This window comes from Mustelus asterias, unplaced genomic scaffold (genome assembly GCF_964213995.1).
Source record: "Mustelus asterias unplaced genomic scaffold, sMusAst1.hap1.1 HAP1_SCAFFOLD_253, whole genome shotgun sequence".
In the NCBI taxonomy this organism is placed as follows: Eukaryota; Metazoa; Chordata; class Chondrichthyes; order Carcharhiniformes; family Triakidae; genus Mustelus; species Mustelus asterias.
This window is the reverse complement of record NW_027590220.1, coordinates 150,971-258,464: the sequence shown is the minus strand read 5'-3', so window position 1 is coordinate 258,464 and position 107,494 is coordinate 150,971. Positions and strand designations below refer to the sequence as shown.

Sequence of the window (107,494 nt, the reverse complement as noted above, 5' to 3'; positions counted from 1 at the left end):
TGTCCTCCCCCGGGGCGGGGGGGGGGGGTGGTTGGGGGGGCAGCAGTCTCGATGCTGTGTCCTCCCACGGGGCGGAGGGAGTTGGGCCTCAGATTCCCCAATATGTAAGGACAATCGCAGTCTCTGGGACAGGGAGCCACAGGGTGTGGCACTAACGGATAACTCTTTCAAAGAGGCTAGCACAGCCACAGTGGGCCAAATGGCTCCTTGTGTACTGTGTTGCTGTGTGGTTCTCTGTGGGAAATGTCTGCACGTTGCTCTCCTTGTTGTTGCTGTTATTCTCATCACCTTATTTCTGTTGAACAGGGAGTGAAGAACCTTTCCCGGAGATAGTTCTTCACTCTGGAGACGTCCAGGCTATGGGGCAGAAACCCGTCACCTTCCTCCGTCAGGTAACAGCCGGCAGGGTTATAACCCCTGGCCTCACAGCGCCAGGGACCTGGGTTCGATTCCTGGGTCAGGTCACTGTCTGTGTGGAGTGTGCACATTCTCCCCGTGTCTGCGTGGGTTTCCTCCGGGTGCTCCGGTTTCCTCCCACAGTCCGAAAGACGTGCTGGTTAGGTGATTGGCCATGCTAAATTCTCCCTCAGTGTCCCCGAACAGGCGCCGGAGTGTGGCGACTGGGGGATTTTCACAGTAACTTCATTGCAGTGTTAATGTAAGCCTACTTGTGACACTAATAAATAAACTTTAAACTTCATTTTATATTGATGACTTGGATGATGGGGCTGAAGGGAGGGTTGTTAAATTTGGTGATGACACAAAGATAGGTCGGAAAGTAAGTTGTTGAAAGTACATGAGGAGTTTGCAAAGGGACACGGGGGGGGTGGGGTAAGATCTGGTTTTACAATCATAACTCTGTACCTGGAGTTATTGAGTTCAGGAGTGTCCCTCAGTGAGTTTCCCATACTGCCCGCCAGAGGGAGCTAGACACAAGGACAGGGAATCGACCCCACTGAATCTAAGGGCCCGATTTTACATTTCCATTCCAAGTGCCGAATCTGGGCGTAATGCAGATCCGACTTAGAGATCTGCTTTCAGGCGCCCCCATACGCTCTCAGCCATCTCCAGTCCCATTCACGCTGTGGGCGGGGCTCTGAACTGCGCATGTGCAGTTGGAAAAAAATTGGAAAAAGCACACCCGTGTCAGATGCTCCCGAGCCACAGAAAGCGGAGAAAGCAGCCTGGGAGCAAGCGGTGGGAGCGAGGGTGTATCTCGGGGGGGGGGGGGGGGATGGGGGTTGGGGAGGAGGGAGGCGGGTAAGATGTATCTCAGGGGGGGGGGGCAGATGGATCACGGGGGGTGCAGATGGATCCCTGGTGGGGGGGAGGCAGGGGGGGTCCACTGCCACTCTGCGGGTGATTGGTAGGGGGGGAGGGGGCAGGGGTGGCGATCGGTCTGGGTAGTGGGGGGTGGATAAGGGGGGCAGTGATGCGTGTGGGTAGTGGGGGAGGGGTGGATAAGGGACACACACACACATCACTGCCCCCTTATCCACCCCCCCACTACCCAGACCAATTGCCACCTCTGCCCCCCACCTCCCCACCAATCGCCCGCAGAGTGGCAGCGGACCCCCTGCCCCCCACCAGAGATCCATCTGCCCCCCAATCAGAGATCCATCTGCCACCCCCCCAGATACAACTTACCCGCCTTCCTCCTCCCCCCCCCCCCCCCCCCGCAAGACAACGAACTGGCCTCACTTCCCTCCCCCCACAACAACGATCTGGCCTCACACCCCTCCCCCCCCCAACAACGAACTTGCCTCACTCCCCCCCACCAGAGAATGGTCTGGCCTCACTCCCCTCCAGAAGAACATCTGACCCGCCTCCTCCTCCCTCCCCACCACCAGACAACGACCGGCCCTCCCACCTCCCCCCTCCCCAGCCAGAGATACATCTGACCTGCCGCCTCCTCCTCCCCCCCAACCAGAGAATGATCTGACCCGCCTCCCTCCTCCCCCCACCACTGATCTGAGTCAGTGAACGCTCCAGAGGCTGGAGCACCCGGCTCAGACTTTTATTCAGCAGGTCCCTAAAAGCGTGGTTCCGGGTCGGTAAATGTGGTGGTAAAGGGGGAAATGCTGATTGAGTTGGGCGGGCAGTTCATTAATTCAATTTAAATGCATGCAAATGCATTTAAATCGTCGTTGCGCCTGATTTGGGCGCAGAACGGATCCCCGCCATTCGCGGGTCTTGGTAAAGTGGCGATCTGCGCGGACACGGGTGCAGATCGCGATAAAGGCCTCACACCCGACTTTACCACGACTCACACTGTCCCACTCACACTGTCCCACTCACACTGTCCGACTGACACTGTCCGACTGACACTGTCCCACTCACACTGTCCCACTCACACTGTCCCACTCACACTGTCCGACTGACACTGTCCCACTCACACTGTCCCACTCACACTGTCCCACTCACACTGTCCCACTCACACTGTCCCACTCACACTGTCCCACTCACACCGCCCGAGGCCCATGGGGCCACCTAGTGATGATTCCCTGTGGCCATTCAAACATCGCTCCCCCCTCAAGTCCTGTGGGTGTTGAGGCAGTGCCATCGTTACCCAATGGCAGCACGGGGAGCAGTGCAGCTCATACCATATCTGTCCAATCATTTGGAATGTGCATCGACCATAATCAGGAACATTGAGCCCATAAAAAGCCCAGCAAAGTCCACATGGACTTGCACCCAGGGTCTCCCAGGCCACTCCCATGGGTGGAGGGAGGCCGAGGGAGGCAGTTTTTGATTCTCTTGGTCTGACTCACACTGTCTGACTGAGTCGGTAATGTCTGCGTCAAGGCTGGGCCCCGAAACAGAGCTCCCGGCTCACATTTCCAACTCAAAATCCTATGGTAAAATTCCATAAGTATCGGACTTTGTCCTGGGTGAGGGGAAGTGTGCGGGAACCCCAGGGAAATGATGCCATCCTCAACATGGGCGGCACGGTAGCACAGTGGTTAGCACTGCTGCTTCACAGCTCCAGGGTCCTGGGTTCGATTCCCGGCTCGGGTCACTGTCTGTGTGGAGTTTGCACATTCTCCTCGTGTCTGCGTGGGTTTCCTCCGGGTGCTCCGGTTTCCTCCCACAGCCCAAAGATGTGCGGGTCAGGTTGATTGGCCAGGTTAAAAATTGCCCCTTCGAGTCCTGGGATGCGTAGGTTAGAGGGATTAGCGGGTAAAATATGTGGGGGTAGGGCCTGGGTGGGATTGTGGTCGGTGCAGACTCGATGGGCCGAATGGCCTCCTTCTGCACTGTAGGGTTTCTATGATTCATTTCTATGATCCACCTCGACTTTCTTTGCCCAGGAATGATTCATTCACCTGTTCTCTGAATCCCCCGGAGAGGATGATGTTTTTGAATTTAGACAGGACTGGGTCATTTTGTGTCCAGGCCATGGTTTGCTGCACAGACACTGGCCAGGTGTCCAAAAAACTGAGGGTCATCACAACCTCTCCCGCCAACGCCAGACGGCTCAGTGCATCGCCGCGAGCGGTCCGGGTCCCGGGCAGTGCTCTGGGAGGCATTTATAAACCACCAGTAACAAGGCCCAGTGCTGTATCCAGGTGGAGACGATTGGGGCATTGCCTTGTCTTCTTCATTGCATTTATTATTGTCTCATGTATTAACATACAGTGAAAAGTATTGTTTCTTGCGCGCGGTATACAGACAAAGCATGCTGTTCATAGAGAAGGAAAGGAGAGAGTGCAGAATGTAGTGTTACAGTCATAGCTAGGGTGTAGAGAAAAATCAACTTAATGCAAGGTAGGTCCATTCAAAAGTCTGACAGCAGCAGGGAAGAAGCTGTTCTTGAGTCGGTCGGTGCGTGACCTCAGACTTTTGTATCTTTTTCCCAAAGGAAGAAGGTGGAAGAGAGAATGCCCGGGGCGCGCGGGGTCCTTAGTTATGCTGGCTGCTTTGCCAAGGCAGCGGGAAGTGTAGACAGAGTCAATGGACGGGAGGCTGGTTTGCGTGATGGATTGGGCTGCATTCACGACCCTTTGTAGTTTCTTGCGGTCTTGGGCAGAGCAGGAGCCTTACCAAGCTGTGATACAACCAGAAAGAATGCTTTCTATGGGGCATCTGTAAAAGTTGGTGAGAGTCGTAGCTGACATGCCAAATTTCCTTAGTCTTCTGAGAAAGTTGGTGGGGCTTTCTTAACTATCGTGTCGGCATGGGGGGACCAGAACAGGTTGGTGGTGATCTGGGCACCCAAAAACCTGAAGCTCTCGACCATTTCTACTTCGTCCCCTTGATGTAGACAGGGGCATGTTCTCCTTTACGCTTCCTGCAGTCGATGACAATCTCCTTCGTTTTGTTGACGTTGAGGGAGAGATTATTGTTGCCGCACCAGTTCACCAGATTCTCTATCTCATTCCTGTACTCTGTCTCGTCATTGTTTGAGATCCGACCCACTACGGTGGTGTCGTCAGCAAACTTGAAAATTGAATTGGAGGGGAATTTGGCCACACAGTCATAGGTGTATAAGGAGTATAGTAGGGGGCTGAGAACACAGTCTAGTGGGGCACCGGTGTTGAGGATGATCGTGGAGGAGGTGTTGTTGCCTATCCTTACTGATTGTGGTCTGTGAGTTAGGAAGACTTTGCAGACTATAAGCTTATGATCAATAGGGCTTCTAAACTTGACCAATAACACATGCCCTGGATTGAAAGGGTCGAGGGCTTCAGGTTTCTAGGTGTCCAGATCACCGACAACCTGTCCTGCTCCCCCCATGCCGACGCTGTAGTTACGAAACCCAACAACGCCTCTACTTTCTCAAGAGGCTCAGGAAATTGGGCATGTCAGCTACGACTCTCACCAACGTTTCCAGACACTGCCAGACCTGCTGCGTTTTTCCAGCATTTCCTGTTATTTGTCCAAACTCAGCATTCCATTGCTTTTCCTTATTTCAGGTACTTGCCATCTGTGCCTACAGCAAACTCTTCAATCATCACACACTGCCACAAGATGCCAAAGAGAGAGCGAGAGAAATCCTAGACAACTGTGAAGGGAAAAGCATCGGTAAGTACCTCCAGAGGCCACACACGTGGGAGGGAGTTACATAGGGAGCGGGGGAGGGAGTTACGGGACGGGGCAGGGAGGGAGTTACGGGACGGAGCAGGGAAGGGAGTTACGTAGGGAGCAGGGGAGGGAGTTACGTAGGGAGCAGGGGAGGGAGTTACGTAGAGAGCAGGGGAGGGAGTTACACGATGGAGCAGGAGAGGGAATTACGTAGGGAGCAGGGGAGGGAGTTACATAGGGAGCAGGGGAGGGAGTTACGTAGGGAGCAGGAGAGGAAGTTACGTAGAGAGCAGGGGAGGGAGTTACAGGACGGAGCAGGGGAGGGAATTACGTAGGGAGCAGGGGAGGGAGTTACATAGGAAGCAGGAGAGAGAGTTACGGGACGGAGAGGGGAGGGAGTTACATAGGGAGCGGGGGAGCGGAGTTACGGGACGGAGAAGGGGAAGGAGTTACGTAGGGAGCAGAGGAGGGAGTTACATAGGGAGTGGGGGAGGGAGTTACGGGACAGAGAAGGGGAGGGAGTTACGGGATGGAGAAGGGGAGGAGTTACGGGATGGAGAAGGGGAGGGAGTTACGGGGTGGAGAAGGGGAAGGAGTTACGGGACAGAAAGGGGAGGGAGTTACATAGGGAGCGGGGGAGGGAGTTACGGGACGGAGAAGGGGAGGGAGTTACGGGACGGAGAAGGGGAGGGAGTTCCGGGTGGAGAAGGGGAAGGAGTTACGGGACGGAGAGGGGAGGGATATACATAGGGAGCGGGGGAGGGAGTTACGGGACGGAGAGGGGAGGGAGTTACATAGGGAGTGGAGGAGGGAGTTACGGGATGGAGAGGGGAGGGAATTACGGGACGGAGAGGGGAGGGAGTTACATAGGGAGCGGGGGAGGGAGTTATGGGACGGAGTGGGGAGGGAGTTACACAGGAAGCGGGGGAGGGAGTTACGGGACGGAGAGGGGAGAGAGTTACATAGGGAGTGGGGGAGGGAGTTACGGGATGGAAAAGGGGAGGGAGTTACATAGGGAGTGGGGGAGGGAACAAAGAACAAAGAACAATACAGCACAGGAACAGGCCCTTCGGCCCTCCAAGCCCGCGCCGCTCCCCGGTCCAGGATTGAATCCTGAATCCAGGATCCCCGCCCAATTTTCCAGCCTATCTACATACCAATATCCTATCCACCGAGCTGTCCCTCACAGCTACGATGCTTTGTTCATTACAACCTATTAACTTACCCCCACCCCCCCATTCCAGACCATGTGATCTCCAGGGAGAGGCGAAAACCCAGAGTGAAAAACCCCAGGGCCAATATGGGGAAAAAAAATCTGGGAAATTCCTCTCCGACCCCCTGAGGCGATCGAAACGAGTCCAGGAGATCACAATGGCCCCGATCGGAAAATGCTTCCCAACCCTAGTCATTTCCACTTCCACGAACACCATATGAATTCCCTGCCCCCGAGACAGGTTCCCAACTATCCGCAGTCTCGCTCTGTACTGGCACCAGCAAGATGATCATAGAATGAAGCCTTGAAACGAGAAACAAGGAACAATTAGCTCGCGCCGCTCCCTGGTCCAGACTAGACCACTCTTTTGTATCCCTCCATTCCCACTCCGTTCATATAGCTGTCTAGATAAGTCTTAAACGTTCCCAGTGTGTCCGCCTCCACCACCTTGCCCGGCAACACATTCCAGGCCCCCACGACCCTCTGTGTGAAATATGTCCTTCTGATATCTGTGTTAAACCTCCCCCCCTTCACCTTGAACCTATGACCCCTCGTGAACGTCACCACCGACCGAGGGAGTTATGGGATGGAGAGGGGAGGGAGTTACTGGATGGGCCAAGGAAAGCTTCAGGTGTGTGTGAATATTTCCTGAGGCTGTGAAGTCTTCTCCAGTTGGACAGTTGTACAAGATGAAGGAACTCATTTGTCCTTAAGCCGGTACAGAGAGCATTGTGGTTATTATTGGACCAGAAATCCAGAGGGCAGGACTGATGGTTCCAGAGACAAGCATTCAAATCTCACCATGGCAACTAGTAGATCTTCAATTCAATTCACTAATAAATCTGGAATTTTAAACTAGTCTCCAGAATGATGACCATGAAACCATTGCCGATTGTCAGAAAAACCCATCTGATTCACTAATGTCCTTTCGGGAAGGAAATCTGCCATTCTTACCCGGCCTGGCCTACATGTGACTCCAGAGCCACAGCAATGTGGGTGAGTTTGACACAGCTGAGTGAGACATTCAGTCACATTCAGGAAGGCGACCCAGATTCCCCAGGGGAATTGTCCCCGACACCCTGTGAATTCTGATGAACAGACCATGGGATGTGACTGTTCCAGAAACACAGTTAGCCATCTTTCTGTGTCCCAGCAGAGTCAAGCTGACAAAACATAATCTCAGGGGAAAATACTCTGGAAAATTCTGCTCCAATCTTCCCAGGTGATAGAACACAGTCCACAAGAACACACGGACGTCGTGTTCTCTGTAAATCGATACGTCATCCCTGCCCAGGTCAGGAACTGGTCTAACTCCTCAATGGGGACAGAGTCAGCACCCACCATACCCACTGACAGCACCTGCCCGAGCCTCACTGCTCTCTGTGTACAGACCCAGCAACATCCTGTCCATTGCAACTCTTACACTCAATCCTCACTGTCCACAACCATGGGAGTTAGGAACTGAATTGGACTCGCAGTGTAAATACTGTGACCACCAGAGCAGGTTAGAGGCTGGGAATCCTGCAGCGAGTAACTCACCTCCTGACTCCCCAAATCCTGTCCACCATCTACAAGGCACAAGTCAGCAGTGTGATGGAATACTCCCCACTTCCCTGGATGGGTGCAGCTCCAACATTCCAGAAGCTCGACACCATCCAGGACAAAGCAGCCCCGCTTGATCAGCACCCCATCCACAAACACCCTCTCCCTCCACCACCGACGCACAGTGACAGCCGTGTGTACCGTCTACAAGATGCACCGCAGCAACTCACCAAGGCTCCTTAGGCAGCACCTCCCAAACCCACGGCCACTTCCATCTAGAAGGACAAGAGCAGCAGATACCTGGGAACACCCCCACCTGGAGATTCCCCTCCGAGTCACCTGATGAAGGAGCAGCGCTCCGAAAGCTCGTGCTGCCAAGTAAACCTGTTGGACTTTAACCCGGTGTTGTGAGACTTCTTACTGTGCCCCACCCCAGTCCAACACCGGCAGCCCCACATCACACCCTGACTTGGAAATATATCGGCCGTTCCTTCACTGTCGCTGAGTCAAAATCCTGGAACTCCCTCCCTAACAGCACTGTGGCTGTACCTACACCTCAGGGACTGCAACAGCTCAAGAAGGCAGCTCACCAGCACCTTCTGAAGGGGCAATTAGGGATGGGGCAGTGAAGGCAGCTCCAGAGATAGCCAGGTCCCATTAATGGATAAAATGAGGAAGTAAGCTGGTGTTTCCTGCTCCAATCTGCAGCAACCTCTGGATGGAGATTCTAGTCAGTCCTCTCCTAACTTTGTAAACTCTCTGTTAGGTCATCTCGTGTTGCTGTACAGTAAACAGGCTGGAGGCACTGGCTCTGACTAGCTCAGACCCTCAATCATTCTTTTAACTGTCCCTCTGGGACATTTGCAAAGGTCTCCCAGCTGCTGAGATCAGAGCTTCCCAGGTTCAGAAACAGAAAACGCTGCAAACACTCAGCAGGACGGGTAGCATCTGCGGAGAGAGAATAGAGACAACGTTTCGAGTCTGGATGATTCCTCTTTGAAATGTTGGCTCTATTCTCTCTCCGCAGACGCTGCCAGACCTGCTGAGCTTCCTCAGCGCTGCCTGTTGTTATTTCTGCAGTACCTGCAGTATTTTATTTTATTCTGGAGACGTCTGACCGACATGATTCAGCGCAATGCTCTGTTTCAACTTACACTGAACACATCGATCCAACCCAACCCCTGTTCACCTTTACTACAATGGCCGTACAGAGCTCGGTGCAATGCAATACTCAGATCTTTCCCTTATTCCTGGTAAAAATGAAATATATTCTGTGTTGCTGCCACTTACGTTGATTGGTTATGTGCTGTTTGCTATTGTTTTCATTCATTCCACTATCTCATCTAAACCTTTTTGCAAAATATTGCTCATCTTAACCTCGGCACTAACTCTTCACGAATCTGACCAGATTCCCATCAGTGCAATCCAGTGAAGATTAGAGGCTTCCTTTCGCTGTCACAGCGCCAGGGACCCGCATTCAATTCCAGCCTCGGGTCAGTGTCTGTGTGTGGAGTCTGCACATTCTCCCCGTGTCTGCGTGGGTTTCCTCCCAGTGCTCCGGTTTCCTCCCACAATCCAAAGATGTGCGGGTTAGATGGATTGGTCATGGTAAATGTGTGGGGTAAAGGGATAGGGCCCGGGTAAGATACTCTCTCAGAATTGGTGCAAGCTCGATGGGCTGAATGGCCTCTCTCTGCACTGTAGGGATTCTATGATCTATGAGAGTTCATTACTGATGTGTCTCCTGGCTGGATAACTGCAATGTTTTTATCTGTGAACTGTGAGATTAACTTTAAATTCCCACTGAGAGAATCCGAGGAAAGTGGCAGGAAATCACTCCTGGATTTGAGAATGTTTGTGTGTTTCAGGCTCCTACACGAAACCAGCAGGAATAAATTGTGTTCGGAATCATGTAGCCAGATACATAGAGAAACGGGATGGGGGGATCACTGCAGATCCGAAGAACATCTACCTCATCAGTGGAACAAACATGAGCTTGACAGTAAGTATTGTTAAAGGGTTTAATCCCAGCTATCCTGGACAGTAACTCACCCCCCCATCGTCAGCTGCTTCATCAGTGACCTTCCCTCCATCATACGGTCAGAGATGGGGATGTTCGCCGATGATTGCACAATGTTCAGCACCATTCACAACTCCTCAGATACTGAAGCAGTCCATGTGGAAATGCAGCAAGATCTGGACAATATCCAGGCTCGGGCTGACAAGTGGCAAATAACATTCACGCCACACAAATGCCAGGCAATGACCATCACCAATAAGAGACACTCTAACCACCGCTCCTTGACATTCAATGGTGTCACCGTCACTGAATCCCCCACTGTCAACATCCCTGGGGTTACCATTGACCAGAAACTCAACTGGACTCACCACATAAACACAGTGGCTACCAGAGCAGGTTAGAGGCTGGGAATCCTGCGGCGAGTAACTCACCACCTGACTCCCCAAATCCTGTCCACCATCTACAAGGCACAAGTCAGGAGTGTGATGGAATACTCCCCACTTGCCTGGATGGGTGCAGCTCCAATAACACTCAAGAAGCTCGACACCATCCAGGACAAAGCAGCCCCGCTTGATTGGCACCACATCTACAAACACCCACTCCCTCCACCACCAACGCACAGTGACAGCCGTGTGTACCATCTACAAGATGCACTGCAGCAACTCACCCATACAGCCTCGTTCGATGCTTTGTTTAGTAAACCATCCTTCCTCGGAGCTGTAGTTGATTCTTTAGCAATAATGTTACACCCCCACCTTATCCTGCCTGAAAACCCTCTACCCAGGGGTGTGAAGCTGCCATTCTGCTGCTCCTTCTCCAGATTTGTGTTATATTGATGATATCAATCTGCTGTGTGTCTATCTGTGCCCCTCAGATCATCAGCGTTATTTACTCTGCCCCATCTATGTACATGAAGACCTTGATGATCAGCCATGATCGGAATGAATGCTGGAGCAGACTCAAAGGGCTGAATGGCCTCCTCCTGCTTCTAGTTTCTCTGTTTCTTTGTTTCCACAGCTGATCTTCAGGTTGCTGATTGACTGCAGAAACCCGGCAAAGACGGGGATCATGGTCCCGGTTCCAAATTCCCCCCTGATTTCGGAGTCTGTTTCCCTGATGCATGGGGCAGTGATCCACTATTTCCTGGATGAGGAGCAAGTGTGGAGTTTAGATGTTGTGGAACTCCAGAGATCCCTGACTGAGGGCCGCAGACACTGTGTCCCCAAAGCTCTCTGTATTGTAAATCCCGGGAGCCCAACAGGTATGTGTGCAAGTATGTGTATACGTGTGTACATGTATGTACTCACCTACTTCAGGAAAAACCACAATGATACAGCCCAGGACAAGACCATTCAGCCCATCATACTGACCTAAAGCTTTCCCTCCTAGCTCTGTCATTTCCCATTCACAGAATCACAGATAATTACAGTGCAGAAGAGGCCCTTTGGCCCATCGAGTCTGCACCGATGCATGAAAGGCCCTGACCTCCCACCTAACCCCACTTGCCAGCACTTGGCCCATAGCCCTGAATGTTATGACGTGCCAAGTGCTCATCCAGGTACTTTTTAAAGGATGTGGGGCACCCCGCCCCCACCACCCTCCCAGGCAGCGCATTCCAGACCCTCGCCACCCTCTGGGTAAAAAAGGTTTTCCTCAAATCCCCCCTCAACCTCCCACCCCTCACTTTCAACTTGTGTTCCCCTCGTAACTGACCCTTCAACTCAGGGGAACAGCTGCTCCCTCTCCACCCTGTCCATGCCCCTCATCATCTTGAACACCTCAATCAGGTATTTATCTAATTCCATTTGGAAAAATATTGCAATAATTCAGTCAAACACCAGCTTCCTGTCACCAACACCCATCATTGTGCATCAAAGGTAAAGGCTGCTCCTGTGGGGGCAGTGAGGCAGTCTTCACCGTGGGAGCTGCAACAGCAGCCTGGGACTCACAGGACTAAAACAACTCACTGCCTGCTTACCATTGGGCGAGTCTCTGCTTGTTCATATTCCACATAGCCCACAGGGAGATGTGTTGATGATCCTCTGTGTCCTTCGTGTTAGCTGATCGAGAACTCAGTGACAGATTTTCCAGAGGTTCCCCTGGCCATGTTGAAGTGTTATCACTTCACTATTAACAACAAAGAACAAAGAACAAAGAACAATACAGCACAGGAACAGGCCCTTCGGCCCTCCAAGCCCGCGCCGCTCCCCGGTCCAGGATTGAATCCTGAATCCAGGATCCCCGCCCAATTTTCCAGCCTATCTACATACCAATATCCTATCCACCGAGCTGTCCCTCACAGCTACGATGCTTTGTTCATTACAACCTATTAACGTACCCCCACCTCCCCATTCCAGACCATGTGATCTCCAGGGAGAGGCGAAAACCCAGAGTGAAAAACCCCAGGGCCAATATGGGGAAAAAAAAAAATCTGGGAAATTCCTCTCCGACCCCCTGAGGCGATCGAAACGAGTCCAGGAGATCACAATGGCCCTGATCACAAAATGCTTCCCAACCCTAGTCATTTCCACTTCCACGAACACCATATGAATTCCCTGCCCCCGAGACAGGTTCCCAACTATCCGCAGTCTCACTCTGTACTGGCACCAGCAAGATGATCATAGAATTACAGAGGGCTTCAGGTTGGAGCAGTTTTTCACCAAGTCTACTAGCTTATTAAAAGTCTTTGAGTCAGGGTCATCTGGTTAGAACATAGAACATAGAACATAACAGTGCAGTACAGGCCCTTCGGCCCTCGATGTTGCGCCAACCAGTGAAACCAATCTAAAGCCTCTCTAACCTACACGATTCCAATATCATCCACATGTTTATCCAATAACCATTTGAATGCTCTTAATGTTGACGGATCCACTACTGGTGCAGGCAGGGCATTCCACGCCCTTACTACTCTCTGAGCAAAGAACCTACCTCTAACATCTGTCCTATATCTCTCACCCCTCAATTTAAAGCTATGTCCCCTAGTGTTAGCTATCACCATCCGAGGAAAAAGGCTTTCTCTGTCCACCCTATCTAATCCTCTGATCATCTTGTATGCCTCTATTAAGTCACCTCTTAACCTTCTTCTCTCTAACGAAAACAACCTCAAGCCCCTCAGCCTTTCCTCATACGATTTTCTCACCATACCAGGCAACATCCTGGTAAATCTCCTCTGAACTTCATTCTATGATCATCTTGCTGGTGCCAGTACAGAGTGAGACTGCGGATAGTTGGGAACCTGTCTCGGGGGCAGGGAATTCATATGGTGTTCGTGGAAGTGGAAATGACTAGGGTTGGGAAGCATTTTCCGATCGGGGCCATTGTGATCTCCTGGACTCGTTTCGATCGCCTCAGGGGGTCGGAGAGGAATTTCCCAGATTTTTTTTTTTCCCCATATTGGCCCTGGGGTTTTTCACTCTGGGTTTTCGCCTCTCCCTGGAGATCACATGGTCTGGAATGGGGAGGTGGGGGTACGTTAATAGGTTGTAATGAACAAAGCATCGTAGCTGTGAGGGACAGCTCGGTGGATAGGATATTGGTATGTAGATAGGCTGGAAAATTGGGCGGGGATCCTGGATTCAGGATTCAATCCTGGACCGGGGAGCGGCGCGGGCTTGGAGGGCCGAAGGGCCTGTTCCTGTGCTGTATTGTTCTTTGTTCTTTGTTCTTTGAACCCTTTCCGACACTTCCACATCCTTCCTATAATGCGGCGACCAGAATTGTATGCAATACTCCAAGTGCGGCCGCACCAGAGTTTTGTACAGTTGCAACATGACCTCCTGGCTCCGAAACTCAATCCCTCTACCAATAAAAGCTAACACACCATACGCCTTCTTAACAACCCTATCAACCTGGGTGCCAACTTTCAGGGATCTATGCACATTGGCACCCAGATCCCTCTGTTCATCCACACTACCAAGTATCTTACCATTAGCCCAGTACTCTGTATTCCTGTTACTCCTTCCAAAGTGAATCACCTCACACTTTTCCGCATTGAACTCCATTTGCCACCTCTCAGCCCAGCTCTGCAGCTTATCTATGTCCCTCTGTAACCTGCCACTTCCCTCCGCACTGTCTACAACTCCACCGACTTTAGTGCCATCTGCAAATTTACTAACCCATCCTTCTACTCCCTCATCCAGGTCATTAATACAAATGACAAACAGCAGTGACCCCAAAACAGATCCTTGCAGTACACCACTAGTAACTGAACTCCAGGATGAATATTTCCCATCAACCACCACCCTCTGTTTTCTTCCAGCGAGCCAGGTCAGGCTTTTTAGCCGCACTGGAAGTCGGATCCCTGCATTGCTGACAGTAATGTCACACTTTGTTTCTCGCCTCCTTCAATGTTATTTGCACGGTGTAGTAACACATAACTCATTGGGCCCACTCTTCCGCATTGGTGTCACAGGGCGCAAGTTTCTCAAAAGGAGGCATAATGGCTTTTTCTGACTGAAAAGGAATTTTGGTTCCTGGAGGTTGCCCAGAGGGAGAGATAGAGAAAAAAAATCCTCATCGCCAAATTCAGCCAAACGCCAGTTTCCCTCCCCAACACCCTTTATAATGCAGCAAAGGAAAAGGCCACGCCCGCAGCTTACAGTCTGCAGAATTCACTGCGGGACCTGCAACAAACATCTGGGTAGAATAACAGATTTAAAACTCCCAATGCCTGCTTCCCATTGAACGAGCCTCCACTTACACAATAAGGAAGCTCGGACTCCACAAAGTGCACGGGGAGATCTATCAATGACCCCCTGTGGCCTTCGTGACCTCACAACAATGCTTATTGAATCTGCTTCCACCGCCCGTGAGGGCAGCGCCTTCCGGATCACAACAACTCGCTGTGTGAAAACATCCTCCTCGTCTCCCCCAAACAGTGAGGGGCGATCGGACTGATCAAAGTCTTCAAGATACTAACAGGAAAAGACTGGGTAGATAAATATAAACTATTTCCACTGGTTGGAGGGTCTAGAACTCGGCGGCATTGACCAATAATTCGGGCCAGAGCGTTCAGGCGATATTTCGGGAAAAACTTCTCCACACATCGGGTGGGAGAGGTTTGGAACTTTCTCCAACAAACAACAGTTGATGCTGGATCAGTTGCTATCTTAAAATCTGAGGTGAATAAATTGTGTTGAGCAAAAGGTATCAAAGGATATAGGGTTAGGCCACATATCAGCGGCGACCTCGCTGAGTGGCAGAACAGCCTCGATGGGCTGAATGGCCCACTCCTGTTCCCTGAATCCTCTGGTTGTGTTTGACAATTGCCCTAAGTTTCTTTCCTCTGGTTCTGATAGGCCACGTGCTGAGCAGGAGCTGCATTGAAAGTGTCATCCGATTCGCTGCTGAAGAAAGGCTTTTCTTATTGGTTGATGAGGTAAGCAGGTTAATGATTGGCTGATTGCTGTGTTTGCTCATTACTCAGGAGTGGATCTCATTATAACTCAGTCACAGCACTCCCCCCCCGGGGCAGAGTGGTAATGCACTGGACTTGTAATCGAGAGACCCTGGACATCACTCTGGGGGACATGGGTTCAAATCCCACGGCAGCTGGTGGAATTTAAATTCAATTAATAAATCTGGAATATAAAGTTGGGTGGGAGGGTGAGCTGTGAGGAGGATGTAGAGATGCTTCAGCGTGATTTGGACAGGCTGAGTGTGTGGGTATCTGCATGGCAGATGCAGCATAATGTGGATAAATGTGAGGTTATCCACTTTGGTAGAAATAATAGGAAGACAGATTATTACTTGAATGGGTGTAAATTGAGAGAGGCGGATACTCAGCGAGACCTTGGAGTCCTCGTGCATCAGTCGCTGAAAGTAAGCGCGCAGGTACAGCAGGCAGTAAAGAAGGCAAATGGTATGTTGGCCTTCATAGCGAGGGCATTGGTGAGGCCACACCTGGAGTATTGTGTGAAGTTTTGGTATCCTTATCTGAGTAAAGGATGTCCTTGCTATAGAGGGAATACAGCGAAGGTTTACCAGGCTGATTCCTGGGATGGCAGGTCTGTCATATGAGGAGAGATTAAGTTGGTTAGGATTATATTCACTGGAGTTCAGAAGAGTGAGAAGGGATCTCATAGAAACTTATAAAATTCCAACAGGGTTAGACAGAGTCGATTCAGAAAGAATGTTCCCAATGGTGGGGGAGTCCAGAACTAGGGGTCATAGTTTGAGGATAAGGGGTAAACCTTTCAGAACTGAGATGAGGAGAAATTTCTTCACCCAGAGGGTGGTGAATGTGTGGAATTCACTCCCACAGAAAGTAGTTGAGGCCAAAACGTTGTCTGATTTCAAGAAGAAATTAGATTTCGCTCTTGGTGCTCAAGGGATCAGAGGATATGGGGGGAAGGGGGGACCAGGATATTGAATTTGATGATCAGCCATGATCAAGATGAATGGTGGAGCAGGCTCGAAGGGCCGAATGGCCTCCTCCTGCTTCTAGTTTCTATGTTTACAAAGCTAATTTCAATTACAGTGACTGTGAAACTATAATTGATTGGCGTAAAAATCCATCTGGTTCACTAATGTCACTTCAGGGAAGGAAATCTGCTGTCCTTACCCGGTCTGGCCTACATGTGACTCCAGAGTCCCAGCAATGTGGGTGACTCTCAACTGTCCTCTGATCTTATAGAGGTCTATAAAATAATGAGGGGCATAGACAAGGTAGATAGTCAATATCTTTTCCCAAAGGTAGGGGAGTCTAAAACGAGAGGGCATAGGTTTAAGGTGAGAGGGGAGAGATACAAAAGTGTCCAGAGGGGCAATGTTTTCACACAGAGGGTGGTGAGTGTCTGGAACAAGCTGCCAGAGTATTTAGACAGTTACATGGGTATAGAACATAGAACATAGAACATAGAACAGTACAGCACAGAACAGGCCCTTCGGCCCACGATGTTGTGCCGACCTTCATCTGAAACCAAGATCAAGCTATCCCACTCCCTATCATCCTGGTGTGCTCCATGTGCCTATCCAATAACCGCTTAAATGATCCTAAAGTGTCTGACTCCACTATCACTGCAGGCAGTCCATTCCACACCCCAACCACTCTCTGCGTGAAGAACCTACCGGTGATATCCGTCCTGTATCTCCCACCATGAACCCTATACTTATGCCCCCTTGTAATAGCTCCATCCACCCGAGGAAATAGTCTTTGAACGTTCACTCGATCTATCCCCTTCATCATTTTATAAACCTCTATTAAGTCTCCCCTCAATCTCCTCCGCTCCAGAGAGAACAGCCCCAGCTCCCTCAACCTTTCCTCATAAGACCGACACTCCAAACCAGGCAGCATCCTGGTAAATCTCCTCTGCACTCTTTCCAGCGCTTCCACATCCTTCTTATAGTGAGGTGACCAGAACTGCACGCAATGTTCCAAATGCGGTCTCACCAAGGTCCTGTACAGTTGCAGCATAACCCCACGGCTCTTAAACTCCAACCCCCTGTTAATAAAAGCTAACACACTATATGCCTTCTTCACAGCTCTATCCACTTGAGTGGCAACCTTTAGAGATCTGTGGATATGGACCCCAAGATCTCTCTGTTCCTCCACAGTCTTCAGAACCCTACCTTTGACCCTGTAATCCACATTTAAATTTGTCCTACCAAAATGAATCACCTCACATTTATCAGGGTTAAACTCCATTTGCCATTTTTCAGCCCAGCTTTGCATCCTATCTATGTCTCTTTGCAGCCTACAACACCCCTCCACCTCATCCACTACTCCACCAATCTTGGTGTCATCAGCAAATTTACTGATCCACCCTTCAGCCCCCTCCTCTAAGTCATTAATAAAAATCACAAAGAGCAGAGGACCAAGCACCGATCCCTGCGGCACTCCGCTAGCAACCTGCCTCCAGTCCGAAAATTTTCCATCCACCACCACCCTCTGTCTTCGATCAGATAGCCAGTTACCTATCCAATCGGCCAACTTTCCCTCTATCCCACACCTCCTCACTTTCATCATAAGCCGACCATGGGGGACCTTATCAAACGCCTTACTAAAATCCATGTATATGACATCAATCGCCCTACCTTCATCAACACACTTAGTTACCTCCTCAAAAAATTCTATCAAATTTGTGAGGCACGATTTGCCCTTCACAAATCCGTGCTGACTATCCCGGATTAATCCGCATCTTTCTAAATGGTCGTAAATCCCATCCCTAAGGACCTTTTCCATCAATTTACCAACCACCGAAGTCAGACTAACCGGTCTATAATTACCAGGGTCATTTCTATTCCCTTTCTTAAACAGAGGAACAACATTTGCCACTCTCCAGTCCTCTGGCACCATCCCCGTGGACAGTGAGGACCCAAAGATCAAAGCCAAAGGCTCTGCAATCTCATCCCACGCCTCCCAAAGAATCCTAGGATACATTTCATCAGGCCCAGGGGACTTATCGACCTTCAGTTTATTCAAAACTGCCAGTACATCCTCCCTCCGAACATCTATTTCCTCCAGCCTATTAGCCTGTAACACCTTCTCTTCCTCAAAAACATGGCCCCTCTCCTTGGTGAACACTGAAGAAAAGTATTCATTCATCACCTCGCCTATCTCTACTGATTCCATACACAAGTTCCCACCACTGTCCTTGACCGGCCCTAACCTCACCCTGGTCATTCTTTTATTCCTCACATAAGAGTAAAAAGCCTTGGGGTTTTCCTTGATCTGACCCGCCAAGGACTTCTCATGTCCCCTCCTAGCTCTCCTCAGCCCCTTTTTCAGCTCATTCCTTGCTAACTTGTAACCCTCAATCGAGCCATCTGAACCTTGTTTCCTCATCCCTACATAAGCTTCCCTCTTCCTTTTCACAAGACATTCCACCTCTTTTGTGAACCACGGTTCCCTCACTCGGCCATTTCCTCCCTGCCTGACAGGGACATACCTATCAAGGACACCCAGTATTTGTTCCTTGAAAAAGTTCCACTTTTCATCAGTGCCTTTCCCTGACAGTTTCTGTTCCCATCTTATGCCCCCTAATTCTTGCCTAATCGCATCATAATTACCTCTCCCCCAATTGTAAGCCTTGCCCTGCCGTCCGGCCCTATCCCTCTCCATTGCAATAACAAAAGACACCGAATTGTGGGTATGATGGGTATAGAGGGATATGGGCCAAATGCGGGCAATTGGGATTAGCTTAGGGGTTAAAAAAAAGGGCGGCATGGACAAGTTGGGCCGAAGGGCCTGTTTCCATGCTGTAAACCTCTATGACTTTATGGCTATGACTCTAAATGGCCGTGAGAGATACTCAGTTGTACCAAACCGCAACCGTAAAGTTACAAAGGAATAAAGTCGGAGGGTTTGGGCGAGAGAGTGGCTGGGTGGGCGGGTGGTATCCCCATTAAAAAGTACAAGCAGGCTCGTCCCATTCTATTTGTGGTCACTGATGCACGGTTGCCAGTGTCCTTAACTTTGTCTTTATTCTGCATTCTGATCCTGTTTGATTCTTGGTTCTGTCTGCCTTCCGACTCTGCTTACTGCTGCCTCATATCAGCTCCCTCCACTCTGAACTCCGTCTGAGTTTCCCATCCCCCTGTCAATCCAGTCTAAACCCCCCCCCCCCCCCCCCCCCCACCTCGCCCCCGCACCCAGCCAGAGATTCAGGAAATTAAGTATGCCCAAAAGAAATGGGCAGTAAAACCTCCTGTTGGGCATTGAGTTTCTTTTTGGGAGAATCCCGGCCAACATTAGTGAACCAGATGGGTTTTGTGACAATTGATGACGGTATGATGGTCATCATTACTGAAGGCAGCTTTCAATCCCAGATTTAGAACATAGAAACATAGAAAAACTACAGCACAAACAGGCCCTTCGTCCCCACAAGTTGTGCCGAACACATCGCTACCTTCTAGACCTACCTATAACCCTCCATCCTATTAAGCTCCATGTACTCATCCAGGAGTCTCTTAAAAGACTCTATTGAGTTTGTCTCCACCACCTCTGACGGCAGCCGATTCCACTCGCCCACCACCCTCTGTGTGAAAAACTTACCCCTAACATCTGTGTGCATTTGGAGAGTAATGAATTGATAGGTGATAGTCAGCATGGTTTTGTGGCAGGTAGGTCGTGCCTTACTAACCTTATTGAGTTTTTTGAGAAAGTGACCAAGGAGGTGGATGGGGGCAAGGCAGTGGACGTGGTATATATGGATTTTAGTAAGGCGTTTGATAAGGTTCACCATGGTAGGCTTCTGCAGAAAATGCAGATGTATGGGATTGGGGGTGATCTAGGAAATTGGATCAGGAATTGGCTAGCGGATAGGAAACAGAGGGTGGTGGTTGATAGTAAATATTCATCATGGAGTGCGGTTACAAGTGGTGTACCTCAGGGATCTGTTTTGGGGCCACTGCTGTTTGTAATATTTATTAATGATCTGGATGAGGGTATAGTTGGGTGGATTAGCAAATTTGCTGATGACACCAAAGTCGGTGGTGTGGTAGACAGTGAGGAAGGGTGTCGTAGTTTGCAGGAAGACTTAGACAGGTTGCAAAGTTGGGCCGAGAGGTGGCGGATGGAGTTTAATGCGGAGAAGTGTGAGGTAATTCACTTTGGTAGGAATAACAGATGTGTTGAGTATAGGGCTAACGGGAGGACTTTGAATAGTGTGGAGGAGCAGAGGGATCTAGGTGTATGTGTGCATAGATCCCTGAAAGTTGGGAATCAAGTAGATAAGGTTGTTAAGAAGGCATATGGTGTCTTGGCGTTTATTGGTAGGGGGATTGAATTTAGGAGTCGTAGCGTTATGTTGCAACTGTACACAACTCTGGTGCGGCCGCACTTGGAGTACTGTGTGCAGTTCTGGTCCCCACATTACAGGAAGGATGTGGAGGCTTTGGAGAGGGTGCAGAGGAGGTTTACCAGGATGTTGCCTGGTATGGAGGGGAGATCCTATGAGGAGAGGCTGAGGGATCTGGGATTGTTTTCGCTGGAAAGGCGGCGGCTAAGAGGGGATCTTATTGAAACATATAAGATGATTAGAGGTTTAGATAGGGTGGATAGTGATAGCCTTTTTCCTCTGATGGAGAAATCCAGCACGAGGGGGCATGGCTTTAAATTGAGGGGGGGTAGTTATAGAACCGATGTCAGGGGTAGGTTCTTTACCCAGAGGGTGGTGAGGGATTGGAATGCCCTGCCAGCATCAGTAGTAAATGCGCCTAGTTTGGGGGCGTTTAAGAGATCCGTAGATAGGTTCATGGACGAAAAGAAATTGGTTTAGGTTGGAGGGTCACAGTTTTTTTTTAACTGGTCGGTGCAACATCGTGGGCCGAAGGGCCTGTTCTGCGCTGTAATGTTCTATGTTCTATGTTCTATGTTCTATCTCCCCTGTACCTACCCCCCTGCACCTTAAACCTGTGTCCTCTCGTAGCAGCCATTTCCACCCTGGGAAAAAGCCTCTGAGAGTCCACCCGATCTAGGCCTCTCAACATCTTATATACCTCTATTAGGTCTCCTCTCATCCTTCGTCTCTCCAAGGAGAAAAGACCGAGCTCCCTCAACCTATCCTCATAAGGCATGCCACTCAGTCCAGGCAACATCCTTGTAAATCTCCTCTGCACGCTTTCAATCTTTTCCACATCCTTCCTATAGTGAGGCGACCAGAACTGAACACAGTACTCCAAGTGGGGTCTGACGAGGGTCTTATATAGCTGCATCATTATCCCCGGACTCCTAAACTCAATCCCTCGATTGATAAAGGCCAGCACACCATACGCCTTCTTAACCACCTCCTCCACCTGCGGGGCCGATTTTAGAGTCCTATGGACCCGGACCCCAAGGTCCTTCTGATCCTCTACAGTACTAAGAGTCTTTCCCTTTATATTGTACTCCTTCATCCCATTTGACCTACGAAAATGGGCCACTACGCATTTATCTGGGTTGAAGTCCATCTGCCACTTGTCCGCCCAGTCTTGCATCCTATCTATGTCCCATTAACTGAATTTAAATTTCACCAGCTGCCGAGGTGGGATTTGAACCCATGTCCTCCAGACCATTATCCTGGGCCCTCGGGATTACTAGTCCAGTGGCAATACCACTGGATCCCAAGCCAGATGTTGAAGTACAAAACTAGATGCAAATCCATTTCTTGACAGTTGGATTATTTACAGAATACAGCATCACCAGTCCAAAGCTGCGCGGCTTAGGTTGATTGGCCATGGTAAATTGACCCTTAGTTCCAGGGGGATTAGTGGGGTAAATATGTGGGGTTACAGGGGATAGGGCCTGGGTGGGATTATGGTCGGTGCAGACTCGATGGGCCGAATGGCCTTCTGCACTGTCGGGATTCTATGATTCAATGCTTGTCTCCAAACCAACAACCCAGTTCCCAACACTCTCTCTTTCCAAATGCTCTCAGTACTCTAAATAATGTCTTTCACCAATCTCCCAACAGAACGGACATACATCGTCAAGGTTATCATTAACATCGTAACCACTAAGAACAAAGAATAAAGAAAGTTACAGCACGGCCCCTCCAAGCCTGCACCGTCTATGCTGCCCGACTGAACTAAAACCCCTTCCCCTTCCAGGGACCATATCCCTCTATTCCCATCCTATTCATGTAAGGGCCTTGGTGAGGCCACACCGAGAGTATTGTGTGCAGTTTTGGTCTCCTTTTCTGAGGAAGGATGTTCTTGCTCTCGAGGGAGTGCAGCAAAGGTTTACCAGGCTGATTCGGGGATGGCGGGATTGATGTATGGGGAGAGATTGACTGGGTTAGGATTGTTTTCGCTGGAGTTCAGACAAATAACAAGAACAAAGAACAATACAGCACAGGAACAGGCCCTTCGGCCCTACAAGCCCGCGCCGCTCCCTGGTCCAAACTAGACCATTCTTTTGTATCCCTCCATTCCCACTCCGTTCATGTGGCTATCTAGATAAGTCTTAAACGTTCCCAGTGGGTCCGCCTCCACCACCTTGCCCGGCAGCGCATTCCAGGCCCCCACCACCCTCTGTGTAAAATACGTCCTTCTGATATCCATGTTAAACCTCCCCCGCCTCACCTTGAACCTATGACCCCTCGTGAACGTCACCACCGACCTGGGAAAAAGCTTCCCACCGTTCACCCTATCTATGCCTTTCATAAATTTTATACACCTCTATTAGGTCACCCCTCATCCTCCGTCTTTCCAGTGAGATGAGGGGGGGATCTCATAGTGACTTATAAAATTCTAACAGGACTAGACAGGGTAGATGCAGGGAGGATATTCCCGATGGTGGGGAGTCCAGAACCAGGGGTCACAGTCTGAGGATTCAGGGTAGACCATTTAGGACGGAGGTGAGGAGACATTTCTTCACCCAGAGAGTGGTGAGCCTGTAGAATTCATTACCACAGGAAGTAGTTGATGCCAAAACATTGAATGTATTCAAGAGGCGGCTGGATATAGCACTTGGGGCGAATGGGATCAAAGGTTATGGGGAGAAAGCAGGATTAGGCTATTGAGTTGGATGATCAGCCATGATCGTAATGAATGGTGGAACAGGCTCGAAGGGCCGAATGGCCTCCTCCTGCTCCTATCTTCTATGTTTCTATGTCCAGACGACCCTTAAAAGTCACGCCCGTATCCTCTTCCACCGCCTCCCCCGGCAGCGGGTTCCAGGCACCCACCACTCTCTGTGTAAAAAACTTGCCCCTCGCACCTTAAACCTGTGCCCCCTAGTAATTGATTCTTCCAACCTGGGAAAAAGCTTCTGACTATCCACTGAATCGTATTATTCCTTGTAACTGGTGTTTAATTTGTATTTCTGTTTACTCAGGCCTATCAGATGAATGTATACGACGAGAGTTCCCAGTTCCACTCATTCAAGAAGGTCCTGTTTGAAATGGGTCCCAAATATTCCAGCACTGTGGAACTGGTTACCTTATTCTCCATTTCCAAAGGACTCGTTGCGGAGTAAGTCTGACTAATTGGTTTTTCCCAAGATAACAATGAATAAGGATGTTGATAATGATGGTACTTACTGAGAGAGACACGGTGGGGGGGAGGGGGGGGGGGGGGGCGGGGTGTGGGGGGGAGATGGGCAGGATTTTCCAGTCTCACTTGCCCCAAGACCGGAAAATTCCGCCCAAGGTTAACGGACATTTGCAAGGTCTATGCCCCGCCTGCTATCGTTCCTTTGGCAGGCGGAACGGGAAAATTGGTGCAGCAACAATAATCTCTCCCTCAATGTTAACATAATGAAGGAGATTGTCATCGACTTCATGCCCCGGACATGCCCCTGTCCACATAATGGGGACAAAGTCGAAATGGTCAAAAGCTTCAAGTTTTTAGGTGTCCAGATCACCAACAACCTGTCCTGGTCCCCCCATGCCGACACTATAGTTAAGAAAGCCCACCAACGCCTCTACTTTCTCAGAAGGCTAAGGAAATTTGGCATGTCAGCTACAACTCTCACCAACATTTACAGATGCACCATGGAAAGCATTCTTTCTGGTTGTATCACAGCTTGGTATGGCTCCTGCTCTGCCCAAGACTGCAAGGAACTACAAAAGGTCATGAATGTAGTCCAATCCATCACGCAAACTAGCCTCCCATCCATTGACTCTGTCTACACTTCCCGCTGCCTCGGCAAAGCAGTCAGCATAATTAAGGACCCCACGCACCCCGGACATTCTCTCTTCCACCTTCTTCCTTCGGGAAAAAGATACAAAAGTCTGAGGTCACGTGCCAACCGACTCAAGAACAGCTTCTTCCCTGCTGCCGTCAGACTTTTGAATGGACCTACCTTGCATTAAGTCGTAGCGTTATGTTGCAACTGTACACAACTCTGGTGCGGCCGCACTTGGAGTACTGTGTGCAGTTCTGGTCCCCACATTACAGGAAGGATGTGGAGGCTTTGGAGAGGGTGCAGAGGAGGTTTACCAGGATGTTGCCTGGTATGGAGGGGAGATCCTATGAGGAGAGGCTGAGGGATTTGGGATTGTTTTCGCTGGAAAGGCGGCGGCTAAGAGGGGATCTTATTGAAACATATAAGATGATTAGAGGTTTAGATAGGGTGGATAGTGATAGCCTTTTTCCTCTGATGGAGAAATCCAGCACGAGGGGGCATGGCTTTAAATTGAGGGGGGGTAGTTATAGAACCGATGTCAGGGGTAGGTTCTTTACCCAGAGGGTGGTGAGGGATTGGAATGCCCTGCCAGCATCAGTAGTAAATGCGCCTAGTTTGGGGGCGTTTAAGAGATCCGTAGATAGGTTCATGGACGAAAAGAAATTGGTTTAGGTTGGAGGGTCACAGTTTTTTTTTTAACTGGTCGGTGCAACATCGTGGGCCGAAGGGCCTGTTCTGCGCTGTAATGTTCTATGTTCTATGTTCTATGTTCTCTACACCCTAGCTATGACTGTAACACCACATTCTGCACTCTCTCCTTTCCTTCCCCCCGTGTACTCTATGAACGGTATGCTTTGTCTGTATAGCGCGCAAGAAACAACACTTTTCACAGTATACTAATACATGTGACAATAATAAATCAAATCAAAACATTCCACCCCGTAAGTCAGCATATACCCTGGAGCAGTTTGATATTGGCTGGGATTCCACACATACATCAGCATCATCGATCCAGTGATGGTGCGGCACGGCACTGCCGCAGGGCACTGCCGCACGACACTGCCGCAGGGCACTGAAACTGGCTTCAGGAGCGGCACTTCCTTCATGGGCAGCGGATATGATCAGTGACATTAACCACAATGTGTTTACGTATCCCACTGGATCTCCTCCGCAATGAATCCACCACGACTAATCCCAAAATAACATTTTACCCAATGAGCGCCCAGTTTGCGAGTGGCCATCTGCACAAGATAAATCATTGAGACTCAGAGGAGAGACGTAGCGTTTCTCCGTGGCTGAATCACCTCTCTCAGCTTTCCATTCCCTCAGGAGAACAGCCTCACCAATCAATCCGGCTGATGGGAATCTCTCATTCCCGGATCCATTCCCCCACCACACTGTCCAAAGCTAGGATATTCTGCCGAAAACATGCTGCACAGATTGGGACAGAGAGCTCTATCTGTGAATAACACGTGTTTATAACAGGCTAAAAGGAAAATACTGCAAATCCTGGAATCTGAAACAAAAACAGAAAATGCTGGAAAATCTCAGCAGGTCTGACAGCCTCTGTGGAGAGAGAATAGAGCCAACGTTTCGAGGTCTGGATGACCCTTCATCAGAGCTTTAATTTGCTCCAAAACTGAAGCCAATCAGTGACGTTCCGTAAACACCTGTACCTCAGCGCTCTCCGTTCCTGCATCTCCTTCAGAATTGTAACGCTTCCCCCAGAGTCCAAAGATGTGCGGGCTAGGTTGATTGGCCAGGTTAAAAATTGCCCCTTAGAGTCCTGAGATGCCTAGGTTAGTGGGATTAGCGGGTAAATATGTGGGGGGAGGGCCTGGGTGGGATTGTGGTCGGTGCAGACTCGATGGGCCGAATGGCCTCCTTCTGCACTGTAGGGTTTCTATGATTTCTATGAGATTACCCACTTTGTCCCTCCACTCCACACGCTCTGTTTGGAGTAAGATTGATCAGGTCCCCTGCTGTTGCTATCATCCTCATTGAGTCTTCCTTCACCTGGAACTTTGCTGTTCCTCGAGCACCCTGAAACCTCCTGCGCCCCCCAAACCCTCCAGCACCCCCCAAACCCCCCCACACCCCCCAAACCCTCCCGCACCCCCCAAACCGCCCGCAACCCCCAAATCCTCCCGCAACCCCCAAACCCCCGCATCCCCAAATCCTCCACACCCCACACCACCAAACCCCCTGCACCCCCAAACCCCCCGCAACCTCAACCCCCCACATCTCCCAAACCCCGAAGCCCCCAAAGCCCTGCACCCCGAAACACCCCACACCCCCAAACCCACCGCACCCCTCAAACCCCCTGCACCCCTCAAGCCCCCCGGAGCCCCCAAACCCCCTGCAACCCCCAAACCTCCCACACCCCCAAACCCACCGCACCCCTCAAACCCCCCCGCAACCCTCAAACCCCCAGCGACCCCCAAACCCCCCAGACCTCCCGCACCCCCAAACCTCCTGCACCCCCAAACCTCCCGCACCCCCAAACCCACCGCACCCACTGCACCCCTCAAACCCCCCGCACCCCTCAAACCCCCCGCACCCCTCAAACCCCCCGCACCCCTCAAACCCCCCGCACCCCCCAACCCCCACACCCCCAATCCCCCGCATCCCCAAACCCCCCACACCCCCTAAACCCTCCTGCACCCCTCAAACCCCCCACACCCCCAGACGTTTCGCACCCCCAAAACCCCCGCACCCCCAAACCCCCTGCACCCCCAAACCCCCCGCACCCCCCAACCCCCACACCCCCGCATCCCCAAACCCCCCACACCCCCTAAACCCTCCTGCACCCCTCAAACCCCCCACACCCCCAGACGTTCGGCACCCCCAAAACCCCCGCACCCCCAAACCCCCTGCACCCCCAAACCCCCCGCAACCCCAAACCCTCCCGCACCCTGCAACCCCCCCGCAACCCTCAAACACCCCACACCACCAAACCCCCTGCACCCCCAAACCCCCCGCAACCTCAAACCACCCGCACCCCCAAACCCCTGCACTCCCAAATGCACCGCAACCCCAAACCCCCTGCACCGCCAAACCCCCTGCACCCCCAAACGCCCCGCACCCCCAAACGCCCCGCACCCCCAAACCCCCTGCACCCCCCGCACCCCAAACCTCCCGCACCCCCAAACCCTCTTGCACCCCCAAACCTCCCGCACCCCCAAACCCCCTGCATCCTCCAAATCCCTGCACCCCCAAACCCTCCCGCACCCCCAAACACTCCTGCACCCCCAGACCCCCCGCACCCCAAACCTCCCGCACCCCCAAAATCCCCGCACCCCTCAAACCACCTGCACCCCCAAACCCCCCCCACCACCAAACCCTCCACATCCTCAAACCCCCCACACTCCCAAACACCCCGCACCCCCCAAACACCCGCACTCCAAAATTCCCCACACCACCAAAACCCCTGCAAGCTCAAACCCTCCACATCCCCAAACCCCCCCACCCACTCACCCCCCGCACCCACCCGCAACCCCCAAACCCTCCACACCCCCAAACCCCCCGCAACCCCCAAACCCCCCGCAACCCCCAAACCCCCCGCATCCCCCAAACCCCCAAACCCCCCGCACATCACAAACTCCTCGCACCCCCAAACCCCCCACACCCTCCAAACTCCCCGCACCCCCAAACTCCCTGCACCCACAAACCACCCGCACCCCCAAACCCCACACACCCTCTAAAACCCCCGCATCCCCCAAACCCTCTGCATCCCCCAAACGCCCCGCACCCCCGAAGCCCCGCACCTCCAAATCCTCCTGCACTCCGAAACCCCCCCACACCCCCAAACCGTCCCACACCCCAAACCCTCCAGCACCCCCAAACCGTCCCACACCCCAAAACCCCCCACACCCCCAAACCGTCCCACACCCCAAACCCCCCCACACCCCCAAACCGTCCCACACCCCAAACCCTCCAGCACCCCCAAACCGTCCCACACCCCAAACCTACCTGCACCCCAAAACCCTCTCACACCCCCAAAGCCCCTGCACCCCCAAAGCCCCCGCACACCCCAAACCTCCGACGCCCTCCAAACCCCCACGCCCCCCAAACCCTCCAAGCCCCCAAACCTCCAGCACCCCTCAAACCCCCTGCACCCCCCAAACACCTTGAATGCCTCAAACCCGTCACCCCCCCAACAACCGCACCTCTCCAAACCCCCTGGACCCTTCAAACGCCCCACACCCTCCAAACTCCCGCACCCACCCAAACCCCCTGCATTCCCCAACCACCGCACCTCTCCAAACACCCTGCACCCCGCAAACCCTCCAGCACCCCCAACCCCCCCACACCCCTCAAATCCCACCGCTTCCCCCAAACCCCCCGCACCTCTCAAACCCACCCACAGGGCCAAACCTCCCGCATCCTCCAAACCCCCCGGATCCACCCAATCTCCCAGCACCCCCAAATCCCCCGCACCTTGAGAACATCCACAAACCCCCCACATCCCCCAACTCACCCACACTCGGTGTTATAACTCACTCTCTCGGTGTTATATCTCACTCTCTCGGTGTTATAACTCACTCTCTCGGTGTTATATCTCACTCGCTCAGTGTTATATCTCACTCTCTCGGTGTTATATCCCGGTCTCTCGGTGTTATATCTCACTCTCTCGGTGTTATATCTCGCTCTCTCGGTGTTATATCTCACTCTCTCGGTGTGATATCTCGCTCTCTCGGTGTTATATCTCACTCTCTCGGTGTTATATCTCCCTCTCTCGGTGTTATATCCACCTCTCTCGGTGTTATATCCCGGTCTCTCGGTGTTATATCTCGCTCTCTCGGTGTGATATCTCGCTCTCTCGGTGTTATATCTCACTCTCTCGGTGTTATATCTCGCTCTCTCGGTGTTATATCCACCTCTCTCGGTGTTATATCCCGGTCTCTCGGTGTTATATCTCGCTCTCTCGGTGTTATATCTCACTCTCTCGGTGTTATATCTCGATCTCTCGGTGTTATATCTCGCTCTCTCGGTGTTATATCCCGGTCTCTCGGTGTTATATCTCGCTCTCTCGGTGTTATATCTCGCGCTCTCGGTGTTATATCTCCCTCTCTCGGTGTTACATCTCCCTCTCTCGGTGTTATATCTCGCTCTCTCGGTGTTATATCCCGGTCTCTCAGTGTTATATCCCGCTCTCTCGGTGTTATATCTCGCTCTCTCGGTGTTATATCTCACTGTCTCGGTGTTATATCTCACTCTCTCGGTGTTATATCTCCCTCTCTCGGTGTTATATCCCGGTCTCTCGGTGTTATATCTCACTCTCTCGGTGTTATATCTCACTCTCTCGGTGTTATATCTCACTCTCTCGGTGTTATATCTCACTCTCTCGGTGTTATATCTCACTCTCTCGGTGTTATATCTCCCTCTCTCGGTGTTATATCTCACTGTCTCGGTGTTATATCTCACTCTCTCGGTGTTATATCTCACTCTCTCGGTGTTATATCTCACTCTCTCGGTGTTATATCTCACTCTCTCGGTGTTATATCTCACTCTCTCGGTGTTATATCTCACTCTCTCGGTGTTATATCTCCCTCTCTCGGTGTTATATCTCACTCTCTCGGTATTATATCTCCCTCTCTCGGTGTTATATCTCCCTCTCTCGGTGTTATATCTCGATCTCTCGGTGTTATATCTCCCTCTCTCTGTGATATATCTCCCTCTCTCGGTGTTATATCTCCCTCTCTCGGTGTTATATCTCCCTCTCTCGGTGTTACATCTCCCTCTCTCGGTGTTATATCTCGCTCTCTCGGTGTTATATCCCGGTCTCTCAGTGTTATATCTCACTCTCTCGGTGTTATATCCCGGTCTCTCAGTGTTATATCTCGCTCTCTCGGTGTTATATCCCGGTCTCTCAGTGTTATATCTCCCTCTCTCGGTGTTACATCTCCCTCTCTCGGTGTTATATCTCCCTCTCTCGGTGTTATATCTCCCTCTCTCGGTGTTATATCTCCCTCTCTCGGTGTTATATCTCCCTCTCTCGGTGTTATATCTCCCTCTCTCGGTGTTATATCTCCCTCTCTCGGTGTTATATCTCCCTCTCTCGGTGTTATATCTCCCTCTCTCGGTGTTATATCTCCCTCTCTCGGTGTTATATCTCCCTCTCTCGGTGTTATATCTCCCTCTCTCGGTGTTACATCTCCCTCTCTCGGTGTTATATCTCGCTCTCTCGGTGTTATATCTCCCTCTCTCGGTGTTACATCTCCCTCTCTCGGTGTTATATCTCACTCTCTCGGTGTTATATCTCCCTCTCTCGGTGTTATATCTCGCTCTCTCGGTGTTATATCCCGGTCTCTCAGTGTTATATCTCACTCTCTCGGTGTTATATCCCGGTCTCTCAGTGTTATATCTCGCTCTCTCGGTGTTATATCCCGGTCTCTCGGTGTTATATCTCCCTCTCTCGGTGTTATATCTCCCTCTCTCGGTGTTACATCTCCCTCTCTCGGTGTTATATCTCGCTCTCTCGGTGTTATATCCACCTCTCTCGGTGTTATATCTCACTCTCTCGGTGTTATATCTCCCTCTCTCGGTGTTATATCCCGGTCTCTCGGTGTTATATCTCACTCTCTCGGTGTTATATCTCCCTCTCTCGGTGTTATATCTCACTCTCTCGGTGTTATATCTCACTCTCTCGGTGTTATATCTCACTCTCTCGGTGTTATATCTCACTCTCTCGGTGTTATATCTCCCTCTCTCGGTGTTATATCTCACTCTCTCGGTATTATATCTCCCTCTCTCGGTGTTATATCTCGATCTCTCGGTGTTATATCTCCCTCTCTCTGTGATATATCTCACTGTCTCGGTGTTATATCTCGCTCTCTCGGTGTTATATCTCGCTCTCTCGATGTTATATCCCGCTCTCTCGGTGTTATATCTCGCTCTCTCGATGTTATATCCCGCTCTCTCGGTGTTATATCTCGCTCTCTCGGTGTTATATCCCGGTCTCTCGGTGTTATATCTCGCTCTCTCGGTGTTATATCTCCCTCTCTCGGTGTTATATCTCCCTCTCTCGGTGTTATATCTCCCTCTCTCGGTGTTACATCTCCCTCTCTCGGTGTTATATCTCGCTCTCTCGGTGTTATATCCACCTCTCTCGGTGTTATATCCCGGTCTCTCGGTGTTATATCTCGATCTCTCGGTGTTATATCTCCCTCTCTCTGTGATATATCTCCCGCTCTCGATGTTATATCCCGCTCTCTCGGTGTTATATCTCGCTCTCTCGGTGTTATATCTCGCTCTCTCGGTGTTATATCTCCCTCTCTCGGTGTTATATCTCCCTCTCTCTGTGTTATATCTCACTCTCTCGGTGTTATATCTCACTCTCTCGGTGTTATATCTCACTCTCTCGGTGTTATATCTCACTCTCTCGGTGTTATATCTCACTCTCTCGGTGTTATATCTCACTCTCTCGGTGTTATATCTCACTCTCTCGGTGTTATATCTCCCTCTCTCTGTGTTATATCTCCCTCTCTCCGTGTTATATCTCGCTCTCTCGGTGTTATATCTCGCTCTCTCGGTGTTATATCTCACTCTCTTGGTGTTATATCTCGCTCTCTCGGTGTTATATCTCGCTCTCTCGGTGTTATATCTCACTCTCTCGGTGTTATATCTCGCTCTCTCGGTGTTATATCTCGCTCTCTCGGTGTTATATCTCACTCTCTCGGTGTTATATCTCACTCTCTCGGTGTTATATCTCGCTCTCTCGGTGTTATATCTCGCTCTCTCGGTGTTATATCTCGCTCTCTCGGTGTTATATCTCGCTCTCTCGGTGTTATATCTCGCTCTCTCGGTGTTATATCTCGCTCTCTCGGTGTTATATCTCACTCTCTCGGTGTTATATCTCACTCTCTCGGTGTTATATCCCGCTCTCTCGGTGTTATATCTCGCTCTCTTGGTGTTATATCTCGCTCTCTCGGTGTTATATCTCGCTCTCTCGGTGTTATATCTCGCTCTCTCGGTGTTATATCTCGCTCTCTCGGTGTTATATCTCACTCTCTCGGTGTTATATCTCGCTCTCTCGGTGTTATATCTCCCTCTCTCGGTGTTATATCTCGCTCTCTCGGTGTTATATCTCGCTCTCTCGGTGTTATATCTCGCTCTCTCGGTGTTATATCTCACTCTCTCGGTGTTATATCTCACTCTCTCGGTGTTATATCCCGCTCTCTCGGTGTTATATCTCGCTCTCTCGGTGTTATATCTCGCTCTCTCGGTGTTATATCTCCCTCTCTCGGTGTTATATCTCGCTCTCTCGGTGTTATATCTCACGCTCTCGGTGTTATATCTCACTGTCTCGGTGTTATATCTCCCTCTCTCGGTGTTATATCTCACTCTCTCGGTGTTATATCTCACTCTCTCGGTGTTATATCTCACTCTCTCGGTGTTATATCTCACTCTCTCGGTGTTATATCTCCCTCTCTCGGTGTTATATCTCACTCTCTCGGTGTTATATCTCCCTCTCTCGGTGTTATATCTCACTCTCTCGGTGTTATATCTCACTCTCTCGGTGTTATATCTCGCTCTCTCGGTGTTATATCTCCCTCTCTCGGTGTTATATCTCACTCTCTCGGTGTTATATCTCCCTCTCTCGGTGTTATATCCCGGTCTCTCAGTGTTATATCCCGCTCTCTCGGTGTTATATCTCACTCTCTCGGTGTTATATCTCGCTCTCTCGGTGTTATATCTCACTCTCTCGGTGTTATATCTCACTGTCTCGGTGTTATATCTCACTCTCTCGGTGTTATATCTCACTCTCTCGGTGTTATATCTCGCTCTCTCGGTGTTATATCTCACTCTCTCGGTGTTATATCTCACTCTCTCGGTGTTATATCTCACTCTCTCGGTGTTATATCTCACTCTCTCGGTGTTATATCTCGCTCTCTCGGTGTTATATCTCACTCTCTCGGTGTTATATCACGCTCTCTCGGTGTTATATCTCCCTCTCTCGGTGTTATATCTCCCTCTCTCGGTGTTATATCTCCCTCTCTCGGTGTTATATCTCACTCTCTCGGTGTTATATCTCCCTCTCTCGGTGTTATATCTCACTCTCTCGGTGTTATATCTCACTCTCTCGGTGTTATATCCCGCTCTCTCGGTGTTATATCTCGCTCTCTCGGTGTTATATCTCACTCTCTCGGTGTTACATCTCCCTCTCTCGGTGTTATATCTCGCTCTCTCGGTGTTATATCTCACTCTCTCGGTGTTATATCTCGCTCTCTCGGTGTTATATCTCACTCTCTCGGTGTTATATCTCACTGTCTCGGTGTTATATCTCACTCTCTCGGTGTTATATCTCCCTCTCTCTGTGTTATATCTCCCTCTCTCGATGTTATATCTCACTCTCTCGGTGTTATATCTCACTCTCTCGGTGTTATATCTCCCTCTCTCTGTGTTATATCTCCCTCTCTCTGTGTTATATCTCACTCTCTCGGTGTTATATCTCACTCTCTCGGTGTTATATCTCCCTCTCTCGATGTTATATCTCGCTCTCTCGGTGTTATATCTCACTGTCTCGGTGTTATATCTCACTCTCTCGATGTTATATCTCACTCTCTCGGTGTTATATCTCACTCTCTCGGTGTTATATCTCACTCTCTCGGTGTTATATCTCACTCTCTCGGTGTTATATCTCCCTCTCTCGATGTTATATCTCGCTCTCTCGGTGTTATATCTCACTGTCTCGGTGTTATATCTCACTCTCTCGATGTTATATCTCACTCTCTCGGTGTTATATCTCACTCTCTCGGTGTTATATCTCACTCTCTCGATGTTATATCTCCCTCTCTCGATGTTATATCTCGCTCTCTCGGTGTTATATCTCACTGTCTCGGTGTTATATCTCACTCTCTCGGTGTTATATCTCACTGTCTCGGTGTTATATCTCCCTCTCTCGGTGTTATATCTCGCTCTCTCGGTGTTATATCTCACTCTCTCGGTGTTATATCTCCCTCTCTCGGTGTTATATCTCACTCTCTCGGTGTTATATCTCGCTCTCTCGGTGTTATATCTCCCTCTCTCGGTGTTATATCTCGCTCTCTCGGTGTTATATCTCCCTCTCTCGGTGTTATATCTCGCTCTCTCGGTGTTATATCTCCCTCTCTCGGTGTTATATCTCGCTCTCTCGGTGTTATATCTCACTCTCTCGGTGTTATATCTCCCTCTCTCGGTGTTATATCTCCCTCTCTCGGTGTTATATCTCACTCTCTCGGTGTTATATCTTGCTCTCTCGGTGTTATATCTCGCTCTCTCGGTGTTATATCTCACGCTCTCGGTGTTATATCTCACTCTCTCGGTGTTATATCTCGCTCCCTCGGTGTTATATCTCACTCTCTCGGTGTTATATCTCACTCTCTCGATGTTATATCTCCCTCTCTCGGTGTTATATCTCGCTCTCTCGGTGTTATATCTCACTCTCTCGGTGTTATATCTCACTCTCTCGATGTTATATCTCCCTCTCTCGGTGTTATATCTCACTCTCTCGGTGTTATATCTCACTCTCTCGGTGTTATATCTCACTCTCTCGGTGTTATATCTCACTCTGTCGGTGTTATATCTTGCTCTCTCGGTGTTATATCTCCCTCTCTCGGTGTTATATCTCACTCTCTCGGTGTTATATCTCACTCTCTCGGTGTTATATCTCCCTCTCTCGGTGTTATATCTCACTCTCTCGGTGTTATATCTTGCTCTCTCGGTGTTATATCTCACTCTGTCGGTGTTATATCTTGCTCTCTCGGTGTTATATCTCCCTCTCTCGGTGTTATATCTCGCTCTCTCGGTGTTATATCTTGCTCTCTCGGTGTTATATCTCACTCTGTCGGTGTTATATCTTGCTCTCTCGGTGTTATATCTCACTCTCTCGGTGTTATATCCCGCTCTCTCGGTGTTATATCTCGCTCTCTCGGTGTTATATCTCCCTCTCTCGGTGTTATATCTCGCTCTCTCGGTGTTATATCTCCCTCTCTCGGTGTTCTATCTCGCTCTCTCGGTGTTATATCTCACTCTCTCGGTGTTATATCTCCCTCTCTCGGTGTTATATCTCCCTCTCTCGGTGTTATATCTCGCTCTCTCGGTGTTATATCTCACGCTCTCGGTGTTATATCTCACTGTCTCGGTGTTATATCTCGCTCTCTCGGTGTTATATCTCACTCTCTCGGTGTTATATCTCACTCTCTCGATGTTATATCTCCCTCTCTCGGTGTTATATCTCACTCTCTCGGTGTTATATCTCGCTCTCTCGGTGTTATATCTCGCTCTCTCGGTGTTATATCTCACTCTCTCGGTGTTATATCCCGGTCTCTCGGTGTTATATCTCACTCTCTCGGTGTTATATCTCACTCTCTCGGTGTTATATCTCCCTCTCTCGATGTTATATCTCACTCTCTCGGTGTTATATCTCACTCTCTCGGTGTTATATCTCACTCTCTCGGTGTTATATCTCGATCTCTCGGTGTTATATCTCACTCTCTCGGTGTTATATCTCCCTCTCTCGGTGTTATATCTCACTCTCTCGGTGTTATATCTCACTCTCTCGGTGTTATATCTCACTCTCTCGGTGTTATATCTCGATCTCTCGGTGTTATATCTCACTCTCTCGGTGTTATATCTCCCTCTCTCAGTGTTATATCTCACTCTCTCGGTGTTATATCTCACTCTCTCGGTGTTATATCTCGCTCTCTCGGTGTTATATCTCACTCTCTCGGTGTTATATCCCGGTCTCTCGGTGTTATATCTCACTCTCTCGGTGTTATATCTCACTCTCTCGGTGTTATATCTCACTCTCTCGGTGTTATATCTCACTCTCTCGGTGTTATATCTCCCTCTCTCGGTGTTATATCTCACTCACTCAGTGTTATATCTCGCTCTCTCGGTGTTATATCTCACTCTCTCGGTGTTATATCTCACTCTCTCGGTGTTATATCCCGGTCTCTCGGTGTTATATCTCACTCTCTCGGTGTTATATCTCACTCACTCAGTGTTATATCTCACTCTCTCGGTGTTATATCTCACTCTCTCGGTGTTATATCTCACTCTCTCGGTGTTATATCTCGATCTCTCGGTGTTATATCTCATTCTCTCGGTGTTATATCTCGCTCTCTCGGTGTTATATCTCCCTCTCTCGGTGTTATATCTCCCTCTCTCGGTGTTATATCTCGCTCTCTCGGTGTTATATCTCCCTCTCTCGGTGTTATATCTCCCTCTCTCGGTGTTATATCTCGCTCTCTCGGTGTTATATCTCGCTCTCTCGGTGTTATATCTCGCTCTCTCGGTGTTATATCTCCCTCTCTCGGTGTTATATCTCCCTCTCTCGGTGTTATATCTCGCTCTCTCGGTGTTATATCTCGCTCTCTCGGTGTTATATCTCACTCTCTCGGTGTTATATCTCGCTCTCTCGGTGTTATATCTCGCTCTCTCGGTGTTATATCTCACTCTCTCGGTGTTATATCTCACTCTCTCGCTGAATTTCCTGTTCTACAATCTTGTTGATAGGTCGGTATCTTTCATTGATTTTCTGAATACTTTTCTTCCATGTCGGTTTTCATTGGTAAATGTTGACAGAAATCTAAATGTGTTTCCTCCCCTGGACGTGGTTGGTGTTTGAGTTGTGGGTCGATACGAAGTGATTGTTAACTTTCACAATCTGTTTTCAGAGCGGGTGCTCGAGGTTCTGTTATGGAGCTCATCAACCTTGTCCCTGAGGTCCAGGAGCTTGTGGAACTGCTCAGCGAGATCTACGCCTCCTGCCCATTAACATCTCAGATTGTGATTGACGTGGCAACAAAACCTCCCCAGCCTGGGGAGGTCTCTTATCCTGTCTACATCAGTGTGAGTGACCTGCCACAGACTCTTCCTGATCTAAAGCCCAGCTCCTGTCAAGTCACACCGAGTTGACAAAATCTCCCGGAAACCTTCAGCCAGAACAAATATTTGAACCTTGTGTAGATTATTGAAGTTTCATGTTATACTCGATTTAAATCTTTATAACACACGGATGAAATCCAGGCTAGAGTACTAAGAACAAAGAATATTACAGCACAGGAACAGGCCCTTCGGCCCTCCAAGCCTGCACCAACCATGCTGCCCGACTGAACTAAAACCCCCCACCCTTCCGGGGACCATATCCCTCTATTCCCATCCTATTCATGTCCTTGTCGAGACGCCCCTTAAAAGTCACGACCGTATCCGCTTCCACTACCTCCCCCGGCAACGAGTTCCAGGCACCCACCACCCTCTGTGTAAAAAATCTGCATCGTACATCTCCTTTAAACCTTGCCCCTCGCACCTTAAACCTGTGCCCCCTAGTAATCGACTCTTCCACCCTGGGAAAAAGCTTCTGACTATCCACTCTGTCCATGCCTCTCATAATCTTGTAGACTTCTGTCAGGTCTCACCTCAACCTCCGTCGTTCCAGTGAGAACAAACCAAGTTTCTCCAACCTCTCCTCATAGCTAATGCCCTCCACACCAGGCAACATTCTGGTAAATCTTTTCTGTACCCTCTCCAAAGCCTCCACATCCTTCTGATAGTGTGGCGACCAGAATTGAACACTATATTCCAAGTGCGGCCTAACTAAGGTTCGGTAAAGCGTCAACATGACTTGCCAATTTTTAAACTCAATGCCCCGGCCAATGAAACCAAGCATGCCTTATGCCTTCTTGACTACCTTCTCCACCTGCATTGCCAATTCCAGTGACCTGTGTACCTGTACACCCAGATCCCTCTGCCTATCAATACTCTTAAGGGTTCTGCCATTTACTGTATATTTCCTATCTGTGTTAGACCTTCCAAAATGCATTACCTCACATTTGTCCGAATTAAACTCCATCAGCCAACTCTCCGCCCAAGTCTCCAACTGATCTATATCCTGCTGTATCCTCTGATGGTCCTCATCGCTATCCGCAAATCCACCAACCTTTGTGTCGTCCGCAAACTTACGAATCAAACCAGTTACATTTTCCCCCCCTCAGGTCCCAGCACTGATCCCTGAGGAACACCACTTGTCACAGCCCTCCATTCAGAAATGCGCCCTTCCACTGCTACCCTCTGTCTTCTTTGACCGAGCCAGTTTTGTATCCATCTTGCCAGCTCACCTCTGATCTCATGCGACTTCACCTTCTGCACCAGTCTGCCATGAGAGACCTTGTCAAAGGCCTTACTGAAGTCCATGAAGACAACATCCACTGCCCTACCCTCATCAATCATCTTCGTCACTTCCTCAAAAAACTCGATCAAGTTCGTGAGACACGACCTCCCCTTCACAAAACCATGTTGCCTCTCACTAATACGTCCACTTATTTCTAAGTGGGAATAAATCCTGTCTTGAAGAATCCTCTCCAATAATTTCCCTCCCACTGATGTAAGGCTCACCGGCCTGTAATTACCTGGATTATTCTTGCTACCCTTCTTAAACAAAGGAACAACATTGGCTATTCTCCAATCCTCTGGGACCTCCCCTGCAGCCAGTGAGGATACAAAGATTTCTCTCAAGGCCCCAGCAATTTCCTCCCTTGCCTCTCTCAGTATTCTGGGGTATATCCCATCAGGCCCTGGGGACTTGTCTATCTAAATGTTTCTCAAGAACCCCAATACCTCCTCCTTTTTGATCTCAACATGACTCAATCTATCCACACAGCCTTTCCCAGACTCATCATCCACCAAGTCCTTCTCTTTGGTGAATACTGACGCAAAATACTCATTTAATACCTCGCCCATTTCCTCGGGCTCCACGCATAGATTCCCCTCCCCTGTCCTTGAGTGGGCCAACCCTCTCCCTGGCTACCCTCTTGCTCTTTACATATGTGTAAAAAGCCTTGGGATTTTCCTTAATCCTCCTGGCCAGTGCTTTTTCATGACCTCTTTTAGCCCTCCTTACGCCTTGCTTAAGTTTCTTTCTACTTTCCTTGTATTCCACACTTGCTTCGTGTGTTCCCAGCCTCCTAGCTTTGACAAATGCTTCCTTTTTCTCTTTGACTAGGCTCACAATATCTCTCCTTATCCAAGGTTCCCAAAACTTACCGTACTTATCCTTCATCCTTCCAGGAATGTGCCGGTCCTGAATCCCTATCAACTTACACTTGAAAGCCTCCCACATGCCAGATGTTGATTTGCCCTCAAACATCTGCCCCCAATCTACATTCTTCAGTTCCTGCCTAATATTGTTGTAATTAGCCTTCCCCCAATTTAGCACCTTAACTTGAGGACTACACTTATCTTTATCCGCCAGTACCTTAAAGCTTATTGAATTGTGGTCACTGTTCCCGAACTGCTCCCCTACTGAAACATTGACCATCTGACTTGGCGCATTCCCCAATACCAGATCCAGTATAGCCCCTTCCCTAGTTGGACTATCTACATACTGTTTCAAGAAATTGTGTTCATTTTTGGGCCTCACACTTTAGGAAGGATGTCCAGGAGTTGCTCAGGCTGTGGAAGAGATTGGCTGGAACATTTTCATGGAATCCCTATAGTACAGAAGGAAGCACTGAGGGTGGCAAGGACGCAGCATGTATTCTGGGTGGGGGATTTCAATGTCTCTCACTGAGAGGCTCGGTAGAATCACCACAGACTGACTATAAAATAATGAGGGGCACAGATCAGCTCGATAGTCAATATCTTTTCCCAAAGGTAGGGGAGTCTAAAACTAGAGGGCATAGGTTTAAGGTGAGAGGGGAGAGATACAGAAGTGTCCAGAGGGGCAATTTTTTCACACAGAGGGTGGTGAGTGTCTGGAACAAGCTGCCAGATGTAGGAGTAGATGCGGGTACAATTTTGTCTTTTAAAAAGGATTTAGACTGTTACATGGGTAAGATGGGTATAGAGGGATATGGGCCAAATGCGGGCATTTGGGATTAGCTTAGGGGTTTTAAAAAAAAAGGGCGGCATGGACAGGTTGGGCCGAAGGGCCTGTTTCCATGCTGTAAACCTCTATGACTCCATGAGACTGAACTGGCTGGGTCCTAAAGGACATCACTGCTAGACTGGGTCTGGGGCAGGTGGTGAGGGAACCACCAAGAGGAAACATAGAACATAGAACAGTACAGCACAGAACAGGCCCTTCGGCCCACGATGTTGTGCCGAGCTTTATCTGAAACCAAGATCAAGCTATCCCACTCCCTATCATCCTGGTGTGCTCCATGTGCCTATCCAATAACCGCTTCAATGTTCCTAAAGTGTCTGACTCCACTATCACTGCAGGCAGTCCATTCCACACCCCAACTACTCTCTGCGTAAAGAACCTACCTCTGATATCCTTCTTATATCTCCCACCATGAGCCCTACAGTTATGCCCCCTTGTAATAGCTCCATCCACCCGAGGAAATAGTCTTTGAACGTTCACTCTATCTATCCCCTTCATCATTTTATAAACCTCTATTAAGTCTCCCAACAAACCTGACCTCACCCTCACCAGCTTGCCTGCCGCAGATACATCTGTCCATGACATTTCGGTAAGAGTAACTATCAACTGGACTGCACCAGCTCCCCATAATCCCCATCTGCTTTCTGTTTAGACCAGGTCATCTGACCACCACATCATGTTACCATTGGTTACATTATATAGATTCCCCTTTCCTTTCAAATTAATTTGAGGGAACCATCCTTCAGTATTGTTCATAACGTTCCAGTACCTGCACCCCTGCCGTCGGGTAGCTGGAGATTTGCAGCAACCCAGTTCAGTTTTCAAACTTCCTTGTTTTCCAGCGTCTGTTTCACGCGGACCAAATCAATCCTCAGTCGCTTTTCTGTGGAGTGAACCTTGTCCCATAAAGCCTCACAAATTGGATAGAGTTTTTTGAGGAGGTAACTAAGTGTGTTGATGAAGGTCGGGCAGTTGATGTCATATACATGGATTTTAGTAAGGCGTTTGATAAGGTCCCCCATGGTCGGCTTATGATGAAAGTGAGGAGGTGTGGGATAGAGGGAAAGTTGGCCAATTGGATAGGTAACTGGCTATCTGATCGAAGACAGAGGGTGGTGGTGGATGGAAAATTTTCGGATTGGAGGCAGGTTGCTAGCGGAGTGCCGCAGGGATCAGTGCTTGGTCCTCTGCTCTTTGTGATTTTTATTAATGACTTAGAGGAGGGGGCTGAAGGGTGGATCAGTAAATTTGCTGATGACACCAAGATTGGTGGAGTAGTGGATGAGGTGGAGGGCTGTTGTAGGCTGCAAAGAGACATAGATAGGATGCAAAGCTGGGCTGAAAAATGGCAGATGGTGTTTAACCCTGATAAATGTGAGGTGATTCATTTTGGTAGGACTAATTTAAATGTGGATTACAGGGTCAAAGGTAGGGTTCTGAAGACTGTGGAGGAACAGAGAGATCTTGGGGTCCATATGCACAGATCTCTGAAGGTTGCCACTCAAGTGGATAGAGCTGTGAAGAAGGCCTATAGTGTGTTAGCTTTTATTAACAGGGGGTTGGAGTTTAAGAGCCGTGGGGTTATGCTGCAACTGTACAGGACCTTGGTGAGACCACATTTGGAATATTGTGTGCAGTTCTGGTCACCTCACTATAAGAAGGATGTGGAAGCACTGGAAAGAGTGCAGAGGAGATTTACCAGGATGCTGCCTGGTTTGGAGGGTAGGTCTTATGAGGAAAGGTTGAGGGAGCTAGGGCTGTTCTCTCTGGAGCGGAGGAGGTTGAGGGGAGACTTAATAGAGGTTTATAAAATGATGAAGGGGATAGATAGAGTGAACGTTCAAAGACTATTTCCTCGGGTGGATGGAGCGATTACTAGGGGGCATAACTATAGGGTTCATGGTGGGAGATATAGGAAGGATATCAGAGGTAGGTTCTTTACGCAGAGAGTGGTTGGGGTGTGGAATGGACTGCCTGCAATGATAGTGGAGTCAGACACTTTAGGAACATTGAAGCGGTTATTGGATAGGCACATGGAGCACACCAGGATGATAGGGAGTGGGATAGCTTGATCTTGGTTTCAGATAAAGCTCGGCACAACATCGTGGGCCGAAGGGCCTGTTCTGTGCTGTACTGTTCTATGTTCTAAAGACTGATTGTCCACATAACACTCAATTGGAATCATCGATCCTGATGTTGCCAAGTTTTATTTGCCTGCAAGATCTCTCGGACTGAATCAACATGTTACTTAGCGCGAGAACATTATAGCTCCCATCCGATCTTGTCTGTGTGCATAGCCAATTTAACTATCCCATCATACTCAACAATTCAGTTTCTCTTCTGTTGGCCGGTTCCTCTTTTCCAATCGGCCTGTGTCTGGTTATGAGATTAGGATCAGTGCTGTTTAGATATCCCTGTTGATTCATCATTATCACAGATTGGCTGTGTCGCAATCGAGACTGAGATATCGAAAAGCACCGGCTGCTTGACTCCCGACTTTAAATTCCGTCTTCAGCCTCTCAATGACCCTTTCCAAACTCTCCTGTGCCACCCCTGTGGGAAATATTATATTTCATTTGTGGGACATGGGCGTCGTTGGCTGGTCAGTATTTATTGCCCATCCCTAGTCGCCCTTGGAGGGCAATTGAGAATCAACCACATTGCTGTGGCTCTGGAGTCACATGTAGGCAAGACCGGGTAAGGACGGCAGATTTCCTTCCCGAAAGGACATTAGTGACCCAGATGGGTTTTTCCGACAATGGTTTTATGGTCATCAGTAGATTCTTAATTCCAGATATTTTTTATTGAATTTAATTCCACCGCCTGCCGTGGCGGGATTCGAACCCGGGTCCCCGGAACATTCGCTGAGTTTCTGGATTAACAGTCTAGCGATAATACCACTGGGCCATCGCCTTCCCTCGTCATCACCGTGCATCACAAAAACTTCAGCCAGTTTTCCTTCAGATTTCCAGTGAAACATTGCTGGATTTGCTTTTAACTGGACACTGCCAGTTTTCAGCAATACGGATGGTACAGAGAAATACCGCACCCTCCAGCGTCACTCAATCCGGACATGCATTTGTTCAGTTTCCACAGCTGTCCCTGTGTATTAACTGCCTCTTTCAGAGCTTCAAAAAACTTCTCTGAAATGTTTTGCCCTGTAGAAATGCTGCTTTGATATCTATCCACTTATCTTCTCAATTATTAGATACTCGGACAGTGAAACAAATTTCGCTTGTCACTTTTCCTGCTGTGGGTGAATCAACCCTAATGTCTCTCCCATCCAAATGTTCCTCATACCCACGCTTTAGCTTTATACGCTCCATCTTGTAAAACTTTCTCTGTGCCGACCCACCTATGAGACAAAGCCGTTTGCCCTTCATCTGGTACCTTGGTGTCCACCCCAAACCCCTTCCAACTGTCCAGCTCCCTTTGTTTGGCCTCTTTCTTCCATGAGCTCCATTTTGTTTGCAGCTATCAATGCTTCCCTGTCATGGGGGCTTCTACTCCTATTCCTATCTTTGGTTTGATTCCTCGCCTTCCTCGTAAAGCTCCAGCCTCCACTATCGTGTCTGTTCCTGTCAGGGCTGCTACCCTCAGGCCGCTGTTCTCTGTTGACACACCTTCGGTCACAGATTTGTGACTTTTTCCTGGGTTCACGAATGCTTACTGTCTCATCCTCAGGAATTAGACCTCGCTTTTTTTGCTTCCATCCGTCCACCCCATTTTCCCAATCGATAGCTTTGGATTCTTACCCTCGCTCTTGGATATTGAGCCAGTGTTTGTACTTTCCTGAGGCCTTTCCTGCTTTCCCGATCATAGTGACCTCCCTCCACTCGCTTGACCTTTTGGGTATGTATGATACCACTGCGCCTACTTTGGGTCGCTGAACCTTTGAAGAAGTAGCTTCATCCCCTGCTTCACTGGTACTTTGTTGATCATCAGATTCCCTCTGGTCTATAGCTGTCTGATCATCATAATAACTCAGGCTATGTGCAGCTGAGGTACAAGGTGCCTCCTACACTTCTGCATCTTGCTCAGATGCTCCAAATTCATACCCAAGTCCCCCTGCTCTCGAAGAGTGGTTCACACTGTCTGGTTACCGTGTTGTTGTATAACTATCTTACTATCCATCCCTGTCACTTTCCCGGGCCCTTTCCACTCTTTTAGGCCCTCTCTTTTCTTGTAGACCTGATCACCTTTTCGAAGTGTACCCCCGAGCGGGAAGTGTCGACAGAGTCAATGGATGGGAGGCTGGTTTGTGTGAAGGATTGGGCTTCATTCACAACCTTTTGTAGTTTCTTGCGGCCTTGGGCAGAGCAGGAGCCCATACCAAGCTGTGATACAACCAGAAAGAATGCTTCCTATGCTGCATCTGTAGTCGTAGCTGACATGCCAAATTTCCTTAGTCTTCTGAGAAAGTAGAGGGGTTGGTGGAGCTTTCTTAACTATAGTGTCGGCATGGGGGGACCAGGACAGGTCATAGCCGGAGGGTCAAGCGAGTGGAGGGAAGCCACTATAATCGGGAAAGCAGGAAAGGCCTCAGGAAAGTACAAACATTGGCTCAATATCCAAGAGCGAGGGTAAGAATCCAAAGCTATCGATTGGGAAAATGGGGTGGACGGATGGAAGCAAAAAAAGCGAGGCCTAAGTCCTGAGGATGAGACAGTAAGCATTCGTGAACCCAGGAAAAAGTCACAAATCTGTGACCGAAGGTGTGTCAACAGAGAACAGCGGCCTGAGATATAGGAATTAAAAGCAGAAGTTGGCAATTCAATCCTTCGAGCCTGCTCCGCCACTCAATCAGATCATGGCTGATCTCTCCCTGGTCTCAAATCCACCTCCCCACCTGTTCCCCATATCCTCTTATCCCTTTTTGTATTAGAAATATATCCATCTCCTTCCTGAAACCATTCAATGATTCAGACTCCACCGCGCGATGGGGCAGCGAGTTCCACAAATTCACCCCCTCTGTGAGAAGTAGTTCCTCCTCATCTCAGTGTTAAATCTACCGCCTCTCAGCCTATACCCTGTGACCTCTTGTTCCAGATTGTCCCACAAGGGGAAACATTGGGTCTACATTTACTTTATCAATCCCTTTTAAAATGTTATATCCCTCGATCAGACCCTCTCCCATCCTTCTAAACCCCAGCGAGTACAAACCCAAACTGTTTAATCTCTCCTCATACGTCAACCTTTCATCCCCGGAATCAATCTGGGGAACCCCCTCTGAACTCCCTCCAATGCCACCACATCCTCCCTCAAATAAGGAGACCAAAACTGGACACAATCCTCCAGATGTGGTCTCACCAACACCCGATACAATTGCAGCAACACTTCCCTACTCTTATACTCCAGTCCCTCTGTAATAAATACCCACATCCCATTGGCCTTTTATATCACCCGCTGCACCCGCATATCGACACCCAGATCCCTCTGCCCAGAACACAGACACCCAGATCCCTCTGCCCCAAACACAGACACCCAGATCCCTCTGCCCAGAACACACACACCCAGATCCCTCTGCCCCGAACACACACACCCAGATCCCTCTGCCCCGAACACACACACCCAGATCCCTCTGCCCAGAACACAGACACCCAGATACTTCTGCCCAGAACAGACACCCAGATCCCTCTGCCCAGAACACACACACCCAGATCCCTCTGCCCTGAACACAGGCACCCAGATCCCTCTGCCCAGAACACAGACACCCAGATCCCTCTGCCCAGAACACAGACACCCAGATCCCTCTGCCCGGAACACAGACACCCAGATCCTTCTGCCCAGAGACATCCAGATCCCTCTGCCCAGAACACAGACACCCAGATCCCTCTGCCCGGAACACAGACACCCAGATCCCTCTGCCCAGAGACATCCAGATACCTCTGCCCAGAACACAGACACCCAGATCCCTCTGCCCCAAACACAGGCACCCAGATCCCTCTGCCCAGAACACACACACCCAGATCCCTCTGCCCAGAACACACACACCCAGATCCCTCTGCCCAGAACACAGACACCCAGATCCCTCTGCCCCGAACACACACACCCAGATCCCTCTGCCCTGAACACAGACACCCAGATCCCTCTGCCCTGAACACAGACACCCAGATCCCTCTGCCCAGAACACACACACCCAGATCCCTCTGCCCAGATCCCTCTGCCCAGAACACACACACCCAGATCCCTCTGCCCTGAACACACACACCCAGATCCCTCTGCCCAGAACACACACACCCAGATCCCTCTGCCCAGAACACACACACCCAGATCCCTCTGCCCAGAACACCGACACCCAGATCCCTCTGCCCCGAACACACACACCCAGATCCCTCTGCCCAGAACACCGACACCCAGATCCCTCTGCCCCAAACAGACACCCAGATCCCTCTGCCCAGAGCGCAGACACCCATATCCCTCTGCCCAGAACACAGACACCCAGATCCCTCTGCCCAGAACACACACACCCAGATCCCTCTGCCCAGAGACACCCAGATCCCTCTGCCCAGAACACACACACCCAGATCCCTCTGCCCAGATCCCAGGCACCCAGATCCCTCTGCCCAGAACACACACACCCAGATCCCTCTGCCCAGAACACAGACACCCAGATCCCTCTGCCCAGAACACAGACACCCAGATCCCTCTGCCCAGGACACACACACCCAGATCCCTCTGCCCAGAACCCAGGCACCCAGATCCCTCTGCCCAGAACACAGACACCCAGATCCCTCTGCCCAGAACACAGACACCCAGATCCCTCTGCCCAGAACACAGACACCCAGATCCCTCTGCCCAGAACACAGGCACCCAGATCCCTCTCGCCAGAACACACACACCCATATCCCTCTGCCCAGAACACAGACACCCAGATCCCTCTCCCCAGAACACAGACACCCAGATCCCTCTGCCCAGAACACAGACACCCAGATCCCTCTGCCCAGAACACACACACCCAGATCCCTCTGCCCAGAACACAGACACCCAGATCCCTCTGCCCAGAACACAGACACCCAGATCCCTCTGCCCAGAACACAGACACCCAGATCCCTCTGCCCAGAACACAGACATTCAGATCCCTCTGCCCAGAACACAGACACCCAGATCCCTCTGCCCAGAACACAGACACCCAGATCCCTCTGCCCAGAACACAGACACCCAGATCCCTCTGCCCAGAACACAGACACCCAGATCCCTCTGCCCAGAACACAGGCACCCAGATCCCTCTCCCCAGAACACACACACCCATATCCCTCTGCCCAGAACACAGACACCCAGATCTCTCTGCCCAGAACACAGACACCCATATCCCTCTGCCCAGAACACAGACACCCAGATCCCTCTGCCCAGAGCGCAGACACCCATATCCCTCTGCCCAGAACACAGACACCCAGATCCCTCTCCCCAGAACACTGACACCCAGATCCCTCTGCCCAGAGCGCAGACACCCATATCCCTCTGCCCAGAACACAGGCACCCAGATCCCTCTGCCCAGAACACACACACCCAGATCCCTCTGCCCAGAACACAGACACCCAGATCCCTCTGCCCAGAACACAGACACCCAGATCCCTCTGCCCAGAACACAGGCACCCAGATCCCTCTCCCCAGAACACACACACCCATATCCCTCTGCCCAGAACACAGACACCCAGATCTCTCTGCCCAGAACACAGACACCCATATCCCTCTGCCCAGAACACAGACACCCAGATCCCTCTGCCCAGAGCGCAGACACCCATATCCCTCTGCCCAGAACACAGACACCCAGATCCCTCTCCCCAGAACACTGACACCCAGATCCCTCTGCCCAGAACACAGACTCCCAGATCCCTCTGCCCAGAACACAAGCACCCAGATCCCTCTGCCCAGAACTCAGGCACCCAGATCCCTCTGCCCAGAACACAGACACCCAGATCCCTCTGCCCAGAACACACACACCCAGATCCCTCTGCCCAGAACACAGACACCCAGATCCCTCTGCCCAGAGCGCAGACACCCAGATCCCTCTGCCCAGAACATCGACACCCAGATCCCTCTCCCCAGAACACAGACACCCAGATCCCTCTGCCCAGAACACCGACACCCAGATCCCTCTCCCCAGAACACAGGCACCCAGATCCCTCTGCCCAGAACACAGGCACCCAGATCCCTCTGCCCAGAACACACACACCCAGATCCCTCTGCCCAGAACACAGACACCCAGATCCTTCTGCCCAGAACACAGGCACCCAGATCCCTCTGCCCAGAGCGCAGACACCCATATCCCTCTGCCCAGAGACACAGGCACCCAGATCCCTCTGCCCCGAACACAGGCACCCAGATCCCTCTGCCCAGAACACCGACACCCAGATCCCTCTCCCCAGAACACACACACCCAGATCCCTCTGCCCAGAACACCGACACCCAGATCCCTCTCCCCAGAACACAGGCACCCAGATCCCTCTGCCCAGAACACAGGCACCCAGATCCCTCTCCCCAGAACACAGACACCCAGATCCCTCTGCCCAGAACACCGACACCCAGATCCCTCTCCCCAGAACACCGACACCCAGATCCCTCTGCCCAGAACACAGGCACCCAGATCCCTCTCCCCAGAACACAGACACCCAGATCCCTCTGCCCAGAACACAGACACCCAGATCCCTCTGCCCAGAACACAGGCACCCAGATCCCTCTGCCCAGAACACAGACACCCAGATCCCTCTGCCCAGAACACACACACCCAGATCCCTCTGCCCAGAACATAGAACATAGAACATAGAACATAGAACATAGAACATTACAGCGCAGAACAGGCCCTTCGGCCCACGATGTTGCACCGACCAGTTAAAAAAAAACTGTGACCCTCCAACCTAAACCAATTTCTTTTCGTCCATGAACCTATCTACGGATCTCTTAAACGCCCCCAAACTAGGCGCATTTACTACTGATGCTGGCAGGGCATTCCAATCCCTCACCACCCTCTGGGTAAAGAACCTACCCCTGACATCGGTTCTATAACTACCCCCCCTCAATTTAAAGCCATGCCCCCTCGTGCTGGATTTCTTCATCAGAGGAAAAAGGCTATCACTATCCACCCTATCTAAACCTCTAATCATCTTATATGTTTCAATAAGATCCCCTCTTAGCCGCCGCCTTTCCAGCGAAAACAATCCCAAATCCCTCAGCCTCTCCTCATAGGATCTCCCCTCCATACCAGGCAACATCCTGGTAAACCTCCTCTGCACCCTCTCCAAAGCCTCCACATCCTTCCTGTAATGTGGGGACCAGAACTGCACACAGTACTCCAAGTGCGGCCGCACCAGAGTTGTGTACAGTTGCAACATAACGCTACGACTCCTAAATTCAATCCCCCTACCAATAAACGCCAAGACACCATATGCCTTCTTAACAACCTTATCTACTTGATTCCCAACTTTCAGGGATCTATGCACACATACACCTAGATCCCTCTGCTCCTCCACACTATTCAAAGTCCTCCCGTTAGCCCTATACTCAACACATCTGTTATTCCTACCAAAGTGAATTACCTCACACTTCTCCGCATTAAACTCCATCCGCCACCTCTCGGCCCAACTTTGCAACCTGTCTAAGTCTTCCTGCAAACTACGACACCCTTCCTCACTGTCTACCACACCACCGACTTTGGTGTCATCAGCAAATTTGCTAATCCACCCAACTATACCCTCATCCAGATCATTAATAAATATTACAAACAGCAGTGGCCCCAAAACAGATCCCTGAGGTACACCACTTGTAACCGCACTCCATGATGAATATTTACTATCAACCACCACCCTCTGTTTCCTATCCGCTAGCCAATTCCTGATCCAATTTCCTAGATCACCCCCAATCCCATACATCTGCATTTTCTGCAGAAGCCTACCATGGTGAACCTTATCAAACGCCTTACTAAAATCCATATATACCACGTCCACTGCCTTGCCCCCATCCACCTCCTTGGTCACTTTCTCAAAAAACTCAATAAGGTTAGTAAGGCACGACCTACCTGCCACAAAACCATGCTGACTATCACCTATCAATTCATTACTCTCCAAATAACTATAAATCCTATCCCTTATAATTTTTTCCAACATCTTGCCGACAACAGAAGTGAGACTCACCGGTCTATAATTCCCGGGGAAGTCTCTGTTCCCCTTCTTAAACAATGGGACAACATTCGCTAACCTCCAATCTTCTGGTACTATACCAGAGGCCAACGACGACCTGAAGATCAGAGCCAGAGGCTCTGCAATCACTTCTCTTGCCTCCCAGAGAATCCTTGGATAAATCCCATCCGGACCAGGGGATTTATCTATTTTCAGACCCTCCAGAATATCCTGCACATCCTCCTTATCAACTGTAATACTGTCTATTCTACTCCCTTGCAACCCAGTGTCCTCCTCAGCTATATTCATGTCCCCTTGCGTGAACACCGAAGAGAAATATTGGTTCAATGCTTCACCAATCTCCTCCGGTTCCACACATAACTTCCCTCTGCCATCTATAACTGGCCCTAAACTTGCCCTAACCAACCTTCTGTTCTTGACATACCTATAGAACGCCTTAGGATTCTCTTTAACCCTATCCGCCAAAGTCTTCTCATGTCCCCTTTTAGCCCTTCTAAGCTCGCTCTTCAACTCCCTCTTAGCCAATCTAAAGCTTTCTAGTGCACTACCCGAGTGCTCACGTCTCATCCGAACATAAGCCTCCTTTTTCTTTTTAACCAACAAAGAAACTTTTTTGGTGCACCACGGTTCCCTAGCCCTACCAATTCCTCCTTGCCTGACAGGGACATACCTATCACAGACTCGCAGTAGCTGCTCCTTGAAAAAACTCCACATGTCGGACGTTCCCAGTCCCTGTAATCTCCTAGTCCAACCTATGTTTCCTAATTCTCTCCTAATAGCCTCATAATTACCCTTCCCCCAGCTAAAACCACTGGCCCGAGGTTCATGCCTATCCCTTTCCATCACTAAGGTGAACGTAACCGAATTGTGGTCACTATCACCAAAATGCACACCAACTTCCAAGTCTAGCACCTGGTCTGGCTCATTTCCCAGCACCAGATCCAATATAGCCTCACCTCTAGTTGGCCTGTCTACATACTGAGTCAAAAAACCTTCCTGCACGCTTTGAACAAAAACTGACCCCTCTAACGAGCTAGAGCTATAACAATTCCAGTCAATATTAGTCAAGTTAAAATCCCCCATAACAATTGCCCTATTACTTTCACTCCTAAGCAGGATTGACTCCGCAATCCTTTCCTCAACCTCTCTAGAACTTTTAGGAGGTCTATAAAAGACTCCCAACAGGGTGACCTCTCCTCTCCTATTTCTAATCTCCGCCCATACTACCTCAACAGATAAGTCCTCATCAAACCTCCTCTCTGACACTGTGATACAATCTCTGACCAATAATGCTACCCCTCCCCCTCTTCTACCTCCTTCCCTACTTCGACTAAAACATTTGAACCCCGGGACCTGCAGCATCCATTCCTGCCCCTGCTCTATCCATGTCTCTGAAATAGCCACAACATCGAAGTCCCAGGTACTGATCCACGCTGCAAGTTCATCCACTTTATTGCGAATACTCCTGGCATTGAAGTATACACATTTCAAACCCAGAACACAGACACCCAGATCCCTCTGCCCAGAAAACAGACACCCAGATCCCTCTGCCCAGAACACACACACCCAGATCCCTCTGCCCAGAACACCGACACCCAGATCCCTCTCCCCAGAACACCGACACCCAGATCTCTCTGCCCAGAACACAGGCACCCAGATCCCTCTCCCCAGAACACAGACACCCAGATCCCTCTGCCCAGAACACCGACACCCAGATCCCTCTCCCCAGAACACAGGCACCCAGATCCCTCTGCCCAGAACACAGACACCCAGATCCCTCTGCCCAGAACACAGACACCCAGATCCCTCTGCCCAGAACACAGGCACCCAGATCCCTCTGCCCAGAACACAGACACCCAGATCCCTCTGCCCAGAACACACACACCCAGATCCCTCTGCCCAGAACACACACACCCAGATCCCTCTGCCCAGAACACAGACACCCAGATCCCTCTGCCCGGAACACAGACACCCAGATCCCTCTGCCCAGAGACATCCAGATACCTCTGCCCAGAACACAGACACCCAGATCCCTCTGCCCCAAACACAGGCACCCAGATCCCTCTGCCCAGAACACACACACCCAGATCCCTCTGCCCAGAACACACACACCCAGATCCCTCTGCCCAGAACACAGACACCCAGATCCCTCTGCCCCGAACACACACACCCAGATCCCTCTGCCCTGAACACAGACACCCAGATCCCTCTGCCCTGAACACAGACACCCAGATCCCTCTGCCCAGAACACACACACCCAGATCCCTCTGCCCAGATCCCTCTGCCCAGAACACACACACCCAGATCCCTCTGCCCTGAACACACACACCCAGATCCCTCTGCCCGGAACACACACACCCAGATCCCTCTGCCCAGAACACACACACCCAGATCCCTCTGCCCAGAACACCGACACCCAGATCCCTCTGCCCCGAACACACACACCCAGATCCCTCTGCCCAGAACACCGACACCCAGATCCCTCTGCCCCAAACAGACACCCAGATCCCTCTGCCCAGAGCGCAGACACCCATATCCCTCTGCCCAGAACACAGACACCCAGATCCCTCTGCCCAGAACACACACACCCAGATCCCTCTGCCCAGAGACACCCAGATCCCTCTGCCCAGAACACACACACCCAGATCCCTCTGCCCAGATCCCAGGCACCCAGATCCCTCTCCCCAGAACACACACACCCAGATCCCTCTGCCCAGAACACAGACACCCAGATCCCTCTGCCCAGAACACAGACACCCAGATCCCTCTGCCCAGGACACACACACCCAGATCCCTCTGCCCAGAACCCAGGCACCCAGATCCCTCTGCCCAGAACACAGACACCCAGATCCCTCTGCCCAGAACACAGACACCCAGATCCCTCTGCCCAGAACACAGACACCCAGATCCCTCTGCCCAGAACACAGGCACCCAGATCCCTCTCGCCAGAACACACACACCCATATCCCTCTGCCCAGAACACAGACACCCAGATCCCTCTCCCCAGAACACAGACACCCAGATCCCTCTGCCCAGAACACAGGCACCCAGATCCCTCTCGCCAGAACACACACACCCATATCCCTCTGCCCAGAACACAGACACCCAGATCCCTCTCCCCAGAACACAGACACCCAGATCCCTCTGCCCAGAACACACACACCCAGATCCCTCTGCCCAGAACACAGACACCCAGATCCCTCTGCCCAGAACACAGACACCCAGATCCCTCTGCCCAGAACACAGACACCCAGATCCCTCTGCCCAGAACACAGACATTCAGATCCCTCTGCCCAGAACACAGACACCCAGATCCCTCTGCCCAGAACACAGACACCCAGATCCCTCTGCCCAGAACACAGACACCCAGATCCCTCTGCCCAGAACACAGACACCCAGATCCCTCTGCCCAGAACACAGGCACCCAGATCCCTCTCCCCAGAACACACACACCCATATCCCTCTGCCCAGAACACAGACACCCAGATCTCTCTGCCCAGAACACAGACACCCATATCCCTCTGCCCAGAACACAGACACCCAGATCCCTCTGCCCAGAGCGCAGACACCCATATCCCTCTGCCCAGAACACAGACACCCAGATCCCTCTCCCCAGAACACTGACACCCAGATCCCTCTGCCCAGAGCGCAGACACCCATATCCCTCTGCCCAGAACACAGGCACCCAGATCCCTCTGCCCAGAACACACACACCCAGATCCCTCTGCCCAGAACACAGACACCCAGATCCCTCTGCCCAGAACACAGACACCCAGATCCCTCTGCCCAGAACACAGGCACCCAGATCCCTCTCCCCAGAACACACACACCCATATCCCTCTGCCCAGAACACAGACACCCAGATCTCTCTGCCCAGAACACAGACACCCATATCCCTCTGCCCAGAACACAGACACCCAGATCCCTCTGCCCAGAGCGCAGACACCCATATCCCCCTGCCCAGAACACAGACACCCAGATCCCTCTCCCCAGAACACTGACACCCAGATCCCTCTGCCCAGAACACAGACTCCCAGATCCCTCTGCCCAGAACACAAGCACCCAGATCCCTCTGCCCAGAACTCAGGCACCCAGATCCCTCTGCCCAGAACACAGACACCCAGATCCCTCTGCCCAGAACACACACACCCAGATCCCTCTGCCCAGAACACAGACACCCAGATCCCTCTGCCCAGAGCGCAGACACCCATATCCCTCTGCCCAGAGACACAGGCACCCAGATCCCTCTGCCCCGAACACAGGCACCCAGATCCCTCTGCCCAGAACACCGACACCCAGATCCCTCTCCCCAGAACACACACACCCAGATCCCTCTGCCCAGAACACCGACACCCAGATCCCTCTCCCCAGAACACAGGCACCCAGATCCCTCTGCCCAGAACACAGGCACCCAGATCCCTCTCCCCAGAACACAGACACCCAGATCCCTCTGCCCAGAACACACACACCCAGATCCCTCTGCCCAGAACACCGACACCCAGATCCCTCTCCCCAGAACACAGGCACCCAGATCCCTCTGCCCAGAACACAGACACCCAGATCCCTCTGCCCAGAACACAGACACCCAGATCCCTCTGCCCAGAACACAGGCACCCAGATCCCTCTGCCCAGAACACAGACACCCAGATTCCCCTGCCCAGAACACACACACCCAGATCCCTCTGCCCAGAACACAGACACCCAGATCCCTCTGCCCAGAAAACAGACACCCAGATCCCTCTGCCCAGAACACACACACCCAGATCCCTCTGCCCAGAACACCGACACCCAGATCCCTCTCCCCAGAACACCGACACCCAGATCCCTCTGCCCAGAACACAGGCACCCAGATCCCTCTCCCCAGAACACAGACACCCAGATCCCTCTGCCCAGAACACCGACACCCAGATCCCTCTCCCCAGAACACAGGCACCCAGATCCCTCTGCCCAGAACACAGACACCCAGATCCCTCTGCCCAGAACACAGACACCCAGATCCCTCTGCCCAGAACACAGGCACCCAGATCCCTCTGCCCAGAACACAGACACCCAGATCCCTCTGCCCAGAACACACACACCCAGATCCCTCTGCCCAGAACACACACACCCAGATCCCTCTGCCCAGAAAACAGACACCCAGATCCCTCTGCCCAGAACACACACACCCAGATCCCTCTGCCCAGAACACACACACCCAGATCCCTCTGCCCAGATGCATTTTGAAGCTGCTTTCCATTTAGGTAATAATTTGCCTTTCTATTTTTCTGTCAAAATGGACAACCTCACACTAATCCACATTAAACTCCATCTGACAAATTATGGCCCATTCTCCTAGCCTATCTATATCCACCTGTAAAATCTTTATCTCCTCTTCACTGCCTGCTTTCCCGCCTATTTTAGTATCATTGCAGATTTTGCTATGTTACACTCTGTCTCTGCTTGTCGATCATTTATATAGATTGTAAACAGTTGAGGTCTGAGGACTGACCCCTGCGACACCCCGCTCGTTACATTTCTCCAGCCAGACACCCGAGTCTCTGCTTCCTGTCACTCAGCCAATCCTCAATCCAATCTAGTACTCGACCCCCAATCCCCTGCGACCTCACCTTCTGGATCACTCTGTTCTGCGGCACCTTGTCAAACTCCTTCTGGAAATCTAGATATACCACATCCACAGGTTCCCCACTATCCACCTTGCTGGTTACGTCCTCAAAGAACTAAGACTGATGGTGTTTTGCGATGCTTCAGGGCTCAGCATCTCTGCTCTGAATCTTAATGAAGGCCTTTCTCCCTGCACGCACGCCATTCAACAGTGCAGAAAAATTGGAGCTCATGCTTGTCCCTTCTAATGTTGGAGGAGCGTCCGTCATACTGACGGTAATCTTGGGTTCCTCCCACATACCAATTGGTATGGATTACAACCCCCCCCCCCCCATCCCCCCCACCCCCCCCACCGTTTATAATGAATGTTTCACCTGTACGGCCCATGCAACACAATCTGCAATCTACAGCCTGGTTGATTGGCCAGAGCGTGATGCTCGATCAGCTCAGTATTCCGTTCACAGGGACTGTTGCGGAATGGGCTTTCTGCCGCAGTGTGCCACAATATTTACATTTTCACACCGAACTCATCATTCGCAAATTCACCCCCATTGTCTGTCAGGAATTTAGACGCTACTCCCAAACCCTGTTCCAATCCATGAAGCCATCATCTTGTCCACAATAGTCTTATTGTCTTTGCTGTAAATCAGTGTGGATAAGCTGAGCTGGGTGGCCATGTCCACAAAGTACAATAAACAGACGCCTCTGTCTTCATCCCAAATCTTCAAATCCATCGCCACGACATCATTGAAATCCCAGGCTAATCACAGACTCGCGAGTGGACGTGGGGGTGTCCATCTCCCGTGTGTACAGATCTCACATCAGGCTGACAGTTGCTCTGTGAGATCATTATAGCCTCGATCTTTTAATTTGATTTATTGTCACATGTATTAACATACAGTGAAAGGTATTGCTTCTTGCGCGCTATACAGACAAAGCATACTGTTCATAGAGAAGGAAAGGAGAGTGTGCAGAATGTAGTGTTACAGTCATAGCTAGGGTGTAGAGAAAGATCAACTTAGTGCGAGGTAGGTCCATTCTAAAGTCTGACAGCAGCAGGGAAGAAGCTGTTTTTGAGTCGGTTGGTACGTGACCTCAGACTTTTGTGTCTTTTTCCTGATGGAAGAAGGTGGAAGAGAGAATTTGCATGGGGTCCTTAATTATGCTGGCCGCTTTTCCGAGACAGCGGGAAGTGTAGACAGACTCAATGGATGAGAGACTGGTTTGCGTGATGGATTGGGCTACATTCACGACCTTTTGTAGTTTCTTGCGGTCTTGGGCAGAGCAGGAGCCATACCAAGCTGTGAAACAACCAGAAAGAATGCTTTCTATGGTGCATCTGTAAAAGTTGGTGAGAGTCGTAGCTGACATGCCAAATTTCCTTAGTCTTCTGAAAAAGTAGAGGGGTTGGTGGGGCTTTCTTAACTATAGTGTCGGCATGGGGGGACCAGGACAGGTTGTTGGTGATCTGGACACCTAAAAACTTGAAACTCTCGACCCTTTCTACTTCGTCCCCTTGATCTAGACAGGGGCATGTTCTCCTTTACCCTTCCTGAAGTCGATGACAATCTCCTTTGTTTTGTTGACATTGAGGGAGAGATTATTGTTGCCGCACCAGTTCACCAGATTCTCTATCTCATTCCTGTACTCTGTCTCGTCATTGAGATCAGGCCCATGACGATGACACACCTCCATCCTGCAGCAGTGCTCTCAGTCTCTGTGGTGCTGGATGACAAAACTGCTTACGGAGTTTCAGAATAATATTCTTTTTATCCATCATGCTGTTGTCTGTTAGCCTCATTTTCAGTTCACTTAGAGAAAGGCAATAATGGCCTGACCTTGTAAAATGTCCATCTGCACACCTTCCAAATAGCACAGCTTTGTCAAGCTTCAAATCGACAGTCTATGGGCTTGTTTCATGACAGACCGGCTTAATAACAAAGCTCTGTCACTGGAAACATCTGTCCGAATGAACAAGTTGTTTCCTGCAATCCGACAGGGAAGTACCACCCTTCTGGAAGACGTTATATTCTCATCTCCAAATCAAAAACAGGTGGAACTGTCACTTTCTTTCAGTCTTTCTGATCAGGAGAGCCTAATTAGCAATTGAGACTATCTTTGCCACATACAGTTGATGTACATCCACGATCCAACACTGCCCAGTTTAAAGAGTTCATCATCAGCCCACTCACTCATAGAAATCATAGAAACCCTACAGTGCAGAAAGAGGCCATTTGGCCCATCGAGTCTGCACCGACCACAATCCCACCCGGGCCCTACCCCCATATCATAGAACATAGAACATAGAAAGCCACAGCACAAACAGGCCCTTCGGCCCACAAGTTGCGCTGATCATATCCCTACCTCTAAGCCTATCTATAGCCCTCAATCCCATTAAATCCCATGTACTCATCCAGAAGTCTCTTAAAAGACCCCAACGAGTTTGCCTCCACCACCACCGACGTCAGCCGATTCCACTCACCGACCACCCTCTGAGTGAAAAACTTACCCCTGACATCTCCTCTGTACCTACCCCCCAGCACCTTAAACCTGTGTCCTCTCGTAGCAACCATTTCAGCCCTTGGAAATAGCCTCTGAGAGTCTACCCTATCCAGACCTCTCAACGTCTTGTAAACCTCTATCAGGTCACCTCTCATCCTTCGTCTCTCCAGGGAGAAGAGACCAAGCTCCCTCAACCTATCCTCATAAGGCATGCCCCCCAATCCAGGCAACATCCTTGTAAATCTCCTCTGCACCCTTTCAATGGCTTCAACATCTTTCCTGTAATGAGGTGACCAGAACTGCGCGCAGTACTCCAAGTGGGGTCTAACCAGGGTCCTATAAAGCTGCAGCATTATCTCCCGACTCCTAAACTCAATCCCTCGATTAATGAAGGCTAGTACGCCGTACGCCTTCTTGACCGCATCCTCCACCTGCGAGGCCGATTTAAGAGTCCTATGGACCCGGACCCCAAGGTCCTTCTGATCCTCTACACTGCTAAGAATGGTACCCTTCATATTATACTGCTGCTTCATCCCATTGGATCTGCCAAAATGGATCACTACACACTTATCCGGGTTGAAGTCCATCTGCCACTTCTCCGCCCAGTCTTGCATTCTATCTATGTCTCGCTGCAACTTCTGACATCCCTCCAAACTATCCACAACACCACCTACCTTGGTGTCGTCAGCAAACTTACCAACCCATCCCTCCACTTCCTCATCCAGGTCATTTATGAAAATGACAAACAGCAAGGGTCCCAGAACAGATCCCTGGGGCACTCCACTGGTCACTGACCTCCATGCAGAGAAAGACCCCTCCACAGCCACTCTCTGCCTTCTGCAGGCAAGCCAGTTCTGGATCCACAAGGCAACAGCCCCTTGGATCCCATGCCCTCTCACTTTCTCAAGAAGTCTTGCATGGGGGACCTTATCGAACGCCTTGCTGAAGTCCATATAGACCACATCCACCGCTCTTCCTTCGTCAATGTGTTTGGTCACATTTTCAAAGAACTCAACCAGGCTCGTAAGGCACGACCTGCCCTTGACAAAGCCGTGCTGACTACTTTTGATCATACTAAACTTCTCTAGATGATCATAAATCCTGTCTCTCAGGATCCTCCCCATCAACTTACCAACCACTGAGGTTAGACTCACCGGTCGGTAATTTCCCGGGCTGTCCCTGTTCCCTTTCTTGAATATAGGGACCACATCTGCAATCCTCCAATCCTCCGGAACCTCTCCCGTCTCCATCGACGATGCAAAGATCATCGCCAAAGGCTCCGCAATCTCCTCCCTCGCCTCCCACAGTAACCTGGGGTACATCCCATCCGGTCCCGGCGACTTACCAACCTTGATGCCATTCAATAGTTCCAACACATCCTCTTTCTTTATGTCCACATGCTCGATCCTTTCTGTCCACCGCAAACCGCAAACCAGCAGTACAACCACCCAGATCCCTTTCCACCGTGAATACCGAGGTAAAGTATTCATTACCCTACATATTTACCCACTAATCCCTCTTACCTACGCATCTCGGGACACTAAGGGGCAATTTAGAATGGCCAATCAACCTAACCCGCACATCTTTGGACTGTGTCTAAATTGCCCCTTCGTGTCCCGGGATGTGTAGGTTGGAGGGGTTAGAGGGTAAATATGTAGGGATATGGGGGTAGGGCAGGGGTGGGATTGTGGTCGGTGCAGACTCAGTGGGCCAAATGGCCTCTTTCTGCACGGTAGGATTCTATGATAATAAAACCGGAGCACCCGGAGAAAACCCACGCAGACACGAGGAGAATGTGCAAACTCCACACAGACAGTGACCCAAGCCGGGAATTGAACCTAGGTCCCTGGAGCTGTGAAGCAGCAGTGCTAACCACTGTGCTACCGTGCCGCCCCGGGTCCCTGGAGCTGTGAGGCAGCAGTGCTAACCACTGTGCTACCGTGCCGCCCCGGGTCCCTGGAGCTGTGAAGCAGCAGTGCTAACCACTGTGCTACCGCGTTGCCCGGGTCCCTGGCGCTGTGAAGCAGCAGTGCTAACCACTGTGCTACCGTGCCACCCATTATTGGGCTCAATGTTTCTGTGACCAAAACAAGTCTTATTTTCTTATCTTTTTTCTTTTTTGTTTCAGCATGGAAACAGGCCCTTCGGCCCAACTTGTCCATGCCACCCTTTCTTTTTTAAATCCCTAAGCAAATCCCATATCCCTCTATACCCATCTTCCCCAGGTAACTGTCTAAATGCTTTTTAAAAGACAAAATTGTACCCCCCTCTACTACTACCTCTGGCAGCTTGTTCCAGACACTCACCACCCTCTGTGTGAAAGAAATTGCCCCTCTGGACACTTTTGTATCTCTCCCCTCTCACCTTAAACCTATGCCCTCTAGTTTTAGACTCCCCTGCCTCTGGGTAAAGATATCCCTCAGTAGAGATAGGCGAGGTGATGAATGAATACTTTTCTTCAGTGTTCACCAAGGAGAGGGGCCATGTTTTTGAGGAAGAGAAGGTGTTACAGGCTAATAGGCTGGAGGAAATAGATGTTCGGAGGGAGGATGTCTTGGCAATTTTGAATAAACTGAAGGTCGATAAGTCCCCTGGGCCTGATGAAATGTATCCTAGGATTCTTTGGGAGGCAAGGGATGAGATTGCAGAGCCTTTGGCGTTGATCTTTGGGTCCTCGCTGTCCACGGGGATGGTGCCAGAGGACTGGAGAATGGCGAATGTTGTTCCTCTGTTTAAGAAAGGGAATAGAAATGACCCTGGTAATTATAGACCGGTTAGTCTTACTTCGGTGGTTGGTAAATTGATGGAAAGGGTCCTTAGGGATGGGATTTACGACCATTTAGAAAGATGCGGATTAATCCGAGATAGTCAGCACGGATTCGTGAAGGGCAAGTCGTGCCTCACAAATTTGATAAAATTTTTTGAGGAGGTAACTAAGTGTGTTGATGAAGGTAGGGCAGTTGATGTCATATACATGGATTTTAGTAAGGCGTTTGATAAGGTCCCCCATGGTCGGCTTATGATGAAAGTGAGGAGGTGTGGGATAGAGGGAAAGTTGGCCGATTGGATAGGTAACTGGCTGTCTGACCGAAGACAGAGGGTGGTGGTCGATGGAAAATTTTCGGATTGGAGGCAGGTTGCTAGCGGTGTGCCGCAGGGATCAGTGCTTGGTCCTCTGCTCTTTGTGATTTTTATTAATGACTTAGAGGAGGGGGCTGAAGGGTGGATCAGTAAATTTGCTGATGACACCAAGATTGGTGGAGTAGTGGATGAGGTGGAGGGCTGTTGTAGGCTGCAAAGAGACATAGATAGGATGCAAAGCTGGGCTGAAAAATGGCAAATGGAGTTTAACCCTGATAAATGTGAGGTGATTCATTTTGGTAGGACAAATTTAAATGTGGATTACAGGGTCAAAGGTAGGGTTCTGAAGACTGTGGAGGAACAGAGAGATCTTGGGGTCCATATCCACAGATCTCTAAAGGTTGCCAGTCAAGTGGATAGAGCTGTGAAGAAGGCCTATAGTGTGTTAGCTTTTATTAACAGGGGGTTGGAGTTTAAGAGCCGTGGGGTTATGCTGCAACTGTACAGGACCTTGGTGAGACCACATTTGGAATATTGTGTGTAGTTCTGGTCACCTCACTATAGGAAGGATGTGGAAGCGCTGGAAGGAGTGCAGAGGAGATTTACTAGGATGCTGCCTGGTTTGGAGGGTAGGTCATATGAGGAAAGGTTGAGGGAGCTAGGGCTGTTCTCTCTGGAGCGGAGGAGGCTGAGGCGAGACTTAATAGAGGTGTATAAAATGATGAAGGGGATAGATAGAGTGAACGTTCAAAGACTATTTCCTCGGGTGGATGGAGCTATTACAAGGGGGCATAACTATAGGGTTCGTGGTGGGAGATACAGGACGGATATCAGAGGTAGGTTCTTTACGCAGAGAGTGGTTGGGGTGTGGAATGGACTGCCTGCAGTGATAGTGGAGTCAGACACTTTAGAAAAATTTAAGCGGTTATTGGATAGGCACATGGAGCACACCAGGATGATAGGGAGTGGGATAGCTTGATCTTGGTTTCAGATAAAGCTCGGCACAACATCGTGGGCCGAAGGGCCTGTTCTGTGCTGTACTGTTCTATGTTCTATGTTCTATGTACCTTGTCTATGCCCCTCATTATTTTATAGACCTCCATAAGGTCACCCCTCACCCTCCTATGCTCCAGAGAAAAAAGTCCCAGTCTATCCAGCCTCTCCTTATAACTCAATCCATCAAGTCCTGGTAGCATCCTAGTAAATCTTTTCTACACTCTTTCTAGTTTAATAATATCATTTCTATAATAGGGTGACCAGAATTGTACACAGTATTCCAAGCGGGGCGGCACGGTAGCACAGTGGTTAGCACTGCTGCTTCACAGCTCCAGAGACCTGGGTTCGATTCCCGGCTTGGGTCACTGTCTGTGTGGAGTTTGCACATTCTCCTCGTGTCTGCGTGGGTTTCCTCCGGGTGCTCCGGTTTCCTCCCACAGTCCAAAGATGTGCGGGTTAGGTTGATTGGCCATGCTAAAATTGCCCCTTAGCGTCCTGAGATGCGTAGGTTAGAGGGATTAGCAGGTAAATGTGTAGGGATATGGGGGTAGGGCCTGGGTGGGATTGTGGTCGGTGCAGACCCGATGGGCCAAATGGCCTCTTTCTGCACTGTAGGGTTTCTATGAAGTGTGGCCTTACCAGTGTCTTGTACAACTTCAACAAGACGTCCCAACTCCTGTATTCAATGTTCTGACCGATGAAACCAAGCATGCTGAATGCCTTCTTCACCACTCTGTCCACCTGTGACTCCACTTTCAAGGAGCTATGAACATGTACCCCTAGATCTCTTTGTTCTGTAACTCTCCCCAACACCCTACCATTAACTGAGTAAGTCCTGCCCTGGTTCAATCTACCAAAATGCATCACCTCGCATTAATCTAAATTAAACTCCATCTGCCATTCGTCAGCCCACTGGCCCAATTGATCAAGATCCTGTTGCAATCGGAGATAACTTTCTTCACTGTCCACTATGACATCAATTCAAGTTCTTCATGATCCTTATCTTTATATTCTCTTTGCTGTTGCTTCAAAGACACGGTTTCTTCACTTTGCATTGAGGTGGGGAAATTGCATTGAAAACAGCAATTCACCATCCCTTCCAGTTAAACATCTTTTATCACCCTCCCCCGTGTGTCTTCTATCTCCATTATCAAACCCGGTTATATCCAGTTTCAACATCAGGTCTGTTATTGGTGGAACTGTCTCTGTTTCGGGGCCTCCGTGTACCATTTGGTGGAGAATGCGGCAGAGCTCCTACTGAACCCTCTCCCTGGGCGCTTTGACATTCCGATCTGAATTGACAAAAGTGGCGGGGAACAATTGTTTTCCAAAAAACTTCTTTAATGATGTCACCATTTGATGAAAGAGGGTGTCTCTTCCGTTACATTGTACTCCCGTCATCGCCAGAAGATTATCCACCTGAGACACACACGCACTGTCCAAAATCTTAAAGGCCAATACCACATCTGGAATCTCCAAATTAAACTTCATTAGCCTGTTACGGCCCTTATCAAATTCCATGCTATATTCCTCCATGGACTGGCTGTCTTGTCTCCTAATCCTGTCAAACATCACCCTCCCTTCATAATTCTCCAAAAACTTGTCTTTTTGACAAAAAAAAAAGAGCAAGGAAAATGACAGCACAGGAACAGGTCCTTCGGCCCTCCAAGCCTGCACTGACCATGCTGCCCGACAGAATTAAAACCCTTGTATAGTTGCAGCAATCCTTCCTTATCTTTATATTCTATTCCTTTAGCTAGAAATGCCAACATTCCATTCACTTGCTTCATTATCTGCTGTACCTGCATGCTGGTTTTCAGTGGCTCATGGACAAGGACACCCAGATCCCTCTGCATCGGAGCACCCTGAAGTCTCTCCCCGCTTGTTCTCTGATAGTACATTTGTGCCTCACACCCTCAGATGGACGTTATTGAGTTTACAAAGTTCCAACTGATTAACAGAATTAATTGGAGACATGGTGCCGACATTGTGAATACTGGGAGTGGGAGACAGGACTCGCAAATTGTTCACATTATCCTGAGAGTGTCGAATTGAAAGCCACACATTTAACATTAAAATGAGCCAGAATTGAAAGACATCTCTTTCCGAGGAGTAACACAGTCCGGTGTTAAAAATGACCGACAGAACCTCTGGTTGGGAGGCCGGCATTGGCCAGGGTCAGTGAGGAGAGATGACATCAACCCCGTTTGTAACCTCTGGAATATCGATGGATAAAGGATGATTTGATATCCGGGGGGGATTTTGAAAGGAATAGTTGTAGGTTGGTGAATGTCTGGAACGCAGTACCCCGGGAGGTGGTGGGAGGCGGTACGATAGCGACAGTTAAGGGGCAACCAGACAAATACACGAATAGGATGGGAATGGAAGGATACGGACTCCATTAATGCATACGGTTTCAGTTTAGTCAGAGCAGCACGGTCGGTGCAGGCTTGGAGGGCCAAAGGGCCTGTGCTGTACTGCTCTTTGTTCTTTGTTAAATTGGGAGAAATTTCCTCTGCTGGTGAGGGAGACGAGGACAAGATCACACAACTTCAAAACCAGAAACAGTTCACTCACAGGATAGAAATTCGGAAAGAATTGTCCACACAAAGCGGGACTCTGCCCCGGAAGGTGCAGCAGGAGTCACCTGGAAGCTGAGAGTCGTGGAGTTTGCTCAGTTTTAGTCAGGATGTTACAGAAGGTGCAGCTGAGTGGGAGAGGGGATAGGTTGGATTAATGCACAAATCACTCATAGAAACATAGAAACTAGAAGCAGGAGGAGGCCATTCGGCCCTTCGAGCCTGCTCTACCATTCATCACCATCATGGCTAATCATTGAATTCAATATCCTGATCCCCCCCCCCCCCCGCCCCCCCCCCCCCCCATATCCCTCGATCCCTTTAGCCCCAAGAGCGAAATCTAATTTCTTCCTGAAATCACACAACATTTTGGCCTCAGCTACTTACTGTGGGAGTGAATTCCACACATTCACCACCCTCTGGGTGAAGAAATTTCTCCTCACCTCAGTTCTAAAAGGTTTACCCCTTATCCTCAAACTATGACCCCTAGTTCTGGACTCCCCCACCATTGGGAACATTCTTTCTGAATCTACCCTGTCTAACCCTGTTAGAATTTTATATGTTTCTATGAGATCCCCTCTCACTCTTCTAAACTCCAGTGAATATAATCCTAACCGACTTAGTCTCTCCTCATATGACAGACCTGCCATCCCAGGAATCAGCCTGGTAAACCTTCGCTGTGCTCCCTCTATAGCAAGGACATCCTTCCTCAGATAAGGACACCAAAACTGCACACAATACTCCAGATGTGGCCTCACCAACGCCCTGTACAATTGCAGTGCTGATCTCATTGAATGGCCTCATGGTCTCATGTCTCGTGATTGGCTGATCCATTACATCCCTCTGACTCAATGTCCAATAATCGAATGCTCCCAATTCACAGTTTCTTCCAAAGCCGATTGACGGAGTTCGGATGTTGCGGTTCCCAGGCTCTGTGCAAAGCTTTGACAATATTTTCATTTGACAGGAGAAGCAGAGCTTTCAGAAAGAGATGAGTGAGAAAGCTCACCTGACGGAGCAAATGTTCAACAGTGTCCCCGGGATGCGCTGTCACCCCATCAACAGTGGCATTTACGCCTTCCCAAGGATTGAGATCCCAGCCAAAGCCAGAGAGAAAGCCAAGGTAAAAAGGGGAAATAACTGGGAGCGACGGCAACCAGACAGTTACTGCTGGACAGGTTTGAACAATCACAACCTGGGGTTTGGCTAAATGGTCACAATTGTCCAGTTCCAATCACTCCATCCCTAACCCTGAGCCCTACAACTGGACCCAGCTCTCCACATCGCCCCGTGTTAGAGGTGAAAAGTGAATCTGGCAGAGCTGTGGGGGTGGGGAGGGGGTGCGATGGGGGACAGGGTGGGGGAGGGAATGGAGTGGGGTAAGGAGAGAGGGAGGGAAGTGGGGGAGGGGGTGGGGAGGGGGAGAGGAGGGAGTGGGGGAGGGGGAGGGGGTGGGGAGAGGAGTGGATGGGGGAGGGTGTGGGGGAGAGGGTTGGGGAGGCCGTGGGGGACGGGGTGGGGGACAGGGTGGGGGAGGGGGTGGAGTTGGGGTAAGGGGGTAGGGAGGGAGTGGGGGAGGGGGGTAGGGAGGGGGACGGGGTGGGGGAGGGGAGTGGATGGCGGAGGGGAGGGTGTGGGGGAGGGGGTTGGGGAGGGCGTGGGGGACGGGGTGGGGCAGTGGGCGGTGGTGTCGGGGGCAGTGGGGTGAGTACGTTGTGCTTTGATCATAGTTTTCAGGGTGAGATGATATTGGAAGCCTGATAGACAGAAATGATTCTCTCCCAGTGTCAGTCGCCCAATGGTTGGAATCAGTCAGTGAGGATTTCACTAAATGTCTTTCAGCTCCTACACCAGGAACCGGACCTGTTTTACTGCCTGAAGCTATTGGAGGAGACGGGATACTTCCTGATCCCAGGGAAAGTATTTGGGCAGCGGGATGGTATTTTTCACTTCAGGTGTGTGGATATGGGGCAAGGACACATTCTCAGGATGAATGCAGCAGAGCGACGGGTTAATGGCTTCACAATTCCCAAAGCTATCAACAAGCAGAGCTTTGCTCGTTCCATGTCAGCGTTCCCTGTGGATAGAAACATGGAAAACAGGAGCAGGAGGAGGCCATTCGGCCCTTGCTGCCTGCTCCACCATTCATTTTGATAATGGCTGATCATCCAACTCCATAACCTGATCCCGCCTCCCCCCCCATATCCTTCGATCTCTTTCACCTCAAGTGCTTCCTCCAACTGCTTCTTGAAAACATTCAATGCTTTTGGCCTCAACTACTTACTGTGGTAGCGAATTCCACAGGCTGTCCACTCTCTGGGTGAAAACATTTCCCCTCAGCTCTGTCCTAAACGGCCTACCCTGTATCCTCAGACTGAGAGCCCTGGTTCTAGTCTCCCCCACAAGAGGAAACACCCTCTCCCTGTCCAATCCTCTCAGGATCTTGTACGTTTCAATACCATCACCTCTCATTCTTCTAAACTCCCACGGTCAACCTTTCTTCACGGGATAACCCTTTCATTCCCGAATGAGTCCGGCGAACCTTCCCTGAACTGCTTCAAACGTCATGATATCCTTTTTCAAATCCTGTCCCCGGTATTCTAGATGTGATCTCTCCAAGGCTCTGTCCAGCTGCAGTCAAACTTCCTACTTTGATATTCCATTCCCCTCATAATAAACACCAACATTCCATTTACCTTCCTAGTCTTGGGGCTATGGCGATAGAGCCTGGGTGAGATTGGTGTTGGTGCAGATTTGATGGGCCAAATGGCCTCCTTTTGCACTGTAGGGATTCTATAACTTACTGTCCGGCCCATCTTGTGTTATCGGCAAATTTAGCTTCAAACATTCACTCCCTCCATCCACATCATTGATGGAGACTGTGAATAGTTGCTGCCCCAACACTGATCCATGTGGCAGACCATTTGTTACAGCTTGTCAACCTGATAAAGACCCATTTATTCCTGCTCTGATTCCAGTTGCCTAACCAATCCTCTATTCGTGTTAACATATTACACAAGATACCATTGACTAGTGTAGGAACATTTGCTGTGACATCTTATCAAGTGCCTTTTGGAAATTCATGTAACACCAGATTTGTAGGTTCCCCTGTATCCACCTTGCTTGTTAAATCCTCAAAGAACTCCAGTAAATGATGTAAACACAATTTCACTTCCATAAAACCATACTGACTCTGCCTGGTCACATTGAATTTCTAAGTATTCTGCTATAACCTCCTTAATAATGGATTCTAGCAATTTCCCAATGACTGGGGCTTTGGAGAGGGTACAGAAAAGATCTACCAGGATGTTGCCTGGTATGGAGGGCATTAGCTTTGATGAAAGGTTAGAGAAACTTGGTTTGTTCTCACTGGAGTGACGGAGGTTGAGGGGAGACCTGATAGAAGTCTACAAGATTATGAGGGGCATGGACAGAGTGGATAGTCAGAAACTTTTTCCCAGGATGGAAGAGTCAATTACTCGGGGGCACAGGTTTAAGGAGCGAGGGGTAAGGTTTAAAGGAGATGTACAAGGCAAGTTTTTTTACACAGAGGGTGGTGGGTGCCTGGAACTCGTTGTCGGGGGAGGTAGTGGAAGTGGATATGATAGTGAGTTTTAAGGGGCATCTTGACAAATACATGAATAGGATGGGAATAGAGGGATATGGTCCCCGGAAGGATAGTGGGTTTTCGTTCAGTCGGGCAGCATGGTCGGTGCAGGCTTGGAGGGCCGAAGGGCCTGTTCCTGTGCTATAATTTTCTTTGTTCTTTGACCGATGTGAGGCTGCCTGGTTTGTAGTTTCCTGCTTTCTATCTCCCTGGTTACTTGAATAAATGTGCTACATTAACTATTTTCCAATCTTCTGGGACCCTTCCACAATCTAAGGGACTTTGGAAGATTATAACCGATTGATCTATTCTTTCTGCAGCCACGCCTTTTAAAATCCTCGGATGTCTAGTTGGAACAAGGAGCGGCACAGGCTTGGAGGGCCGAAGGGCCTGTTTCCTGTGCTGTACTGTTCTTTGTTCTTTGATGTACAGGCCATCTGGTCCTGCGGACTTGTCAGCTTTTAGGTCCAATGGTTTTCCCAGCACCTTTCCTCAAATGATAGTGATATTTTTAAACTGACTCTCTGAAAGAGCATCTTACCCAGGCCCTCCTACCTTCCTAACCTTGTAATGACATCTATTTAAGTTTAAAACACCAGTTTCAGACCCACACTTCTCCATTTCAAATGGAAGTGAAATTGATCACTGCAACCTCGAGGCTCCATTACCCTGAGGTTATTGATTAATCCTGTCTGAGCGCACATTGCCAGGCCCAGAATCGTCTCTGCTTCCGGCTATTCAGCAACGGGAAATAAAGCTGGGGAGATGAAGTTAGGTTCCACATCAACAATGATCTCATTGGATGATGTAACAGGCTCGAGGGGCTGAATGGCCTCCTTCTATCCCTGTGTAACAGACTCGGGGGCTGAATGGCCTCCTCCTGTTCCTGTGTAACAGGCTCGAGGGGCTGAATGGCCTCTTCCTGTTCCTGTGTAACAGGCTCGAGGGGCTGAATGGCCTCCTCCTGTTTCTGTGTAACAGGCTCGAGGGGCTGAATGGCCTCATGTTCCGATGCTCCCCTCATCTGAGTCATTGTTCTTGCTGTTCTGATCTGAGAAACGATTTTTGGATGAGGTCCTCAGGGATCAGTGTTGGGACCGCAATTGTTTACGATTTACACAGATGATTTGGAGCTGGGGACCAAGTGTAGTGTGTCAAAATTCGCAGAAGACACTAAGATCAGTGACAGAGCAAAGTGTGCAGAGGATGCTGAAAGTCTGCAAAGGGATATAGATAGTCTAAGTGAGTGGGCGAGGGTCTGGCAGATGGAGTACAATGTTGGTAAATGTGAGGTCATCCATTTTGGTAGGAATAACAGCAAAATGGACTATTATTTAAATGGTAAAAAATTGCAGCATGCTGCTGTGCAGAGGGACCTGGGTGTCCTTGTGCAGGAATCTCAAGGAGTTGGTTTGCAGGTGCAGCAGGTAATTAAGAAAGCAAATGGAATTTTGTCCTTCATTGCTCCAGGGATGGAGTTTAAAAACAGCGAGGTTATGTTGCAGCTGTATAAGGTGCTGGTGAGGCCACACCTGGAGTACTGTGTACAGTTTTGGTCTCCTTACTTGAGAAAGGATATACTGGCACTGGAGGGGGTGCAGAGGAGATTCGCTAGGTTGATCCCGGAGTTGAGAGGGTTGGCTTATGAGGAGAGACTGAATAGACTGGGGCTATACTCATTGGAATTCAGAAGAATGAGGGGAGATCTTATAGAAACATATAAGATTATGAAGGGAATAGATAAGATAGAAGCAGGGAAGTTGTTTCCACTGGCGGGTGAAACTAGAACTAGGGGGCAAAGCCTCAAAATAAGGGGAAGCCGATTTAGGACTGAGTTGAGGAGGAACTTCTTCACACAAAGGGTTGTGAATCTGTGGAATTCCCTGCCCAGTGAAGCAGTTGAGGCTACCTCATTGAATGTTTTTAAGGCAAGGATAGATACATTTTTGAACAATAAAGGAATTAAGGGTTATGGTGAGTGGGCGGGTAAGTGGAGCTGAGTCCACAAAAAGATCAGCCATGATCTCATTGAATGGCGGAGCAGGCTCGAGGGGCCAGATGGCCTACTCCTGCTCCTAGTTCTTATGTTCTTATGTCCAGCAATATATCATTAATGGTGTGGGGACTGCACTTTATTCCCTTCCATTCCGCATGATGTGAATAGTCAACAACCAGGATTCAAAGGGTCACAATTCCTGGTTTACTGAGTTACCAGAAACTTAAAAATTAAAATCAAATGTCACCAAGGATTGCGTTGCATACGGAAAATGCTGATTTCCTCAAATTAACTGTGCAACTGCCAGATTTATACTCCATATCACACAGAGCTTTATCCCAACCTCACAACACTCAGCACAGGTACAGCACAGGGGAAGATAGAGTGTAGATAGGGCTTTACTCTGTATCTAACCCCGTGCTGTCCCTGTCCTGGGAGTGTTTGATGGTGACAGTGTAGAGGGAGCTTCATTCTGTATCTAACCCCGTGTTGTCCCTGTCCTGGGAGTGTTCGATGGGGACAGTGTAGAGGGAGTTTTATTCTGTATCTGACCCCGTGCTGTACCGGTCCTGGGAGTGTTTGATGGGGGACAGTGTAGAGGAAGCTTTACTCTGTATCTAACCCCGTGCTGTACCTGTCCTGGGAGTGTTTGATGGGGGACAGTGTAGAGGGAGCTTTACTCTGTATCTAACCCTGTGCTATACCTGTCCTGGGAGTGTTTGATGGGGGACAGTGTAGAGGGAGCTTTACTCTGTATCTAACCCCGTGCTGTACCTGTCCTGGGAGTGTTTGATGGGGGACAGTGTAGAGGGAGCTTTACTCTGTATCTAACCCCGTGCTGTACCTGTCCTGGGAGTGTTTGATGGGGACAGTGTAGAGGGAGCTTTACTTTTATCTAACCCCGTGCTGTACCTGTCCTGGGAGTGTTTGATGGGGACAGTGTAGAGGGAGCTTTACTCTGTATCTAACCCCGTGCTGTACCTGTCCTGGGAGTGTTTGATGGGGACAGTGTAGAGGGAGCTTTACTCTGTATCTAACCCCGTGCTGTACCTGTCCCGGGAGTGTTTGATGGGGGACAGTGTAGAGGGAGCTTTACTCTGTATCTAACCCCGTGCTGTACCTGTCCTGGGAGTGTTTGATGGGGGACAGTGTAGAGGGAGCTTTACTCTGTATCTAACCCCGTGCTGTGCCTGTCCTGGGAGTGTTTGGTGTGCAATGACACTGAGGTGATGTTTACGGTGATAGTGATAAAGTTTGTGGGGCCCCAGTTTGTTTCTTGAATGTTTGATGGGAAATATTTGATGATCTCCGGGGAGAGTGTGTATGGTAAAGCTGAAGGTAACTTATTGTGTCTTTAACAATGAACACATTATTATTTTAATATGTAATTATGGGCAGCACGGTAGCACAGTGGTTAGCACTGCTGCCTCACAGCGCCCGGGAACCGGGTTCAATTCCAGCCTCGGGTCATTGTCTGTGTGGAGTTTGCACATTCTCCCCGTGTCTGCCTGGGTTTCCTCCGGTTGCTCCGGTTTCCTCCCACAGTCTGAAAGACGTGCTGGTTTGGTGCATTGACCTGAACAGGCGCCGGAGTGTGGCGACTCGGGGATTTTCATAGTAACTTCATTGCAATGTTAATATAAGTCTACTTATGACTAATAAACTTTACCTTTCGACACAGGTTATGGATCTGACTGGATTCATGTTGCTTCTTCTCCGTGGCTCCAACTGAGGTTCCTCCCTGGCCCAGGGCACACATCCTTGCTCCTGATTGGCTGGGCTTCCCACACTGCCTCTCCATAGGGTCTGGCCCAGTCACATGACCCTCAGGGGTCACCCCCTTAAAGGGGCCACGCTACCGCAGTGTCATTGGCATGACATTCGTCTTTGAGTTGAGTCATGTCGTACTTTTGCCCTCCCTTTTTGATTATCAGTATGGAAGTTTCTGGAACCTCACTGAGACATCGAGTTGTACAGCACAGCAAAGGCCCTTTGGCCCATTGCGGTGAGCTGCTAACTCTTTTTTTGAGGTCGAAATGCTGAGGGTGTTACTGTGTGACTGCAGTCAGCTATAACCACCCTCACACTGCTCAATTCTCTTTGCAGGATGAGTATTCTGGCCCCAGCTGAGAGTTTGAAGATCGCGCTGAAGACCATCACGCAGTTTCATTGCAAATTTACCGCAGAATTCTCCTGAGTGTTGTCACAGAAGAGGAGGGAGGAGTGTTCCCTCTGTTTAATTCCATCACTCCAAGGGTCACAGCTTAGATTTCAGTCATTTCTCCAGCTGGCGATACAGAAACGTGCTTTACTGGTGAATCTCAGCATCACCTCATGTCCTGGTTTCTTGAATAATCAATAAAATCAGTCATTAATCATAAACCAGACTCGTCAAGTGGAAATGCAAAACTTATTTACCTAGAATATGACGTATAAATTACAATAATTACTCTAAATACCCTGCCCCTCACACACACAAAAGCTCCAAAAATAATCAAATAAAACAGGAAATCCGCCAACATTCTTCTGGTCTGAACAGGTTAAAGGTCAATGGTTCAAGGGAAAAGGATAACTGATCGAGTGCTGGAAATGGATCCAGATTATACAGGTGGTCTCTCAGCACTGGTCTAACGATCGATGAATCTTGCACTGCTCCTCAGACAGACTCTGAGGAAAACTCAATCAGTTTCGGAATGCGGAGCGACTTCAGAACAACTTTTGTTATATTAATGATTTGGATGAGAATATCGGGGGCATGGTTAGTAAGTTTGCAGATGACACCAAGATTGGTGGCATGGTGGACAGTGAAGGAAGTTATCTCCAATTGCAGTGGGATCTTGATCAATTGGGTCAATGGGCTGACGAATGGCAGATGAAGTTTAATTTAGACAAATGTGAGGTGATGCATTTTGGTAGATTGAACCAGGGCAGGACTTACTCAGTTAATGGTAGGGTGTTGGGGAGAGTTACAGAACAAAGAGATCTTGGGGTACGTGTTCATAGCTCCTTGAAAATGGAGTCACAGGGAGACAGAGTGGTGAAGAAGGCATTCAGCATGCTTGGTTTCATTGGTCAGAACATTGAATACAGGAATTGGGACGTCTTGTTGAAGTTGTACAAGAGATTGGTGAGGCCACACTTGGAATACTGTGTGCAATTCTGGTCACCCTATTATAGAAAGGATATTATTAAACTAGAAAGAGTGCAGAAGAGATTTACTAGGATGCTACCGGAACTTGATGGTTTGAGTTATAAGGAGAGGCTGGATAGACTGGGACTTTTTTCATTGGAGCGTAGGAGGCTGAGGGATGATCTTATAGAGGTCTGTAAAATAATGAGGGGCACAGATTAGCTAGATAGTCAATATCTTTTCCCAAAAGTAGGGGAGTCTAAAACTAGAAGGCACAGGTTTAAGGTGAGAGGGGACAGATACAAAAGATTCCAGAGGGGCAATTTTTCCACACAGAGGGTGGTGAGTGTCTGGAACAAGCTGCCAGAGGTAGTAGTAGAGGCGGTTACAATTTTGTCTTTTAAAATGCATTTAGACAGTTACATGGGTACAATGGGTATAGAGGGATATGGGCCAAATGTGGGCAATTGGGATTAGCTTAGGGGTTTTAAAAAAAAGGGCGGCATGGACAAGTTGGGTCGAAGGGCCTGTTTCCATGCTGTAAACCTCTATGACTCTATAACTTCCATTCACTTTCTGCTCGGGCCTGGATCTGGATCTTCTGGAGCTCTTGCCTTTTTATCCAGGGAGTTGATCCTCCCGTATTTTTTCCGAACCCATACAGCACCATGTGACCTGTTTGTAAATACTCCATCAGCGTTAGGAGGTTCCACCTTCTTTCAAACTGCTTAATTACCTTTTCATGATGTGGAGTTGTCGCTTTGGATTGGGGTGGGTACAGTAAGAAGTCTCACAACACCAGGTTAAAGTCCAGCAGGTTTATATCAGGGCCCACTCACCTGATGAAGGAGCAGCGCTCCGAAAGCTCATGATTCCAAACAAACCTGTTGGACGTTAACCTGGTGTTGTGAGACTTCTGACCATTACCTTTCCATGTGAAATACTGTTTTTTCTCGACAGCAACAAGCAGAGACCTTGATTTAAGCCTTTAATCAACAGTGTCTTTTAAAAACAAATTCTTCCAGAATGTTCTCAGTCCTGGCAGAGGAACTATTTTCCATTTATGATCGTGTTACAATGAAGATTAACTGAGGGGAAGGAGGGCTTGCTGCTGCCGTCCAGTCTGTGAGCTCTGACCAGATCAAACATTCATCTCCAGCTCTCAGCTCCAGCTATGAGGATAGATTGGAGAGGCTGGGACTGTTCAGCCAGGGGGTGGTGAATCTGTGGAATTCATTGCCACATCCTTCCTGTAATGTGGTGACCAGAATTGAACGCAATACTCCAAATGCAGCCTAACCAAGGTTTTACATACCTGCACACTGGATGGCACGGTGACACAGTGGTTAGCACTGCTGCCTCACAGCGCCAGGGATCTGGGTTCAATTCCGGCCTCGGGTAACTGTCTGTGTGGAGTCTGCACATCCTCCCCATGTCTGCATGGGTTTCCTCTGGGTGCTCCAGTTTCCTCCCACAGTCCAAAGATGTGCGGTTAGGTTGATTGGCCATGCTAAATTGACCTTGGTGTCAGTGGACGAAGGAGGTTAAATGCATGGGGTTATGGGGATAGAACCTGGGTGGGATTGTGGTCAGTACAGACTCGATGGGCCAAATGACCTCCTTCTGTCCCGTAGGGATTCTATGATTCTGGAACATTCTGTACCTCAGTGCCCCGGCTGATGAAGGCAAGCCTGCTTTTTGCCTTCTTAATCACCTTGGCCACCTGTGTTGCCACTTTTAGGGACCTGTGGACCTGCAACGCCCAGATCCCTCTGTATGTTAATGTTCCTCAGGGCTCTGCCATTTACAGTATAATTCACACCTAACAAACAGTTAACTTCATGTTTCCTGGTTCTCCCAGTGCCGGGAATTTTATTACACATTCCTGTAATTTTAGCCTTTTTAAAGTTTTATTTGCCTGCAAGATCTCTCGGACTGAATCAACATGTTACTTAGCGCGAGAACATTATAGCTCCCATCCGATCTTGTCTGCGTGCATAGCCAATTTAACTATCCCATCATACTCAACAATTCAGTTTCTCTTCTGTTGGCCGGTTCCTCTTTTCCAATCGGCCTGTGTCTGGTTATGAGATTAGGATCAGTGCTGTTTAGATATCCCTGTTGATTCATCATTATCACAGATTGGCTGTGTCGCAATCGAGACTGAGATATCGAAAAGCACCGGCTGCTTGACTCCCGACTTTAAATTCCGTCTTCAGCCTCTCAATGACCCTTTCCAAACTCTCCTGTGCCACCCCTGTGGGAAATATTATATTTAATGTGTGGGACATGGGCGTCGCTGGCTGGGTCAGCATTTATTGCCCATCCCTAGTTGCCCTTGGAGGGCAGTTGAGAGTCAACCACATTGCTGTGGCTCTGGAGTCACATGTAGGCCAGACCGGGTAAGGGCGGCAGATTTCCTTCCCGAAAGAACATTAGTGAACCAGATGGGTTTTTCCGACAATGGTTTTATGGTCATCAGTAGATTCTTAATTCCAGATATTTTTTATTGAATTTAATTCCACCGCCTGCTGTGGCGGGATTCGAACCCGGGTCCCCGGAACATTCGCTGAGTTTCTGGATTAACAGTCTAGCGATAATACCACTAGGCCATCGCCTCCCCTCGTCATCACCGTGCATCACAAAAACTTCAGCCAGTTTTCCTTCAGATTTCCAGTGAAACATTGCTGGATTTGCTTTTAACTGGACACTGCCAGTTTTCAGCAATACGGATGGTACAGAGAAATACCGCACCCTCCAGCGTCACTCAATCCGGACATGCATTTGTTCAGTTTCCACAGCTGTCCCTGTGTATTAACTGCCTCTTTCAGAGCTTCAAAAAACTTCTCTGAAATGTTTTGCCCTGTAGAATTGCTGCTTTGATATCTATCCACTTATCTTCTCAATTATTAGATACTCGGACAGCGAAAAAAATTTCGCTTGTCACTTTTCCAGCTGTGGGTGAATCAACCCTTATGTCTCTCCCATCCAAATGTTCCTCATACCCACGGGCTACGAATCTGGCTTTAGCTTTATATGTTCCATCTTGTAAAACTTTCTCTGTGCTGACCTACCTATGAGACAAAGCCGTTTGCCCTTCATCTGGTACCTTGGTGTCCACCCCAAACCCCTTCCAAGCGTTTGATAAGGTGCCCCATGCAAGGCTTATGGAGAAAGTGAAGGGGCATGGGATACAAGGGGACGTTGCTTTGTGGATTCAGAACTGGCTTGTCCACAGAAGGCAAAGAGTGGTTGCAGATGGGTCTTTTTCAGAGTGGAGGTCGGTCACCAGTGGGGTGCCCCAGGGATCTGTCCTGGGACCCTTGCTCTTTGTGATTTTTATAAATGACCTGGATGAGGAAGTGGAAGGATGGGTTGGCAAGTTTGCTGATGACACAAAGGTTGGTGGTGTTGTGGATAGTGTAGAGGGATGTCAGCAGTTGCAACGAGACATAGATAAGATGCAAGACTGGGCGGAGAAGTGGCAGATGGACTTCAACCCAGATAAGTGTGTGGTGGTTCATTTTGGCAGGTCGAATAGGATGAAAGAATATAATATTAAGGGTAAGACACTTGGCAGTGTGGAAGATCAGAGGGATCTTGGGGTCCGGGTTCATAAGACGCTCAAAGCGGCGTCGCAGGTAGAGGCTGTGGTTAAGAAGGCGTATGGAATACTGGCCTTCATCAATAGAGGAATTGAGTTTAGAAATCGGGAGATAATGCTGCAGCTGTATAGGACCCTGGTCAGACCCCACCTGGAGAACTGTGCCCAGTTCTGGTCACCTCATTACAGAAAGGATGTGGAAGCCATAGAACGGGTGCAGAGGAGATTTACGAGGATGTTACCGGGATTAAGTGGTATGTCTTATGAGGATAGGTTGAGAGAGCTAGGTCTATTCTCCTTGGAGAGGCGAAGGATGAGAGGTGACCTGATAGAGGTGTATAAGATGTTGAGAGGTATTGATAGAGTGGATTCTCAGAGGCTTTTACCCAGGGCTGAAATGGTTGCCACGAGAGGTCACAGGTTTAGGGTGCTGGGGAGTAGGTACAGAGGAGATGTTAGGGGTAAGTTTTTCACTCAGAGCGTGGTGGGTGCGTGGAATCGGCTGCTGGTAGTGGTGGTGGAAGCGGATTCGATAGGGTCTTTTAAGAGACTTTTGGATAGGTTCATGGAGGTTAGTAAGATAGAGGGTTATAGATGAGCCTAGAAGGTAAGGAAATTGTTTGGCGCAACTCGTGGGCCGAAGGGCCTGTTTGTGCTGTAGCTTTTCTATGTCCAGCTCCCTTTGTTTGGCCTCTTTCTTCCATGAGCTCCATTTTGTTTGCAGCTATCAATGCTTCCCTATCATGGGGGCTTCTACTCCCTGGATGTCTCCGAGAGGGTAGGAAGCATATTTAAAAAGGAAGGTAGTCAAACGGATGTGATTGTACACATTGGGGGAAATGATGTAGGTAGGAAGAGCAGGGGGGTCATACGAGAGAAATTCAGGGAGTTGGGTGCTAGGCTAAAAAGTAAGACCTCCAGGGTAGCAATCTCTGGACTGCTCCCGGTGTCGAGTGCAAGTGAGGCTCGGAACAGGGAGATTCTACAGTTGAACGCGTGGCTAAAGGACTGGTGCAAGAGGGAGGGTTTTAAATTCATAGATAACTGGGAAATCTTCAAGTCAAGATGGCAACTGTACAGAAAGGATGGGTTACACCTCAACTGGAAGGGAGCAAATATCCTGGCTGGGAGTTTTGCGAGAGTGTTTCGGCAGGATTTAAACTAGCGTGGCAGGGGGGTGGGGAACAAAACAGGAGGTCAGTAAATACTGAGGCTGGGGTCGAGCTGGGGGCCAGGGCAAGGCTAGCTAAGAAGAGGTGCACTCTGGAGGAGGAGGACCTGACTGGGCCTGGAGGTCTGGAGTGCATCTGCTTCAATGCGAGGAGCGTAACGGGTAAAACAGACGAACTTAGGACCTTAATGCTTATGCGGAATTTGGGTGTGGTTGCGGTGACGGAAACTTGGTTAAAAGGACAGGACTGGCAGCTGAATATTCCGGGGTATAAGTGTTTTAGGCGAGACAGAGGAGGGGCTAAAAAAGGTGGGGGAGTAGCGATATTAGTTAAGGAGCATATTACCACGGTGCAGAGGGTAGACAACTTAGAGGGGTCATGTACTGAGTCGCTGTGGGTGGAACTCAGAAACAGGAAGGGTGCAGTCACTATGCTGGGGGTGTACTACAGACCACCCAACAGCCCACGGGAAGTGGAGGAAAGGATATGTCAGGAGATTCTGGATAGGTGCAGAAAAAATAGGGTTGTTGTAGTGGGGGACTTTAATTTCCCTGGCACAGACTGGAAAGTGCTTAGAGCTGGGGGTCTGGACGGGGAGGAATTTGTAAAATGCGTACTGGAAGGTTCTTTGGAACAGTATGTAGATAGCCCAACGAGAGAGGGGGCTATACTGGACCTAGTTCTGGGAAATGAGCCCGGTCAGGTCGTCAAAGTTTCGGTCGGGGAACATGTGGCAAATAGTGACCACAACTCTGTTAACTTTAGGATAGTAATGGACAAGGATGAGTGCTGTTTGATCCACTGGAGCAAGCTGAGAGGGGTGATTGAAAAGCAGCAGTGCTGGTAAGAGATTAATTGGATTAATTGAATTGTTTATTTATTTAATTAGTCAGCTAGTGTGTGTATTTTTTTGGCCTTTACTTTAACAGCAGTTTTTCAAGTTTAAAGTGAAAACTAGAAGTGGGCAGCAAAGGAGTCTGGGAAGGGTTTTTTAAGCACGTGAAGTATAAAAGGTAGGCTGCAGTATACAGCGGGCAGCGTCGGGAGCGGGCAGTGTAGTGTGTGGGAAGCAGAGTGTGAGCTATAAGACTTTGGCTCACAGGGCTTAGGCTGAAAGGGCGAGCAGGGGTGAGTTGAATTCATTTTTGCACTTTCTACCTGGTACTGGCAAGGTATCTAGAGGGGATGGGTGTGCAAGCAGTGCAATGTTCCTCTTGCACTATGTTTGAGGTGAGGGACGACGACAGTGTCCCTACTGATTACACCTGTGGGAAGTGCACCCATCTGCAGCTCCTCCAAAACCGTGTTAGGGAACTGGAGCTGGAGTTGGAGGAACTTAGGATCATCAGGGACGCAGAGATGGCCATAGACACAAGCTTTAGGAATACAGTTACTCCGAGGATTGAAAACAGATGGGTGACGGTGAGAGGGGCTGGGAGGAAGCAGTCCGTGCAGGGATCCCCGGTGGTCGTTCCCCTTAGCAACAAGTATTCCGCTTTGGATATGGTTGAGGGGGATGACATACCAGTGGGGAGCCGCAGTGAGAGGATCTCCAGCACTGTGTCCGTCTCTGTGGCTCGGGAGGGAAAGGGGGAGAGCGGGAGGGCGATAGTTATTGGGGACTCGTTAGTTAGAGGGATAGATAGGAGGTTCTGTGGCAGCAAAAGAGACTCACGGATGGTATGTTGCCTACCGGATGCCAAGGTCCGTGATGTCTCAGACCGTGTTTTCCAGATTCTGAAGGGGGAGGGGAAACAGTCACAAGTCGTGGTGCACATTGGTACCAATGACATAGGTAAGAGAAGGGACGGGGATTTAAAGCAGGAATTTCTGGAGCTGGGCTGGAAGCTGAGAGCCAAGACGAAACATGTGGTCATCTCTGGTACGCTACCGGTGCCACGTGATAGCGAGTTGAGGAACAGGGAGAGAGTGCAGTTAAATATGTGGTTGCAGGGATGGTGTAGGAGGGAGGGTTTCAGATACGTGGATAATTGGAACACGTTCTGGGGAAGGTGGGACCTGTACAAACAGGACGGGGTGCACCTGAACCAGAGGGGCACCAATATCCTCGGAGGGAAATTTGTTACGGCTCTTCAGGGGGGTTTAAACTAATTTGTCAGGGGAGTGGGAAAGGGAGTTGTAGTCCAGAAGTCAGTGAGGGTGGTGAGGTATTGGGGAAGGTATCAGGGTCAAGGGTGGGTACTGGTAGACAGGAAGGTGGGTTGAAGTGTGTCTACTTCAATGCAAGGAGCATCCGGAACAAGGTAGATGAACTTGGGGCGTGGATTGGTACTTGGGACTACGATGTTGTGGCCATTACGGAGACGTGGGTAGAACAAGGACAGGAATGGTTGTTGGACGTTCCGGGGTATAGATGTTTCACTAAGTGTAGGGAAGCTGGTAAAAGAGGTGGAGGAGTGGCATTGTTAATCAAGGATAGTTTAACGGCTGCGGAAAGGCACTTTGTGGGGGATCTGCACACTGAGGTAATATGGGCTGAAGTTAGAAATAGGAAAGGAGCGGTCACGTTGCTAGGAGTTTACTATAGGCCCCCAAATAGTAATAGAGATGTGGAGGAAGAAATTGCTAAGCAGATTATGGATATGTGTGGGGGTCACAGGGTAGTTGTCATGGGGGACTTTAACTTTCCAAATATTGATTGGAACCTTTGTAGGTCAAATAGTTTGGATGGGGCAGTTTTTGTGCAGTGTGTGCGGGAGGGTTTCCTGACACAATATGTGGATGGGCCGACTAGAGGTGAGGCCACATTGGATTTGGTACTGGGAAATGAACCGGGCCAAGTGTTAGATTTGGTTGTGGGAGAGCAATTTGGAGATAGTGACCACAATTCGGTGTCTTTTGTTATTGCAATGGAGAGGGATAGGGCCGTACGGCAGGGCAAGGTTTACAATTGGGGGAGGGGTAATTATGATGCGATTAGGCAAGAATTAGGGGGCATAAGTTGGGAACAGAAACTGTCAGAGAAAGGAACTAATGAAAAGTGGAATTTTTTCAAGGAACAAATACTGGATGTCCTTGATAGGTATGTTCCTGTCAGGCAGGGAGGAAATGGCCGAGTGAGGGAACCATGGTTCACAAAAGAGGTGGAATGTCTTGTGAAAAGGAAGAGGGAAGCTTATGTCGGGATGAGGAAACAAGGTTCAGATGGCTCGATTGAGGGTTACAAGTTAGCAAGGAATGAGCTGAAAAAGGGGCTTAGGAGAGCTAGGAGGGGACATGAGAAGTCCTTGGCGGGTCGGATCAAGGAAAACCCCAAGGCTTTTTACTCTTATGTGAGGAATAAAAGAATGACCAGGGTGAGGTTAGGGCCGGTCAAGGACAGTAGTGGGAACTTGTGTATGGAGTCAGTAGAGATAGGCGAGGTGATGAATGAATACTTTTCTTCAGTGTTCACCAAGGAGAGGGGCCATGTTTTTGAGGAAGAGAAGGTGTTACAGGCTAATAGGCTGGAGGAAATAGATGTTCGGAGGGAGGATGTCTTGGCAGTTTTGAATAAACTGAAGGTCGATAAGTCCCCTGGGCCTGATGAAATGTATCCTAGGATTCTTTGGGAGGCAAGGGATGAGATTGCAGAGCCTTTGGCGTTGATCTTTGGGTCCTCGCTGTCCACGGGGATGGTGCCAGAGGACTGGAGAATGGCGAATGTTGTTCCTCTGTTTAAGAAAGGGAATAGAAATGACCCTGGTAATTATAGACCGGTTAGTCTTACTTCGGTGGTTGGTAAATTGATGGAAAGGGTCCTTAGGGATGGGATTTACGACCATTTAGAAAGATGCGGATTAATCCGAGATAGTCAGCACGGATTCGTGAAGGGCAAGTCGTGCCTCACAAATTTGATAGAATTTTTTGAGGAGGTAACTAAGTGTGTTGATGAAGGTAGGGCAGTTGATGTCATATACATGGATTTTAGTAAGGCGTTTGATAAGGTCCCCCATGGTCGGCTTATGATGAAAGTGAGGAGGTGTGGGATAGAGGGAAAGTTGGCCGATTGGATAGGCAACTGGCTGTCTGACCGAAGACAGAGGGTGATGGTCGATGGAAAATTTTCGGATTGGAGGCAGGTTGCTAGCGGTGTGCCGCAGGGATCAGTGCTTGCTCCTCTGCTCTTTGTGATTTTTATTAATGACTTAGAGGAGGGGGCTGAAGGGTGGATCAGTAAATTTGCTGATGACACCAAGATTGGTGGAGTAGTGGATGAGGTGGAGGGCTGTTGTAGGCTGCAAAGAGACATAGATAGGATGCAAAGCTGGGCTGAAAAATGGCAAATGGAGTTTAACCCTGATAAATGTGAGGTGATTCATTTTGGTAGGACTAATTTAAATGTGGATTACAGGGTCAAAGGTAGGGTTCTGAAGACTGTGGAGGAACAGAGAGATCTTGGGGTCCATATCCACAGATCTCTAAAGGTTGCCACTCAAGTGGATAGAGCTGTGAAGAAGGCCTGTAGTGTGTTAGCTTTTATTAACAGGGGGTTGGAGTTTAAGAGCCGTGGGGTTATGCTGCAACTGTACAGGACCTTGGTGAGACCACATTTGGAATATTGTGTGCAGTTCTGGTCACCTCACTATAGGAAGGATGTGGAAGCGCTGGAAGGAGTGCAGAGGAGATTTACCAGGATGCTGCCTGGTTTGGAGGGTAGGTCATATGAGGAAAGGTTGAGGGAGCTGGGGCTGTTCTCTCTGGAGCGGAGGAGGCTGAGGGGAGACTTAATAGAGGTGTATAAAATGATGAAGGGGATAGATAGAGTGAACGTTCAAAGACTATTTCCTCGGGTGGATGGAGCTATTACAAGGGGGCATAACTATAGGGTTCGTGGTGGGAGATACAGGAAGGATATCAGAGGTAGGTTCTTTACGCAGAGAGTGGTTGGGGTGTGGAATGGACTGCCTGCAGTGATAGTGGAGTCAGACACTTTAGAAACATTTAAGCGGTTATTGGATAGGCACATGGAGCACACCAGGATGATAGGGAGTGGGATAGCTTGATCTTGGTTTCAGATAAAGCTCGGCACAACATCGTGGGCCGAAGGGCCTGTTCTGTGCTGTACTGTTCTATGTTCTATGTTCTATGTCCTACGGGCAGGGTGCTAAATTGGGGGAAGGCTAACTATAGCCGGATTAGGCAGGAATTGGTGGATGTTGATTGGGAGAGGATGTTCGAGGGTAAGTCCGCGTCTGGCATGTGGGAGTCTTTTAAGGAACTATTGATAAGGCTGCAGGATAGGCATGTGCCTGTAAAAAGGAAAGATAGGAAAGGTAGGATTCGAGAGCCGTGGATAACCAGGGAAATTGAGGATCTGATTAAAATGAAAAGGGAGGCGTACGTTAAGTCCAGGCAACAGAAAACAGATGGAGCTCTGGAGGAATACAGAGAGAGCAGGAAAGATCTCAAACAGGGAGTTAGAAGGGCAAAAAGAGGTCATGAGATGTTCTTGGCAGGCAGGATTAAGGAGAATCCTAAGGCATTCTATTCATACGTTAGGAACAAAAGAGTTGTCAGGGAGAAAATCGGACCGCTCAGGGACAAAGGAGGGGAATTATGCTTAGAACCCAAGGGAATAGGGGAGATCCTAAATGAATACTTTGCATCGGTATTCACGAAGGAGAGGGGCGTGTTAACCGGGAGTGTCTCGGAGGGAGGTGTTGACCCGTTAGAGAAAATCTCCATTACAAGAGAGGAAGTGTTAGGTTTTCTAGGGAACATTAAAACTGACAAAGCCCCAGGGCCTGATGGCATCTATCCTCGACTGCTCAGGGAGACGAGAGATGAAATTGCTGGGCCTCTGATGGAAATCTTTGTCGCTTCTTTGGACACGGGTGAGGTCCCTGAGGATTGGAGGATAGCGAATGTGGTCCCGTTGTTTAAGAAGGGTAGCAGGGATAACCCAGGAAATTATAGGCCGGTGAGCTTGACGTCCGTGGTAGGGAAGTTGTTGGAGAGGATTCTTAGAGACAGGATGTATGTGCATTTAGAACGGAACAATCTCATTAGTGACAGACAGCATGGTTTTGTAAGAGGGAGGTCGTGCCTTACAAATTTGGTGGACCCTGGCTCAGTACTATCCAGTGGGAACCAACGATGGTTCACCACACACATACCAACTGACACAAGAACAGCTCCTTCTCTGCTGCTGTCAGACTTTTGAATGGACTCACGTTGCAGTAAGTTGATCTTTCTCTACACCCTGGCTGTGACTGTAACACTAGTGTACTAGTGCAAAACAGAACTAGTGTAAAAAAAAAAAAATCGGACCTCTCAGGGACAAAAGTGGGGACTTATGCTTGGAGCCCAAAGAGGTAGGGGAGATCCTAAATGAATACTTTGCGTCGGTATTCACAAAGGAGAGGGATGTGTTGACTGGGAGTGTCTCGGAGGGGAGTGTTGAACCGTTGGAGAAAATCTCCATTACAAAGGAGGAAGTGTTAGGTTTGTTAGAGAATATAAAGACTGACAAATCCCCAGGGCCTGATGGAATCTATCCAAGGCTGCTCAGGGAGACGAGAGGTGAAATCGTTGGGCCTCTGACGCAAATCTTTGTCTCGTCACTGGACACAGGTGAGGTCCCAGAGGATTGGAGGATAGCCACGTCCGTGATGGGGAAGTTGTTGGAGAAGATTCTTAAAGATACGATGTATGCGCATTTAGAAAGGAATAAACTCATTAACGATAGTCAACATGGTTTTGTGAGAGGGAGGTCATGCCTCACTAACCTGGTGGTGTTTTTTGAAGAAGTGACCAAAATGGTTGACGAAGGAAGGGCCGTGGATGTTGTCTATATGGACTTTAGTAAAGCGTTTGACAAAGTCCCTCATGGTAGGCTAGTGAAAAAGGTTGGATCCCATGGGATAAAGGGGGAGGTGGCTAGATGGGTGGAGAACTGGCTTGGTCATAGAAGACAGAGGGTGGTAGTGGAAGGGTCTTTTTCCGGCTGGAGGCCTGTGACTAGTGGTGTACCGCAGGGCTCTGTATTGGGACCTCTGCTGTTTGTGATTTATATAAATGATCTGGAAGAAGGAGTAACTGGGGTGATCAGTAAGTTTGCGGACGACACAAAACTGGCAGGACTTGCAGATAGTGAGGAACATTGTCAGAGGCTACAGAAGGATATAGATAGGCTGGAAATTTGGGCAAGGAAATGGCAGATGGAGTTCAATCCTGATAAATGCGAAGTGATGCATTTTGGTGGGAATAATGTAAGGAGGAGCTACACGATAAATGGAAGAACCATAAAGGGTGTAGAGACGCAGAGGGACCTGGGTGTGCAAGTCCACAGATCTTTGAAGGTGACGTCACAGGTGGAGAAGGTGGTGAAGAAGGCATATGGCATGCTTGTCTTTATAGGACGGGGCATAGAGTATAAAAGTTGGGGTCTGATGTTGCAGATGTATAGAACGTTGGTTCGGCCGCATTTGGAATACTGTGTCCAGTTCTGGTCGCCATACTACCAGAAGGACGTGGAGGCTTTGGAGAGAGTACAGAGGAGGTTTACCAGGATGTTGCCTGGTATGGAGGGGCTTGGTTATGAGGAGAGATTGGGGAAACTGGGGTTGTTCTCCTTGGAAAGACGGAGGATGAGGGGAGACTTAATAGAGGTGTATAAAATTATGAAAGGCATAGATAGGGTGAACGGTGGGAAGCTTTTCCCCGGGTCGGTGGTGACGTTCACGAGGGGTCATAGGTTCAAGGTGAAGGGGGGGAGGTTTAACACAGATATCAGAAGGACATATTTTACACAGAGGGTCGTGGGGGCCTGGAATGTGTTGCCGGGCAAGGTGGTGGAGGCGGACACACTGGGAACGTTTAAGACTTATCTAGACAGCTATATGAACGGAGTGGGAATGGAGGGATACAAAAGAGTGGTCTAGTTTGGACCAGGGAGCGGCGCGGGCTAATTGTTCCTTGTTTCTCGTGGAAGTGGAAATGACTAGGGTTGGGAAGCATTTTCCGATCAGGGCCATTGTGATCTCCTGGACTCGTTTCGATCGCCTCAGGGGGTCGGAGAGGAATTTCCCAGATTTTTTTTTCCCCATATTGGCCCTGGGGTTTTTCACTCTGGGTTTTCGCCTCTCCCTGGAGATCACATGGTCTGGAATGGGGGGGTGGGGGTGAGTTAATAGGTTGTAATGAACAAAGCATCGTAGCTGTGAGGGACAGCTCGGTGGATAGGACATTGGTATGTAGATAGGCTGGAAAATTGGGCGGGGATCCTGGATTCAGGATTCAATCCTGGACCGGGGAGCGGCGCGGGCTTGGAGGGCCGAAGGGCCTGTTCCTGTGCTGTATTGTTCTTTGTTCTTTGTACTTTGTACTTTGTACTACATTCTGCGCCTTCGCCTTTCCTTCTCTATGAACGGTATGCTTTGTCTGCATAGCACGCAAGAGACAATACTTTTCACTGTATGTCAATACATGTGACAATAATAAATCAAATCAAATCAAATGTATGATACCACTGCGCCTACTTTGGGTAGCTGAACCTTTGAAGAAGTAGCTTCATCCCCTGCTTCACTGGTACTTTGTTGATCATCAGATTCCCTCTGGTCTATAGCTGTCTGATCATCATAATAACTCAGGCTATGTGCAGCTGAGGTACAAGGTGCCTCCTACACTTCTGCATCTTGCTCAGATGTTCCAAATTCATACCCAAGTCCCCCTGCTCTCGAAGAGTGGCTCACACTGTCTGGTTACCGTGTTGTTGTATAACTATCTTACTATCCATCCCTGTCACTTTCCCGGGCCCTTTCCACTCTTTTAGGCCCTCTCTTTTATTGTAGACCTGATCACCTTTTCGAAGTGTACCCCCGATATAGGCATTACTAGAAGAAGTCGGCAAATTCAATCCTCCGAGCCTGCTCCGCCTCAATCAGATCATGGCTGATCTCTCCCTGCTCTCACATCCACCTCTCCATCTGTTCCCCGTTTCCCTTTTTTTATTAGAAATATATCGATCTCCTTCTTGAAACCATTCAATGATTCAGATCCCACCGCGCGATGGGGCAGCGAGTTCCACAAATTCACACCCTCTGCGGGAAGTAGTTCCTCCTCATCTCAGTGTTAAATCTACCGCCTCTCAGCCTATACCCTGTGACCTCTTGTTCCAGATTGTCCCACAAGGGGAAACATTGGGTCGACATTTACTTTATCAATCCCTTTTAAAATGTTATATCCCTCGATCAGACCCTCTCTCATCCTTCTAAACCCCAGCGAGTACAAACCCAAACTGTTTAATCTCTCCTCATACGTCAACCCTTTCATCCCCGGAATCAATCTGGGGAACCTCCTCTGAACTGCCCCCAATGCCACCGCATCCTTCCTCGAATAAGGAGATCAAAACTGGACACAATCCCCCAGATGTGGTCTCACCAACACCCGATACAATTGCAGCAACACTTCCCTACTCTTATACTCCAGTCCCTCTGTAATAAATACCCACATCCCATTGGCCTTTTATATCACCCGCTGCACCCGCACACCGACACCCAGATCCCTCTGCCCAGAGACACCCAGATCCCTCTGCCTAGAACACACACACCCAGATCCCTCTGCCCAGAACACAGACACCCAGATCCCTCTGCCCAGAACACACACACCCAGATCCCTCTGCCCAAATCCCTCTGCCCAGGCCAGGGGCACCCAGATCCCTCTCCCCAGAACGACACCCAGATCCCTCTGCCCAGACCACAGACACCCAGATCCCTCTGCCCAGAACACAGACACCCAGATCCCTCTGCCCAGAACACAGACACCCAGATCCCTCTGCCCAGAACACACACACCCAGATCCCTCTGCCCAAATCCCTCTGCCCAGGCCAGGGGCACCCAGATCCCTCTGCCCAGAACGACACCCAGATCCCTCTGCCCAGACCACAGACACCCAGATCCCTCTGCCCAGAACACAGACACCCAGATCCCTCTGCCCAGAACACCGACACCCAGATCCCTCTGCCCAGAACATCGACACCCAGATCCCTCTGCCCAGAACATCGACACCCAGATCCCTCTGCCCAGAACACAGACACCCAGATCCCTCTGCCCAAATCCCTCTGCCCAGGCCAGGGGCACCCAGATCCCTCTGCCCAGAACGACACCCAGATCCCTCTGCCCAGACCACAGACACCCAGATCCCTCTGCCCAGAACACAGACACCCAGATCCCTCTGCCCAGAACACAGACACCCAGATCCCTCTGCCCAGAACACACACACCCAGATCCCTCTGCCCAAATCCCTCTGCCCAGGCCAGGGGCACCCAGATCCCTCTGCCCAGAACGACACCCAGATCCCTCTGCCCAGACCACAGACACCCAGATCCCTCTGCCCAGAACACAGACACCCAGATCCCTCTGCCCAGAACACAGACACCCAGATCCCTCTGCCCAGAACACAGACACCCAGATCCCTCTGCCCAGAACACAGACACCCAGATCCCTCTGCCCAGGACACACACACCCAGATCCCTCTGCCCAGAACACAGACACCCAGATCCCTCTGCCCAAAACACAGACACCCAGATCCCTCTGCCCAAAACACAGACACCCAGATCCCTCTGCCCAGGACACACCCACCCAGATCCCTCTGCCCAGGACACACACACCCAGATCCCTCTGCCCAGAACACAGACACCCAGATCCCTCTGCCCAGGACACAGACACCCAGATCCCTCTGCCCAGAACACAGACACCCAGATCCCTCTGCCCCGAACACAGACACCCAGATCCCTCTGCCCCGAACACAGACACCCAGATCCCTCTGCCCTGATGCATTTTGAAGCTGCTTTCCATTTAGGTAATAATTTGCCTGTCTATTTTTCTGCCAAAATGGACAACCTCACACTAATGCACATGAAACTCCATCTCACAAGTTATGGCCCATTCTCCTAGCCTATCTATATCCACCTGTAAAATCTTTATCTCCTCTTCACTGCCTGCTTTCCCGCCTATTTTAGTATCATTGCAGATTTTGCTATGTTACACTCTGTCCCTGCTTGTCGATCATTTATATAGATTGTAAACAGTTGAGGTCTGAGGACTGACCCCTGCGACATTCCGCTCGTTACATTTCTCCAGCCAAACACCCGAGCCTCTGCTTTCTGTCACTCAGCCAATCCTCAATCCAATCTAGTACTCGACCCCCAATCCCCTGCGACCTCACCTTCTGGGTCACTCTGTTCTGCGGCACCTTGTCAAACTCCTTCTGGAAATCTAGATATACCACATCCACAGGTTCCCCACTATCCACCTTGCTGGTTACATCCTGCTTTGCGATGCTTCAGGGCTCAGCATCTCTGCTCTGAACCTTAATGAAGGCCTTTCTCCCTGCACGCACGCCATTCAACAGTGCAGAAAAATTCATAACAAAGCCATGTCACTGGAAACATCTGTCCGAATGAACAAGTTGTTTCCTGCAATCCGACTGGGAAGTACCACCCTTCTGGAAGATGTTATATTCTCATCTCCAAATCAAAAACAGGTGGAACTGTCACATTCTTTCAGTCTTTCTGATCAGGAGAGCCTAATTAGCAATTGAGACTATCTTTGCCACATACAGTTGATGTACATCCACTCTCCAACACTGCCCAGTTTAAAGAGTTTATCATCAGCCCACTCACTCATAGAAAGCATAGAAATCATAGAATCCTACAGTACAGAAAGAGGCCATTCGGTCCATCGAGCCTGCACCGACCACAATCCCACCCAGGCCCTACCCCCATATCCACGCGCTAATCCCTCTAACCTACTCATCTCAGGACACGAAGGGGCAATTTTAGCACGGCCAATCAACCTAACCCGCACATCCTTGGACTGTGGGAGGAAACCGGAGCACCCGGAGGAAACCCATGCAGACACGAGGAGAATGTGCAAACTCCACACAGACAGTGACCCAAACCGGGAATTGAACCCAGGTCCCAGGAGCTGTGAAGCAGCAGTGCTAACCACTGTGCCACCGTGCCGCCCGGGTCCCTGGCGCTGTGAAGCAGCAGTGCTAACCACTGTGCCACTGCGCTGCCCATTATTGGGCTCAATTTCTCTGTGACCAAAACAAGTCGTATCTTCCTATCTTTTTTCTTATTTTTTTCAGCATGGAAACAGGCCCTTCGGCCCAATTTGTCCATGCCGCCCTTTCTTTTTCAAATCCCGAAGTTAATCCCATATCCCTCTATACCCATCTTACCCATGTAACTGTCCAAATGCTTTTTAAAAGACAAAATTGTACCCGCCTCTACTACTACCTCTGGCAGCTTGTTCCAGACACTCACCACCCTCGGTGTGAAAAAATTGCCCCTCTGCACACTTTTGTATCTCTCCCCTCTCACCTTAAACCTATGCCCTCTAGTTTTAGACTCCCCTACCTTTGGGAAAAGGTATTGACTTTCCAGCTGATCTATGCCCCTCATTATTTTATAGACCTCTATACGATCACCCCTCAGCCTCCTACGCTCCAGAGAAAAAAGTCCCAGTCTATTCAGCCTCTCCTTATAACTCAATCCATCAAGTCCTGGTAGCATCCCAGTAAATCTTTTCTGCACTCTATCTAGTTTAATAATATCCTTTCTATAATAAGGTGACCAGAACTGTACACAGTATTCCAAGTGTGGCCTTGCCAATGTCTTGTACAACTTCAACAAGACGTCCCAACTCCTGTATTCAAAGTTCTGACTGATGAAACCAAGCATGCTGAATGCCTTCTTCACCACTCTGTCCACCTGTGACTCCACTTTCAAGGAGCTATGAACATGTACCCCAAGATCTCTTTGTTCTATAATTCTCCCCAACACCCTACCATTAACTGAGTAAGTCCTGCCCTGGTTCACTCTACCAAAATGCATCACCTCGCATTTATCTAAATTAAACTCCATCTGCCATTTGTCAGCCCACTGGCCCAATTGATCAAGATCCTGTTGCAATCGGAGAGAACTTTCTTCACTGTCCACTATGACATCAATTCAAGTTCTTCATGATCCTTATCTTGATATTCTCTTTGCTGTTGCTTCAAAGACACGGTTTCTTCACTTTGCATTGATGTGAGGAAATTGCATTGAAAACAGCAATTCACCATCCCTTCCAGTTAAACATCTTTTATCACCCTCCCCCGTGTGTCTTCTATCTCCATTATCAAACCCGGTTATATCCAGTTTCAACATCAGGTCTGTTATTGGTGGAACTGTCTCTGTTTCGGGGCCTCCGTGTACCATTTGGTGGAGAATGCGGCAGAGCTCCTACTGAACCCTCTCCCTGGGCGCTTTGACATTCCGATCTGAATTGACAAAAGTGGCGGGGAACAATTGTTTTCCAAAAAACCTCTTTAATGATGTCACCATTTGATGAAAGAGGGTGTCTCTTCCATTACATTGTACTCCCGTCATCGCCAGAAGATTATCCACCTGAGACACACACGCACTGTCCAAAAACTTAAAGGCCAATACCACATCTGGAATCTCCAAATTAAACTTCATTAGCCTGTTACGGCCCTTATCAAATTCCATGCTATATTCCTCCACGGACTGGCTGTCTTGTCTCCTAATCCTGTCAAACATCACCCTCCCTTCATAATTCTCCAAAAACCTGTCTTTTTGACAAAAGAACAAAGAGCAACGAAAATTACAGCACAGGAACAGGTCCTTCGGCCCTCCAAGCCTGCACCGACCATGCTGTCCGACAGAATTAAAACGCTGCCGGGCACCATATCCCTCTGTTCCCATCCTATTCATGTATTTGTCCAGACGACTCTTTCAAGTCACTATGGTACCCGCTTCCACTACCTTCCCCGGCAGCGAGTTCCAGGCACCCACCACTCTCTGTGTAAAAAAACCTGCGATCTACTTATCTAAATATTGCAACAGGAGCTGTAACCCTTCTCCTTTATCCAGGGCATCTGCAGTCCAGTCAGAAAACCTTGGCTCCTTATCTTACTTCTCGCCGGGAGTGACAAAGTTAAGGTCATGCCTTGCTTCTTGCTCGGTGTTGTAGTAACAAGGGTCCACATTTCCACTCCTGCCTTCCATTACTGGTTTGGTTCAGCATCTGAAAAGACAGGGGTGATGCGCGATAAATCACACGGGAGGCTGGATGTACCCGGGAAATAAAGGCTTTTATTGCCAACAATAACGGAGCTACTATATACAATATACAATCCCAGACGAAAGGGTCACCAGGCAGAGCAGTGACCTTTATACCTCTCCCAGGAGGCGGAGCCGACTGGGGTGTACCATAGGACTATATTAACAGGTAGAACAGCCCAACCCTAACCCCAACAGTAACATATCTACAGACTCATAGTACTGGCCAGACCATGGCCCAGCACTACCTGGTGGGAACCAACAATGGTTCACCACAAGGGGGCAATAAACAACGTAGCTTTATGTTTACCTTTTTCCGTGGTTTTGTCCCGAGTCTGCAGCACCTCTTCAGACCTGACCGAGCGACCATGGGTTTCCCTCTGCCACCAATGTTCACCCAGCAGTCGGGATAATTCAGTTACAAGCAATAAAAGAACTAACTTCAGAAAGTAAATCAAAGCTACAGGTTTAATAGAGAAACTTCATTCCAGATCACTCAGGCCACACCCTGGGCAACACAAGGAATGAGATAGAGAATCTGGTGAACTGGTGCAGCAACAATAATCTCTCCCTCAATGTCAACAAAACGAAGGAGATTGTCATCGACTTCAGGAAGCGTAAAGGAGAGCATGCCCCTGTCTACATCAAGTGGACGAAGTAGAAAGGGTCGAGAGTTTCATGTTTTTAGGTGTCCAGATCACCAACAACCTGTCCGAATGAAATTTGACATGTCAGCTACGACCCTCACCAACTTTTACAGATGTCCCATAGAAAGCATTCTTTCTGGATGTATCACAGCTTGGTCTGGCTCCTGCTCTGCCCAAGACCGCAAGACACTACAAAAAGTCATGAATGTAGCCCAATCCATCACGCAAACCAGCCTCCCATCCATTGACTCTGTCTACACTTCCCGCTGTCTCGGCAAAGCAGCCAGCTTAATCAGGGACCCCAAGCACCCCAGACATTCTCTCTTCCACCTTCTTCCTTCAGGAAAAAGATATAAAAGTCTGAGGTCACGTACCAACCGACTCAAGAACAGCTTCTTCCCTGCTGTGGTCAGACTTTTGAATGGACTTACCTTGTATTAAGTTGATCTTTCTCTACACCCTAGCTATGACTGTAACACTTGTGGCCAAACGGGCCATCTAAAATGGCGATTTGTAAAGCACTCTGGGACAATTGGGCAAGAACTAAAACAGCAGGCTGAAGCTTAAAAGACAGAGACAAACCGGCTGTAACCCAGACGGGTGAATACACGGGATATGGGTCATCTCCAGGACAACAGAGACTTTCTGGTCAAACTGGGTTGTTTACCAGACATAGGGGCGCCATGACCCCTTATTTGGGAGGGAGGTGTGTGTTCTACGTGTCCCCAGCACCTACAGACATGGCCGTTGGGGACACACGCAGAGATTGATGTGGCAGCACCCGATTGGACTTCATCGATCAGGGTGATCAAGTCCTGATCGATTGATTGGCAATGGCCAAAAGGGGCACGAAACCTAACGGGGTTTAAAGGGTGCTGCACAACCAGGAATCTCTCTCTCTCTCTCTGACCCCACGAACGAGCTACAACACTGGCGACCGTCGCCCGCGACGACCTGCACGAGGAGAGCCACCACACCCGAGAAGGGAGGAAGACCAGAGCCAGAGTGCCAGACCAGACCAAAGGACCAGACTTCGCAGAGGACGACCGAGACCAGCGCACAGATAAAGGCCAATATCTGCCTGGGTACTCGCCAGTCACGCAAAGTTAAGTCAAGGTCTTGTATTGGACTTGAACTCCAGTATTTTCTGTAAGAAAACTTATCGTTGGTCGGGTGGGTGAATATTGATTGTGTGTCTGAAATAAATATTGGTTGTACTAACAAGACGTCAACTCACAGATATTTGTCCACTGTATCAGGATTAAAACAGACTGTGTGGCAGGTACAACACACTACATTCTGCACTCTCTCCTTTCCTTCTCTATGAACGGTATGCTTTGTCTGTATAGCGCACAAGAAACAACACTTTTCACTGTATGTTAATACGTGACAATAATAAATCAAATCAAATAACTCATCACAATCCCCATCTGCTTTGTATTTCTACCAGGTCAGCTGGTCAGCTGACCATCACATCATTTTGCCATTGGTTACATTGTCTACCGGATCAACTGGTCAGCTGACCTTCACAGCAGGCTGTCATTGGTTCTATTATCACAGTAGCTACCCTCTATGGGTGGCACAGTGGTTAACACTGCTGCCTCACAGCGCCAGGGACCTGGGTTTGATTCCCAGCTTGGATCACCATCTGTGTGGAGTTTGCACATTCTCCCCGTGTCTGCGTGGGTGTTACGGTTTCCTTCCACAGACTGAAAGACGTGCTGGTTAGGTGCATTGACCCAAACAGGCACTGGAGTGTGGTGACCGGGGGAATTTCACAGTAACTTCATTGCAGTGTTAATATAAGCCTTACTTGTGACTAATAAATAAACTCCAATCTGTAGGAACCAGTCCAGAGTCCAAAGAATTTTGGAAAATAACCACCAATGGATCTACTATTTCCAGGGCCACTCCCTCCGCTCCCCTGGGATGAAGATTATCAGGATCTGGAGATTTATCCACCTTCAATCTCATCAATTTCCCCAAAACCATTTCTCTACTCGTGCTGATTTCCTTCAGCTCCTCACTAAAACATGTTTCTCTCAGCACTTCTGGTACATTATTCATGTCTTCCTTTGTGAAGACTAAAACAAAGTACAAATTTAATTCCTCAGCTATTTCTTCATTCCTCATTATAAAGTCTCCCGTTTCTGACTGTAAGTATTTTAGTTTTTGTCAATCTTTTACTTTTTGAGGTGTTCAAAATCATGAGGTGTTTTGATGGAGTGAATAAGGAGAAAGTGTTTCCAGTGACAGGGGGATGGGTAACCAGAGGGACACAGAGTGAAGAGAATCGGGAAAAGCTCCAATCGGGGCAGGGGGGGAGGGAGGGGGAATCGTTTTGCACAGCGAGCGATTGCAATTTGGAAGGGACTGCCTGACAGGACGGTGGAAGCAGATTCAGGAACAACTTTGAAAAACTTTGAAAGAAAAGTTTTAACCGGTTTTGGACCAGGTTAGTTAGAGCAGCACGATCGGTGCAGGCTTGGAGGGCCAAAGGGCCTGTTCCTGTGCTGTAATTTTCTTTGTTATAGAATCATAGAGGTTTACAGCATGGAAACAGGCCCTTCAGCCCAACTTGTCCATGCTGCCCTTCTTTTTTTCAAACCCCTCAACGAAGCCCAATTGCCCGCATTTGGCCCATATCCCTCTATACCCATCGTACCCATGTAACTGTCTAAATGCTTTTTAAAAGACAAAATTGTACCCGCCTCTACTACTACCTCCGGCAGCTTGTTCCAGACACTCACCACCCTCTGTGTGAAAATATTGCCCGTCTGATCACTTTTGTATCTCTCCCCTCTCACCTTAAACCTATGCCCTCTAGTTTTAGAATCCCCTACCTTTGGGAAAAGACATTGACTATCTAGCTGATCTGTGCCTCTCAGTATTTTATAGACCTCCATAAGGTCACCCCTCAGCCTCCTACGCTCCAGAGAAAAAGTCCCAGTCTATCCAGCCTCTCCTTATAACCCAAACCATCAAGTCCTGGTAGCATCCTAGTAAATCTCTTCTGCACTCTTTCTCATTTAATAATATCCTTTCTATAATAGGGTGACCAGAACTGCACACAGTATTCCAAGTGTGGCCTTACCAATGTCTTGTACAACTTCAACAAAATGTCCCATCTCCTGCATTCAATGTTCTGACCGATGAAACCAAGCATGCCGAATGCCTTCTGCACCACCCCGTCCACCTGTGACCCCACTTTCAATGAGCTACGAACCTGTACCCCTAGATCTCTTTGTTCTGTAACTGTTTCCAACACCCTACCATTAACTGAGTAAGTCCTGCCCTGGTTCAATCTACCAAAATGCATCACCTCGCATTTGTCTAAATTAAACTCCATCTGCCATTTGTCAGCCCACTGGCCCAATTGATCAAGATCCTGTTGTAATCGGAGAGAACTTTCTTCACTGTCCACTATGACATCAATTCAAGTTCTTCATGATCCTTATCTTGATATTCTCTTTGCTGTTGCTTCAAAGACACGGTTTCTTCACTTTGCATTGATGTGAGGAAATTGCATTGAAAACAGCAATTCACCATCCCTTCCAGTTAAACATCTTTTATCACCCTCCCCCGTGTGTCTTCTATCTCCATTATCAAACCCGGTTATATCCAGTTTCAACATCAGGTCTGTTATTGGTGGAACTGTCTCTGTTTCGGGGCCTCCGTGTACCATTTGGTGGAGAATGCGGCAGAGATCCTACTGAACCCTCTCCCTGGGCGCTTTGGCATTCCGATCTGAATTGACAAAAGTGGCGGGGAACAATTGTTTTCCAAAAAACTTCTTTAATGATGTCACCATTTGATGAAAGAGGGTGTCTCTTCCGTTACATTGTACTCCCGTCATCGCCAGAAGATTATCCACCTGAGACACACACGCACTGTCCAAAAACCTAAAGGCCAATACCACATCTGGAATCTCCAAATTAAACTTCATTAGCCTGTTACGGCCCTTATCAAATTCCATGCTATATTCCTCCACGGACTGGCTGTCTTGTCTCCTAATCCTGTCAAACATCACCCTCCCTTCATAATTCTCCAAAAACTTGTCTTTTTGACAAAAGAACAAAGAGCAACGAAAATTACAGCACAGGAACAGGTCCTTCGGCCCTCCAAGCCTGCACCGACCATGCTGTCCGACAGAATTAAAATGCTGCCGGGCACCATATCCCTCTGTTCCCATCCTATTCATGTATTTGTCCAGACGACCCTTTCAAGTCACTATGGTACCCGCTTCCACTACCTTCCCCGGCAGCGGGTTCCAGGCACCCACCACTCTCTGTGTAAACAAACCTGCTATCTACTTATCTAAATATTGCAACAGGAGCTGTAACCCTTCTCCTTTATCCAGGGCATCTGCAGTCCAGTCAGAAAACCTTGGCTCCTTATCTTACTTCTAGCCGGGAGTGACAAAGCTAAGATCATACCTTGCTTCTTGCTCGGTGTTGTAGTAACAAGGGTCCACATTTCCACTCCTGCCTTCCATTACTGGTTTGGTTCAGCATCTGAAAAGACAGGGGGACAATAAACAACGTAGCTTTATGTTTACCTTTTTCCGTGGTTTTGTCCCGAGTCTGCAGCACCTCTTCAGACCTTACCGAGCTACCATGGGTTTCCATCTGCCACCAATGTTCACCCAGCAGTCGGGATAATTCAGTTACAAGCAATAAAAGAACTAACTTCAGAAAGTAAATCAAAGCTACAGGTTTAATAGAGAAACTTCATTCCAGATCACTCAGGCCACACCCTGGGCAACACAAGGAATGAGATAGAGAATCTGGTGAACTGGTGCGGCAACAATAATCTCTCCCTCAATGTCAACAAAACGAAGGAGATTGTCATCGACTTCAGGAAGCGTAAAGGAGAACATGCCCCTGTCTACATCAACGGGGATGAAGTAGAAAGGGTCGAGAGTTTCAAGTTTTTAGGTATCCAGATCGTCAACAACCTGTCCTTGTCCCCCCATGCCGACACCATAGTTAAGAAAGCCCACCAATGCCTCTACTTTCTCAGAAGACTAAGGAAATTTGGCATGTCAGCTACGACTCTCACCAACTTTTACAGATGCACCATAGAAAGCATTCATTCTTCTTGTATCACAGCTTGGTATGGCTCCTGCTCTGCCCAAGACCGCAAGGAACTACAAAAGGTCGTGAATGTAGCCCAATCCATCACACAAACCAGCCTCCCATCCATTGACTCTGTCCACACTTCCCGCTGCCTTGGCAAAGCAGCCAGCATAATTAAGGACCCCACACACCCCGGACATTTTCTCTTCCACCATCTTCCTTCAGGAAAAAGATATAAAAGTCTGAGGTCACGTACCAACCGACTCAAGAATAGCTTCTTTCCTGCTGCTGTCAGACTTTTGAATGGGCCTACCTTGTATTAAGTTGATCTTTCTCTCCACCCTAGCTATTACTGTAACACTTGTGGCCAAATGGGCCATCTAAAATGGCGATTTGTAAAGCACTCTGGGACAATTGGGCAAGAACTAAAACAGCAGGCTGAAGCCTAAAAGACAGAGACAAACCGGCTGTAACCCAGACGGGTGAATACACAGGATATGGGTCATCTCCAGGACAACAGAGACATTCTGGTCAAACTGGGTTGTTTACCAGAAATAGGGTCGCCATGACCCCTTATTTGGGAGGGAGGTGTGTGTTCTACGTGTCCCCAGCACCTACAGACATGGCCGTTGGGGACACACCCAGAGATTGGTGTGGCAGCACCCGATTGGACTTTATCGATCAGGGTGATCAAGTCCTGACCGATTGATTGGCAATGGCCAAAAGGGGCACGAAACCCAACGGGGTATAAAGGGTGCTGCACAACCAGGAATCTCTCTCTCTCTCTCTGACCCCACAAACGAGCTACAACACCGGTGACCGTCGCCAGCTACAACCAGCACGAGGAGAGCCACCACACCCGAGAAGGAAGGAAGACCAGAGCCAGAGTGCCAGACCAGACCAAAGGACCAGACTTCGCAGAGGACGACCGAGACCAGCGCACAGATAAAGGCCAATATCTGCTTGGGTTCTCGCCAGTCACGCAAAGTTAAGTCAAGGTCTTGTATTGGACTTGAACTCCAGTATTTTCTGTCAGATAACTTATCGTTGGTTGGGTGGGTGAATATTGATTGTGTGTCTGAAATAAATATTGGTTGTACTAACAAGACGTCAGCTGCCATAGGTTACATTGTTTGCCAGATCAACTGATCAGCTGACCCTCACAGCATGCTATCATTGGTTCTATTATCACAGTAGCTACCCACTATGGGTGGCCCAGTGGTTAGCACTGCTGCCTCACAGCGCCAGGGACCCGGGTTTGATTCCCAGCTCGGGTCACTGTCTGTGTGGAATTTGCACGTTCTCCCCATGTCTGTGTGGGTTCCTCCGGGTGCTCCGGTTTCCTCCTAGAGTCTGAAAGACGTGCTGGTCAGGTGCATTGACCCGAACAGGCACTGGAGTGTAGTGACTCGGGGAATTTCACAGTAACTTCATTGCAGTGTTAATGTGAGCCTTAATTGTGACTAATAAATAAACTCCAATGGAGTATCGGCCTAAACTGTACAATCTCTCTTCATACGACAAACCTCTCATCTCTGGAATCAATCTAGTGAACCTCCTCTGAACTGACTCCAATGCCACTGCATCTTTCCTCAAATAAGGGGACTAAAACTGTGCACAATACTCCAGGTGCGGCCTCACCAATGCCTTGTATAGTTGCAGCAATACTTCCTTATCTTTATATTCTATTCCTTTAAGGTTGGTGGGGTTGTGGATCGTCTGGAGGGGTGTCAGAAGTTATAGAGGGACATAGATAGGATGCAAGACTGGGCGGAGAAGTGGCAGATGGACTTCAATCCAGATAAATGCGTCGTGGTCCATTTTGGTCGGACAAATGGGATGAAGGAGTACAATATAAAGGGAAAGACTCTTAGTACGGTAGAGGATCAGAAGGACCTTGGGGTCCGGGTCCATAGGACTCTAAAATCGGCCCCGCAGGTGGAGGAGGTGGTTAAGAAGGCGTATGGTGTGCTGGCCTTTATCAATCAAGGGATTGAGTTTAGGAGTCCAGGGATAATGATGCAGCTATATAAGACCCTCGTCAGACCCCACTTGGAGTACTGTGCTCAGTTCTGGTCGCCTCACTATAGGAAGGATGTGGAAAAGATTGAAAGGGTGCAGAGGAGATTTACAAGCATGTTGCCTGGATTGAGTGGCATGACTTATGAGGATAGGCTGAGGGAGCTCGGTCTTTTCTCCTTGGAGAGACAAAGGATGAGAGGAGACCTAATAGAGGTGTATAAGATGTTGAGACAGTAAGAAGTCTCACAACACCAGGTTAAAATCCAACAGGTTTATTTGGTAGCAAATACCATAAGCTTTCGGAGCACTGCTCCTTCGTCAGATGGAGTGGAAATCTGCTCTCAAACAGTGCAAACCGACAGAATCAAGTTGCAGAATACTGATTAGAATGCGAATCCTACAGCCAGCCAGGTCTTAAAGGTACAGACAATGTGGGTGGAGGGAACATTCAACACAGGTTAAAGAGATGTGTATTGTCTCCAGACAGAACAGCTAGTGAAATTCTGCAAGTCCAGGAGGCAAGCTGTGGGGGTTACTGATAATGTGACATAAATCCAACATCCCGGTTTAGGCCGTCCTCATGTGTGCGGAACTTGGCTATCAGTTTCTGCTCAGCGACTCTGCGCTGTCGTGTGTCGTGAAGGCCGCCTTGGAGAACGCTTACCTGAAGATCCAAGGCTGAATGCCCATGACCGCTGAAGTCTTCCCCCACAGGAAGAGAACAGTCTTGCCTGGTGATTGTCGAGCGGTGTTCATTCATCCGTTGTCGCAGCGTCTGCATGGTTTCCCCAATGTACCATGCCACGGGACATCCTTTCCTGCAGCGTATCAGGTAGACAACGTTGGCCGAGTTGCAAGAGTAGGTACTGTGTACCTGGTGGATGGTGTTCTCATGTGAGATGATGGCATCCGTGTCGATGATCCGGCACATCTTGCCCTCTGCTGTGGCAGGGTTGTGTGGTGTCGTGGTCACTGTTCTCCTGAAGGCTGGGTAGTTTGCTGCAGACAATGGTCTGTTTGAGGTTGTGCGGTTGTTTGAAGGCAAGAAGTGGGGGTGTGGAGATGGCCTTGGCGAGATGTTCGTCTTCATCAATGACATGTTGAAGGCTCCGGAGGAGATGCTGTAGCTTCTCCGCTCCGGGGAAGTACTGGACGACGAAGGGTATTCTGTCCACTGTGTCCCGTGTTTGTCTTCTGAGGAGGTCGGTGCGGTTTTTCGCTGTGGCGCGTCGGAACTGTTGATCGATGAGTCGAGCGCCATATCCTGTTCTTATGAGGGCATCTTTCAGCGTCTGGAGGTGTCTGTTGCGATCCTCCTCATCCGAGCAGATCCTGTGTATTCGGAGGGCTTGTCCGTAGGGGATGGCTTCTTTAACGTGTTTCGGGTGGAAGCTGGAGAAGTGGAGCATCGTGAGGTTATCCGTGGGCTTGCGGTACAGTGAGGTGCTGAGGTGACCGTCCTTAATGGAGATGCGTGTGTCCAAGAATGCAACCGATTCCGGAGAGTAGTCCATGGTGAGTCTGTGCGGTGAAGAAGTCTTGTTCGAACCTGTGCATGAAGATGTTGGCATATTGAGGTGCGAATTTGGTCCCCATGGCTGTTCCGTGTGTCTGGATGAAGAACTGGTTGTTGAAGGTGAAGATATTGTGGTCCAGGATGAAGCGGATGAGATGTAAAATTGCATCTGGAAACTGGCAGTTGTTGGCGCTGAGCACTGAGGCCGTTGCAGCAATGCCATCATCGTGGGGGTTGCTGGTGTAGGGTGCCGAGACATCCATTGTGACGAGGAGCGCTCCTGGTTCAACTGCTCCATGTGTGCTGAGTTTCTGTAGGAAGTCTGTAGTGTCACGACAAAAGCTGGGGGTTCTTTGAACAGTGGGTTTCAGGATGCCCTCGACATAGCTGGAGAGGTTCTCGCACAGGGTCCCATTGCCCGATACGATGGGACGGCCGGGTGTGTTTGCCTTGTGTATCTTCGGGAGGCAGTAGAGATCTCCAACGCGGGGAGTACGTGGGATGAGAGCACGGAGGGTGTTTTGAAGGTCCGGACCAAAGGTTTTGATCAGAGTGTTGAGTTGACGGGTGTGTTCTTTGGTCGGATCTGTGGGTAACTGTCTGTAGTGTTCCTCGTTGTTCAGTTGTCGGTACACTTCTTTGCAGTAATCCGTTCTGTTCAGTATGACGATGGCCCCTCCTTTGTCTGCTGGTTTGATGACAATGTTGCGGTTGGTCTTGAGAGCACGGATGGCGTTACGTTGTGCTTGGGTGAAGTTCGGTGCTGTCTTGTGAGTGCGGCTGATGAATTTGGTGTTGACGCACCTCCTGACGGCTTGGGCATACATGTCAAGTCGAGGGCAGCGGCCTTCCGGAGGAGTCCAATTCGACTCTTTCCTCTTCGGATGCACTGCGGATCTCTCTGTCGGCTGTTCCGGTTCATTGGCTGTCTCATTGTGTTTGCTGTTGGCATCTTGGGGTTTGTGGAAGAACTCCCGCAGCCTCATTCGCCTGATGAATTCCTCTGTGTCGGCTGCGAGACTGATGGGGTCTATTTTGGTGGTGGGGCAAAAATTGAGCCCTCGGCTGAGAAGTTCGATTTCATCTGGTTGAAGTGTGTAGTCCGACAAGTTGACAATGGACTTCCCTGCAGTGGGACTGTTTTCTACTGTGGTACCGGGGGAGGCTTGGTTGCTGCTGGTGGTGATGCCGAGTTTCTCAAGTTTCCTGTTCTTGGTGTGCATGTAGATGGTGTAGTTCCTTTGTCTCGTCTGCTTGGCAGAGTTTCGCAGCTGCTCTGCGTCCCGAGCGCAAGTTGAGAATATGGATTCGATCTTGGTTTCCAGGCTGCAGCGTTTGCTGTAGAGTTGGTGTATGAGATGTTTGAGGAGGGTGAGAGAGGTGCGACGGCAAAGTCTCTCAGCGTAGTCTGTGTTATAGGTTGACCTGAGTGGGTTCGTGATCTGTAGTCCTTTCGGTATCTTGTCTGCTTTCTTGCATGTTTGTAGAAACTTGATGTCTGTGTCGATATGCGCAATCTTCTTGGAGATCCTCTCCACTTGGAGCCGGTAGTTTGCGGTGTCGATGGTAGTCATGATGTGGAGATGCCGGCGTTGGACTGGGGTAAACACAGTAAGAAGTCTCACAACACCAGGTTAAAGTCCAACAGGTTTATTTGGTAGCAAATACCATAAGCTTTCGGAGCACTGCTCCTTCGTCAGATGGAGTGGAAATCTGCTCTCAAACAGTGCAAACAGACAGAATCAAGTTGCAGAATACTAATTAGAATGCGAATCCTACAGCCAGCCAGGTCTTAAAGGGACAGACAATGTGGGTGGAGGGAACATTAAACACAGGTTAAAGAGATGTGTATTGTCTCCACATCATAAGATGTTGAGAGGCATAGATCGGGTGGACTCTCGGAGGCTTTTTCCCAGGGTGGAAATGTCTGCTACGAGAGGACACAGGTTTAAGGTGCTGGGGTGTCGGTACTGGGGAAATGTTAGGGGGAAGTTTTTCACACAGAGGGTGGTGGGCGAGTGGAATCGGCTGCTGTCAGTGGTGGTGGAGACAAACTCAATAGGGTCTTTTAAGAGACTCCTGGATGAGTATATGGAGCTTAATAGGATGGAGGGTTATAGGTAGGTCGAGAAGGTAGGGATGTGTTCGGCACAACTTGTGGGGCCGAAGGGCCTGTTTGTGCTGTAGTTTTTCTATGTTTCTATGATGTGAGGCTGCCTGGTTTGTAGTTTTCTGCTTTCTGTCTCCCTGGTTACTTGAATAAATGTGCTACATTAACTATTTTACAATCTTCTGGGACCCTTCCACAATCTAAGGGACTTTGGAAGATTATAACCGATTGATCTATTCTTTCTGCAGCCACGCCTTTTAAAATCCTCGGATGTACAGGCCATCTGGTCCTGCGGACTTGTCAGCTTTTAGGTCCAATGGTTTTCCCAGCACCTTTCCTCAAATGGTGGTGATATTTTTAAACTGACTCTCTGAAAGAGCATCTTACCCAGGCCCTCCTACCTTCCTAACCTTGTAATGACATCTATTTAAGTTTAAAACACCAGTTTCAGACCCACACTTCTCCATTTCAAATGGAAGTGAAATTGATCACTGCAACCTCGAGGCTCCATTACCCTGAGATTATTGATTAATCCTGTCTGAGCGCACATTGCCAGGTCCAGAATCGTCTCTGCTTCCGGCTATTCAGCAACGGGAAATAAAGCTGGGGAGATGAAGTTAGGTTCCACATCAACAATGATCTCATTGGATGATGTAACAGGCTCGAGGGGCTGAATGGCCTCCTCCTGTTCCTGTGTAACAGGCTCGAGGGGCTGAATGGCCTCCTCCTGTTCCTGTGTAACAGGCTCGAGGGGCCGAATGGCCTCCTCCTGTTCCTGTGTAACAGGCTCGAGGGGCTGAATGGCCTCCTCCTGTTCCTGTGTAACAGACTCGAGGGGCTGAATGGCCTCATGTTCCGATGCTCCCCTCATCTGAGTCATTGTTCTTGCTGTTCTGATCTGAGAAATGATTTTTGGATGAGGTCCTCAGGGATCAGTGTTGGGACCGCAATTGTTTACGATTTACAGAGATGATTTGGAGTTGGGGACCAAGTGTAGTGTGTCAAAATTCACAGAAGACACTGAGATCAGAGGCAGAGCAAAGTGTGCAGAGGACGCTGAAAGTCTGTAAAGGGATATAGACAGTCTAAGTGAGTGGGCGAGGGTCTGGCAGATGGAGTACAATGTTGGTAAATGTGAGGTCATCCATTTTGGTAGGAATAACAGCAAAATGGAATATTATTTAAATGGTAAAAAATTGCAGCATGCTGCTGTGCAGAGGGACCTGGGTGTCCTTGTGCAGGAATCTCAAGGAGTTGGTTTGCAGGTGCAGCAGGTAATTAAGAAGGCAAAAGGAATTTTGTCCTTCACTGCGAGAGGGATGAAGTTTAAAAACAGCGAGGTTATGTTGCAGCTGTATAAGGTGCTGGTGAGGCCACACCTGGAGTACTGTGTACAGTTTTGGTCTCCTTACTTGAGAAAGGATATACTGGCACTGGAGGGGGTGCAGAGGAGATTCACGAGGTTGATCCCGGAGTTGAGAGGGTTGGCTTATGAGGAGAGACTGAGTAGACTGGGGCTATACTCATTGGAATTCAGAAGAATGAGGGGAGATCTTATAGAAACATATAAGATTATGAAGGGAATAGATAAGATAGAAGCAGGGAAGTTGTTTCCATTGGCGGGTGAAACTAGAACTAGGGGGCATAGCCTCAAAATAAGGGGAAGCAGATTTAGGACTGAGTTGAGGAGGAACTTCTTCACACAAAGGGTTATGAATCTGTGGAATTCCCTGCCCAGTGAAGCAGTTGAGGCTACCTCATTGAATGTTTTTAAGGCAACGATAGATAAATTTTTGAACAATAAAGGAATTAAGGGTTATGGTGAGCGGGCGGGTAAGTGGAGCTGAGTCCACAAAAAGATCAGCCATGATCTTATTGAATGGCGGAGCAGGCTCGAGGGGCCAGATGGCCTACTCCTGCTCCTAGTTCTTATGTTCTTATGTCCAGCAATATATCATTAATGGTGTGGGGACTGCACTTTATTCCCTTCCATTCCGCATGATGTGAATAGTCAACAACCAGGATTCAAAGGGTCACAATTCCTGGTTTACTGAGTTACCAGAAACTTAAAAATTAAAATCAAATGTCACCAAGGATTGCGTTGCATACGGAAAATGCTGATTTCCTCAAATTAACTGTGCAACTGCCAGATTTATACTCCATACCACACAGAGCTTTCTCCCAACCTCACAACACTCAGCACAAGTACAGCACAGGGGAAGATAGAGTATAGATAGGGCTTTACTCTGTATCTAATCCCGTGCTGTACCTGTCCTGGGAGTGTTTGATGGGGGACAGTGTAGAGGGAGCTTTACTCTGTATCTAACCCCGTGCTGTCCCTGTCCTGGGAGTGTTTGATGGGAGTAGTGTAGAGGGAGCTTTACTCTGTATCTAATCCCGTGCTGTACCTGTCCTGGGAGTGTTTGATGGGGGACAGTGTAGAGGGAGCTTTACTCTGTATCTAACCCCGTGCTGTCCCTGTCCTGGGAGTGTTTGATGGGAGTAGTGTAGAGGGAGCTTTACTCTGTATCTAACCCAGCGCTGTACCTGTCCTGGGAGTGTTTGATGGGGAAGAGTGTAGAGGGTGCTTTACTCTGTATCTAACCCCGTGCTGTACCTGTCCTGGGAGTGTTTGATGGGGACAGAGTAGAGGGAGCTTTACTCTGTATCTAACCCCGTGCTGTCCCTGTCCTGGGAGTGTCTGATGGGGGACAGTGTAGAGGACGCTTTACTCTGTATTTTACTCCGTGCTATACGTGTCCTGGGAGTGTTTGATGGGGGCAGTGTAGAAGGAGCTTTACTCTGTATCTAACCCCGTACTGTACCTGTCCTGGGATGGTTTGGTGTGGAATGACACTGAGGTGATGTTTACGGTGATAGTGATAAAGTTTGTGGGGCCCCAGTTTGTTTCTTGAATGTTTGATGGGAAATATTTGATGATCTCCGGGGAGTATGTTTGGTAAAGTTGAAGGTAACTTATTGTGTCTTTAACAATGAACACATTATTATTTTAACATGTAATTATGGACAGCACGGTAGCACAGTGGTTAGCACTGCTGCCTCACAGCGCCCGGGAACCGGGTTCAATTCTGGCCTCGGCTCATTGTCTGTGTGGAGTTTGCACATTCTCCCCGTGTCTGCCTGGGTTTCCTCCGGGTGCTCCGGTTTCCTCCCACAGTCTGAAAGACGTGCTGGTTTGGTGCATTGACCCGAACAGGCGCCGGAGTGTGGCGACTCGGGGATTTTCATAGTAACTTCATTGCAATGTTATTATAAGTCTACTTATGACTAATAAACTTTACCTTTCAACACAGGTTATGGATCTGACTGGATTCATGTTGCTTCTTCTCCGTGGCTCCAACTGAGGTTCCTCCCTGGCCCAGGGCACACATCCTTGCTCCTGATTGGCTGGGCTTCCCACACTGCC

General features: G+C 49.4%; 1 protein-coding gene across 2 annotated transcripts; it reads left to right on the top strand.

Annotated features, from left to right (window-relative positions):
* Positions 1 to 309: 309 nt before the first annotated feature.
* Positions 310 to 73,093, top strand: LOC144485956 (alanine aminotransferase 2-like). 2 transcript variants are annotated; one of them, XM_078204028.1, is made up of 10 exons: positions 310 to 392; positions 4,917 to 5,025; positions 9,649 to 9,782; positions 10,818 to 11,061; positions 15,098 to 15,177; positions 23,557 to 23,693; positions 37,011 to 37,185; positions 66,079 to 66,234; positions 66,954 to 67,066; positions 72,821 to 73,092. In XM_078204028.1, exons 1-10 carry the CDS (start codon positions 360 to 362, stop codon positions 72,909 to 72,911), a joined length of 1,272 nt encoding a protein of 423 aa, XP_078060154.1. In that variant the 5' UTR covers positions 310 to 359; the 3' UTR covers positions 72,912 to 73,092. The 2 variants fall into 2 exon arrangements, with proteins under 2 accessions (XP_078060154.1, XP_078060153.1); XM_078204027.1 differs by lacking the exon at positions 310 to 392 and having other exon boundaries at positions 4,474 to 5,025; positions 72,821 to 73,093.
* Positions 73,094 to 107,494: the final 34,401 nt, after the last annotated feature.

What these genes read in the sequence shown, in the direction of transcription:
- LOC144485956 (XM_078204027.1), top strand. Translation starts at nt 4,803, where the DNA reads ATGTCAGCTACGACTCTCACCAACGTTTCCAGACACTGCCAGACCTGC. An exon ending in CTGTGAAGGGAAAAGCATCG is followed by an intron (nt 5,026 to 9,648) that starts GTAAGTACCTCC and finishes TGTGTGTTTCAG; the next exon opens with GCTCCTACACGAAACCAGCA. An exon ending in CTTATCCTGTCTACATCAGT is followed by an intron (nt 37,186 to 66,078) that starts GTGAGTGACCTG and finishes TTCATTTGACAG; the next exon opens with GAGAAGCAGAGCTTTCAGAA.